Source organism: Rhinopithecus roxellana, chromosome 15 (genome assembly GCF_007565055.1).
Source record: "Rhinopithecus roxellana isolate Shanxi Qingling chromosome 15, ASM756505v1, whole genome shotgun sequence".
Classification (NCBI taxonomy): Eukaryota; Metazoa; Chordata; class Mammalia; order Primates; family Cercopithecidae; genus Rhinopithecus; species Rhinopithecus roxellana.
This window is the reverse complement of record NC_044563.1, coordinates 20006257-20126403: the sequence shown is the minus strand read 5'-3', so window position 1 is coordinate 20126403 and position 120147 is coordinate 20006257. Positions and strand designations below refer to the sequence as shown.

The 120147-nt window shown below is 40.0% G+C and overlaps 3 protein-coding genes across 8 annotated transcripts; all 3 read left to right on the top strand.

Moving 5' to 3' along the window:
- Positions 1-28764: 28764 nt before the first annotated feature.
- LOC104680420 (glycine N-acyltransferase-like protein 1) lies at positions 28765-51063 on the top strand. 3 transcript variants are annotated; one of them, XM_030917213.1, is made up of 7 exons: positions 28766-29091; positions 29916-30121; positions 30283-30402; positions 31066-31173; positions 49428-49554; positions 49835-50012; positions 50268-51063. In XM_030917213.1, the coding sequence occupies exons 2-7, from the start codon at positions 30065-30067 to the stop codon at positions 50683-50685; spliced, it is 1008 nt and encodes a 335-aa protein (XP_030773073.1). In that variant the 5' UTR covers positions 28766-29091; positions 29916-30064; the 3' UTR covers positions 50686-51063. The 3 variants fall into 3 exon arrangements, with proteins under 3 accessions (XP_030773074.1, XP_030773073.1, XP_010384671.2); XM_030917214.1 differs by lacking the exon at positions 31066-31173 and having other exon boundaries at positions 28765-29091; XM_010386369.2 differs by lacking the exon at positions 29916-30121.
- A 15828-nt stretch (positions 51064-66891) lies between these two features.
- FAM111B (family with sequence similarity 111 member B) lies at positions 66892-87718 on the top strand. The gene is given in 5 exon segments (XM_030917211.1): positions 66892-66998; positions 68362-68410; positions 69239-69405; positions 84201-84933; positions 84936-87718. Coding segments are annotated over 3 exon segments (2196 nt in total). The 5' UTR covers positions 66892-66998; positions 68362-68410; positions 69239-69324; the 3' UTR covers positions 86318-87718.
- Positions 87719-94009: 6291 nt separating this feature from the next.
- FAM111A (family with sequence similarity 111 member A) lies at positions 94010-104552 on the top strand. Of its 4 annotated transcripts, none has more exons than XM_010385022.2 (4): positions 94010-94145; positions 94258-94365; positions 99009-99126; positions 101253-104552. In XM_010385022.2, the coding sequence occupies exons 3-4, from the start codon at positions 99046-99048 to the stop codon at positions 103005-103007; spliced, it is 1836 nt and encodes a 611-aa protein (XP_010383324.1). In that variant the 5' UTR covers positions 94010-94145; positions 94258-94365; positions 99009-99045; the 3' UTR covers positions 103008-104552. The 4 variants fall into 4 exon arrangements, with proteins under 4 accessions (XP_010383324.1, XP_030774395.1, XP_030774396.1 ...); XM_030918535.1 differs by lacking the exons at positions 94010-94145; positions 94258-94365 and adding exons at positions 94387-95010; positions 95307-95327; XM_030918536.1 differs by lacking the exons at positions 94010-94145; positions 94258-94365 and adding an exon at positions 94387-95010.
- The last annotated feature ends 15595 nt before the right edge of the window (positions 104553-120147 follow it).

The following is a 120147-nucleotide window of genomic DNA, read 5'->3' as shown; positions in this document are numbered from 1 at the left end:
GACAGAGTGAGACCCTGTCAAAAAAACAAAAAGAGGCAGATAACGACAATGGGGCACAGGAGCATTGCAGAGAGACTAGGGAAGGAGCTGTAATTTTTGATAGGATGGCTAAAGGAGGCCTCATTGAGCAGGTGGCTTTTAGGTGAACACTTAACGAAGGTAATAGAGTTTTCTATATGTCTAATGATAAAACAGAATGCAGGCAGAAGAAAAAGGACAGCCAAGTGCCTGAAGCAGAGACGCCAAAGAGAGTGAGGTCAGGGCTGTGACTGGAGGGATGTCAGGGAAGTGACTGGAGTCTAAGTCATGGAGAACTTAGAGGGCTGTTATAAGGAATTTGTATCTCTTTCTCTGAGTGAGATTGGGAGTTACTGCAGGAGTTGCACAAAGGAATGACAAAATCTGGCTTTTGTTGTAAAAGGAGCGTACTATAGACCAATGGAACAGAACAGAGCCCTCAGAAATAATACCACACATCTACAGCCATCTGATCTTTGACAAACCTGACAAAAAACAAGCAATGGGGAAAGGATTCCCGATTTAATAAATGGTGCTGGGAAAATTGGCTAGCCATAAGTAGAAAGCTGAAACTGGATCCTTTCCTTACTCCTTATATGAAAATTAATTCAAGATGGATTAGAGACTTACATGTTAGACCTAAAACCATAAAAATCCTAGAAGAAAACCTAGGTAATACCATTAAGGACATAGGCATGAGCAAGGACTTCATGTCTAAAACACCAAAAGCAACGGCAACGAAAGCCAAAATTGACAAATGGGATCTAATTAAACTAAAGAGCTTCTGCACAGCAAAAGAAACTACCATCAGAGTGAACAGGCAATCTACAGAATGGGAGAAAACTTTTGCAATCTATTCAACTGACAAAGGGCTAATATCCAGAATCTACAAAGAACTCAAACAAATTTACAAGAAAAAAACAACCCCATTAAAAAGTGGGCAAAGGGTGTGAACAGACACTTCTCAAAAGAAGACATTCATACAGCCAACAGACACATGAAAAAATGCTCATCATCAGTCACCATCAGAGAAATGCAGATCAAAACCACAATGAGATACCATCTCACACCAGTTAGAATGGCAATCATTAAAAAATCAGGAAACAACAGGTGCTGGAGAGGATGTGGAGAAATAGGAACACTTTTACACTGTTGGTGGGACTGTAAACTAGTTCAACCATTGTGGAAAACAGTGTGGCGATTCCTCAAGGATCTAGAACTAGAAATACCATTTGACCTAGCCATCCCATTACTGGGTATATACCCAAAGGATTATAAATCATGCTGCTATAAAGACACATGCAGTTACAGAACACCAAGCAGATTTAATCCAAAGACTATCTCAAGGCATTTAAAATCAAACTACCAAAGGTCAAGGAGAAAGAAATGTAAAAACAGCAACACATTTAAAGTACTGAAGGAAAAAAAAACCTTTTACCATAGAATATTTTATCTGGGAAAAATATTCTTCAAACACGAAGGAAGAATACTTTCCCAGACAAGAGCTGAGGGATTTCATCAATATTAGACCTGTCCTACAAGAAATGCCAAATAAAGAAATGAACGTTAGAAAGAACAGAACATTCAGTAAGAAAAGAACATTAGTGAACAATAAGTAATCACCAGAAGTTTTAAAACACACTGTTAAGAATCAGTACCCGGAAAAAGACAGAATATTATAACCCTATAACTGTGGTGTATAAACTACTTTTATCCTAAGTAGTAACACCAAATGATTAACCAATCAAAAATAATAACTACAACTTTTCAAGAAATAGTCAGTAGAGTAAGATATAAATAGAAATAACAAAAAGCCAAAAAGTGGGGAGACAAAATTAAGGCATTGGGTTTTATCAGTTTGCTTTGTGCTTGTTTGTTTATGCAAATAGTTTTGTTATCAGATTTAAATAATGGGTTATAAGATGGTATTTGCAAACTTTACGGTAAATTCAAACCCAAAAACATACAATGGACACACAAAAAATTAAAAGAAAGAAACCAAATTTTATCACCAGAGAGAAATCACTTTCGCCAAAGGAAGGCAGGAAGGAGAAAAAGAAAGAAGAGGAGTTCAAACCAGCAAACAAATAACAAAATGGCAGGAGTAAGTCCTTACTTATTAATAATAACAATGAATGTAAATGGACTAGAGTCTCCAATCAAAAGACTAATGGATTAAAAAACAAGACCTTTTGATCTATTGCCTCTAAGAAACACACTTCACCTGTACAGACTCACATAGACTGAAAATAAAGGGAAGGAAAAAGATACTCCGTGACAATAGAAACTAAAGAAAAGCAGGAGTCACTATACTTATATGAGAAAAAATAGATCTGAAGACAAAAACTATAAAAAGAGACAAGGTTACTATACAATGGTAATGGGGTCAATTCAGCAAGAGAATATAACAATTTTAAATGTATATGCACCCTCAACTGGAGCACCCAGAGATGTAAAGAAAATATTGTTAAAGCTAAAGAGAGAGATAGACCCAAATACAATAATAGCTGGAGATTGCAAGACCCCACTTTCAGCATTGGACAGATCTTTCAGACAGAAAACCAACGAAGAAACATCAGACTTAATCTGCACCATAGACCAAATAAATCTAATAGATATCTACAGAACATTTTATCCAAGAGTTTCAGAAAACACATTCATATCCTCAGAACATGGATCATTCTCAATGATAGATCATATGTTAGGTCACAAAACAATTCAAATTATTCAAAAAAATTGAAATAATATTGGAATCTTCTCTGATCACAATGGATTAAAACTAGAAATTAATCAGGGTCAGGCACAGTCACTCACACCTGTAATCCCAGCACTTTGGGAGGCTGAGGTGGGCAGATTACTTCAGGTCAGGAGTTAAACAGCAGCCTTGCCAACATGGTGAGACCTTGTCTCTACTAAAAATACAAAAAACTTAGCCATGCGTGGTGTCATGCACCTGTAATCCCAGCTACTTGGGAAGCTGAGGCATGAGAATCACCTGAATCTGGGAGGTGGAGGTTGCGGTAAGCTGAGATCACACCACTGCACTGTAGCCTGAGTGACAGAACAGGACTCCATCACAAAAAAATAAATCAATCAACAAATAAAAGTAATTAATAACAAGAGGTATTTTGTAAACTATATACTATATAAACACATAAAAATTAAACAATAGGCTCCTGAATGACCAGTGGGTTAATGCAGGAATTAAGAAGTAAATTGAAAAATTTCTTGAAAGAAATGATAATGGAAATACAACATACGAAAACCTAGGAGACACAGCAAAAGTAGTACTAAGAGGAAAGTTTATAGCTATAAATGCCTACATCAAGAAAGAAGAACAACTTCCAATAAACAATCTAACAGTGCATCTTAAAGAATTAGAAAAGGAAGACCAAACCAAACCCAAAATTTGTAGAGCAAAAGACATAATAAAGATCAGAGCAGAAATAAATGAAATGGAAATGGAAAAAAAGTATGAAAGATTAAGGAAATAGAAGCAGGGTCTTTTGAAACGTTAAACAAAATTGACAAACTTTGAGCCAGACTAAGAAAAAGAGAGAAGACCCCAAAAAATAAATTTAGAAATAAAACAGGAGACATTGTAACTGATACTGCAGAAATTCAAAGGATTATTAGTGGCTACCATGAGCAATCATATACCAATAAATTGGAATTTATTTTTTCTATAGAGACAGAGTCTCACTCTGTCACCCAAGCTGGAGCGAAGTGTTATGATCTCAGCTCACTGCAACCTCCACCTATCGGGTTATAGCAATTCTCCTGCCTCAGCCTCCCAAGTAGCTGGGACTACAGGTACACGCCACCACGTCCGGCTAATATTTTTTTCTTTTTGTATTTTAGTAAAGACGGGGTTTCACAGTGTTGCCCAGGCTGGTCTCGAACTCCTGAGGTCAGTCAATCCACCTGCCTTGGCCTCCCAAAGTGCTAGGATTACAGGCATGAGCTACCGTGCCCAGCCTATATACCAATAAATTGGAAAATCTAAAAGAAATGGACAAATTCCTAGACACATATAACCTACTAAGATTGAACCAGGAAGAAATCCAAAACCTGAACCGACCAAGAGCAAGTAACGAGATCGAAGCTATAGTAAAGTCTCTCAGTAAGGAAAAGCCCAGGACCTGATAGCTTCACTCCTGAATTCTACCAACATTTAAAGAAGAATATCAATCCTACTCAAACTGTTCTGAGAAATAGAGGAGAAGGCAGCAAACTAACACAGGAACAGAAAACCAAACACTGCATGTTCTCACTCATAAGTGGGAGTTGAACAATGAGAACAAATGGACACAGTGGGGAAGATCATACACTGGGGCGTGTCAGCAGGTGAAGGGCTAGGGGAGAGAAAATATTAGGAGAAATACCTAATGTAAAGGACAGGTTGATGGGTGCAGCAAACCACCGTGGCTCATTTATACCTATGTAACAAACCTGCCTGTTCTGCACATGTATTGCAGAACTTAAAGTATATTTAAAAAAAGATAGAGAATTCCAATAGAAAAATGGGGAAAAGTAAAAAAAGTAATAATAATAGAGAAGGGAATACTTCCAAACTCATTCTATGAGGCAAGATTTATCTTGATACCAAAACCAATGACACATCAAAACACAGAAAACTACAGTCCAGTATCTCTGATGAATATTGATGCAAAAGTCCTCATAAAAATATTAGCAAACACTGGTGAAAGTGGGCATCCTTGTTGTGTTCCAGATCTTGGAAAAAAGGCATTCAGCTTTTCTCCATTCAGTGTGATACTAGCTATGGGTCTGTCATATATATCTTTTATTCTGTTGAGGTATGTTTCTTCCTTTCTAGTTTGTTCAGAGGTTTTATTATGAAGGACTGTTGAATCTTATCAAATGTTTTTTCCACATCCATTGAGATGATTATATGTTTTTTATCTTTCATTCTTTTGATATAGTGTATTGCATTGATTGCTTTGCATATTTTGAACCATCATTGCATCACAGGGATACATCCCACTTGGTCATGATGAATAATCTTTCTAATGTATTCTTGAATTTGATTTCCTAGTATTTTGCTGAGAATTTTTGCATCAATATATACACCTACTCTGTACCCACAAAAATTATTAAAAATAATTTTTAAAGAACCAAAAAAAGATAGACAATTGAGCTGGCCTTCTTCCAGAGAACTGTATTACATAACATTTGGACACTGCCAGAAACACCAGACATGTGGGGGACACAATTACTATTGTATGGTTCCTGGATTTATCTTCCTCACTTCTGTAGAACTACAGAAATAAGTGGGTGACAGGTGGGAAAACGTTTGTAAGTTATGTTAAAAAGTTTCTAAATCATCACAGGGGAGATGGCAAGCCACTGGAAAGTTAGGACTGGAAAAACATGGTCGGGAGGAGGATGTCTGTTAGTGGGATACACACAAGAGATGATGGACACCTGAGCTAGTGTAATAACCTATTGAGATGAGAAGAGATCCATAGATTTGAGATAATTCAAAAGTAGAGTTTACACAATTTGGTCATTGAGAAAGAGTGAGAAGGTTGATATCTAAGTTTCTGGATTGATCAACTAGAAGCATCAATAAACTTAATTCTTTGAATGGAAATAATATGTAAATCGGTAGCTATTTTGCTTGAAGTCTGTATTATAATATTTTCATTACTGTAAAACCAAACGACTCTCTCTATGAATGTGCTTACTTTTGACAGAACTTTCATAGGCTCACTCCTTCTAAACTCGGTTTCCATAACTCTCTTCCCATAAGATCGTATGTTTCTCAATAACAAATTCTGCACCAGGGCCTATTAGATGCCCAACCCCGTCTCCACTTTTCCCTCATGCTTCAGGAAGAAGAATTTGTTATTTACCAGGGAAGTCTTTTAAAGCTGCTATGGACATTCAATTAAAGGACACTGAGAATGTAACTAAGAGAAATTCAATGATGTCTTCAAGTTGCCTGACTATAGGTTTTGAATAATAATGACCTACATTTATTGAGAAATTAACAGTATGCCAGGTACATTCTAACTTCTTAGTATATTGTTTCATTTGGTCCTCACAACAACTCTATGAGGTAATCATTACTATTATCCACATTTTATAGAGAAGGAAATAGAGATAGAAATAAGGCAAATAGCTTGCTCAAAATTACACAAGATGAAAATAACTGACCCAGGACTAAGGCCACAGAACCTTTGACAAGAGCTCTCAAGTGAGATGTATAGACAAATATTCCTCTTCTAATTGCCATCTGCTATCTGAGACCATATTATCTGCCAGTTTCCTTGTTGATCTAGAAGCCTCTGTAATCATTAACTACTTCCTTAAAGGCTCTGTCTCCAAACACAGTCACATTGGGGGTTAAGTCTTCAACCTGTGAATTTTGAGGGAACACAATATAATCCTTAACAGGTGCGCTCTGTTCCCAAGCTGAGTGCTAAGATCTTCCATCAATAATGAATTCCTTTTTGCCTAAGGCAGCCAGAGAACTGCTTGTAACCAACAATGCTAATGAGTAAAGTATCTCTATATGATAGCAATACATTTGGTACTCATTTATTTGATGTTCTTTTGATCTGCATATGTAATGAAGAATCATTTAGTCATTTATTCAAACATAGTTTTACCACTGCCATTTAACCACCTGTGTGACTTTGGATGAATTCATCTAACTAACAGTTCCTTTATCTCTAAAGTGTAGAGAATTATACTGATCCCAAGATTGCTTGAAGGATTTGGGGTTATATGAATATATATATAATTATTAAATATCCTGAAAAATACAATTGACCCTTGAACAACACAGGTGTGAACTGCATGGGTCCACTTATGGTTGGATTTTTTTCAATGAATGCAGTTAATACTCCATATTGGTAGGTTCCACATCTGCAACAAATGCAGATTGAAAATACAGTATTTGCAGGATTCAAAAGCTGTGTACACAGAAGGCTGACTTTTCCTATCTGCAGGTTCCAGAGAGCCAACTGCAGGACTTGAATATCAGTGGATTTTAGTATCATTGGGGATCCTGGAACCAATTCCTCCAGGATACTGTGGGATGATTGTAGTATTAACTGGCAGTATCATACATTTGGGTGGGCACTGACACCTTTTAAAAGATGATGGCCAGGAGAAAAGGAAATGAATATTTAATTTTTGCTTTTCAAAACTGGGACTGAAACAAAGCTATTTCCTTCCTTTTTTCTTAGTGAATATGTTTTTAAATCATTATTTCCAAATGAAAATTGTATATATTTATTGAGTACAACATGATGTTTTAAAATATATATAATTGTAAAATGGCACAGTAGAGCTAATTAATATATGTAGTATCTTATGCATATATTAATGTTTGGGTGAGAACACTTAAGATGTATTCTCATAACAATTTTCAGAAAAGAGCATTTTTAAATATAGTCACCATGCTGTACAATACATTTATTGGGCTGCTCCAACTATCTAAGTGAAATTTTGTATCCTGTGACCATCTCCCCAATCCCTACCACCTCCTCCAATGTCTGGTAACCACCATTATACTCCCTGCTTCTGTGAATTTAACTTTTTCAGATTTCACATGTAAGTTACATAAAGTGGTATTCGTCTTTCTGCGCCTGGTTTATTTTACTTAACATTATGTACTCCAAGTTCATCTATGTGCTTTCAAATGACCGAATTTCCTTCTTTTTAAAAGCTGAATAGTATTCTATGGTGCATATATACCACATTTTTAATGTTTATACATCTGTTGGTAGACACTTAGGTTGATTCTATCTCTTGGCTATTGTGAATAATTCTACAATGTACATAGAAGTGCAGATATCTGTTTAACATACAGGCCTATCTCAGAGATATTGAGGGTTCAGTTCCAGGCCACTGCAATAAAATGAATATTTCATTAAAGCAAGTCACACAAAGTTTATGGTTTCCCAGTGCATATAAAAGTTACATTCACACTATACTCTAGTCTCTTAGGTGTCAAATTGCATTATGTCTTTAAAAAGTACCTATCTTAATTTTGAATACTTTATTGTTAAATAATGCTTAGGATAATCTGAGCTATCGAAGAGTCATAATCTTTTGGCTGGTGCAAGGTCTTATTTCAATGTTGATGGCTGCTGACCAGGGTGGGACTTGCTGAAGGTTAAAGTAGCTAAGGCAAGTTCTTAAAATAAGACAACAAATAAGTTTGCTGCATCGATTGACTCTTCCTTTCACAAAAGATTTGTCTGTAGTATGTAATGCTGTTTGGTAGCATTTTACCCGTGTAAAATTTCATTCAAAATTGAAATCAATCTTTTCAACCCCTGCTACTGCTTTATCAACTAGGTTGATGTAATGTTAGAAATCCTTTGGTATCATTTCAGCAATGTTCACAGAATCGTCATCAGGAGTAGTTTCTATCTTAAGAGGCCACTTTCTTTGCTCATCCACAAGAAATAATTTATTATCCATTCAGGTTTTATCATGAGATTGAAGCAATTCAGTCAGATCTTCAGGCTCTACCTCTGATTTTAGTTCTCTTGTTATTTCCACCACATCTGCAGTTACTTCCTCCATTTAAATCTTGAATGCTTCAAAGTTATCTGCAAAGATTGGAATCACCTTCTTCCAAATTCCTGTGGATGTTCATAGCTTGATCTCTTCCCATGAATCCTGAATGTTTTTAATGGCATACGGAATGGAAAATCCTTCCAAGAAATTTCCAATTTACTTTGCCCTAATCCATCAGAGAAATCACAATGTATTGCAGCTGTAGCCCTACAGAATGTATTTCTTAAATAAGACTTGGAATGTTGAAATTACTCCTTGATCTCTGAGCTTCAAAATGAATGTATGTTAGCAAGCATGAAAAAAATATATATCCTTTAACATCTCCATCACAGCTCTTGAATGAATAGGTGCATTGTCAATGAGCAGTAATATTTTTATGAGAATATTTTTTTCCTGAGTAGTAGGTCTCAATTGTAGGCTTAAAATATTCAGTAAATTATGCTGTAAATAGATGGTGCTGTAGTCTAGTCTTTGTTCTTCCGTTTATAGAGCATAGGCAAAGCATATTTAGCAGAATCCTTAAGGGCCCCAGGATTTTTGCAATGGTAAGAGAATATTGGCTTCAGCTTAAACTGACCAGCTGCATAAACTCCTAATGAGAAAGTCAACCTGTCCTTTGCAACTCTGAAGTTAGGCATTGACTTCCCCTTTCTAGCTGTGAAAGTCCTTGATGGCATCTTCTTCCAATGGAAACCTGTGTCATTTACCTGGGAAATTTGTTGTTTGGTGTAGCCACCTTCATCAATTATCTTAGCTAGATCTTCTGGATAACCTGCTACAGTTTCTACATCAGCACTTGCTGCTTTCCTTTGCACTTTCATGTTATGAAAATGGGCTGGGCGTGGTGGCTCATGCCTGTAATCCCAGCTTTGGGAGGCTGAGGTTGGTGGATCACCTGAGGTCAGGAGCTTGAGACAAGCCTGACCAATGTGGTGAAACCCCGTCTCTACTAAAAATACAAAAAAAGGCAACTAGTTGTGGTAGTTGGCACCTGTAATCCCTGCTACTTTGGAGGCAGAGGGAAGAGAAACACTTGAGCCCAGGAGGCAGAGGTTGCAGTGAGCCCTGATCAGTGCACCACTGCATTGCAGCCTGAGCAACAGAGTGAAACTCTGTCTAAAAGAGAAAAGAAAGAAAGAAAAGAAAGAGAGAGAGAGGGAGGGAGGGAGGGAGGGAGGGAGGAAGGAAGGAAGGAAGGAAGGAAGGAAGGAAGGAAGGAAGGAAGGAAGGAAGGAAGGAAGGAAGAGGGGAACTGGCTTCTTTCCTTAAACTTGATGCTTCCAACTTTTTCTCTGCTGCTTCCTCACCTCTCTTAGCCTTCAAATAACTTAAAACAGAGTCTTGCTTGGGATTAAACTTTGGTTTATGAATGTTGTGGCTAGTTTAATTTTCTATCCAGAGCACTAAAACTTCCTCCAAAAGAGCAATAAAGCTATTTTGCTTTCTTACCATTTATGTGTTCACTGGATTAGCACTTTTAATCTCCTTTAAAGATTTTTCCTTGCATTCACAACTTGGCTAACTGGTGCAAAAGACCTAGCTTTTGGACTGTGTTTTGGACCTGCCTTCCTCAATATGCTTGATCATTTTTAGCTGTTTGTTTAAAATAAAAGACTCATGACTCTTCCATTCACTTGAATACTTATAGATCATTGTATGGTTAATAATTGGTGTAATTTAAATGTTGTGTCTCAGGGAATAGGGAGGCTGGAGGAGAGGGAGAGAGTCTGGGAACAGTCAGTCAGTGAGGCGGTCAGAACACACACAACAGTTATCAGTTAAGTTTGCTGTGTTATACGGGTGCAGTTTATGGTGCTCCAGCACAGCTAAAATAGCACCACCAAAAATCACTGATCACAGATCACCTTAACAGACACAATAACAAAGAAAAAGTCCGAATATCATGGGAATGACCAAAATGTAACTCAGACAGGAAGGGAGCACATTTGCCGGAAAAATGGTGCCAGTAGACTTGCTTCATGCAGGGTTAACACAAACCTTCGATTTGTGAATAGAACCTTTATCATACCTGTGAAGTATGATAAAGTGAAGAGCAATAAAATGAGGTGTGCCTGTACTGATTTCATTTCCTTTAAACATGTATGCAGTAGGGATTGCTGGATCATATGATAGCTCTATTTTTAGCTTTTTAAGGAACCTCTGTACTGTTTTGCATAAGGCTGCACTAGTTTATGTTGCCAACAACAGTACACAAGCGTTCTCATTTCCTCATATTCTCTCCAACAGTTGTGACCTTTCATCTTCTTGATAATACCAATTCTAACAAGTGTGAGGTGGTATTTTGGGTTTAATTTGCCTTTTCTAGATAATGAGTATGTTGGGCATTAGAAAATAAAAACCCCTTAGTTATTTATATGTCTTCTTTTGAGAAATGTCTATTCAGGATGATGGTGGGGAGGTAGCTGCAGCCGGCTGGGGAGGGGGTGTCCGCACACCACAGAGTGCTGTGCTGGGTGATTCTGGTACCTGGAACACCCTCCTCCTCCTCCTCCCACTGCCTAGACCTGGAGACGCCCCTTCTCATCCTTCTCACCCATCCCCTTGTGGTGAGGCGAGTGGGCTGAGCTGCCCCAAGCATGTGGAGCCCAGAGCCAGAACCCACAGGACAAGTGCTGCAGAATGAACTTCACCTCCTTTTCAGGGCTCACGTGTGAGCCACTACCCCAGGTTGTGTTGATGTCTTATTGCTGCTTCTCCAAAACTGTAATAAGGCCATTTTTCTGTTTTATCATTCATGTTTACACTGGACTAGCACTTTTAATTTCCTTCAAAACTTTTTCCTTGCACTAAAATCTGTTTCTGTATTGACATCCTGACTCCAGACTCCCCTCTCCAAATCTAGATAAGCACAGTGACCATTCAGCATAACCAAGATCCCTTTCTCACTGTTGCCTCTCTCCTGACTTACCTGCTGCCCTATTCCCTACTCTTCCCCCTCCTCAAAAAAAAAAAAAAAAAAAAAAAAAAGCAAAACAAACAAAAATACCTTATTCGAGGAATTAGGTAGGTAGGGAATGACGGATCACACTGGAGTTTGGGATTATAAACACACACAAAAAGAAAAAAGTTAAAACGCACTTGTTTTCTCTACACTGGCTAAGAATATTGCTCTACAGTAAAAATTTTAATGCCACGTGTCTGTGAGTGTAGTGTGGGTTTGAGTAACATTGTGTGTGAGTGACTCCACAAGTACCGTCTAGTGCAGCCCCTCAGTTTAAAGAAGAAAGCAGGGGAGAAAAAAAACTCCACAAAGCTTTAAGTTTCTTGAGTGATTCCTTTACCTAATGAGCATGGTTCGAACAACTGGAAATGAGCCTACTTTGGAAACAGCCCCTCTTGCCCCGTGTTTATTCCTAGGGCACCCCTTTATCCACTCCATGCCCAATGTGTCTCATTACCAAGTGGCGATAAGTTACCTAGAAATCGAACACTGTTCTGTAACTTTAAACTTAGATTATGCTTTGTTAAAAATTTTTACACCCTCCTTCTGTTAAAGATGCAGAATTGGGCTTTAAAAAATTATTGGATCAGATAAGCCCTTCCCTTTCCACTTGTCTCTGGGCAATGTGAGCTGATGGTTCTTACGATGTTGAGTTTTGTTTACTATCCACTGCTCTTTAGCCAGGAATTCTCTAGTGATCTGAAGCAATGTGGCTGAAGACCAGTTTTTAAATTAATGTGTTGACAAGTTGCATTATATTTAAAAAGGAGAAAAATTACCTGATTTGTATTATGCCAGGTGACAGCAACATGAAGTCTTAATTTATTGTTCTTGGTTGTTTTCCCGCCTAATGTGAACTTCCGTGTCCCTGAGCCCTCAGGAATACGTACAGCTTCTGGTGCAATGTCTTCTGCCAAAGTGTTGGCCACCATTTCACCCAAGGCCCTTTTTCAGTCCTTGCTTTTCTGAGTCAGATTTAGAGAGCACCACTGTCTCCCCTTATCCCTTACTTGATGTCCAAACCAGATATTCTTGCTATACTTTTCTTCTCAGTACCCCTCCGTGAAAGGTGAGCTGCCATTTTAGGAAACTGAACCAGATACCAATTTGGGAGCTTTAAGTCAAACAACCTCTAACTAATTTCTTCCCGTGTAGGGATGCAAGTCTCTGAAGCTCTCACTCACCTCTGTAGTCTGTGTAGAAAATGTACTGTAATCCCCCTGGCCCCCAACTGCCATTGCCTTTGGTGTGAGATGTTCCCTATTTCCTAGTTGAACCTGAGTCCCTATCTCCTCTGCTATCCAACCCGCATGCAGCAATAAGGATCCAAGCCACAGCCTCCTATTCACAGTCCCTGCCTCCATTCCACACTACCCTAGGGAATCCCTGGATTCCCCACTCTGTCCACATACTGTAGCATTCATTCCTTATCTCTCTTATCCTCTCATCCTCTTACCTGTGGTGATTTATGGGTGTGATACAGTTTTTAAGATTATTATAAACTAGTAAAAAAAACAAAAAACAAAAAACAACTCAGAGAGAAAGAGAGAAAGATCTGTTCAGGGTCTTTGCCCATTTTTAATTTGGATTATTTGTTTTCTTGCTGTTAAGTTTCTTATTATTTTAAACATTAACCCCTTATCAGATGTATGGTTTGCAAAGATTTTCTTCCATTCCGTAGGTTGCCTCTTCATCCTGTTGATTGTTTCCTTTGCTGTATAGAAACTGTTCTAGGCCGGGTGCGGTGGCTCATGCCTGTAATCCCAGCACTTTGGGAGGCCAAAGTGGGCAGACCACAAGGTCAGGAGATCGAGACCATCCTGGCTGACATGGTGAAACCCTGTCTCTAATAAAAAAAAAAAAAATACAAAAAATTAGCGGGGCGCGGTGGCAGGCACCTGTAGCCCCAGCTACTTGGGAGGCTGAGGCAGGAGAATGGCATAAACCCAGGAGGTGGAGCTTGCAGTGAGTGGAGATCGTGCCACCGCACTCCAGCCTGGGCGACAGAGCGAGACTCTGTCTCAAAAAAAAAAAAAAAAAAAGATACTGTTCTAGTTTGATGTAATCCCATTTGTCTATTGTGGCCTTCGTTATCTGTGCTTTAGGGATTCTATCCAAAAATCATTGCCCCAGCTAATATCAGGAAGCTTTTCTCCCATGTTTTTTTCTAGTGGTTTTGCAGTCTCAGGTCTTACACTTAAGTCTTTAAACCATTTTGGGTTGATTTTTGCATGTGGTGTGAGATAAGGTCTAATTTCAATTTTCTGAATGTGGATATGCAGATTTTTCAACAACATTTATTAAAAAGACTGTTCATTCCCCGTTCATGTCTGCTTGCCAACTTTGTCAAATTAATCATCTTAAATGCATGGATTTATTTCTGGACATTCTATTCTGTTACATTGTTCCATGTTTCTGTTTTTAAGCCAGTACCATCCTGTTTTCATTACTATTGCTTCATAGTACATTTTGAAATTAGGTAGTGTGATATCTCCAGCTTTGTTCTTGTTGCTCATGATTGATTTTGTTCTTAAGGATCTTTTGTGATTACATATACATTTTTTGGTGTTTTATATTTCTTTGAAGAATGTCATTGGTATTTAGTTAGGAATTGCCTTGAATCTGTAAATCACTTTGGCCATTATTGTCATTTTGTCAGTATGAATTCTCCCAATCTATAAATAAGAAATATTTTTCTATCTATTTGTGTTTCTTCACTTTTTTCATATGTTTCATAATTTTCACTATATAAGTCTTTTAGTACCTTATTTACATTTACTCCTAAGGATTTATTTTTTGTGGCTATGCAAACAGGATTTTTTTCTTTATCAGGTCTTTCATTACCAGTGTATAGAATCACTACTGATTTGTGTACATTGATTTTGTATCTCGCCACATTACTGAATTTGTTTAGTAGTTTTAACCTAGGTTGCTGCAGTCTTTAGGATTTTATATATATAAGAACATCTTATATGCAAACAGGGACATATTTAGCTACTTTCTTTCCAATTTGGATGCTTTAATTTTTTTCTCTTGCCTAATTGCTCTGAGTAGAACTTCCATGAATGCATTGAATAGAAGTAGTGAGAGTGAGCATCCTTGTCTTGTCCTTAATCTTAGAAAAATGTTTTTCTTTTTTTACCATTAAGTGTGATGTTAGCTGTGGGTTTATCATATATGGTCTTTATTGTATGAGCTACATTCCTTCTATACCTCATTTCTTGAGAGTTCATAATCATGAAATCATGGTGAACTTTATCAAATGCTTTTTCTGCATCTATCAAGTGTTGTGTAGATTTGGTTATTTATTCTGTTGATGTGGTATTTCACATTTATAGATCTGTATGTTGAACTGTCTTTGCATCCCTACATTAAAGCCCGCTGTATCATGAGAATGATCTTTTTGACATGCTGTTGTGATTAGTTCGTTAGTATTAATATTTATTGATGAACCTAAGTTCATCAGTGCTATTGCCTATTATTTTCATTTGTTGAAGTGTCTCTATCTTTGGTATTAGGATTATGCTTGCCTTATAAAATAACTTAGAAAGTATTCCCTCTTCTTCGATTTTTTTGGAAGGGTGTTAGAAGGAGTGACATTACTTCTTCTTTACATGTTTGGTGGAATTCAGCAGTGAAGCCATAAGGTCCTGGGCTTTTCTTTAATGGAATATTTTTTATTACTAATTTAACCTCCTTACTCATTATTGGTCTGTTTAGATTTTCCATTTCTTCATCTTGGTTGGGTTTATGCATCTAGGAATTTACCCATTTATTCTAGATTATCCAATTTGTTGGCATATAATTGGTCATAATAGTCTCTTCTGATTTTTTTTGTTATGTAAGTTATTATGTCTCCTTTTTATTTATGATTTTATTTTTAACTTTTTTCTCTTTTTTCCCTTAGTCTGGATAAAGGTTTGTCAATCTTATTTAACTTTTCAAAAGACCAAATTTCAGGGTCTTTTTTTCCCAATGTTTTCATAGTTTCTATTGAATTTAACTGCCCTGATCTTTATTTTTTCCTTCATTCTATTAACTTTGGGCTTAGTTTATACTTTTTATAGTTCCTTGAAGTGTAACATTAAGTTGTTTAAGATATTTCTTCTTTTTCAATGTAAATGTTTTGAAGCATCTTACAAGTTTTGGTATGTTGAGTTTCCATTTTTGCTGGTCTCAACATATTTTTTAATTTCCATTTTAATTTCCTCTTCAATCCATCTGTTGTTCAGAAGCACGTTGTTTAATTTTCATGTATTTGTGAATTTTCTAAAAATTCTCCTGTTATTAATTTCTAGTTTCATGCCATTGTGATCTGGAATGATAAATGATATCAGTCTTCTCAAATTTATTATGACATGCTTTGTGTCCTAACATTTGTTCTCTAGCATTTCCTGTAAGACAGCTCTGATGATGATCAACTCCCTCAATTTTTGTTTGTCTGGCAAAGATTTTAATCTCTCCATTATTTGCAAAAAACAGATTTTCCCGGGAACAGTATTTTTGGTTGACACTTTTTTCCTATAGAACATTGAATATATCATTCCATGCTCTCAGCCTATAAGTTTCTGCTCATAAATCTGCTATTAGCCTTATTGGAACTCCCTTATATGTTATTTGCTTCTTTTCTCCTTTTGTTTTCAGAATCTTGCTTTTCTCTGATTTTTGACAGTTTAATTAAAATATATCTTGTACTCTTGACTGGATTGAATCTTATTAAACACCTTCAACTCCTATACCTGTATATTTCTCTTTCCCCAGACTTGGAAAGTGTTCTGTTATTATTTCATCAGATAAGCTTTCTTTCCCTATGTTTCTCTTCTCTTTCTGGGACTCACATGATGTGTACATTGGTTCTCTTACTGATGTTCTATAATTGCCATAGGATTTCTTCACTTTTTCTCATTTTTTTCCATTTGTGTCTCTGACTCAGTAATTTCAAATGATGTGTCTTTGAGTTCATTGATTCTTTATTCTACCTGATACAATCTGCTTTCAAAGAACTCTATGAAATTTTCAGTTCAACCATTGTGACCTTTATGTCCAGAATGTCTCTTTTTTTATGATTTCTTTCTGTTTGTTGAATTCTATTTTGTTCATGTATAATTTCTGATTCTTTTTAGTCATCTATCTGTGTTCTCTTGCAGCTCACTGAGCATTTTAAAGACAATTATTTTAAATTCATTGTCAGAAAGTTCATAAACCTTTATTTTTTTAGGGTCAGCTATTGGTTATTCTTTTCTTTTTCCTTTGGTGGTATCATTGTTCTCTTATAGTTCTTGATTTTTAGGCTGTACATTTGTGTCTGCACATTTGAAATACAAGGAAGTTATTCTAGTCTTTGCATACTGGCTTTGTCTGGAAAAACCCTTTCCCAGTCATCCAGCAATTCTTGGTAGGGTTTCTGTTGTGGTCTGTAGGTGAACTTGTTGCTGAAGTCTTCAGGCAGGCTGGCCTGGTGCCTGTGTCAACAGGTGGTAGGCCTGGTTCCTGGATCTGTAGAGTTGGGCCTGAATCCTGAATCCACTGGGTGTATATTTTCATTGGGTATGTGGGGATGAACATAAAGTCTATGTCTATAAGGGCAGCCATAGAGCCTGTACCAATAGGGGTGGACTGAAGCCCATGTCTACAGGGGCTGACGTGGCTGGGAGGTGGGGATGGAGCCTGTGTCTGCAAGGGCTGGCTAGGTTATGGAATGGGCCTAGTGTCTGGGTCTACTGGGATGAGCCTGGAATCTGAGTCCGTGGCGACTGGCCTGGTACTGGTACAGGATTAGAGCCTGAATCTGAAGAAATGGGCCTAGGATCTTGGTAGATGGGAGCTGACCTAGAGCCTGAGTCCTCAGAGATGGTCCTAGAGCCTTGGTCCATGATGGCCAGCCTATTGTCAGGGTCTGCTGAACTCAGCCTGTATGCTGGGTTTGCTAGAACACAGCTGGGCTTTGAGTTTGTTGGATCCTGGGTCACAAAAACCAGCCTGAATCCTGAAACTGGCCTAGGGCTGGAATGGGGTGGGGCCAGTCTAGAGCCTGAGATTATAGCTGCTAGACTGGTGCCTGTAGCCACAGGGGCTGGCCTAGAAGCTGGGGAATGGCCTGGAGGTTGGGTGTGTGAATTCTGGTCTAGAACCTAGGTCTTCAGGGCTGGCATGGAGACTGGGTCCACGAAGGCTGCCTAGGGTCCTAGAGCTGGAGGAACTGGACTGGAACCTAGGTCCACAGAAGTAGTCCTAGACACTGGGCCTGTGGGCACAAGCCCAACAGTGGAGTCAACTGTGATGGTTCTGGACCCTGGGTCTGCTGGAGCACGTGACCCTAGGAACTGGCCTTGAGAGTAGGGTGGCAGAAACTAGCCGAGTGCTAGGTAGGCCTGAAGCCTGGGTCTGCAGATCCTTGCCAGACACCTAGCTAAGGGCTAGGGCTGCCAACCTGGAACTAGGGTGGGTTTGAATCCTGGATTTGTGTGAGCCAACCTAGTTCTGGGCTTGTCTGGAACTTAGGGTGCACTTAGAGTCTGTGACCACAGGGGCTAGCCTGGCACTAGGCAGTCCAAGAGCCTGTATTCACAGGGCCCAGCCTGGAGGTTGGATCTGTGGACACTGGCCTGGTGACTAGAGTTACAGGGGCCAATCTGGTCTAGGGGCTGGTCTGAAACCTGGAGTTGTGGAGGCCAGCCTGGTCCTGGGAGCAGTCTGGAGCAAGGAGTCACTGGGGCTGGGCTGGTCCCAGGGACCATCTGACACCTAGGGCATTGGGGTAGATCTGGCATTAAGATATATCCAGAAACCATGTCTGCCATACAAGTCTGGAACCTGGGCTGTGGGATTTGCTCTGGCTCAGTCTGCAGGTACCAGCCTGGAGTTTGGGGCCATAGCGGCATGCTGTATTTCACTGAAGCAGGCTGTGTTTCAGTCGAAGGGAAAGTTAAGTGCCCACTTCCCTTTACTTCTTCAACACAACGGTCGCCTCTCTCTGTGCTCTGATGCCTGGTGTTGTGGGAGGGATGACATAAGTAATGTAAAATTGTTCTTCTTTTGCTCGTCAATTCATCTTTTCTTATTTCTCTGCTACACAAAGATTCTGTAATATTTCACCTGGTATCCTTAGCTCTTGTGAAGGTATTTTTGTGCACAGATAGTTTTTTCAATTGATGTTCCTGTGTGAAGACAAGTACTAGAAAACCCCATTCTGACATTTTGCTGATGTCTAGTTGTATGGCATCCAATCAGATTTCTAAATAGTGATTTTCAAAGTGCCTCAGCAGCATCGTAGACAGGACTCCTGCTAATTTGGAAAGAAAGATGGCAGATCTTATGTTAAATGATCTTATCAAACACATATACACATACAATAATGATAATAAATAGAGCAGACAAAACTTTTGGAAGTGATGAATATGTTTACGGCATAAGTTGTGGTGATGGTTTCATGAGTATGTATTCATCTCCATCTTAATCAAGGTTTATACATTAAACACATACAACTTTTTGTATGTCAATCATACCTCAATAAAGTAGTTCTACAAAAAAAGAAAGGCAAACACAATGGAGGAAAACTACTATTGACCTGTTTCTCCCATGAAGTATGACTTTTATTTCAAATTTCTGATGGTTGCTGAATCTTCCAGATTTTCTGATGGTAAGTATAATAAGAGAAATAATATGTTGGGCTAAAAAAGACAAAAAAAATATTTGAAGATTAATCAATCAAATTTTCCCTTAAGATAATAGGACTTGTTGTTCAAGGTATTCAAGCCAGTACCAGGCTAGAGGGAGAGACAAGTTTCCAGATCAAATATTTGTGTAAACTAATTCAACTAAAGTCACAAGAGGAAGAGACTCATGATGAGATATTTGGAGGTATAACAAGCAAAATTGATCACAAAGTGGAAACCAGCATCTTACAAAACAAAGAACAATGGCTTGGGATTTAGAACATCTGGGTTCTGGTCTGTTTTGCACACGCAATCATGCGTCTATGCAATCATGTGTCTACATTCCAGGACTTAGTTTCTTGAGACTAGACAATCTCTAATAAACCTCCTATCTGATTTTCCTCTCTTTCAGCAAGGTTGGCAGGAGCTCAGATCAACTTTTTGGTCACAAAGGATGAAGGAAGAAGGCTTCAGGTGTCTCTTAACCACAGTTTTGGGACTGGATTTAGAGAATGCATTAGCAGGAACTAGGCAAATAATGAAAGCTAAATTTGGGGTAGAAAAATGGGGAACAGGAGATGAAAGAATCAGAAGGAAAATATTTAGGAGCAACAAAGAGAGTCCCCTACTGCTTTGTAGTATAGCCAAAGTTTCTGTTTTTCTCTTCGTTAGACTCTAAGAAAACTAGAAAACATCAGAGAGCTTTAGAGCTTTAAAATGTCCTCGGATGCTCGAAGCCAAGAAAGCATGTCCTGTGGATCCCACACTTTCCCAATTCCCTGATCTAGCTAAAACCATATACCACTTCCTGATATCTCTGGAGGCATTGAAACCTCATCACCACCCCAGAACATTTTGGCACAACTTGTTCTCTCCATGAAGTATCTATACATCCAATTTCTTCCTCTGTAAAAGCTTCAGGATTCTACTTTGGTGTCAAGGTTTTCTACAGGGCAGATTGTTGTTTATTTCAAACTCCAGAAACCCTCATTCTTTTCTGGGATCCATTTAAATTGGTGCTATCAGGCTTTTTGACCCTGAAGAACCTGTGTTTACTTGGCTCTTCTATGCCTTCCCACCAGCCACCAGTATGTTAAAACACTATTCTTTTGCTACAGAAAGATGCAACCACATCTAAAGCCACCATCAGTTCAAGGTCCTCTGACTGGATGAAAAACCCCTCCCTGAGTGTCCAGATGTGAAGAATCTGCTCAATCACCAAAGCTCCTGAATTAAGAGTTAGGGTGCTCCTTTTTACCATTAGGAGGAACTTCATTAGGAGTTCTGACATAGAGCAAGTATTTCAGGGCGATCCCAGGTCCCAGTGCCCACCTGTCATCTTGGAAGCTAGTAAAGAAAACTTTTTCCCTAGAAAGACTTCTGGTGAAAGAGAATTTCTCCATGATTTGAGAATATGAGAGTCTCTTGGTGAGTTCCCTGTTGAACAGAAATCAGGAATGTGCTACCACACAGAAGAGATGTTCAAGCATCTAATCACTGCCTCAAGGTAATGTTGAAAGAACTTATTTTAATGTAGATTGGAACAGAGTGATTCTTTGACCTTTAGGTCTCTCCAAAGTCCTCCAGAAGATCTTGCATAAGGAAGTCTCCTCAGAAACCCTAGGAAGTTTTCGGATTCTACGGGTAGGTGCCAACAGCTATCAGATGTCTTCCTAAATTGGCTGCTGCATTCCAGTTTCACATTGCTAAAGGTTAATTAAGGACATTAATATGAACGAAACATCCCAGAGACCCTTGACACATTGTGAGAATATGCAGAGGGAGTGGCTCCACCAGCCTCCCACAGACACTCAGCCATGCAGTCCCCATTCCCTGCCATGAGCAACAGTTTCAGGGCCTCACGGGGGTTCGAAGACGGCCAGCTTATCGCCACTCTTTGTAGTATGAAGTATACCAAAAAATAAAGGTAGACCAAAACATTGATAATATAATGGCTTTAAAATGTGTATATTTTATAAATGTATGCTTACAACCACAAAAATGCCATGCAATAGTGTTGTTCTACTCACAAGATCAGTACAGGATTTATAAAGCATTAATTCAGGGTGGATTCTTGGCAGTGTGTAATTGATGGTGAATGTGTTCTCTTCACTCTGTCTGAGTTTCTGTACAATTGGGTGATAGCGCTGGAATCTCAAATTTGGGACCCTTTGTGAAATTGGTTCCATGCCCAAATGACTCCCCTAGGTGTCTACTCCACCATGACCCCCTGAAGGACCTGTGGAGTCTCAAAGGTTGAAAGAACATTCAGGACTGCAGCTGGAGATACCTAGAATCACAGGTCTCTCACACAGCCTGAAAAGCCCAAAGCTGGTTAGCATAAACTCAGCACCTGTGAAACCACAATTCATTGCTTCCATTCAAAGAGCCCATGTCCATGCCAGAATCCAAGCTGCCATGAGTGTTTCGGGAAGTCGCTTATGACTAATACTGTATGATTAGTCATACATGTAATATTATGACTAATATCAGTATGATGGGACTGATATCAGAACTGAGCTAGGCCCAGAGAGCCCTGAGGCAGTGACACATAAGGCTAAACCTTTCAGTTTTGATCCACAGATTGGCTACATCAGAGAAGTGGACTTGGAGAATCCCCTGCTAAAGTCCTGCAGAGTAACCACTCTGTCAAATAGCATGTGTTTCTGGGAGGAAGTTGTAGAAGTCTAGTTCCAGTCTTATCCCACTGCACACACACCATAAGCACGGGCTGAGTTCTAGAGAGACTCCAGAGCTGGTCTGAAAGGCTGATGCAAAGGAGTCTGCTCTGGAACTGAAGTATTATAAGAACTTGGCAATCTCAGCAGGCCTACAGATGGGAGAGGAGACCACAGATGGGAGAGGAAGCTATTCTCCTGGCCAAGGTCCTCAGACAGAGTTTGCCAGAAGTGTAGGCAGACTTGAGGCCGATTGCAGCTAGCACTGGCACTGGAATTGAAACCTTGCCTGTAGTCTCATGGATAGTTTTTTGTATAAACATAGAAATCGACCCTTCTGGTCTTAAAGCTTGAAATTTTATTTGTTTTATATGAATTTCATCCTTAGTAAAGGAGCCCTGGGTCCTTCAAAAAGTATGAAAGAACTGAAACTCACCAGATGATCCCATCCAGACAATGGCACACCAGGCTTCTCATAAATTACGATTGCTTCCTTAGGTCTCCTGAGTTCCTATTTTTCTATACATTGTTACATTTCTTCCCTGCTATGTAAACTCATAATTTTAGTTGGTCAGGGAGATGGATTTGAGACTGAGCTTGCATCTCCTCCGCTACAGCATCCAATTCAGCCTTCTTCCTTGGCAATAATTGGTAATATTAATTGGTTCTCTGTTAGGGAGCAGCAGGACCTAGACCACACCCCTGGTGTTTCAGTAACAGATTTTGGTTCCCCGACCAGGAACACTTTGGCTCAGCTGCCACGGGCTGGGAGTCTCAAAGTCCTCCTAGGCATATGTTTATCCAATTTTTGCTGGTGATGAGTGCCCTCTCCCTAGGAACAGCTGCAGCTGGCCCCAGCTGTGTTCCTGATTGCCTAGGGAGAACTGCCTTTGAAATTTGATATCTGCCTCAGAGAAATGCAAATCAAAACCACAATGAGAGACCATCTCACACCAGTTAGAATGGCAATCATTAAAAAATCAGGAAACAACAGGTGTTGGAGAGGATGTGGAGAAATAGGAACACTTTTACACTGTTGGTGGGAGTGTAAACTAGTTCAACCATTATGGAAAACAGTATGGCAATTCCTCAAGGATCTAGAACTAGATGTACCATATGACCCAGCCATCCCACTACTGGGTATATACCCAAAGGATTATAAATTATTCTACTACAAAGACACATGCACACGTATGTTTATTGCGGCACTATTCACAATAGCAAAGACTTGGAATCAACCCAAATGTCCATCTGTGACAGACTGGATTAAGAAAATGTGGCACATATACACCATGGAATACTATGCAGCCATAAAAAAGGATGAGTTTGCGTCCTTTGTAGGGACATGGATGCAGCTGGAAACCATCATTCTTAGCAAACTATCACAAGAAGAGAAAACCAAACACCACATGTTCTCACTCATAGGTGGGAACTGAACAATGAGATCACTTGGACTCGGGAAGGGGAACATCACACACTGGGGCCTATCATGGGGAGGGGGGAGGGGGGAGGGATTGCATTGGGGAGTTATACATGATATAAATGATGAATTGATGGGTGCTGACGAGTTGATGGGTGTAGCACACCAACATGGCACAAGTATACATATGTAACAAACCTGCACGTTATGCACATGTACCCTAGAACTTAAAGTATAATAAAAATAAATAAAAATAACTAACTAAATAAATAAATAAATATTAGGTATTGCTAAAAAAAAAATAAAAAATAAAAAATAAAAAATAAAAAAAATAAAAAAGAAATTTGATATCTGCATCCAGATGTGTGAATATCCTTTGTGGGCCCAGGCAGAAGGATCTACTCCTCTGAATTTGGGAAATTTTTAAAGGAATTTTCACTTACAGGTTGAACAAGCCCAACTGATAAACAGAGGGAAGTACCCTGACTATTTCAGTACGGACACTTTTAGGGACTTGTCTGTCATCGTGTGTGTGTGTCCAGGCAAGTGAGTGTCATTTGTGGGAACCAGATAGTGGGATCAGCTCCTCTCCATTTAAGAAATTCTGAAGGAATTTTCATTTCAGGTCGATTGAGCTTAACCACTGGAGAGAAGAAGCACCTCAACTCTTTGAGTTTGTAGACTTTTCGGGCTTGTTTGATGCTTCAGCAGTTGGATTGTGTTTTAGTGATTGTTTCCATGTGTCTGATACAGTCATGGGAAATTAGAATTTGATAAACTGGTACTCTTTTGTGACACTGTTTGGCTCCAGTATAGTTTGGAATCTGAAGTTTGCTGTTGAATGGGAAAGTGGGCTTTTGTGCTGCTATTTTAAGCAGGATCGGGCCAGGTTAGTATGTGATGACCTCATGTGGTGCTGTTTGACCTCAGTGTCCTGGGATTATGGGAAGTTTTGGCCTTTAAGAATCAAACTGCCACAAAAACTCCTTTTATTTAAAATTTTGCTTCACAGCCTTCAGTGGATTACTTACAAAGGCTAACAAAGTTCAGCCATGTGAACATGTTTGCAGACAGGTGAGATTGTATTGCTATCTCATGGCTAGAGTTCCAAGATAAAAGCTATTGGATCTTCGTGTGTATATACATCTAGATATGTTTATGTGTATGCACATGTATTACATTGTATGTTGTGACTACCAAATTGGCTTATACATAAAAGACTACTCCTAGATTAATAAGTCCAAAGTATTTTTTACATTCATGTTACTTAAGTAAATTTTTAGGAAGCTAGCATTAAAATTATTGTAAAATAAAAATACAAATGTCTTCAGAATTGTCAGCATACATTTTTTTCTGGGTTTCATGTTTGTCTCTGCTAGATATTTTGAGGTATCAGAGTGTGGCACAGAAAGTTATAAAACTGTAACCAGGAGTTTGAGACCGCATGAAAAATAAACACCACCCCCATCTCTATAACATAAAAATAAAACAATTAGCCAGGCACAGTGATTCATGCCTGTAGTCTGAGCTAATCAGGAGACTGAGGTGGGAGGATTGCTTGAGCCTGAAAGGTCAAGGTTGCAGTGACCCGTGATCCAGACACTGCACTCTCCAGCCTGGGTGACACAGTGAGACCCTGTCAAGAAAACAAAACGATAAGGGGCAGAGAATGGCAATGGGGCACAGGACCTTTGCAGAGAAACTAGGGGAACAGTTGTAACTGTTAATAGGATGGTTAGGCCTCATTAAGCAAGTGGCTTTAAGTTGAAGACTTAAAGAAGGTAATAGAGTTTTCTATAGGTATAATGAGAAAACAGAATGCAAGCAGAAGAAAAAGGACAGAAAAGTGCCTGAAGCAGAGAAGGCAAAGAGATTGAGGTCAGGGACATGACTGGAGGGATGTCAGGGGGGTGACTGGAGTGTAAGTCATGGAGAACTTAGAGGGCTGTTATAAGGCTTTTATATATCTTTCTCTGAATGAGATTGAGAGTGCCAGCAGGAGTTGCATAAGGAGTAATAAAGTGTGGCTTTTGTTTTAAAAGGAGCATTCTGGTTTTCCATAGAGAGAGGACTAAAGAAATTCACCATCCAGAAAAGACTGCCAAGAACTGTGAAGCACCTAAAATTTACTCTACGGGGGCACAGATTCATAAATGCTGGCAGATGACAAAAGCCTCCTAGGTAAAGGCAAGATTTTATGACTCCTTCAGCAGGCAGAATGATTTATGTGTTTGTGTCAGTTGTCCTTGCTCCATAAGTCCTACAGAGGAAATACAGGAAGGCGGATTAATGTTGCAAATGCAATAGATGTGTGTTGCAGCAAACCTGCCCTCTGCTTCAGAATAAAGCAATATCTCTAGCTTCCAAGCTGTCCTCTTTACAATCACCCTTGAAAAGATAGGAGCAAAAGCTGTCAATGTCTCTGCTCCTAAGACATGCAGAAATGTGAGAGGCCATGAAGAATATTCTCCCAACCAGAATGAGCAGAATGTCATCATGTATTGGATGTAAAGTGCGAGGGGAAAAGATGCTTAAGAATAACTCCAAGAGTTTTTACTTGAATAGGTGAAGAGGTGGAGTTGCCATCAACTTAATTGAGAAAGACTACAGGTGAAGTAGGCTGAGTGGAAAGGGTGGATAAGGAGTTTCATCTGAGACATAATGAGTTTGAGATGGCTATTGGGTGGAACCCAAGACATATCAAACAGGTCATTAGATACATATGTCTTGAGTTTGGAAAAGAGATTTAGTACTAATATGAATGTATTAGTCATTGCCAAGTAGATTGATTTTAAAGCCTTCGGACCAGATGTGATTACCAGGGAGTAAGTGTGGATACAAATGAGGGCCAATGATTGAACTCTAAAGTGATGCAAAATTAAGAAATTGGGGAGAAAAGAAGGGTCCACAGAGAAGAGTAAGAAGAAGTAACCAGTGAAGTTAAAGGAAAACCAAGAGAGTGTGCTATCTTGGAAACCAGGTGAAGAAAGTCCATTAAAGAATGATCTATTAAGAACAGAAGCAATAATTGACCAATGGATTTAATAACATAGAGATCACTGACAGCTTTTTAAAAATGTTTCAGTAGAATGGTAGCAGCAAAAACCCAGTTACGTAAGATTAGGAGGAGGATTGGAGATAGCATTTGTAGATAATCCTTTCAATGAATTTTGCTACAAAGTGTTTTTTTTATTATTATTATACTTTAAGTTCTCGGGTACATGTGCACAACGTGCAGGTTTATTACATATGTATACATGTGCCATGTTGCTGTGCTGCACCCATTAACTCATCATTTACATTAGGTATATCTCCTAATGCTATCCCTTTCCCCTCCCCTGACCCCACAAAAGGCCCCGGTGTGTGATGTTCCCCTTCCTGTGTCCAAGTGTTCTCATTGTTCAATTCCCACCTATGAGTGAGAACAGGTGGTGTTTGGTTTTCTGTTCTTGTAATTGAACTCATCCTTTTTTATGACTGCATAGTATTCCATGGTGTATATGTGCCATATATTCTTAATCCAGTCTATTGTTGATGGACATTTGGGGTGGTTCCAAGTCTTTGCTATTGTGAATTGTGCCGCAGTAAACATACGTGTGCATGTGTCTTTATAGAAGCATGATTTACTATCCTTTGGGTATATACCCAGTAATGGGATGGCTGGGTCAAATGGGATTTCTAGCTCTAGATCCTTGAGGAGTCACCACACTATCTTCCACAATGGTTGAACTAGTTTACAGTCCCACCAACAGTGTAAAAGTGTTCCTATTTCTCCACATCCTCTCCAGCACCTGCTCTTTCCTGACTTTTTAATGATTGCCATTCTAACTGGTGTGAGATGGTATCTCATTGTGGTTTTGATTTGCATTTCTCTTATGGCTAGTGATGATGAGCATTTTTTTCATGTGTCTGTTGGCTGCATAAATGTCTTCTTTTGAGAAGTATCTGTTCATGTCCTTTGCCCACCTTTTTATGGGGTTGTTTGTTTTTCACTTGTAAATTTATTTGAGTTCTTTGTAGGTTCTGGATATTAGCCCTTTGTCAGATGAATAGATTGCAAAAATTTTCTCCCATTCTGTAGGTTGCCTGTGCACTCTGATGGTGGGCAAAAACTGGAAGTATTCCCCTTGGAAACTGGCACAAGACAGGTATGCCCTCTCTCACCACTCCTATTCAACATAGTGTTGGAAGTTCTGACCAGGACGATCAGGCAACATAAAGAAATAAAGGGTATTCAATTAGGAAAAGAGGAAGTCAAATTGTCCCTGTTTGCAGATGACATGACTGTATATTTAGAAAACCCCATTGTCTCAGCCCCAAATCTCATTAAGCTGATAAGCAACTTAGGCAAAGTCTCAGGATACAAAACCAATGTGCAAAAGTCACTAGCATTCTTATACACCAATAACAGACAAACAGAGAGCCAAATCATGAGTGAACTCCCATTCACAATTGCTTCAAAGAGAATAAAATACTTAGGAATCCAACTTACAAGGGATGTGAAGGACCTCTTCAAGGAGAACAACAAACCACTGCTCAATGAAATAAAAGAGGACACAAACAATGGAAGAACGTTCCATGCTCATGGATAGGAAGAATCAATATCGTGAAAATGGTCATACTGCCCAAGGTAATTTATAGATTCAATGCCATCCCCATTAAGCTATCAGTGACTTTCTTCACGGAATTGAAAAAAACTACTTTAAAGTTCATATGGAAACAAAAAACGGCCCGCATTGCCAATACAGTCCTAAGCCAAAAGAACAAAGCTGGAGGCATCACCCTACCTGACTTCAAACTATACTACAAGGCTACAGTAACCAAAACAGCATGGTACTGGTACCAAAACAGAGATATAGACCAATGGAACAGAACAGAGCCCTCAGAAATAATACCACACATCTGCAACCATCTGATCTTTGACAAACCTGACAAAAACAAGAAATGGGGAAAGGATTCCCTATTTAATAAATGGTGCTGGGAAAACTGGCTAGCCATAAGTAGAAAGCTGAAACTGGATCCCTTTCTTACACCTTATACAAAAATTAAATCAAGATGGATTAAAGACTTAAATGTTAGACCTAAAACCATAAAAACCCTAGAAGAAAACCTAGGTGATACCATTCAGGACATAGGCATGGGCAAGGACTTCATGTCTAAAACACCAAAGCAATGGCAACAAAAGCCAAAATTGACAAATGGGATCTAATTACACTTAAGAGCTTCTGCACAGCAGAAGAATTTTGCTACAAAGTGTTAAAGGAAACTAAATATGGTCTGAGAAGGACTCTGTACTTCTACATTTGAGTCCTTGTGGGTGAAGTGTAACATAACTTAATACGCAAAATTAAAAACCTAATTTCAGAGTGTGCACCTATAACAATGCTTGAATGTTGGCCAATCCCAGCAGCCTTACATCACCACTCATAGACTGCTGAATGTTCAGTGTTTAAATAAGGCAAACACCCAGTTGACAGCAATCTCACTGCTTCTGTAACTCATTTCCGGTTCTTGGATGTCACTTTAACTTTTCTTCTCTGTAAATTTGTTTTGACCGCAAGGCACAGCTGGAACCTCTGTGAATCTGCTGTGATTCTGAAGGCTGCTGGATAGATGAATTGTTCATTGCTCAAACTCCTTTAAATTTAATTCAGCTGAAATTTTTATTTTATCAGATTGTGTCAGAAGCAGGATCTGAAGTGGAGTTTCCAGTATCCCCAGGAGCACTCAGTAAACACGGAAGGTACCTACAGGATACACTTGTGTCCATTGATCTCTCAGAGCTGCTGAGAATCAAAGGTAAGCTCTCTCTTGCATTTTGGAGCTTCACACATTTGTGTTTTGAGCTCTCTGAGTTTCCTTCAGCAAATTTGTGATCCTAACTGGGTTTGGAGTTGCCACAGAAAATGGACTGGGTCTAGCAATGAATTTGATCTGGGAATTAACTGACTTGGATCCACTTAGAGGCCACTAACAGCTGACTGGGTCAGAAAAGAAGTGGTAGTAAGCAGTAATGTTGCAGAAGTCATAAAATTTGGCTTTGGAAAATTCACAGGGATTTTTGTATTCTACCCGTTTGTTTCATTTTTCTTGTGCACCTAGGTAGGAAAAGTCATTGGCGAAGTTAATCAAAACAATCTGAGAGTAAAGCCAGTATTTTGCGTAAAAATGAAGTCCTTAATTTCTGAAAAACCGAGTTGCTTCTGGCTTATACATTAGGCCTGGGAGGCAGCGAAGTCTTACGGAAATGGCAAAATCTTACTAAAGATAACTTAGAGTGGAACATTCCAAATGAAAAAAAAAAAAATGCATTGAACTACATTTAAAAATGAGGGCTCTCAGTAAAGTCCCTTTTGGCTAAGAACTGGTTTGGCACTATGGGATGTCAACTGTTATACTCTTTGGCATATTTGTAAGATTTCTGAATGTTAATTCAACGGAAGTTTACAGATATGTTTCAAAATTTTTCCATTTTTTTTTCTTATTTTTGTAATGAAACTGGGACAAATTTCAAAATGGTTATAAATCTGAAATATTTGGCTCTAAGGAACTAAAGAAAATCTTTGCTAACTTCTGCTCTGAGGTTTCCAGTCACAACTGTTCTTAGATATTTTCTATTCCAGAAGAAAGAAGACTCCTCGGGCATCTGATGATCAAAATGCAAGGAACAGTTATGATGGTGGCAGTGGTGGAGTGTTCTGCTACAGGCATTTGGGAAGGTCACAGAGCTCTGAATATTCACTTTTAATTCATTCCACCATGGAAAAAAGGCATGGGTTTTGGAGCCATTCATATATGGTTTCAAAATCTGACTCTGGCATTTATCCCTGTAAGAACTTGAGAAATTTATTTAGTCTCTCTAAGTTTTGGTGTATTAAGAATGAAGATGATACTAACAATACCTACCATGAGTGTTACTTGAATGGAGATGTGTAAAGTGAATTTTAAATTCATTTGGTCCTTTAACATTTTCCCTTCACTTCTTTTCAGAGTTTTTTCTTGAAGGGCTCAAGGACTGAAGCATCCCACAAAATGATTCTACTGGATAATTCCGAGCAGCTCCTGGCCCTATTCGAATCTTTAGCAAGGAGCATTCCTGAGTCCCTGAAGGTGAAGGAACAGTGGGAGGTCGGGGTAAGGGAGTAGGGGTGTTGATGAGAAAATAGGCTCATGATTCTGGTCCTTCCTGATTTTGTGCAGAGGGTTGGAGCTGGGAAACAGGATGGGGTTGGGGACAAAGGAGGCATGTTAAGAGCTGCTGCTTCTCCTTGGGAACAGGCAGCTAGGTCCACTCTGCAGGTTTTGTCACTCATTTGGAGAGGCGGTGGAAAATGATGGCTACGAACATAGGTTTGGGCTCAGATTCAACAAGTATGCATTGCCAAGGTTGCCATTTTTTAGTCGGATATCATTGTGTCTGTTTCTTTAGCTTTCTGTGCCTTTACCTTTGGTCTTTTCATTAATAAAATGGGAATAATATCAGCACCTATCTCTTAAAGTTGTTGTGGACACTGAATGAATCCACACAATATAAGTGCTAAGAACACTGCCAAGTGCCCAGCTAGTGCACAGTAGCTCTTTGATATCACAAGGACACCTACCTGTGAGTTCTGCCTGCTTGTTGGTGACTTCACTTCCATCAGTATGGTCCTGGAGACGCTGCTCATCTCACCATCACTGTCCCTTGGCCTTTGTTTTTCTCTTACTGTTCACATCCAGATCCCCATCTCTGGGGATCTCAGCCTCTCCTAGTCCTTCCCATCCCTCCTTCAGGTGTACGGCTCTGTGTATCACATCAATCACGGGAACCCCTTCAACATGGAGGTGCTGGTGGACTCCTGGCCTGAGTATCAGATGGTTATTATCCGGCCTCAAAAACAGGTAGGCACACAGACAAGGACTGGTAAAGGCAGGCAGGCCCAAAGGGCCTGAGGAACTGACCAGTTCAGACACAAGGGCTGCTTTTATAGGGTGAAAGAAAATGTGAGTATTTTAAAACACTTCTTCAGTCCTTGGCACCTTGCATGAGTGTCACGTGTTCCCACCCTTCCTGTAAAGCATAAGACTCATCTGGGAAATGGGGTGGAGGGGAAAGGGGAGGAGAAAGACAAGGTTGACACTCGCAGATTAAGGGCCCTTGGAGGTGGCAGGAGTCACCTGCAGGGGCTGAAAGAGGCCAATTTACAGGGAAGGTTGGGTGTCTGAGATATCAGAACAGTGACTTAGAAACAAAAACCAAAGCAGAAGTCTACCAGTAAAAATTATCTCTCAGGGCCAGGCATGGTGAATTATACCTATAATTCCATCACTTTGGGAGGCCCAGTCGGGAGGCCCAGTCAGGAGGCTCACTTGAGGCCAAGAGTTTGAGACCAGCCTGTGCAACATAGTGAGACCTCATCTCTACAAAAAATAAACAAAATTAGTAGAGCGTGGTGGTGAATGCCTATTCTCCTAGCTACTAAGGAGGCTGAGGTGGGACGATAGATTAAGCCCCAGAAGATCAAGGACACAGTGAGCCAAGATCACACCACTGTACTCCATTCTGGGCAAAAGAGTGAGATCCTGTCTTTAAAAAAAAAAAAAAAGTTGCTTCTCAGGAAACAGGGAAGGGACTCATAATTACCGTGTGTCAACTATGTGAAAGCACTTCTCTTGATAGTGAATGTCATCATCAGAACTATCTTACGAGGGAAGCATTAAATCTCAAATTTAGAGATAAGGAAACAACACTGAGAAATATTAAGTCATATAGCTGCTGGATTCCTGATGTTAAAGCATTGCCCAATCTGAATTCAAGTCCAGCAGACTCTGTCACTTTTATTAGCTATATAACCATAGGCCCTTCTCTGAGTTTCATCATTTGTTAGCATGGGAAAAATAAGAGGAAGTTCTTTAGAGGATTGCAAAAGGTTTAAATGAGACACTGTACATCAAAGACTTAGTATGTAGCACATAATTGTAAATAGTATCTACCATAATTAGCCATTATTGGCTGAGTATATACAAGGAATAAATGATTAAGCTGAAACAGTAACACAAACCTAGGTGTATTTCTTTCCTAAATACTTCCGCTTTGTGTATGTGTGTTTCATGCACATCTAGTTAGTGAACTGAAAAGCCTCATGGCCAGTCCATCTTCACGTGGATATAGATGCTGAGTCCCCAAATAATAATAAGCCACTCCAGGTCAAGACTAGTTTGCAAACTGGGTCAGGATTGGGATGCAGAAAGTGACAAAGTGTTCCTAGCTTGGGGAACAAAGGGGTAAACGGGGTGGGAACCAGGCTGAGCCGAACACCTTCCCTAGGGATGTCCTTTTGATCTCCTGGCTTCCTGCTTAGTTTATTAAATTCCATGGTCCAATTTCTTCAAAGTGTGAGATGCTAAATAACTGTAGGAGGTCAAACAGTTCTTTTTACTTCAGTGACTTTGTATTTATTATGTGTTTTTGAGCAACATAACTATAACATCAAACCATAACTTTCATGCATTGCTTTGAAAAAGGCTAGTTTTTACAAAGTGAGTCAATAAACAAAAATATTAAGATATAAAAGTTCCACGGCACACATATATGACCAAAAAAAATTGAAAGAATGAAATATGCTGTGATTTATTTGGAAATACATTTGGAAATACATTCACCTAGTCTTATTCCATGCAAGAGATGGGATGTAGGAGAATTTATCTAGAAAAAAATTATTTTTTTCTTCATTGGTTTTTAATCATAAGATAATATATGCTGATTATAAAAGTGGAAAAATCCAAATGATTTTGAGAAGTTAATAACCTCTCAGCTCCCTTCCACTCCCATCCTCCTTTCCTACCCCTTGGGGTAACCAGTTTCCTCTCCCATGTTAACACACAAAGGGATACTCACTGATGAATTCTTCTGTCATCACTTTTTAATTTGCCCTGTAACTTTTGGACATCCCTTTGCATGAAGCAATACAGCACCAATGTATTTGTTTTAATGACTGGTATTCCATAGAGTCAACACAATGCTATTTAGTCAATCATTCTCCTGCTATTGGGTTCAAATTGTTCATAGTTCTTTGCCACTACAAAGACTGCTTCCATAAACATTCTCATATTCATGTCTTTACATCCTGGAAACTTTTAAAATACAATTGATTTCCAAAAGGGATATCACCAAATTAGAGTTTATTTTATCATAAGTAGGCACTGCCAGATTACCTTTCCAAAGGATTCCACAATTTAATTTCTATTAGCAATGTGTGCAAGAATTGTTTCCCCACATTCTCACCAGCACTGAATGTTATCCCACTTTTAATATATACCACACTGGTGGGTGAAAATGGCAACTTGTTATAGATTTAATTTCCATTTTCCTGACTAGTGAGATTCAACATATTATATTTTCTTTTTTTGTTATTATACTTTAAGTTCAAGGGTATATGTGCACAATGTGCAGGTTTGTTACATATGTATACATGTGCCATGTTGGTGTGGTGCACCCTTTAACTCGTCATTTACATTAGATATATCTCCTAATGCTATCCCTCCCCACTTTGCCCACCCCACGATATTCCCCAGTGTGTGATGTTCCCCACCCTGTGTCCAGGTGTTCTCATTGTTCAATTCCCACCTATGAGTGAGAACATGCAGTGTTTGGTTTTCTGTCCCTGCCATAGTTTGCTGAGAATGATGGTTTCCAGCTTCATCCATGTCCCACAAAGGACAAGAACTCATCCTTTTTTTATGACTGCATAGTATTCCATGGTGTATATGTGCCACATTTTCTTAATCCAGTCTATCATTGATGGACATTTGGGTTGGTTCCAAGTCTTCGCTATTGTGAATAGTGCTGCAATAAACATCCGTGTGCATGTGTCTTTATAGCAGCATGATTTGTAATCCTTTGGGTCTACACCCAGTGATGGGATGGCTGGGTCAAATGGGATTTCTAGTTCTAGATCCTTGAGGAATCGCCATACTGTCTTCCAGAATGGTTGAACTAGTTTACAGTCCCACCAACAGTGTAAAAGTGTTCCTATTTCTCCACATCCTTTCCAGCACCTGTTATTTCCTGACCTTTTAATGATTGCCATTCTAACAGGTGTGAGATGGTATCTCATTGTGGTTTTGATTTGCATTTCTCTGAGGATTAGTGATGATGAGCATTTTTTCACATGTCTGTTGGCTGCATAAATGTCTTCTTTTGAGAAATGTCTGTTCATATCCTTTGTGCAATTTTTGATGGGGTTGTTTGATTTTTTTCTTGTAAATTTGTTTAAATTTTTGTAGATTCTGGATATTAGCCCTTTGTCAGATGGGTAGATTGTGAAAATTTTTTCCCATTCTGTAGGTTGCCTGTTGACTCTGATGGTAGTTTGGTTTCCTGTGCAGAAGCTCTTTACTTTAATTAGTTCCCATTTATCAGTTTTGGTTTGTGTTGCCATTACTTTGGGTGTTTTAGTCATGAAGTCCTTGCCCATGGCTGTGTCCTGAATGGTATTGCCTAGGTTTTCTTCTAGGGTTTTTATGGTTTTAGGTCTAACATTTAAGTCTTTAATCCATCTTGAATTAATTTTCATATAAGGTGTAAGGAAGGGATCCAGTTTCAGCTTTCTGCATATGGCTAGCCAATTTTCACAGCACCATTTGTTAAATAGGGAATCCTTTCCCCATTTCTTGTTGTCAGGTTTGTCAAAGATTAGATAGTTGTAAATGTGCGTTATTATTTCTGAGGGCTCTGTTCTGTTCCATTGGTCTATATCTCTGTTTTGGTACCAGCACCATGCTGTTTTGGTTACTGTAGCCTTGTCGTATAGTTTGAAGTCAGGTAGCATGATGCCTCCAGTATTGTTCTTTTGGCTTAGGATTGTCTTAGCAATGCGGGCTCTTTTTGTTTCCATATAAACTTTAAACTAGTTTTCTCCAATTCTGTGAAGGGGATGGCATTGAATCTATAAATTACCTCGGGCAGTGTGGCCATTTTCACGATATTGATTCTTCCTATCCATGAGCATGGAATGTTCTTCCATTTGTTTGTGTCCTCTTTTATTTCATTGAGCAGTGGTTTGTAGTTCTCCTTGAAGAGGTCCTTCACATCCCTTGTAAGTTGGATTCCTAGTTATTTTATTCTCTTTGAAGCAATTGTGAGTGGGAGTTCACTCATGATTTGACTCTCTGTTTGTCTGTTATTGGCGTATAGGAATGCTTGTGAATTTTGCACGTTGATTTTGTATCCTGAGATTTGCTGAAGTTGCTTATCAGCTGGAGGAGATTTGGGACTGAGACGATGGGGTTTCTAAATATACAATCATGTCATCTGCAAACAGGGACAATTTGACTTCCTCTTTTCCTAATTGAATACCCTTTATTTCTTTCTCCTAACACTATATTGAACAGGAGTGGTGAGAGAGGGCATCCCTATCTTGTGCCAGTTTTCAAAGGGAATGCTTCCAGTTTTTGCCCATTCAGTATGATATTGGCTGTGGGTTTGTCATAAACAGCTCTTATTATTTTGAGACATGTCCCATCAATACCAAATTTATTGAGAGTTTTTAGCATGAAGGGCTGTTGAATTTTGTGGAAGGCCTTTTCTGCCTCTATTGAGATAATCATGTGATTTTTGTCTTTGGTTCTGTTTAGATGATGGATTACATTTATTGATTTGCATATGTTGAACCAGCCTTGCTTCCCAGGGGTGAAGCCAATTTGTTGGTGATGGATAAGCTTTTTGATGTGCTGCTGGATTTGGTTTGCCAGTATTTTATTTAGGATGTTTGCATCGATGTTAATCAGGGATATTGGTCTAAAATTCTCTTTTTTTGTTGTGCCCCTGCCAGGCTTTGGTATCAGGATGATGCTGGCCTCGTAAAATGAGTTAGGAAGGATTCCCTCTTTTTCTATTGACTGAAATAGTTTCAGAAGGAATGGTACCAGCTCCTGTTTGTACCTCTGATAGAATTTGGGTGTGAATCCATCTGGTTCTGGACTTGTTTTTGGTTGGTAAGCTACTAATTATTGCCTCAATTTCAGAGCCTGTTATTTGTCTATTCAGATATTCAACTTCTTCCTGGTTTAGTCTTGGGAGGGTGTGTGCATCCAGGAATTTATTCATTTCTTCTAGATTTTCTAAATTATTTGTGTAGAGGTGTTTATAGTATTCTCTGATGGTAGTTTGTACTTCTGTGGGATTGGTGGTGATACCCCCTTTATAATTTTTTTTTTTTTTTTTTTTTTTTTGAGACAGAGACTTGCTCTGTCGCCCAGGCTGGAGACTACAAAGTCTCTTTGTAGGTTTCTGAGGACTTGTTTTGTGAATCTGGGTGCTCCTCTACTGGGTACATATATATTTAGGATAGTTAACTCTTCTTGTTGAATTGAGCCCTTTACCATTATGTAATGACCTTCTTTTCCTCTTTTGATCTTTGTTGGATTAAAGTCTGTTTTATCAGAGACTAGAATTGCAACCCCTACTTTTTTCGTTTTCCATTTGCTTGGCAGATCTTCCTCCATGCCTTTATTTTGAGCCTATGTATGTCTCTGCACGTGAGATGGGTCTCCTGAATACAGCACACTGATGGGACTTGACTCTATCCAATTTGCCAGTCTGTGTCTTTAAATTGGTGCATTTAGAACCATTTACATTTAAGATTAATATTGTTATGTGTGAATTTGATCCTGTCATTATGATGTTAGCAGGTTGTTTTGCTTGTTAGTTGATGCAGTTTCTTCCTAGCATCAATGGTCTTTACAATTTGGCATGTTTTGGCAGTGGTGGTACTGGTTGTTCCTTTCCATGTTTACTGCTTCCTTCAGGATCTCTTGTAAGGCAGGCCTGGTGGTGACAAAATCTCTCAGCATTTGCTTGTCTGTAAAGGATTTTATTTCTCCTTCACTTATGAAACTTAGTTTGGCTGGATATGAAATTCTGGGTTGAAAATTCTTTTCTTTCAGAATGTTGAATATTGGCCCCCACTCTCTTCTGGCTTGTAGAGTTTCTGCCAAGAGATCTGCTGTTAGTCTGATGAGCTTCCCTTTGTGGGTAACCCGACCTTTCTCTCTGGCTGCCCTTAACACTTTTTCCTTCAATTCAACTTTGGTGAATCTGACAATTATGTGTCTTGGAGTTGCTCTTGTGGAGGAGTATCTTTGTGGCATCCTCTGTATTTCCTGAATTTGAATGTTGGCCTGCCTTGCTATGTTGGGGAAGTTCTCCTGGATAATATCCTGAAGAAAGGAGCCAACCTGGCTCCTTTCTCCCTGTCAGTTTCAGGTACCCAACCTGATGTAGATTTTGTCCTTTCACATAGTCCCATATTTCTTGGAAGCTTTGTTTGTTTCTTTGTGTCCTTTTTTCTCTCAACTTCTCTTCTCACTTTATTTCATTAATTTGACCTTCAATCACTGATACCCTTTCTTTCACTTGATGAAATCGCTACTGAAGCTTGTGCATCCATCATGTAGTTCTTGCGCCATGGTTTTCAGCTGCATCAGGTCATTTAAGGTCTCTTTGCTAGTCATTGGTCTAATCTTTTTTCAAGGTTTTAACTTCTTTGCGATAGGTTCGAACATCCTCCTTTAGCTCGGAGAAGTTGGTTATTACCAATCGTCTGAAGCCTTCTTCTCTCCACTTGTCAAAGTCATTCTCCATCCAGCTTTGTTCCATTGCTAGTGAGGAGCTGCATTCCTTTGGAGGAGAAGAGGTGCTCTGAGTTTTAGAATTTTCAGCTTTTCTGCTCTGGTTTCTCCCCATCTTTGTGGTTTTATCTGCCTTTGGTTTTTGATGATGATGACTTACAGATGGGGTTTTGGTGTGGATGTTCTTTCTGTTTGTTAGTTTTCCTTCTTACAGGACCCTGAGCTGCAGGTCTGTTGGAGTTTGCTGGAGGTCCACTCCAGACACTGTTTGCCTGGGTATCACCAGCAGAGGCTGCAGAACAGCAAATATTGCAGAATGGCAAATGTTGTTGCTGCTTGATCCTTCCTCTGGAAGCTTCATCTCAGAGGGGCACCCAGCTGTATGAGGTGTCAGTCAGCCCCTACTGGGAGGTGTCTCCCAGTTAGGCTACTTGGGAGTCAGGGACCCACTTGAGGAGGCAGTCTGTCCATTCTCAGATCTCCAGTTCTCTGCTGCGAGAACCACTACTCTCTTCAAAGCTGTCAGACAGGGACATTTAAGTCTGCAGAAGTTTCTGCTGTCTTTTCTTCAGCTATGCCCTGCCCCCAGAGTTGGAGTCTACAGAGGCAGGCAGGCCTCCTTGAGCTGCGGTGGGCTCCACCCAGTTCAAACTTCCGGACTGCTTTGTTTACCTCCTCAAGCCTCAGAAATGGCAGATGCCCCTCCCCTAGCCTTGCTGCCACCTTGCAGTTCCATCTCAGACTGCTGTGCTAGCAGTGAGCGAGGCTCGTGGGCAAGGGACCCTTCCAGCCAGGCACGGGATATAATTTCCTGGTGTGCCATTTGCTAAGACCACTGGAAAAGCGCAGTATTAGGGTGGGAGTGTCCCAATTTTCCAGGTACTGTCTGTCACGGCTTCCCCTGGCCAGGAAAGGTAATTCCCCAATCCCTTGTACTTCCTGGGTGAGGCAATGCCCCTACCTGTTCTGTGGGCTGCACCCATTGTCTGACAAGCCCCAGTGAGATGAACCCCACACCTCAGTTGGAAATGCAGAAATCAGCCATCTTCTGCATCACTCACCCTGGGGGCTGTAGACTGGAGCTGTTCCTATTCGGCCATCTTGGAACTTCCTTCTCAACATATTATATTTTCATATATTTATCAGTCATTTGGGGTTTACTTCTGAACTGTTTATATTGTTTGACCATGCTTACACACAGTTTTGTGTCACTCTTAAAATTCTGTGTTTTGGATACCAGGGATACTAACACAAGGTGTATGCTACAAGTTTGTTGCCCAATTTAGAATTATTGTCTATTTTATTGATGGAGATTTGATATGAAGAAATTTTTAATTTTCATGTAATCAAATATATTTTTCACTATGACTTCTGAGGTTTGATTTATTTTATTAATAATTAGGAAAATTTTTTCCAACTCCAAGATCATACAAGTGTTTTCTTATTTTGTCTTACAGGAAGTTAATTTTTACTTTTGATATTTTGATCTTCATTCTATTTGGAATATATTTTTGAATAGCATGAATTAACATTCTTTTATATTTGTCTTCCTTATGGCTTGCAAATTATGTTAGTACTATTTATTAAATAAGTCATTCCATTACTAAAACATAAATGTCTAGTTTGTCATATAACATGTCTATATATTTTTGTATCTATTTCTGTATTTGATTCTAGTCTTTTCTCATGCTGTTTCATTGTTTTTGTGGTAAATTTTAATATCTAATCAAACAAATCACCCCTCACCAATCTTTTTCTTACTTTCCTATTTCTTATAAACTTAAGAGCTATATGAACATAAACTGATTTTTCCAGTTCCCCACCACCGATGCCAACTAACTATTGCAATTGTGATTGGTATTGGAGGAGCTTTTTTAGGCAATTGTGGAGGGGTTAATATTTTTTGTGATACTAAATCTTTTCATCTAGATATATGGTCTCTTTCTCACTTTTTTCAGCTTCTGTTCTGTGTCATCTAGTAAAATGTAAGTATTTTCCTGTGGTCAGCTACCTGATTTTCCATTAAGATTATCCTTCAGTATTTTATACTATTTGTTAAGACTATTGAATTATTTTTCCTCTTCTATTTTAGAGCATTATTATTTTGTTATTGATTTTTACTTGCATTCTTGATTTCCAAATATGTCACACTATTCTTTAATCTCCTGTTTGTGTGGGGTGTTATTTGTTTTTGTTTTATGTCGAAGTCTCTTGGATTTTCTAAATGCATAATACTATAATCTACAAACAAGGTAATTTGCTCCTTCATTGCCAATATTTGTATGGGTTTTTAGATTCTTGCCTTATTGCATAATGTACATTTAAGAAAACGATACCAACTAACAGTAATAATAGTTCTCTCCTTGTCTCATTCCTGATTTTAATGAAATAGCTGTTAACAACTTACATTTGGAATTACATTTGATTCTGCCTTTACAGATTTAGAGCGTTTTCCTGTTCTTCCTACTTTCATAGAACATATATTTAGAATGGAGGGTACATTTTATGTTCTTTCATTGTTATCTTTTTTTTTTTTGGCAATTTATATACTCATGTAATTTTTCCTCCTTTAATTTTTTTTTCTTTTAATTAGATTTTTATTTATTATTATTATTATTTTTTTTATTTTTTATTTTTTTTTTAATTATACTTTAAGTTCTAGGGTACATGTGCATAACGTGCAGGTTTGTTACATATGTGTACTTATGCCATGTTGGTGTGCTGCACCCATCAACTCGTCAGCACCCATCAATTCATCATTTATATCATGTATAACTCCCCAATGCAATCCCTCCCTCCTCCCCCCTCCCCCCTCCCCATGATAGGCCCCAGTGCGTGATGTTCCCCTTCCCGAGTCCAAGTGATCTCATTGTTCAGTTCCCACCTATGAGTGAGAACATGCGGTGTTTGGTTTTCTGTTCTTGTGATAGTTTGCTAAGAATGATGGTTTCCAGCTGCATCCATGTCCCTACAAAGGACGCAAACTCATCCTTTTTTATGGCTGCATAGTATTCCATGGTGTATATGTGCCACATTTTCTTAATCCAGTCTGTCACAGATGGACATTTGGGTTGATTCCAAGTCTTTGCTATTGTGAATAGTGCCGCAATAAACATACGTGTGCATGTGTCTTTGTAGTAGAATAATTTATAATCCTTTGGGTATATACCCAGTAGTGGGATGGCTGGGTCATATGGTACATCTAGTTCTAGATCCTTGAGGAATTGCCATACTGTTTTCCATAATGGTTGAACTAGTTTACAATCCCACCAACAGTGTAAAAGTGTTCCTATTTCTCCACATCCTCTCCAACACCTGTTGTTTCCTGACTTCTTAATGATTGCCATTCTAACTGGTGTGAGATGGTATCTCATTGTGGTTTTGATTTGCATTTCTCTGATGGCGAGTGACGATGAGCATTTTTTCATGTGTCTGTTGGCTGTATGAATATCTTCTTTTGAGAAATGTCTGTTCATATCCTTTCCCCACTTTTTGATGGGGTCGTTTGTTTTTTTCTCGTATATTTGTTTGAGTTCTTTGTAGATTCTGGATATTAGCCCTTTGTCAGATGAGTAGGTTGCAAAAATTTTCTCCCATTCTGTAGGTTGCCTGTTCACTCTGATGGTAGTTTCTTTTGCTGTGCAAAAGCTCTTTAGTTTAATTAGATCCCATTTGTCAATTTTTGCTTTTGCTGCCGTTGCTTTTGGCATTTTAGACATGAAGTCCTTGCCCATGCCTATGTCCTGAATGGTACTACCTAGATTTTCTTCTAGGGTTTTTATGGTATTAGGTCTAACATTTAAGTCTCTAATCCATCTTGAATTAATCTTCGTATAAGGGGTAAGGAAAGGATCCAGTTTCAGCTTTCTACTTATGGCTAGCCAATTTTCCCAGCACCATTTATTAAATAGGGAATCCTTTCCCCATTTCTTGTTTCTCTCAGGTTTGTCAAAGATCAGATGGCTGTAGATGTGTGGTATTATTTCTGAGGACTCTGTTCTGTTCCATTGGTCTATAGCTCTGTTTTGGTACCAGTACCATGCTGTTTTGGTTACTGTAGCCTTGTAGTATAGTTTGAAGTCAGGTAGCGTGACGCCTCCAGCTTTGTCCTTTTGACTTAGGATTGTCTTGGCAATGCGGGCTCTTTTTTGGTTCCATATGAACTTTAAAGCAGTTTTTTCCAATTCTGTGAAGAAACTCATTGGTAGCTTGATGGGGATGGCATTGAATCTATAAATAACCTTGGGCAGTATGGCCATTTTCACGATATTGATTCTTCCTATCCATGAGCATGGTATGTTCTTCCATTTGTTTGTGTCCTCTTTGATTTCACTGAGCAGTGGTTTGTAGTTCTCCTTGAAGAGGTCCTTTACATCCCTTGTAAGCTGGATTCTTAGGTATTTGATTCTCTTTGAAGCAATTGTGAATGGAAGTTCATTCCTGATTTGGCTCTCTGCTTGTCTGTTACTGGTGTATAAGAATGCTTGTGATTTTTGCACATTAATTTTGTATCCTGAGACTTTGCTGAAGTTGCTTATCAGCTTAAGGAGATTTTGGGCTGAGACGATGGGGTTTTCTAAATATACAATCATGTCATCTGCAAACAGGGACAATTTGACTTCTTCTTTTCCTAACTGGATACCCTTGATTTCTTTCTCTTGCCTGATTGCCCTAGCCAGAACTTCCAACACTATGTTGAATAGGAGTGGTGAGAGAGGGCATCCCTGTCTTGTGCCAGTTTTCAAAGGGAATTTTTCCAGTTTTTGCCCATTCAGTATGATATTAGCTGTGGGTTTGTCATAAATGGCTCTTATTATTTTGAGGATACGTTCCATCAATACCGAATTTATTGAGCGTTTTTAGCATGAAGGGCTGTTGAATTTTGTCAAAAGCCTTTTCTGCATCTATTGAGACAATCATGTGGTTCTTGTCTTTGGTTCTGTTTATATGCTGGATTACGTTTATTGATTTGCGAATGTTGAACCAGCCTTGCATCCCAGGGATGAAGCCCACTTGATCATGGTGGATAAGCTTTTTGATGTGCTGCTGAATTCGGTTTGCCAGTATTTTATTGAGAATTTTTGCATCGATGTTCATCAGGGATATTGGTCTAAAATTCTCTTTTTTTGTTGTGTCTCTGCCAGGCTTTGGTATCAGGATGATGTTGGCCTCATAAAATGAGTTAGGGAGGATTCCCTCTTTTTCTATTGATTGGAATAGTTTCAGAAGGAATGGTACCAGCTCCTCCTTGTACCTCTGGTAGAATTCAGCTGTGAATCCATCTGGTCCTGGACTGTTTTTGGTGGGTAGGCTATTAATTGTTGCCTCAATTTCAGAGCCTGCTATTGGTCTATTCAGGGATTCAACTTCTTCCTGGTTTAGCCTTGGGAGAGTGTAAGTGTCCAGGAAATTATCCATTTCTTCTAGATTTTCTAGTTGATTTGCGTAGAGGCGTTTATAGTATTCTCTGATGGTAGTTTGTATTTCTGTGGGGTCAGTGGTGATATCCCCTTTATCATTTTTTATTGCATCTATTTGATTCCTCTCTCTTTTCTTCTTTATTAGCCTTGCTAGCGGTCTGTCAATTTTGTTGATCTTTTCAAAAAACCAACTCCTGGATTCATTGATTTTTTGGAGGGTTTTTTGTGTCTCTATCTCCTTCAGTTCGGCTCTGATCTTAGTTATTTCTTGCCTCCTGCTAGCTTTTGAATGTGTTTGCTCTTGCCTCTCTAGTTCTTTTAATTGTGATGTTAGAGTGTCAATTTTAGATCTTTCCTGCTTTCTCTTGTGGGCATTTAGTGCTATAAATTTCCCTCTACACACTGCTTTAAATGTGTCCCAGAGATTCTGGTATGTTGTATCTTTGTTCTCATTGGTTTCAAAGAACATCTTTATTTCCGCTTTCATTTCGTTATGTACCCAGTAGTCATTCAGGAGCAGGTTGTTCAGTTTCCATGTAGTTGAGCGGTTTTGATTGAGTTTCTTAGTCCTGAGTTCTAGTTTGATTGCACTGTGGTCTGAGAGACAGTTTGTTATAATTTCTGTTCTTTTACAATTTGCTGAGGAGTGCTTTACTTCCAATTATGTGGTCAATTTTGGAATAAGTGCGATGTGGTGCTGAGAAGAATGTATATTCTGTTGATTTGGGGTGGAGAGTTCTATAGATGTCTATTAGGTCCGCTTGGTGCAGAGATGAGTTCAATTCCTGGATATCCTTGTTAACTTTCTGTCTCGTTGATCTGTCTAATGTTGACAGCGGAGTGTTGAAGTCTCCCATTATTATTGTATGGGAGTCTAAGTCTCTTTGTAAGTCCCTAAGGACTTGCTTTATGAATCTGGGTGCTCCTGTATTGGGTGCATATATATTTAGGAGAGTTAGCTCTTCCTGTTGAATTGATCCCTTTACCATTATGTAATGGCCTTCTTTGTCTCTTTTGATCTTTGATGGTTTAAAGTCTGTTTTATCAGAGACAAGGATTGCAACCCCTGCTTTTTTTTGTTCTCCATTTGCTTGGTAGATCTTCCTCCATCCCTTTATTTTGAGCCTATGTATGTCTCTGCATGTGAGATGGGTCTCCTGAATACAGCAGACTGATGGGTCTTGACTCTTTATCCAGTTTGCCAGTCTGTGTCTTTTAATTGGAGCATTTAGTCCATTAACATTTAAGGTTAATATTGTTATGTGTGAACTTGATCCTGCCATTATGATATTAACTGGTTATTTTGCTCGTTAGTCGATGCAGTTTCTTCCTAGCCTCGATGGTCTTTACATTTTGGCATGTTTTTGTGATGGCTGGTACCGGTTGTTCCTTTCCATGTTCAGGGCTTCCTTCAGGGTCTCTTGTAAGGCAGGCCTGGTGGTGACAAAATCTCTAAGCATTTGCTTATCTGTAAAGGATTTTATTTCTCCTTCACTTATGAAACTTAGTTTGGCTGGATATGAAATTCTGGGTTGAAAATTCTTTTCTTTAAGAACGTTGAATATTGGCCCCCACTCTCTTCTGGCTTGTAGAGTTTCTGCCGAGAGATCTGCTGTTAGTCTGATGGGCTTCCCTTTGTGGGTTACCCGACCTTTCTCTCTGGCTGCCCTTAAGATTTTTTCCTTCATTTCAACTTTGGTGAATCTGACAATTATGTGTCTTGGAGTTGCTCTTCTGGGGGAGTATCTTTGTGGCGTTCTCTGTATTTCCTGAATTTGAATGTTGGCCTGCCCTACTAGGTTGGGGAAGTTCTCCTGGATGATTTCCTGAAGAGTGTTTTCCAACTTGGTTCCATTTTCCCCCTCACTTTCAGGCACCCCAATCAGGCGTAGATTTGGTCTTTTTACGTAATCCCATACTTCTTGCAGGCTTTGCTCATTTCTTTTTCTTCTTTTTTCTTTTGGTTTCTCTTCTCGCTTCATTTCATTCATTTGATCTTCAATCGCTGATACTCTTTCTTCCAGTTGATCGAGTCGGTTACTGAAGCTTGTGCATTTGTCACGTATTTCTCGTGTCATGGTTTTCATCTCTGTCATTTCGTTTATGATCTTCTCTGCATTAATTAGTCTAGCTGTCAATTCTTCCAATCTTTTTTCAAGATTTTTAGTTTCTTTGCGCTGGGTACATAATTCCTCCTTTAGCTCTGATAAGTTTGATGGACTGAAGCCTTCTTCTCTCCTCTCGTCCAAGTCATTCTCTGACCAGCTTTGATCCGTTGCTGGCGATGGGCTGCGCTCCTTTGCAGGGGGAGATGCGCTCTTATTTTTTGAATTTCCAGCTTTTCTGCCCTGCTTCTTCCCCATCTTTGTGGTTTTATCTGTCTCTGGTCTTTGATGGTGGTGACGTACTGATGCGGTTTTGGTATAGGTGTCCTTCCTGTTTGATAGTTTTCCTTCTGACAGTCAGAAGGACTGTCTGTTGGTCTGTTGGAGATTGCTTGAGGTCCACTCCAGACCCTGTTTGCCTGGGTATCAGCAGCAGAGGTTGCCAAAGATAGAATATTGCTGAATAGCGAGTGTACCTGTCTGATTCTTCCTTTGGAAGTTTCCTCTCAGGGGTGTACTCCACCCTGTGAGGTGTGGGGTGTCAGACTGCCCCTAGTGGGGGATTTCTCCCAGCTAGGCTACTCAGGGGTCAGGGACACACCTGAGCAGGCAGTCTGTCCGTTCTCAGATCTCAACCTCCGCGTTGGGAGATCCACGGCTCTCCCCAAAGCTGTCAGACAGAGTCGTTCGCGTCTGCACCGGCTCCTGCTACTTCCCCTGTTGGTCTTCAGCTGTGCGCTGTCCCCAGAGGTGGAGACTACAGAGACAGGCAGGCTTCCTTGAGCTGCTGTGAGCTCCACCCAGTTCGAGCTTCCCAGCGGCTTTGTTTACCTACTTAAGCCTCAGCAATGGCGGGCGCCCCTCCCCCAGCCTCGCTGCTGCCTTGCGGATAGATCACGGCAGACTGCTGTGTTAGCAGTGAGGGAGGCTTCGTGGGCGTGGGACCCTCCCGGCCAGGTGTGGGATATATTCTGGTGTGCCTGTATGCTTACAGCGCAGTATTGGGGTGGGAGTTACCCGATTTTCCAGGTGTTGTGTGTCTCAGTTCCCCTGGCTAGGAAAACGGATCCCCTTCCCCCTTGCGCTTCCAGGTGAGGCGATGCCTCGCCCTGCTTCAGCTCTCGCTGGTCAGGCTGCAGCAGCTGACCAGCACCGATTGTCTGGCACTCCCTAGTGAGATGACCCCAGTACCTCAGTTGAAAATGCAGAAATCACCGGTCTTCTGTGTCGCTCGCGCTGGGAGTTGGAGACTGGAGCTGTTCCTATTGGGCCATCTTGCTCCGCCCCTTTCCTCCTTTAATTTATTACACTGAACAATCTTCCAGTCAAAGCCATACTGGCCTTTCTAAAACAAACTGTTCATGTTCACATTCTTTTGATATAGTACTGAATATAATATTAGTAAACAAACAAACAGGGGATTAAAGAATAGTGTGACATATTTGGAAATCAAGAATGCAAATAAAAATCAACAACAAAAAAATAATACCCTAAAATAGAATTTTTGCATCTGTATTCATAAGGAAATATGGTCAATAGCTCTCTTTTTGTTATTTCTTTACCAGATTTGGCATTAGGATCTTTTCATCTGTTACCAAAATCTACTATTAAAATTATGTGTTTGTTTTTCACTTATGTAGAATTTAAATGTAAAATAATTTGATTTTGGCTACTTTTTATTTTTTAATTTCATCTTCCCTTTCCGATATAGGGGGTACATGTGCAGATTTGTTACATGGAAATATTGCGAATATTGGGTCTTGGAGTTCAAAGAGATACCATCATGCTGGTAGTGAGCATAGTACCCAACAGGTAGTTTTCTAACCCAGCACCTTTCCTTCCACCTTCTAGTGGTCCACAGTGTCTACTATTATTCCCACATGTGTGTCCATGTGTGCTCAATACTTAGCTCCCAGTTATAGGTGAGAAAATGTGATATTTGGTTTTCTGTTCCAGCATTAATTTTCTTAGGATTATTGTACTGTGGAAAATAGTCTGGAAATTTCTTAGAGAACTTAAAACAAAGTTACCGTTTGACCCAGCAATTCCATTACTAGGTAAATACCAAAAAGAAAATGAATCATTCCACCAAAATGACACGTGCATTTGCACGTTCATTGCTGTGCTGTTCACAATAGCAAAGACATGGAATCAACCCAGTTGCCCATCAATGGTAGATTGGATAAAGAAAACTTGGTACATATATTCCTATGGAATATTACATAGCAATAAAAGAGAAAAAAACCTGTCCTTTGTAGCAACATGGATGGAGCTGGAGGCCATAATCCTTATCCACTTTTTAAATGGTAGATGTTTACTATAATTTCTGATTTTCCTATTAGTTTGTTGAGGTTTTCTATTTTTTTTTTTTTTTTTGAAGGTCATTTTGATAGTTTATCCTTGAGGGATAACATCCATTTTTTTTTTTTTATCAGTAAATATGTTGTCTTGGAGTAGCATATAATCTTCTATTATAATTCTTTTGTTCTTTTCTCTGTTTATGTTCTCATGTCTCATACTCTATTCCTTTTTTTTTTTTTTTTTTTTTTTTGCTTTTTTCTTTCTCCCATATCTCCTTTATAAGCCTTACAAGAAATTTATCTCTCTCATCTTCTATCTCTCTTTTTGCCATTTAAAAAAGAAACTTTTGGCTTTATATATCCTTTGAACTATGACTTGCTCTCCATTTCATTTTATATATAGCTTTCATTTTTATAAATTGTCCCACTTTTTTTTTTCTAGTTTACTTTGATATTCTTTTTATAATGCCTTGAATATTTACTGGGCTGTTTTTGGTCATTCTTTTAAAATTGGATCTTTTAAAACATCTACTCTTTTAAATTCGCTGAGGTTTTAGTTTTGGCCATATTCAGGAACTTACGTTTATAAAAGCACTCTCAAATTCTTGAAGGTTTCTAAAATTAGTTACACTATTTTCTCTTTTACTCTTTAATATTTACTCTTTAACTATACAATTTCCAACATAATATTAATATACTCACTGCTAAAACTCTCACATTTATTGTTTATATCTCCAGTGAGAAACAGATATCATCTTCACATGCAGTTTGTGGCTTGCCAGAAAGGGATCACAAGTCTCTTTCTTTCAAACCCAAGAGTCTAACACCACATAAATTACCCAGAGTGCTAACAAAAATTCAGTTACTTCACTCTACTTCGTGGGCTTCTGGCTGTAAAGCCAGTGTCACTCTTCGAATAGGATGATATCGTGTAGCCTTGGGGAAAGGCAATGTCTCGTTAATGCTTACATTCACTAAAATATCTTGCCCAAGCCCTGGATACTGTAGATTCTAGGACACTATAGATTCTAGGTGTCCAGTGAAACAGTAGGCACTAAAACTTAGAGAAATCATGGTTACATTTATTCTGATCCAAGTTTAAGGACTTAATCCTAGCAACAAAGACTCACTACAACCCAGAATGTGTCTCACAGGAAGTTATGTGGGGCACTATATATATATATATTATATATATATATAAAATATATGTATATATGTGTGTGTGTATATATATATATTTATATATATATATATATATAAAACAGAAGGATACATGTGGCCCAGGAGGTGACAGAAGCAGGGAGAGAAGGAATTGTTGCAATCTTCTGAATTTGCTGGGTACTTGGTGATGCTATATGTAAAATAAGTTAAGGGTGCAGTTGAGTGGGTAAAGAGAAAGGTGAGGCATCTTAAGGCCTGGTGGAGGGTGACTGATTTCATCCTGTCTTTGTTCTGTATCTAATAAGCAGGTTTATAACTATTACCTCTCAGTGTTAAGTATTTAACAAACTCCAGTTACACAGGTAAGAGGTCAGCAGTAGCTTATAGGTCTAGGTTTTATTATCCATGTGCCCAACTGCAGCCATCATGGGCCAGTGTCAAAATTTTCTTTTGAATTTTCATTTTTCTGATAATTGCAATCAGTGAGAGGTGAAGAAAAACTTCAAGGGAATGATCTGACCTCTCACCATCCTATACAGGAGATGACTGACGACATGGATTCATATACAAATGTATATCGTATATTCTCCAAGGAGCCTCAGAAATCACAAGAACTTTTGAAAAATTGTGAGATCATCAACTGGAAACAGAGACTCCAAATCCAAGGTAACAAGTCTGAAAGAAATGGGAAAGCAGCAGTGCTTCTCAAATTGTGTCTTCAACTAATACCATTAGCATCACCTGAGAGCTCATCAGAAATGTAAATTCATAGAAACTCTGGGAGCTGGGAGAGGTAGAGTAATCTGTGGTGTGACAAGGACTCCATCTGATTGTGGTGTAAACTCAAGTCTGAGAACGACTAAGCACTGAGGTATTAATCAGGTGGGAGCAGTGTAAGTAGAGAACTCCATGTCTGACAATATTACTTTCTTGCCTTTCTTCCCAGGTCTTCAGGAAAGTTTAGGTGAGGGGATAAGAGCAGCTGCATTTTCAAATTCAGTGAAGGTAGAGCATTCGACAGCAGTCCTCTTGGCTACGGAAGATATTCTGAAGCTGAATGCCTCCTATAAAAGCAAGTTTGGAAGCTGGGCTGAGACAGGCCACCCAGATGATGACTTTGAAAGGTACAAAAACATGTGCTAATCATTTATAATTGCTATTCCTTGTACATTTTTGTAATTCACATACATCAGTTTTGGAATGAAGAGAGGATGAATTCATTCCTTGGGATGAATAAAGGTTGTCAAAGGTCAAAATATGCAACTTCGCACTGGTGGTTCTTTAAAGAAAAAGAGGGCCTGGGATCCCTAGATTGGGATGCCACCCAGAAATTACAGGAGTGGGGTCAAAGCTTTTGTCTTTCTTTATGTTTTCTACAGGGAAATTCCCAACTTTAAGTATGCCCAACTGGATGTCTCTTATTCCGGGCTGGTAAATGACAACTGGAAGCTAGGGAAGAATGAGAGGAGCCTGCGTTACGTCAAGCGCTGCATAGGAGCCCTGCCAGCAGCCTGTATGCTGGGACCAGATGGGGCCCCAGTCGCATGGTTAACCATGGACCCTTCTTGTGAAGTAGGAATGGCCTACAGCGTGGAAAAATACCGAAAGACAGGCAAAATGGCACAGGTGATTGTGCGATATAAGAAGTATCTGCTTCAGAAGAATATTCCATTTTACGTCTCTGTGCTGGAAGAAAATGAACGCTCCCGCAGCTCTGCGAAGGCGGCGGGTTTCTTTGAGGCCTCCTGTGAGTGGCACCAATGGACCTGCTACCCACAGAATCTAGTTCCATTTTAGACAGTGAAGCTGCTTAGCAATTTGGGCAAGCCATCTCTTAATATTAAAGCAGACACCACAGAATAGCTTTCTTCACTTACAAATGTTGATTGGGCATTTATGATACGGCAGGAATTCTTCTCACATGGAAACTTGATGTTAAAAGACACAGTCATGCTCTTGAGGAGCTCACAATCCAGGCTGGAGGCAGGGGAGGGTATAGTCTTTAAATATGCTTAAGCATTGTAGGGAAGGACGGGGTTACCAGTAAACATGTCACCAGAAAGCCAGGCTCAGTTCTTACCTCTGGGAATCAGAACTCTTTATGAAACTTGATTGATAGAATCTACTATCTGGAAGATAAATAAAGAACTTTAATAAAATTGTCAACAGAATATACCTAATTTATATTGATACTTTATTGGAAATAAATACCACTGCTGTGTATGGATTTATGACGCAATGGCTACACTAAAGAATGGAATCCGTCTCTTAGTTTAGTGACTAGCAAGGTATCAAAGGTGAAGCCTCAGACAAAGGGCCTTCCTAGGCTACCTTTCATCATTGTTATGCAGAATAGGAGCTCCACAGAAGCAAGTGGGCTGGCCTTGAGGCCTCTGCTATGGAAATGACATTTGTTTTGCCTCCTTTCTCCTACTCTTTCTCATTTCCTCATCATTAGTGAAGCATGGCACAGGACAAGGTGTTGCCTGTGAGTCCGGTTATAAGTTCAGCTTTCAGTGTTTGCAGCACTAATATATTAAGGGGTCATGAGCATTCTGGGGAGAAGTGACCACTAAAGTGAAGACTGGAGAGTGAGTAAGAGTGAGCCAGATAAAAAAAATCAGAAAAATCCAGATGATGGAAAGGACACGTGCCATGCACTATCATAATAACTTTCTAATTGAACACTTATAATGTCTGAATCCCTGATTTCAAAAAAAAAAAGAAAAATGCACTTCATGAAAAAACCATGGCCTCATTTGGCTCTGCTCTCTCACCCTGACATTGGAACTTGGATTACTGTGAATATTGTAGCTATAGCAAAAAGAAAAAAAAAAAATGGCATTTTTATTCTTTCTGATAGTCTAGAATTTAAAAAAAAATAAAGAAATTTTAATAGAATTGGCTTTTGGAGTAAAGTCTACCAGTATAACCAACAACTATCCTCATATCTCCATAAAAAATAAATGTCCACAAAATTGAATGTTTAAACTTGATGCGATTTAAAAGTGTGCAGTTCCAGCACCTAAAGAATTGTGTAGGTCATGGAGCTTTTTAGAAAACTCCAATTCATCTTAGAAGACTGTAGTAGATCTGTTACAGCTTAGTATGAATCAATCCAATCAGATTTCTGAACTCCTAAGACCTGACTGATTTGTTACATTGACTGAAATGAAAGCATGGTCTGAGAAAGAGAGGAAACATGTCATTCGGGATTTCTAAGGGTGGAAAATTCTGACAAAAAAAAATAAACTCAGGAACTTGGGTAATATAAAAACTGCTATATTTTGGCACTCAAGAGGCAAAAGCTAATACAGATGACGAAAGAACGCAAAGCAAATAAAATTTGCCTATTTCAAAATGATGCCTCTGGCATGTCCGGTATCCAGAAGAGGATGTTCATTCAGGGTCTGGGGCTCAGGTCACCTTAGCACAGCCCAGTTGGCAGCTTCCGTCCTCTGCCTCTTCCCTGAATGCAAGCCAGCTTCCCTTATCTAGCCCTTCATGGTCCTGTTAAGATAGTGATTCCTAAACCTTATCATGCACTTGGATTAAACCAACGAGTAAGCGTGGGAAAGAGGAAAGAGGAGTTCTAAAATATGGCAAAAATAAATCCAAAATTATTAATAAACACACTAAAAAAGAATGGAGTAATCTTCCTATAAAAATATATGAGTTTCGTACTGAGTTAAAAACAAAGTTCAAGAAGCATGCATTAATCAGCTCTGGCTGTCATAACAAAATTTCATAGACAGACTGGCTTACACAACAGAAATTGATTTCTCACTCTTCTGGAAACTGGGAAGCTACATGACAAGGCTCTAGTGAGGTAAGTTGCCTTCTGAGTCCTCTTCTCTCAACCTGTTGATGGCCGCTAGCTCTCTGTGTCCTCACATGATGGAGACAGAGGACAGCTCAGACTCTCTTCCTTTTCTTAGAAAGACTTAATTCCATCATGGGGGCTCCACCCTCATGACTTAATCTAAACCCAATTACTTCTCTAAGGCCCACCTCGACAGGCATTGGGAATTGGGTCTTCAACATATGAATTTGGAGGTCACTGTCAGTACCTAAAAAAGCATATCTCAAATAAACAACGCACAAGCATTCACAGAAAGGAAAAGGATATACTAAATGAATATGAAACTGAAAAGTAAAGTAATACCATCAATACTAGGCAAAATAGAATGTAAGATGAACATCTGATAAATACAGAACTCTCCCACAACATAAGTCATGAATCTGCCTCACAACACAACGCAACTACAAAATACATATGGCAAAAGCTGACAGACATACAAAAAGAAAAATGCAAATCCACAGTCTCAGTGGGAGAACTCAAAAAACTTCCCTCAGAAAGCAACAGATGATGCAGACTAAAAATAAAGACAATTTGACAAAATGCCATCCCAACTTGATATTTCTGGTGATGTTGGAGTTATCTGTTTATTGTGTATTTGAGAACTTCTGTTCATCTGTTTGTCAAACTGACCGGCAGGTGGTGATGAGGAGGGAAACACTCCATCAGGAGAGCGCTGGCCACTTGTGTCTAGGTCTAGAGGCTCCTGGCCCCCCTCATGATCATCACCTATCAGGGGCAAGCACTGCTGATACAGGGGCTGAAAAGAAATTATTAAGCAGTCAATGTGGGTAAGGGAGTCCTCAGTAAGGTTTTTCTTTTAATAAAAAAGCAGCACCCATATAGTTTCTAACAAAAATCAGCCTGAAAAATCAAGCAAAGGTAAATGTCAGCACGTATAAATAGAAAAGGGATACCAGGAAGCCAGGCATACTCAACATGGAGGTTTCCTCTTCCTTTTTTTTTTTTTTTTTTTTTTTTGGTGTGTTTGTTTTGTTTTGTTTTGTTTTGTTTTGTTTCAGTTGGAATCTCACTCTGTAGCCCAGGATGGAGTGCAGTGGTACGTTCTCAGCTCACTTCAACCTCCACCTCCCAGGTTCAAGCAATTCTCTGCCTCAGCCTCCTGAGTAACTGAGATTACAAGAGCCCACCACCACACATGGCTAATTTTTGTTTATTTGTTTGTTTGCAGAGGCGGGGTTCACCATCTTGGCCAGGCTGGTCTTGAACTCCTGACCTCTCTTGATCCACTCTCCTTGTTCTCTGTAAGTACTAGGATCATAGGCATGAGCTACCACACCTGGCCTCCTATTCCCTTTTCTTTGTCTTCACATGTGCAGACAACATGGCACAGGCCAGGTAGAGGCCCCACCTACATACTAAAGATTAGTGTGGGATGGCCAGCCTCTTAATGCATCACATAAACTGCACACCTGCTTCAACCAATCCTCTGAGCCCTATGTAAATCAGACACTGCCTCCTCAAGCTGCTCTATAAAATCAACCACAACTAACCCCAAACCCGAAAACCTGCTCAGATACCCTTCCCATGCACGAGGAAACTCTCTTCTTTCTTTTGCCTATTAAACTTTCGCTCTTAAACACATTCCTTTTGTGTCCACATCTTCAATTTCCGTGGTGTGAGACAACAAACCGCTGGCATTTCCCCAAACGATGCCACTTCGCTGCCATCTCAAGCCCACGTGCCCAAAACGATCACTTTAGCTTGATGAATGCCACGGCTGCCACCACGCTGCTTAGGACAAGCAAGGACATGAAGATAGAGTGGGGACAGGTTCATTAGAGAGGCCACAATAAAAGCACATCCAGGCAACTTTCCATTTTTTAACTTCTGTCGTTTTCCAAGTCTAAGTTGTTTTTTATTGTTGTTGTTTTGGTTTTCTTTTTGTTTAAACAGTTTCTATTTCTGGCTAAAAGAGTGCTCGTTGGTTTCCTACTATGGCATATTTATTGTTTGTTCGAAAGTCTTTTCCATGATTTTATATAGGTAATAAGAAGACAGACATGTGTTTGCTCAACACATCGATCCCCTCTCCACCTAGAATTCTCTTTACTCTTTCTCCCAGGAAGATTCCACCCCACCTGTTATGCCAGTTTCCTCATATTTGCCTCATACAGTCGCCCTTGTAGGCAGATGAACCTGTGCCAGTTCTACTTTACTATGGACACCAACTCCTCTCAATTAACATCTGAGTCTTGGTGTTTGCACATGAATCTTCCCTTGATACAGAAAACAGTCTTTCCTTTCACCTTCACTAAATGCATCCACTTGGGAGAATGGACAGCACTAAAATTCCACAGATTTCAAAACCAAACCTGCTGTGCCTTTCTAGAGTCCTTGGAATGAAGACGAGAAAATAGGTTAGAAGGGATATTTTCTCCTTCATTTCTCACCCTGAAGGAGCTCCTATTTTTAAAGGGATACATTGGGGACAGTACAAAAGAAACTCTTACAAATCAAGTTTTGCCATGCCACCACGAGAAGGATAACCTGTGTGACCAGGGGTGAAATTTTTAAATTTCTGTAATGATGTCCAGGGTCACCCCTGTGGATAACAAAAATATTAAAAAACCTGTAGAGATGCCAACCGTTCAGAACCATGTCTCTTCGTAAGGACCTACCAAGGCCTAGAGATCATAGCACCTCACTAGCAGCCTACAGGCACTCTTCAAAGGCTTCCACCTGTCCCACCCAACACACAAACAGACACACACACACACACACACACACACACACCCTGGTGCTAAACTTTGGCCCTAGATCACACCTAACTTTGTTCTAAATCTTGATCTCCCTGTGCCCCAAAACTCATGTGTTATAGGGCCTTGGTAATCCCTTTGTAAGCATACTCCCTGACTTCTTAAAAACTATTTATGAGACATATATCTAAAGTAAAACTTGATATTTCAGGCCAGATCAGCACTCTTCTTACTACAACTACAAACACTGAACTTCTTTATTGCTGGGAAAATATATTGAAAAGGAATTATTATGCTTGTATAGCAATACATTATCTATGGAAAAGTACTGAATGTCTTGAGGATGAGTGAAAATTGTTTCCCCTATATACACTTTTTTCTTTTGAAAAGTACATCCTGTGTATATTCCAAAGATAACGTTTTTCAAAAGAGGGAATTACCTCTCAAAGGCCCACCTCCAAGTGCATTGGGAGTTGGGTCTTCAACATATGAATTTGGGGGTCACTGTCCATACATAAGTAAGCATATCTGAAATAAACAACACACCAGGGTTCACGCAAAGGAAAAAGATACACTAAATGAATGTGAAATTGAAAAGTAAAGTAATACTATCAATACTAGGCAAAATAGAACGTAAGATGAACATCTGCTAAATACAGAACTCTCCCACAACATAGATCATGAATCTGCCTCACAACACAATGCAACTACAAAATACATATGGCAAAAGCTGACAGACATACAAAAAGAAAAATGCAAATCCACAGTCTTAGTGGGAGAACTCAAAAAACTTCCCTCAGAAAGCAACAAATGATGTAGACTAAAAATAAAGACAATTTGAAAAAATGCCATCCCAACTTGATATTTCTGGTGATATTGGGGCTGTTTATTGTGTATTTGAGAACTTCTGTTCATCTGTTTGTCAAACTGACCAGCAGGGGGTGCTGGGGAGGGAACCACTCCATCAGGAGAGCACTGGCCACTTGTCTCAGTCTAGAGGCTCCTGTTCCCCCTCATGATCATCACCTATCGGGGCAAGAACTGCTGATACAGGAGTTAAAAGAAATTATTAAGCAGTCAATGTAGGTAAGGGAACCCTTGGTAAGGGTTTTCTTTTAATAAAAAAGCAGCCCCCATATACTTTCTTTTCTAACAAAAATCAGCCTGAAAAATCAAGCCACAAGCACAGATAAGCAAGCTAAAAGCTTGCATAGTTAAATGCCGGCACCTATAAATAGAAAAGGGGTACCTGGAAGCCAGGCATACTCAACATGGAGGCTTCCTCTTCCATTTTTTTTTTGTTTGTTTGTTTTTTTGTTTGTTTTGTTTTGTTGTTTGTTTTTTGTTTTCAGACGAAATCTCGCTCTGTCGCCCAGGCTGGAGTGCTGTGGCACGTTCTCAGCTCACTGCCACCTCCGCCTTCCAGGTTCAAGCAATTCTCTGCCTCAGCCTCCTGAGTAGCTGAGATTACAGGTGCCCACCACCACGCATGGCTAATTTTGTTGTTTGTTTGTTTGTTTTGTTTTTTTAGTAGAGGCAGGGTTTCACCATGTTGGTCAGGCTGGTCTTGAACTCCTGACCTCTCATGATTCACCGTCCTTGACCTCTGAAAGTGCTAGGATTACAGGCATGAGCTATGGCACCTGGCCTCCTATTCCCTTTTCTTTGTCTTCACGTGTGCAGGCGACATGGCACAGGCCAGGTAGAGGCCCCATCTGCATACTAAAGATTAGTGTGGGATGGCCAGCCTCTTCATGTATCACATCAATGGCACACCTGCTCCAACCAGTCCTCTCAGCCCTATGTAAATCAGACACTGCCTCCTCAAGCTGATCTATAAAACCAACCACAACTCGCCCCATACCCGGAAACCTGCTCAGATACCCTTCCCATGCACAAGGAAACTCTCTCTTCTTTATTTTGCCTATTAAACTTTCGCTCTTAAACCCACTCCTTTTGTGTCCACATCTTCAATTTCCATAGTGTGAGATAATAAACCTCTGGCATTTCCCCAGACAAACGATGCCACTTCACTGCCATCTCAAGCCCAAGTGCCAAAAACAACCACTTTAGCTTGATGAATGCCACGGCTGCCACCACGCTGCTTAGGATAAGCAAGGACACGAAGATGGAGTGGGGACAGGTTTATTAGAGAGGCCGCAATAAAAGCACATTCCAGGCAACTTTCCACTTTTTAACTTCTGTCGCTTTCAAACTTAAAGGTGTTTTTTATTTCTGTTGTTTTGTTTTTCTTTTGAACAGTTTCTATTTCCGGCCAAAAGACTGCTCTTTGTTTTCCTGCTATGACTTATTTATTGTTTGTTCTAAAGTCTTTTCCATGATTTCATATAGGAAATAAGAAGACAGCCATGTGTTTGCTCAACACATTGATCCTCTCTCCACCTAGAATTCAAGATTCCACCCCTCCTGATCTTCCAGTTTCCTCATGTTTGCCTCATACCATTGACCTTGTTGGCAGATGAACCCGGGCCAGTTCTACTTTACTAGGGACACTAACTCCTCTGAAATAACATCTGAGTCTTGGGATTTGCATATAAATCTTCCCTCAACACAGAAAACAGTCTTTCCTTTCACCTTCACTAGAGGTATCCACTTGGGAGAATGGACAGCACTAAAATTACCCAGACTTCAAAACCAACCTGCTGTGCCTTTCTAGAGTCCTTGGAATGAAGACGAGAAAACAGGTTAGAAGGGATATTTTCTTCTTCATTCCTCACCCTGAAGGAGCTCCTATTTTTAAAGGGATACACTGGGGACAGTCCAAAAGAAACTCTTGCAAATCGAGCTTTGCCATGCCACCACAAGAAGGGTAACCTGTGTGCCCAGGGGTGAAATTTTTAAGTTTTAGTAATGATGTCCAGGGTCACCCCTGTGGATAACAAAAATATTTAAAAACCTATAAGGGTGCCAAACTTTCAGAACCATGTCTCTTCACAAGGACCTACCAAGGCCTAGAGATCCTAGCACCTCACTAGCAGCCTACAGCCATTCTCCAAAGGTTCCCACCTGCCCCACCCAACATACACACACCCTTCTGCTATCCTTTGGCCCTAGACTTCACCTAACTTTGTTCTAAATCTTGATCTCCCTGTGCCCCCATATTCATGTGGTACAGGGCCTTGGTAATCCCCTTGTAAGCATATTACCTGACTTCTTAAAAACTATTTATGAGACAAATATCTAAGGTAAAACTTTATATTTCAGGCCAGATCAGCACTCTTCTTATTACTATTACAAACACTGAACTTCTTAGTTGCTGAGAAAATATATTGAAAAAGAATTATTATGCTTGTATAGCAATAGATTATCTATGGAAAAGGACTGAGTGTCTCAAGAATGAGTGAAAAATTGTTTCCCCATATACACTTTCTTTTGAAAATTATATCCTGTGTATATTCCAAAGATAATGTTTTTCAAAAAGGGAAATTGCCTCCACTGTGGACCCTTATTAATTTGCTTATCCATCAAGTTCTCTTATTAATTGACTTATCCATCATAATCTCTTACTATCTTTTTATTCACTCACTAGTGTTTGTTTCTAGTGCTCATAATTGAACACAAATTTCTTTACTATTATATAAAATAAAGTAACAGCTATTAGCCGTTTCCTCCTTTACCTCAATAAGTTGACATCTTCCAATAGAATCATTTCCCTGTTTTGCTCCCTCCTCCCATCCAGATGAGTGTGCTAAGTGATACAAAATGCTTTTATTCCTCTACCCCTCATCCCCCTGAGCCCAATCCCTGGGTGTTTTAGTTCCAGGTGTCATAGAATTTCCCTCACAGTGTGTCACAACTATTTAAAGAATCCTTCTTTAAAACTTTTATTACACATTCCCGGAGAGTCTATCATTGTCCATTTAGAGTTAACCCTCTACATAAAACTTGTCAGATTTTTTTTTGCTCACCACTGTTTCCTCACCTTATTATCTGCTCCTATCTGAGATCTCTGTGCCTATTTGATTAGTTAAAATTGTTTATTCAGTATTTTCTGCATGTAAATATGCTACTGATATAATATCTGAAGACTCTCAAATCCACAAGTATCTTTCTTTGACCCTCAGAAGAATATCATGTCTGCCGCCTTATAAATCCACAAATGTTTGTCTTTTACCCTCAAGGGACTGATTCCCTATGACTTCACATTTTAGGATGACCGAATTTCATTTTTTCCCGCTTTATGCATAAGGAAACTGAGGTGCAAAGAAACAAGGTAAACTTGAACCTTCACTCAAGGTCACAAAGCTAGTAAAAAGTGAATGACTAGTGATGAGGGTTTCAGGTTGAGATTAACAACCAACATCACAGGATATAATAGGACTTAACCCAACTTCAGCTTCATAAAATGAATGGACATTCCCTGATCTTCCCTCCACTCCCATTCCCACCTCAGGGGATTTCAGGATGTACCGGGCAAAGCTGTCTCGCTCTATCCCCGACCATTTCTCGGTCAGGGATGGGTGACTCAAACAAATTTACAAGAAAAAAACAAACAACCCCATCAAAAAGTGGGCAAAGGATATGAACAGACATTTCTCAAAAGAAGACATTCATACAGCCAACAGACACATGAAAAAATGCTCATCATCACTCGCCATCAGAGAAATGCAAATTAAAACCACAATGAGATACCATCTCACACCAGTTAGAATGGCAATCATTAAAAAATCAGGAAACAACAGGTGTTGGAGAGGATGTGGAGAAATAGGAACACTTTTACACTGTTGGTGGGACTGTAAACTAGTTCAACCATTATGGAAAACAGTATGGCGATTCCTCAAGGATCTAGAACTAGATGTACCATATGACCCAGCCATCCCATTACTGGGTATATACCCAAAGGATTATAAATCATGCTGCTATAAAGACACATGCACATGTATGTTTATTGCGGCACTATTCACAATAGCAAAGACTTGGAATCAACCCAAATGTCCATCTGTGACAGACTGGATTAAGAAAATGTGGCACATATACACCATGGAATACTATGCAGCCATAAAAAAGGATGAGTTTGTGTCCTTTGTAGGGACATGGATGCAGCTGGAAACCATCATTCTTAGCAAACTATCACAAGAACAGAAAACCAAACACCGCATGTTCTCACTCATAGGTGGGAACTGAACAATGAGATCACTTGGACTCGGGAAGGGAAACATCACACACTGGGGCCTATCATGGGGAGGGGGGAGGGGAGAGGGATTGCATTGGGAGTTATACCTGTTGTAAATGACGAGTTGATGGGTGCTGACGAGTTGATGGGTGCAGCACACCAACATGGCACAAGTATACATATGTAACAAACCTGCACGTTATGCACATGTACCCTAGAACTTAAAGTATAATAATAATTAAAAAAAAAAAAAAAGAACTCCTCACTGACCCTCTTGAAGCTTACATTCTGGAGCAGGGAGGCAGAAACTAAACCAAAAATTTAAAAAAGCAGTAAACAGATTTCCTATAAACTCAGATGTGGTACATGAAAAACAACACATAATATGTGTTCCACAGAGGATGATGGAAGGAGAAAGAACAACAAAAAAACAAGAAAAGACGCCTCAGATAGGAGCAGGTAAAAAGGAGAGAAAACAGGAAGGGGTCAGGACGGTCTCCCTAAAAGCCTGGCATTTGACAGAAAGCTACAGAAAGAAGGAATAGAGCCAAGCACACACCAGGGGGGTAGAGTTGCAGTCTGAGGAAGCACTCCACGAAGCTCCCACAACGGTCCACTAGGGTGAACAAAGGACATACTTGAACCACCATTTAGATTCATCTTCAACTAAAAAATAAGAAATTGTGTGTAATATTTAATTACTTATGTATTAATTACAGTAGAATATACATAGTTGCTCAATTTGTTAAAAAGTAGGTATGTAAAATTAAACCTCAGAGATTACTCTTGCCTACGACAACGAGCTTCTGAAAGGCAAGGATAGATCTCACCCATCTCTGTATCTTCAGAATCCATCATATTATGTGGAACATAATAGGAATCAGTAGCATATTGGGGGGAAAGGTCGAAACCATGCTGAGCACCGCAATTCTGTGTAAATCTTTTTAAAATATCTCTTCCACTTGACATCAGAGTCCCTTTTCTTTTGTATTTTTAGTAGCAATTAGCCCCACGCCTTGCAGATGAGCCCCTAAGAAATGAAGGGGTGAATGAATGCGTGGACAGTGGGATGGATCAGTGACTGAGGAGCAGTGATTGGCAGGACATGCGCGCATTGAAATCCTGCCAAAGCAGCCTCTGCAAAATAAAAGACCTTAGGTTTGGCGTCTGACGGAAGTTTAAATTATCCAAGAACTGTCCTTGGGCCACTTAGTTGAGGTTTCCTAATCTGTGAACAGAAAATGAATTAAATAGAAAGATGATTGAGACAAACTTATGGAAGGTGACAAAGCACGATGCCTGGCACTGAGGGACGCTTCACACTTGTTATCTCTCACCCTATTCTCTCTTCACCCCACTCCCGCCCTGCAGCTCCCCGCTGTCAGCGCCAGAAATTCTTACCTGCTGAGAAAAGGAAAACACAAAGCTGACTTTACCCCGTGACGCTTTTAAAAACTCCAGAACACCCAGCGCGATGGGGAGTAGGTTTGCCTAGCGACAGGTGAAGCAGCCCTAGTTAACTGAGAGGAAGGCGAATTAACAAAGAGGGTTGAGCCACTACGAGCGGGAGTTACCTTGGACTAACAGGTGTATCTTCAGCCAGCACATGTCCTGGCATCTCCCACGCCCATCCCTTCTTTTAGCGCCACAAATGCAGCCTCCTAATAGAATGGGAAGCTTGGGAGTCAGAGAACCAAAGCTTGAACTTAATGGGTGTCAATCTTCACTCGTCGCTTTTTTTTCTTCCCCGCCTCCTTGCCCTGCCCTATCCCGGTAGGCGCGTTCTCTGGTGCCATCTTATGGCAGCATGCAGGACTACACCAAACACGGAAAGGCGCCTTCCCCTGCCCTGAGTTCCTGCAAATCCAGGCCTGGGCTGGGATTTTAAGGGCTAGGCTCGCGTGCCCGTGGCGGTGCTTAAAAAGGGGCTGCCTGCGCAGATGTCAGTCCCACAAGATGCAAGTAAAGAAGAACCGCGGACGACCAGGGACGGTCACAGAGCGACAGGCGGGGTGGTTGACCAGCTGACTGGCCTCCCTCCACAGTCCAACCAAACATATCAAAACAGGAACTCTGCAGATGGTGCTCAGCGTTATGTGTTTTGGACAGCTCACAATAAGATTTTCACGCATCAGAAACTTTGCCTGAGTTTCTCAGCCAGTTTTGTTGATGCCCGGGTTAGTTAAAAGCTGCAGATTTCTGGGCCTCACCCCAGACCTACTCTACTTAAACATATTGGGGTTCACAGAATCCTTATTTTAAAAAACCTATCCAAGTGATATGTTTAAACGTTAAAGTACAGAGAATCACAAACTGGAAGAACTCCTTAATTAAAAATAAGGAATGGAGACCCCCCCCCCAACCAAGACAGAAAGGAATTTCCCCAAGGTCTCCCTGAAAGATCCTAAGAAAACGTGAGGTTCTAAGGTTAAAATCCTACCTGACACCCTTTCCCTTCCCCAACTAGTCCTGTGACCTCTAGCAAACTATCCTGTCCTCATCTGTGAAATGGGAGCAACAGTCACACCTACCCCAACTGGTGACTGCGAATATCAAATGGGGCCAAAATGAGTCAACTACCAATCACTGCCCCACCAGAAGTTGATGTTGAACTAAATCTTGATCGCCCTACCCCATTCATCTCCCAGTACCATTGTATGACCATGGAGGTGAAACCATCCAGCCGCATGTTAGTCCCAAACCATGTTCACCTCCATCCGTGGCTCAGTGAGTATTACTTTTCTTGAAGATAGCGAGTCTCCTTGGAGCCTCTGGAGTCTGGAGGGGGAATGTTACCTTCTGCAAGTTTGTGTTGTCTTCCCAAGACAGAATGGACTATGGGGTCTCCATGGGAAGAGTTAGCTGCCAGGGCTTCAAGGCTGGCTCCTAAGTGGTTGCTGGAGGCTTAGAGACCCCACGCCAGCTCTCTCTCCAATGGGGGCAGCTTGTTTGCAACAGTGAGTGAGGTGAGCCCACTACAAAGTCACAGGACAGGAAAAGACCATCCCGTCTAAGCTTTTACATACCCCATTGCAAGCTCCAGAATGTGGTGCCCAGGCCCATATCTCTAACCCACTCCCAGAGGACAATTCTCCTCAGCCTTTCCTGCCACTTCTGCCATTGTACATCCAGACAGTTCCCTGTTCTCTTCTTTCAAACTCCTACTCAGCTCTCATCCATCTAGTCCAAATATAAATCTTTCTCTGTGATATGCTCTCAAGGTAGAGGCAGTGGGGCCTTCCTCTGTATTCCCAGAACATGTTGTCTGCAACTCTAAATAGATGTCAGCCTACTGTTTGAGTTCAATAGCATCTTTCAGGGGCTCATGAAGGAATCACTCTTCGTAAACACTGGCCTTATTCCCTAACTTCACCAGACCTAACCTTAGTGCTTGATCCATTCCCACCTCTCCCAACCACGTGAGAGGCCTTTTCCTCTTTATGGGTTTGCAAACCACAAAATGACCCAACCACCAGTTACTTGGCCAAAAGTATTCTTGTCATATTTATATTAAAATCCAGCCAACACGATGCTCTGTGCCAAGGGAATGTTCCTTTTCAGGGCAAACACTCTGTCCCCAGGGATGTTAGACAACTTCCATAGCCCCATATAAGCATTAGCTGAAAGTGAGTTTTCCTTGGTGGCCCAACAGAGCACAGCTGCAAAGTGAAAAGCAAAGCTAGAGCTCTACTATGGACCTATTGTTCTAGACAGTTTCTCTGTGAGGGTCAGTTGTACATGTGAGGAAGAAACGAAAGATTGCTCCCCAAAATGGCATCAGGTTACTTATCCCAATTGCGTGGTTCAGTTGCTACTCCAGTGATAAGCAAATAAAGAGGAAGTAGAAGCATAACTTTTCCTAAACTCAAGAAGCAGAGAAGCTTCGGAATTGGTGTGCAGCGGTGCTGCTTGGAGCGCCATTATGAAGGGACAAGAGTGGCCCACTGGGAGGTAAAATTCAGGGCACCTAAGACACAGGGGCTCTAGGAAACAAGGCAGGCATTTGTATTTATCGTTTGCCATGATATCTGTGAACTTTCTTCTCCCTTTTAATTTTCTCTGTACTTTAATTATATTTCTCAGGCCAGGCACGGTAGCTTACCTCTGTAATCCCAGTACTTTGGGAGGCTGAGGTAGGCAGAGCACCTGAGGTCAGGAGTTCGACCCCAGCCTGGCCAACATGGTGAAATCCCATCTCTACTAGAAAAACAAAACTTAGCTGGGCATCGTGGCAGGCATCTGTAATCCCAGCTGCTCAGGAGTCTGAGGTATGAGAATTGCTTGAATACAGGAGGTGGAGGTTGCAACATCACGTGTTGAATGTCCACTTCCCTCCTTATTTTTCAGTTGGAGTGGATTAGCATCTCCAATTCAACGTGTTAAAAGAAGAATTACACAGACACACACACACACCCCACTCCTGGCACACACAGCATCTCCTTCCTCAGACTTCCCCATATCAGTTAATGGAGACTTCGTACTTCTAGTTGCTCAAGTCAAAAGCCCAGGAATCATCACTGAGCCCTCTGTTTCTCTTATTTATGGAACATCCATAAGCAAATTCCATGGTCTGGCCCTTCAAAATAAATGTGGAATCCAGCCATTTCTAACACTTCTACCATTACCATCTGAGGCCGGCTCCAACATCTTTGCAATCCTGGGAGAGTCTTAGCTGCCTTCTCCCTTCCACATCTCTTCTTGTCCTCTCAGAGTTTGTACCCTGCACAGCTGCTTGGGTGATTTTAAAAAATATATCAGGGTATATTACTCCCTTGCTTCAAATCCTCCATTTAAAATAAATTTCACATTTATGACAAAATCCAGACTTCTTCATATGGCCGACCAGGTGCTTTATGCTAATGGAATGTGCAGATGCTGCTCCCTAAGGAGCGCCTTTTTCCAGGGTAAAATCTCTATCTCCAATGATGTCAGGCAATTTTGACAACATCATTCTCTACCACTTCGTGCTTTTCATAGATTTTTTTCCTCCAGATTCTACAAAAAAAGAAGATCAAGCCTCCTTTTGCAATGATTTACTTGCTGATGTATATTGGTGCCAGTCACGTGTACTGCTTTCAGATGATTCAGGAAACAGCGATTTGAGAAAGCTGTCATTAAGTTTTCTCTTCTCTTTGTCTGTATGACATTATTTTTACAATTATAATTCTAAAGTTTGCTCTTTCTGAAAACCACAAGACCCGTGTAATTTAAGCAGTGATTTTAGAGGTCTCTGTATATTTTACAATAAGTTCCGAAACGTGTTCATGATTATTCCACCAAAACTATCAACTTTTACATAAACATCTGTCCTTCTATGAATTACAAAATAATTGTCACCACTCCCACTTAATCAACCATCTTCTCCCCTTCTTTGACCAACTTCTCAAAAATAACACCCAATACTTAAAGGCATCTCTCTCTATTCAGGCATCTCTCTCTATTCAGGCATCTCTGTCTATTCTCAGACAGTAAGACGTTCTTTTCTTAAACAGTAACATGTTTTCTCAAGCCCCATGCAAAGCACTTCTTTGATATCAGTTTGGGGAGGCCGAACTCAGGAGTCTTCATTCGAAGGGTAAAGTACCTCACTCAGTAATGCGCGTCCTGAGAACCTGGCCTAAGCAGTGCTGGCCGCTTCCTCGTCCAGGCTGGCACTGTCTGGGTTCGCCAGCCCCTCTGCGAAGTTAGTTCATTTGCACAGCAGGCCAAGTATCTGTAGACTTCACGCAGACGCGGGTGCAGCCTGCTCTGGGACTGGGTCTCTGCATCATACGGGTGGAGCTCTCTCTGCTGCGGTCAGCGGATCCCGCCTGGATGCTCGTCCCGCCATCGTCGCCCACCTCGCAGCTGCAGAACGGCAGCAACTACCACACACCGAAGCAACTTGGCGGGTTATTCGCCCTGCAACTCCCGCCAGCGCGCTGCTCCCGCTCGCAAATCAAAAGTCGGAAAGCGCGAAACCGCAGCCGCGCAGCTCCTCCTTGGCCTCCACGGGGAGACAGGGGACGCCGATGAGCGGGAAGGAGCAGGGCAGTGATTGCTTAGTTTATCCTGGGAGGCGGGAGCTGGCCTTGGACTCAGTGGTAAGGAGGAAGGGATCACTAAGACCCGCGTCGGTCATCCAGACAAATAGGGAGGGTGGGCGGGTTGGCGCGCAGTCCCCTAGGCCAGAGATGAGTCATTTACATCCAATGAGAGAAAAACAGCCTTCAGAGACTCTTCGTCCATTGGCCAGCGAGAGTGTCAATTCCCAGGCTCCTGCCGCGCGCCGGCGTGCCCTTCTAGGCGGGAAAAGTTCAGCTGAGAGCTACAAAAGACCAGCCTTTCCGGCACCTGCGAATCCAGAGCGGTGGGCACTGACTGGCGCGCGCACTCTGTGGACAGACTCTCCGGTTCTGTGAGTGGTTTTTCTTTTTCTGGGTCGGACCTGGAGTTCTCTTAGGGGGATGGCTGACAAAAGCAATAGGCAGAAGGATCTCGGCCCAAAGTCAAGGAGGTTTTGGATGGGGAGCTGGGCAGCCGCCAGTGTGGTAATTCCCTTCCCCGCCCCTCAGCTTCAAAGACCAAGAGTTTTACTCCTGAAAAGATATTTGGAGATCGTCTGGGTTTTCCTGAATCTCAAGAGGGTCGTTTGACCCTGGTGGGTCCTTTCCTTGCTCGGCGCGTTCGCGCCCATAGAATGAGACCAGGTTCCGTTAAGTAGAGCAGAAACTATTCACTGATCAAGGAATGGATAGGGGAGCTCCTGCTCAAAGTGCCTGGGGTGTAGTGTGGGGGTGCTTCTTAAGGTCTTTTAGGGCACGTAGTTGGAGAGCAAGGATTCCGGGAAAGAGGTGGGGCTTTCCAGAAAGCGCTGAGTGCAGCAGTCTGGTATTTCCTGTGCACCCCAACACTACATGTGCCTGGCAAGGTGCATTTCTCCCCGAGGCAGAGATTTGGGTATGATAATTAGCAAGGATTCAGGTTAGGGTAGCGCTTCTAAGTTCGTTTCCCATCTTGTAGCATGGTGGTTACTGACATGCAGTCTCTGTTTCTGTAAGCAAGCACAGCTTCAAGCACAGGTGACCTTCATAGGTTCTGGGGCTTTAGGAAAGCATTGAGGTCATCCTGCGGTGACAGAGGCAGCTGTTCAAACAATGTGGTGCGCGTTTGAGAGGGGAGTTGCGGGGTGAGGCAGGTAAAAGTGTAGATTCCACAGCCACACCCCGACATAGAGAATCAGAGTCTGTGAGGGTGGGATCTGGAATCCTTTTTAAAAAGCTCAGAGGAACCAATTCACACGAACAATACAAGTTTGATCTGAGCCAAAGTCCTTAATTTAGAAATGAGGAAATGGGGATCCGTAAAAGGGTCACAGGGAGAGGGCTGGAGGAAAGATAGACTATGACAGTTTTAGGGTGGTTCTTTCCCGGCCTTGAGAAGTTTTCTCAGCTGCTGCTCTGATCAGTACACAGCTGGATGCTTTAGGGCAACCCTCTTCATATATCTGGAGTTCCCTCTCTTGCAGGTCTCCCGCCAGGTTTGTGGCCTGTGACCTCTTGTCACCCTGGTCTCTCAGCTTTGTCTCCTCAAATCTGGAATTCCAACTAACTTTGTCTTGCCGCCCTTCCTTGCAACACTGGCCTGGAATCCTTCAAGGTAGTCTGCTAACGATTATAGGATGCATTTCAATTGTCATTGTCCTTAACTGCATCATGTCCAGTTCCTTGCAAACCATGGTTTCATATATTTTGCTCTTTTTTGTTTTGTTTTATTTTCAGACTAGGTGGAAATCCGGTCCCTGTTACTCCTTTTGGCCAGAAATTCAAGGTAATGACTTTTAATGTTTCTGACTACTAGTTCTATCATCTCTCTCACTTCTGGACCTGTCTCTATTCACTGATGTTTCCTGTCATTATGGGTCATATTTATCCACTTTTTAAGTGCTTGCTGATTTTTTTATTAGTTATCAAGCTTTGTTAATTTCACAACATTGGGTGCCAGAAATTTTTACATTCCTGTCAATATTCTTGAGCTTTGTTCTAGTATGTTGATATTTTACATGGAAACCATTTTATACTTTCAAAGCTTGCTTTTATTTTTTAGGTGGGACAAGAACTAGTGCTAATTTTGTCCCACTATGGAAGAAATACCTTTCTGAGTAGTCTCCCTGATACTTCATCAATTATGAAGTTTTCTAGTCAGATTTTTGTGAACTGAAATTATACACAGTCCTGTATGAGCCTCAGAAATTGTTACATCTACTCCTTTTGGGTAATTCTTTTCCTGTTCCTTTTCAGCCGTTTCATTCCACCCATGCATTGACCAAGCTGAAATCTCAAGGGATACCCACTGCAGATCTCTGATACTGTGTGCTCCTGTGGCTCTCTTCTCCCTAGTACTCTGCCATACAAGCTCCAGTCATCCTGGCCTCCCCAAACTCCCACCTTGTCTTCTCAACTCAGGGAAACTGTAAGACTCTGCCTGTTTCTCCTTCCTAAGATATGCCTTGGAAACTGCATACAGTAAGCTAAATGTCCATAGGGCTTACCTCGTATGATTTTCTTCTCAGATATTAGAGATGAGGCCCCACACCACCTGATGTCCAGTGTTTGAAAGTGGTTATTTCATAGATCTTGTTTTTTTGGTTTTTTTTAGACATTTCACGTGGCAGAATAAATTCAATCCTTGTTTCTCCATCTTATCCACTAGTAGAAGTTAGTTATATTCTCTTTGAACTCATCATGAATTCCATGAAGACTGAAGAAAACAAGTCATTTAGTGCCACGGGAGATGACCAGAGGACTAGACCTGAAGTTTCAGAGGTGTGTCTACTTTTTTACAACTCCCCACAGGAGTGATAGTCTAACCATAGTGCCATATGAGGTTCTTGGAGATAAGTTCTTAAACAATGGTAGTTATAAGTCTTTCTCTTAGGTAGTTTAAAATATATTTGGGGAGCTCATACACATGAGTGCTTGTGGAAAGCAAAATGATAGGGTATGAGTTAACAGTGTTAAACGTGTCTTAAGACAACAAGATGACTAACAAACAATATAGGCACTTAAAATCTTGGAAAGTGTAGACAGGCAAAAATAATCAGCTAATGTTTACTGAGGAAACACTGTAGGCCTGGAATTGTGTCCCATTATATTGATTATTCCATTTAACAGTTAATAGAACATGCAGTAAGTATTATTATCATACTTATTTTACAAAAGAAGAAACTGAAGCTCAACTTGCTTATAGTTGCAGAAGTAACGGACTTCAGAGCAAGGATCTGAACCTAGGCTGTCAGAATGCAGAGACTGGTTTTTGACCCACACTATTTTGCTCAAAATATGCAAACTGATAATACTAATTGGAGACATAAACAAGTGATTTTAGAGTACAGATAGAAGAATGCTTAATTCAGACTTAGGAAACTACAGCAGTGTCATATGAGAAATGATTTATTAATGAATAATAAATCTAAAATTGTCAAACTCATAGGTGTAGAAGTGGTTGTTGGGCTGGGAAGAGCGGAAAATGGAGGTGTTAGTCAGGCGGTACATAGTTTCCTTATACAAGGTGAATAAGTTCTAGGGATCTGTACAGCCTGGGTGCCAATAGTTAACACTATTGTACACTCAAATTCTTGCTAAAATGATAGACCTTATGTTAAGTGTTCTTATTACAAAAATAATAAGACAGCAGAAAAAGACTTTGGGAAGTGATAGATAGGTTGACGGCATAGATTGTGGTAATAATGTATCTCCATACTCATCAAGGTGTATACATTAAGTATGTACATTAATTATGCATTTTGTATGTCTAACACTAATTTATTTTTTAAAAAGAATGAATGACATTTCACTAGCATATCAAGGATGAAGGAATGGCCTGAGTATAGTCATGTACACAGGAAAACATATTTGGGGGACAAGATAGCTTTATTTGATGCTGTATAAGGAGAATTCAAGAATGTGGTATGCAAATAATGCTTTCTGTACTGATAAGGTAGTATGGTGCCAAGATCACAATAGGCTTTATATCAATAAGAGCTTTCCATATTTCCAGTAGAAATATTTTCTAATTGTGAAACAATAAAATGGATTCATTGGCTCACATGAGTGGACATTCCAGAATTCAGCTGAGCTCTTCATTCAGTGGTATACACTTTCTTTAAGGACTTGTTTGTGTGTTCAGTTCCTATGTTCTGCTTTTCTTGCTATCCCCTGGCTGGCTTTCTGCATAGTGACAAATAGAGCTGCAGTAGTATCAGGTGCTTTACTCTCCCAATAATGAGTCTATCCTGGTTTCCTGAGGAAACTTCTCTTTGCCACCTAATTGTCCCAACTTAAGCAGCTCACCCATTTCAGCACAAACCTTGTGACTGAGAGGGCACATATAGATATTCTTAAGCTGGCATGAATTCATTTCCATACATGTATGGCTCCTAAAAAGTGGGAGAGGGGTAGAATAGCTTTCTGGAGAATAGCTGCAGTATCTTTTTTTTCTTTGAATTCCATGTGTAGGTCTTTGGATTTTCTTCTGTAAAAAAGGAGACGTGTTTACAGACTTTATCTTTGTATTGCTTAGGAGGAGTTATTCAATTCACTTTGGACTTTGTTAAGTTAAATATTAATGTTAAAATGTTTAGGGCTATTTTGTTCAAGACAGTTGCCAATAATCACATGTGATTATGTAAATTTAAATTTAAATTCAACTTAACTAAAATCAAATAATGAAAAAGGTGAATAGTACAAATTCTCAGTTACATCACATGTCAAGTACTTAAGAACAACCACTTGTGGCTGTGGAATTAGACAGTACAGATGTGGAACATTTCCATCACTGCAGACATTCTATTGGGCAGTACTAGTCTAGGGCATCCAATGATAGAACAGAACTAGGGTATAAAACTGCCAAACTATTTGTCTGGAAAATAGAACGAGAGGGAAAAGTCAAAATAAAGGAGGCAACAAAGCAAGGGAATATAAATTTAGAAAAAGTGGAAAAAGTAGAAGATACAAAAAAAGTGATAGAAATGAACACAAAAACCCCTACACCCAATTAACTGTCTTACAGATTATTTGAAAGGCTTTAACTTTTATTATTTCCTTTAAATTTATTTATTTCATAGACAGTAAAATTCAATCTTTCTGGTATACAGTTGAATGGCCTATAACAAATGCCTACAGTAATGTAACCATGACCAAAATCAAGAAGCAAAGCCGTTCCATCACCCTAAATAATTCCTTGTGTGGTTCCATCACTCTAAAAAAATTCCCTGTTCTCCCCACTAATCCCCTATTCACCCCAGTCCCTGGTAACCACTAATCTCTTCATTACTCTAGTGTTGCCTTTTCCGGAACATCATGTAAATGGAACATACACTGAATCATACCCTTTGAGTCTGGCTTATTTCACTTAGAACATTCCACTTAAGTGTCATAAGTTTTGTTCATGCATTGATAGGTTTTTCTTTTTATTGCTGAGTAGCATTTCACTGTGTGAATATATCAAAATCTGTTTATCCATTCACTCACTGAAAAGCATTTGAACTGTTTCCCATTTGGGGACTTTGTATATAAAGCTGTTGTGAACATTTGCATACAGGTTTTTGCATGAAGATTAGTTTTCATTTCTCTTGGGTCCACCTAGCAGTGGAATTGCTGTCATGGAAAGTGTATGACATAACTTTAATTTTATAGGAAATTGTCAAAATGTTTACAAAATGGCTGTATGATTTCCCTTGCTCGCTACCAATGTGTGAGAGTTCCAGTTGTTTCATACACTTTTCAACACAAAGTTTTTCTGATTTATTCATTCTCATAGGTATGTAATGGCATCTTTTTGTGGTATTAATTTGCATTTCACTAATGACTCATGATTTGAGCATCTTTTCATGTGTTTATATCATCCACATACCTTTAGTGAAGTGTCTATTAAAATATTTTGCCCGTTTTTATCCTGGTTGGTTATTGCTGAATTTTGAGAGGGCTTTACATATTTTGGAAACAAGTCCTTTGTCATATTGCTTTTCTCATAATATTTGTGATAATTGCTGATATTTTATCTCTGTGTGGCTTGTCTTTTCATCCTCTTAGTCCTGTTTGGGAGGGAAAAGTTTTCAACTTTGATGAAGTTCACTTTCTCTATATTTCTCTTTGTGGATCATGCTTTTGTTTTTTACATCAGAGAACTGTGCTAAATCTAAGATCACAAAACATTTCTAAGTTTTCTTCCAGAGTTTTGTAGTTTTAGATTTAAGTCTGCAATTGATTTTAAGTTTTATTTATTTTTTGTATGGTGCTATATCTGGATCAAAGTTTGTGTGTTTGTGTAAATTGTGTGTTAATTGTGTAAAAAAATTAACCCAATTGTGGATGATTAGCATCTTAACAATGTTGAGTCTTCCAATCTTGAACAAGATATATTCTCTATTCATTTTGGTCTTGTTTAATTTATTTTGCTGCTGGGTACCTGGGAGAATAGGCAAACCTGGTGCATGAAGGCAGAGCAGGGAGTGGGTGATTGAAGTGGCAATGTGACTGGTGCACTGTTCTCTCCAAGGTCACCAGACAAGATGAGAACTAGAAAGATCAGAAGTACAAGGCACAAGTGACAGAGGTTAGTCATCCTGACATCATGCAGCTTTAAGTTTGTCCAGAGAACTGTGAGTGGCTCCTCCTAGCAGACTTTCTGCTATTACCTCTGGGTCTCTGGAGTGTGTCTTGCCGCTTTGACGAGAAACCCTTGCTTCCTCCATCCTACGTAAACTCCTCAAAGGAGAAACCTCCAGCACTGGAATCTCCCTCTCCAGACAAAAGCTCTGCACAGATGGAGTCACGACTCCATCAGCATCCCCCAGACGGAGTCACGACTCCATCAGCATCCCCCACACTTAAGAGTCCCCTGGAAACTGTATGGTCAAGATCATAAGTTATGTATGCCAGATGCAACAGTCTGTTGGGCACATTATACACGTCTTATGGGAGTCTCACCACACCTGGAGGGAAATGTTTTCCAATTTGATAGAAAACAGAGGGGAGGTATTTGTTCAGAATGCATTAGAAGCCTGGCCCCTCAGTTAGCAAACTTTGTTGACCAGCTTCTACTTTAGGGACTAGGCATGTGAAAGAAGGACAGAGTCCCAGCTCTTGTGAACTTTACATGTTAAAGAGCGAAAGAGACTATCCAGGAAACAGACAAATAGAAAGTTTTCGCTAGTGGATCAAGAACATACAAAGGTAACAGAAAGTGGCAGGTGTGTGCCTTGGAGTGCTGCTCTGGCTGGGGAAGTCAAGAGGCCCCTGAAGTGGCCCTAAAGAGACCCAAGGGAAAGCCAAACAGAATGGTGAGTGCACAAGCCCTGAGAATGGCTAGGGCTTCCTGTCCGGGGCCTGAGTGGGCAGCATAGCTGGGACCAAGGGGAGAGGAGCTGAGCAGCAGAAGGTGGGGCAGAGGCGGGGTGGACAGGGGCCAGAACACTCTAGCCTCATGGGCCTTGGAAAAGAGGGGATAGGAAGATGCTTGAAGGGACAGAAGAGTTGAGAGTGGAGGCTGTTCCACAAACATCCAGGCTAAAGAGGAGAGGGCCTGGGGTGGCCTGAGACTGGGAGCTGAAGGGGCAGAGAGGAGGGGGTGGAGTGGATGAGAGGTGTGAAGGAAAAGAGATGGAGAATGTAGGGCTTAAACTGTGGAGGTCAGAGAGGGAGCAGAAATGACAAGTGAGTTTTGACCCTAAAACCCAAGCACTTTATCACTGACAGGAACTTTGCCTTTTTCTTCCTTGTCTCTAATTGGCCAGGACAGTGGTGAGTACATAGTATTCATTCAATCATTTATTCAATGAACATTTCTTGCAAACCTACATGCCTGGTACATCACAGGCATCAAGGATATACCAGTGAATGCGGTGATATCCTTATTCTCTTGGAGCTGATACTATAGAGGGAGAAAGGAAAAATAAATTGTGTGTATGTGTTTGCATGCACATATGTGTGTGTGTGTGTGTTTTGATATGGGCGGAAGGGAAATGAATGGTGGAGGCTGTTTTGGAAGTGGTGATAATCGGCTTCTCTGATAAGGTAATATCTGAGACCTGAAAGGAGTGAGGAGGTGAGTCCTAGAAATATCTGGGGGAACAACACTGAAGATAGAGAAAGCAGCAAGTACAAAGGTTCAGAGGTAGAAGGGTGCTTGTTCACTGACCAATAAGTCTAGTGCTTGTTGACTCACTAATCAGTACCTGTGTCCCTTCCATTAGACTTGGAATCTCTAAGGAACATGCCTGGGTTTTCCTCTTCAGACAGGCGGGGTCAGAGAGGTGGGATGGGGGCCACTTTCTCTCTTTCTTTATGCTATTATTCTTTTTTCCAGTCCTGGCCAGGCTTAGAAGTAGGGGCCAGGGAAAGACAAGGGTTGAGTCTGTTACAGTCTGGAGAAAAGGTAGAGAAAGTCAAGGAATAAGAAGGTTCTGTGCTGTTCCAGAGCCCACCACTCCTACCCATGCTGTTTCTGCTTTTAACACCTGCAGGTCCCACCCTGTCGTCCAGTTCCCCACCTCTGCCACTGTTGTGGCATCCATCACACTAAAACTTTCTGTTTCTTGTGTTACCAGTCACAAGTTTTTAGTCTCTCATGCAATAGAAATTGACACAAGGCCAAGGGAGTTTCCCAGACAAGGCTTTATTAGAGGCTTGTTCTCGAATACAAGGGAGACAGCACTGGAGTGAGTTCTCCAGATGGCTCCCCAAGGATAGGTCTTTTTGCTGTTTTAAAAAAAGCTGACATGAAAAGCATGAGGTATGCTAATATCATTGTATGTGTTGGGTGGACTGTAGAGTGTGCAGGCACAGTGAGAAATCATGTTAGTACTTACATCACATGATCAAAAAATGGTGGATAAGTCCCTCCCTGGGTGGAGATTTTCACATAATAATGAGGCAAGCGATGAGGTAAAGTTTGGTCATTCTACTGGTCCTGTGTTCATGCAAGTGATAAAGTTAACTCCCTTGAATGAGATTTATGGTAGAATGCTTCTTAGTTTCTTAAAGGTCTTACAGCCAATGAGGATGGCACCAGTGGAGATGCAAGTTCTGGTAGTCAATGGAAAAATGCATTATTGGTGGTGGAGGCAGAGTCCTGCCCCTACTCTCTTTCACTTGGATATTTACTTCCCGGTGCATTATTTGCCTCTTTGGCTATCTTGACAGGGGTTGGGCATAATTTCACTGGGAATGCTGTGAATGTGGTCAATTCCTGCTCTGCTTCAAGGCCTCGAGACTGAGAAGGTACATAGAAGACTCCAGAATCTTAGAATCTCAGCTCAGATTCCATCTATACTCTGACTTGTGTCCTGGACCATAGTCACTTCCTCCTTATTGTTCCTCAGTCATTTCTGTTTCTCTAGCTAACTTGCTGACATAACATGTTGCTCTAAATTCTGCTAATTCAGAACTCTTTTATTCTTACCAACAAAGCATAACAGGCATCTCCAAATATGCCTGACCACACATGAGCTCTTACAAGGCCTACAGTGAATTCAGATTACCCAATCCAATAATTTATTCTAATTTTAATTGTAGACACTCCCCTCCTGGTAAGGTGAAATGTTGCATCCCAAAGGCCCTTTCCACAGAGCATTCTAGGGCTCAGTGAAGAGACATTCAAAAGAGTCAGGTCCTCGTTTCCCATGTGTGCCTCTCTTCTGGAGCCCAGAGCTATAGAGGGAAGAGTGACTGGCTTCTAGGACTCTTAACTGAAGAGAAGGCAGTTGAGGACCACCAAGGAAAGGCCTCAGAGTAGAGAGGAGCTAAGGTAGCTGGGCCTAGTCAGCTGCTCTTTGTCTTAACTCAGGGGTGCTCAAAGCCTGGCCCCTAGGATGGCAGAATCAACACAGACTGAAGCCTCACCGTAGATATATTCTGTCAGATCCTCTGGGTTAGGGCTCAGCAATCTGTGTTTCAAGAAACCCACAGGTGATTCTGATGCAGAATGGTGGCAAGAACCCAGACCCAGAGTGGGATTGTCAGGCAGGTGGAGTCCTGGCTCTCCAGTAGACTCTGAACATGAGAGGCCATGGGCAAAGCCCTTCTGGACCTGGACATCCATTTCTCCATTTGACAAGCCCCAGATTTTTTACCAGGTCTCTGAGGTAGTGATAGAATCAGGTTAACATCTCAATGGGAGATGCACAGAGAACCGTAACCTTCCCCCTTTCTCACTTAGAGGGAAAACAAACTATGTGCAGTTGCTTTGAATGTCCTTGGGTAAAGTCACAGGGGAGCTGCCTGCCCTCTGAATGAGCCAGATAATTTGATTTACCCTATTTAGTTAGAGAGCTTGCTATACCTTAAGCAGAAAACCCACCACCACTAACACATACTTTCCCACAACCCTGGAAAGGAAGAGACATGTTTTAGTTGGAATTTGCTATCCCTAGACCCTCCTTCCACTTCCACTCTTTTTTGGCAAGGGGACTTTTCTGTACTGCCTCCTTAAGAACTCAGGTCCCATCAAAGTGTGGAAAGAACAATTACATTTGTTTGGCATGTTTGCTTTTTTGATAGCTTCTGAGGAGATTAGGAGGAGGGCAGGTTTTTCAATCCTCCTTTAGGGATGCAAGTACGATTACCTCAAAAGTTTCCACTCCCTTCACACTTACCAAGGGTCCCCATAAGAGCCTGGCCTTCCACATATATTATCTCACTTACCAAGCACAGCTCAAAGATGTTAAACAAGTAGCCCAAGGTCACACAGTGGGTGGTATATGTAGCAGAGCCTGGATGTGTGCTTCCTCCCTCTGGACCCTACCGCCTCCCGCAGAGGTTTCACAGGGCAAGCTAGGACTGGCACTGAATCCTCAGGCCACTTAGTACCCTGTCATGGCCCTCAAGGAATCCACACCCCAGGCAACAACTTCTTCTGAGGTTTAGGAGTGAGGGAGTGACTCCCCAATCCTCCTCCTGTTACCAATGCAGGGTCTTCACTAAAAGTTGTCCTGCTTCTTGGCATTTTAAAGAAAGACTTAGTAAAAACATACAAACAAAGCAACAAAAGAAAGAAGCAACGAAAGCATAGATTTATTGAAGTGAAAGTATGCTCAACAGAGTAGGAGCAGGCTTGAGCAATGGGCTCAAGAACACTGGTTGCAGAATTTTCTGGGGTTTAAATACCCTCTAGAGGTTTCTCATTGGTTACTTTGTTTACACCCTATGTAAATGAAGCAGTGGCCCACAACCAGTTTTATTGGTTGAGGGAGGGGACCAACTAGAGGTACTTTCCATGTTTCATCTGCAATGCGGTGGAAAGCAGGAACTGGGGGCATAATCTGCAAAGGGAGGAGCCTCTGATTCTTTTGTTACTTGGAGAGGTGGAATTTTCCTTTTGATTCAGTTCTAGGAAGTGAGTGTGAATCATCCTTAGGTTCCCTGCCTCCAGGTCCTGTTCTTCTGCCTCACTCCTTCAGACTTGGGGCATCCCTCTTGTCTCCAAGGGGGCTCCTCAGGGCTGCATTTGATCATTCAGCAGAACCTGAATTGGGGAAGACAGCCAGGTCTAGTTTAATTTCCTACAATATATTTTAGGACAAAAGTCTTGCATATATTGTCAGAGTTTTCTACATAGATTACCTGTCATCTATGAATTAAGATAATTTTACCAATTTCTTTCTGATACAGATGCCTTTTATTTATTTCTGTTTTTTATTGCACTGGCTAAAACTTCCAGCATAATGGTATAGAGATTCTGCCAGAGAAGACATTCTTGCGTTTTTTTCTAGTCTGGGGAATGCATTCAATCCTACACCATTAAGTATGATGTTACCTGTAAGTTTTTCGTAAGTGTTCTTCATGAGATTGAATAAGTTTCCTTTTATTCCTAGGTTGCTGATATTATTAGAAATAGATGTCAGGCTTACCAAATGCTTTTTCTATGTCTGTTGAGATGATTCTATGTACATATAGAAATTTTAATTTTTCTAGTTGGTTTATTACAGTGATAACGTTTTTTCAAAAGTTAAACCAACCTTGCATTCCTGGTATTTACCTATTAGTTCTTGAATTTATGTTTATATTGGCCTGTAGTTTTCTTTTCTTGTAATGTTTTGCCTGTATATTATAGAGCTAATATTTCCCTATTGCTGAGGCAATGTTCTTTTTGGTGTTGTGCTCAATGCCCCATGAATTATGATGTTTTCCCTAGGTCTGGTGGGAACAGCAACTATTCCCAGCCCTGTAAGATCTCCAAGGATTGTTCCTTCTAATCTTTTTCGGTAGTTGATTTCCCTGACTTAAGTGATTTCCTCACATGCTTGTGCAGACCACTAGTCATCTGAAGACTTACGGGGACCCTCTCTGTACAGTCTTCTCCTGCCCTTCAAAAGCTAAACCCATTGGCTTCCCAGAACTTGGTTCCTTTTCCTCAGCTCAGTTGCTACTGAGGTTTGCCTGGATTCTTTTCCCTGCACCATGGCCTAGAGCCTCTTTTCAGGCAGTAAGCTCAGGCAGTCATAGAGTGTGCATCATTGTTTTTCTGTTTCTCAAGTACCACTGTCCTTTGACTAATGCTGAATGTCTTGGAAACCATTTTGTGTATTTTGTCCATTTCTCCAGGATTTTCAGGCAGGAGTATAAGTTAGTTCTATGTTATTCCATGGTGGCCAGAGTAGAAGCTCAGGATGCTGCTTTTTTTATTTTTCCAAAGACTTTAGTTTTAATTAGTGGAAATAATAGGCAATAATGGGCTTACTTTATCTTGGCTGCCCCTATTAGTGTCAAATATATAAATATAAACATACCAGAAGGCTTCTTAGCCAGATTAAGGGCATCTTCAAAAATTTCACAGGGAACATCATGTTAAATAATGAATCATTATAAGTATTTCCTTTACAATGAGGGAGAATAGAGGAGTTCTCACTATTACTGCCTTTATTTAGCTGGTAAATAAAATTTAATTTAGCCAATACAGTGTGATAAGAAAAAATAGTAAAAGATAATGTTTGAGGATTAAAAAGAAGGGAACAAAGTATATTCATGAAATATTCACAGATGGTATCATATCTATTTTTGAAACAAAAAAGATTTATAGATAAAATATTAGAATGATTATAATGTAGGAAATTGGCTAGGTTTAAGGTTGATATTTACAAAACAATGGATTTAGCTTAGTCAGCAATATCAGAAAATGTAATCCCTCAAAAATTATTTTATAATGCCTAGAAAAATATTATTTACTTAGGAAGAAATGTAAACATTATTTGTTAACCATTTATGGAGAAAATTATTTTGTTGAAGACTTGAAAATGAGACATAAATCAATATCAAGATATACTAATGAGTAGAAAAACTCAAAATTAAGACAGTATTTGGTGAATATACAGAAAAATATACCATTGGAACAGAACAGAGAGAGTAGAGACAGACTCACAAATTTCAAGATATGACAATATCTTTGTATTAGTTTGTGCTATGGTGTGAATCTTTGCATCCCCCACAATTCATATGTTTAAATCCTAATCTCCAAGGTGATGGCATTAAAGAGATGGGGCTTTGGTGGGTGATTAGATCATGAGGGCTCTGCATCATGTATTTTGTTAGAAAAGTCCAGACTATGTAGTCTCTTAGGGGTAATAAAGTACCACTGACCATGTGGCTTAAACAACAGAAATGCATTGTCTCATGATTCTGGAGGTTCAAAGTCCAAGGTCAAGATGTCAGCAGAGTTCATTACCTGTTAGGGCTGTGAGGGAAAGATCTGTTCCAGGACTCTCTCCTTAGCTTATAGTTGGCCATGTTTTTCCTATGGCTCTTTACCTCATCTTCACTCTGTGTGTGTCTGTCTCTATGTCTATATTTCCCCCTTTTCTAAGGATACCAGGGGTATTGGATTAGGGGCCCATCCCACTGCAGTGTGACCTCATTTTTAACTAAGTATATCAACAAGAACTGCATATCCAAATAAGGTCACATTTTGAGGTACTAGGAGTTAGGTCTATAACATGTGAGTTTTGAGGGGACACAGTTCAACCCATAACAATCTTATGTGGCAAAACTGGCAGTACAGATCAGTGGAGAAAGAATGAACAATTCAGTCAGCATCGCTGGAGTAACTGGTTATCCACATGCAAAAAAATAAACAGTGACACCTACTTCAAGCTATATACAAAAAATAATTCCCGACTAAAAACTTGAATGGTAAAAGCAACCTTTACAATTTTTAGAAAACAAAACAAAACAAAACAGAATTATCCTGTGAAAGGTGTTCTAATGATATAAAAAGATTAATAAACTTGACAACATTTAAATTAACTCCTTTATGACACCTGAGAATGAAAAATCAAGAAGAAATTCAGAATAGATGTTTGACATGTATCATAAATAAGTAATTTGTATCTACAATATTTAAAATACTCCTAGAATCAATAATAAAAAGACAAATAATCCAATATAAAAATGAACAAAAGACATAAACAAGCATTTTAGAGACCGAAGTGTGAAAAGGGGTTCAATTTCATTAGTAATTAGGAAACTACTGTTTAAACCCTCAACAAGATGCTATTTCACACCCACAAAATAGGGAAACATTAAAACATAGATAACACCAAGCTTTGATGAAGACATGGAATAATGAAAACTCTCATTTCTCATTGGTGGAAGTGCAAGGTGGTACAACCATTATGTCAAATAATATGGCAATATCTATTATAATAAAGGTGATTACTCGTTTTCTTTTTCTCCTTGCCTCATGTTTTCAAATATTTATTGCTAAACTCTATTTCTGAAGTTGAGCAATTCTACTTCTAAGTCTATACTTGAGAGACACCCTTGCACATGTGCACCAGGAAACATATTTGAGGATATTCATAGCAAAATTAACCACTGCTTTTATTAGAAAAACCCCAGAAATAACAGAAATGTGCATAAACAGTTTACTTCTTCAGTGAATTATCTCTAACTGTAAAAGTGGATACAGAATTTCGTCAACTAAGATGAACCTCAAAAAAGTAGTGCAGGCCAGGCGCAGTGGCTCATGCCTGTAATCCCAGCACTTTGGAAGGCTGAGGTGGGTGAATCACGAGGTCAGGAGTTCAAGACCAGCCTGGCCAAGATGGTGAAATCCCGTCTCTACTAAAAATGCAAAAATTAGCCAGGCGTGGTGGTATGCGCCTTTAATCCCAGCTACTCAGGAGGTTGAGGCAGAGAATTGCTTAAACCTGGGAGGGGGAGGTTGCAGTGAACCAAGACTGTGCCACTGCACTCCAGCCTGGGTGACAGAGCGAGACTCTGTCTCAAAAAAATAAATAAATCAAATAAAAAAGTAGTGCAAATCACAGAAGAACACATTCAGGTGGATCTGTTTATATACAATCAAAACCAGCAAAATGAAACAGTGTACTATTTATACTTTTACTACCTATGTATATGTCCCTAAATAAGTGTAAGACAATGATAATTTTAAAACAAATTCAGACTTAGTGGTGGTCCATGAGAAGGAGAAAAGGAAATAAGATGAAGGAGGGACACACTGTATGCCTCTAATGATTTGTAGTGTAATTTGTAGTGTGCTATTTCTTAGGTTGGGAAGGAGATACATAGATGTTTATTATATGAAATATAAGGTGTCATAAACTGCTTTTGCCTGCATATATTTTATAGTTTTTTAAAAACACAGTATATAAGAGAAAGGAGGAGATGCTGAGGACTATTCACAGGATACTAGCTTGAGTAGTCAAATGGGTAATGACACCATTATCAGATTCAGCAACACAGGAAGAGGGGCACAATTAAATTTTATGACTCTGGTTTTGAAGGGGCTAAGAGTGAAATGTCTCTGACGTATCCAAGAGTAGATGTCAAAGAGGCAACAAAATATTAATATCTGGAGCTTAGATGAGAGGTCAGTGCTGCAGAGATAGATTTGGGCAATAAATATTTGAAAACATGAGGCGATAGGAGAGTCCCAAGACAAAAAGGAAATCACTATTCCTGAGACCTAAGCTCATTCCATTTCACCTACCAAATGATCCAAGCTGAGCTGTACCTTCTGATTTTACTCTCTCCAGGCTTATTCCTCTATTTATATAGACTAGATCCAATACTTCAGACTTCACAATGATTTCCTTCCAAGTTATGTTGACTCCTGTCATATAATGTTTTTTACTTATGTTTTTCATTTCTGTTGCCATCAGATTCTCAATATCTTGTATCCTGGGCTACTACCAACTGATTGTATTTGAGTATTTATATTTATTTATGTATCCCATCCTATTATTTATCTGTCATTTTGATATATTTTCTTAGTGCTATCAAAACCATTTACAGAACAGAAACTAAGCAGATTTTTAATGGGAATCCTTGAAAGGTGATGTTTCAAAGGCCGGGCGCGGTGGCTCAAGCCTGTAATCCCAACACTTTGGGAGGCCGAGACGGGCGGATCACGAGGTCAGGAGATCGAGTCCCTCCTAGCTAACCCGGTGAAACTCCATCTCTACTAAAAATACAAAGAACTAGCCAGGCGAGGTGGTGGGCGCCTGTAGTCCCAGCTACTCGGGAGGCTGAGGCAGGAGAATGGCGTGAACCCGGGAGGCAGAGCTTGCAATGAGCTGAGATCCGGCCACTGCACTCCAGCCTGGGCGACAGAGCAAGACTCCCTCTCAAAAAAAAAAAAAAAAAAAAGGTGATGTTTCAAATATCTAAAAGATAAATTAAGTAAGTCCAGCTTCACTAGTAAGTGAATAAATGTACATTCTAAAAACAGTCAAATTAGATAGATTTTATATAGCAATTGGCAAACATTTAAAATAGTAACACTCAGATCCTTTTAGGGAATCAACCATAGGGGTGAAGTTGGTCTTCTTGAGCACCTGGAGAGAAGGGATGGGGTAAGTTGATACAATTCACTGGAAGGCAGTTAGGCAAAATATATGTTGCAAAATATGTTTATATCCTCAGTTGTGGTATTTCCACTCCTGGGAATATGACCTAGGGAAATATTCAAATGTGCAGACAAAAATGTTATATTTGTAGGAAATTTTGTCATATTTAGAGTAAAAATCTGGAAATAATCTAAATATTCAGCAATGAAAGGATGGATTACAAATTATTATACAGTGAAATATTCTATAGCCCCTCAACTTATGGTTTCAAAGGTTGCTTAATGCACAAAGTAGTGACACGTTGCCTAGTGAAAAATAAAGTCACATGCAACATAGTATTTAAGAAACATAAGATTTAGATCTGCATATGAAATAATAGAGGGCTATTTCTGATCCATTTCAAGTTAGGTATAACTCATTTCTTTGCATCTGGATATCCAGTTATTCTAGCACCATTTGTTACAAAGATGATATTTCCCCCATTAAATGGTCTTTGGACCCTTATTGAAAATCAAAATACTACTTTTAAAAATCAGAAAACAAAATCAAAGTATACAGAGAAAAAAATAAAAATTAAAATAAAATGTGGAATGAATATCTCTGGTGATAGAACAGTGATTGATTTTTTTCTCCATTATTCGTTAACCATTATATTATCCAATTTTTATTCAGAATATCTATTCTATCATTAGAAAAATATAAAACATTATTAAGGGTGATTATTCCTTTTAACCTCTTTAACCTTTCCTTTTTAAGGATACTGTCATGAAGCGGACATGTGCTGACACACCTGTTGATCATTGTCTATCTGGCATAAGAAAGTGTAGCAGCACCTTTAAGCCTGAAAGTGAAGTCAGTAAGCATGAAACAGCCCTTGAAATGCAGAATCCAAATTTGAACAACAAAGAATGTTGTTTCACCTTTAGTTTGAATGAAAACTCCAGAAAATTAGACCGTAGTGTGTTTACAGCATATGGTAAACCCAGTGAGAGTATCTACTCAGCCCTGAGTGCTAATGACTATTTCAGTGAAAGGATGAAGAATCAGTTTAATAAGAATATTATTGTTTATGAAGAAAAGACAATAGATGGACATATAAATTTAGGAATGCCTCTCAAGTGCCTGCCTAGTGATTCTCATTTTAAAATTATATTTCATCAAAGAAAGAGTAGCAAAGAAGATGGACACACATTACGCCAATGTGAAAATCCAAACATGGAATGCATTCTTTTTCATGTTGTTGCTATAGGAAGGACAATAAAGAGGATTGTTAAGATAAAGGAACTTCATGAAAAAGGAAGTAAACTTTGTATTTATGCCTTGAAGGGTGAGACTATTGAAGGAGCCTTATGCAAGGATGGCCGTTTTCGGTCTGACATAGGTGAATTTGAATGGAAACTAAAGGAAGGTCATAAGAAAATTTATGGAAAACAGTCCATGGTGGATGAAGTATCTGGAAAAGTCTTAGAAATGGACATTTCAAAAAAAAATCACAACGGAAAGATATCCATAAAAAAATTAAACAGAATGAAAATGCCACTGATGAAGTTAATCACCAGAGTCTGATACAACCTAAGAAAAAAGTCCATGAACCAGAGAAAGATGGAGAGACCAAAGATGTAGAACACAGCAGAGAGCAAATTCTCCTACCTCAGGATCTAAGCCATTATATTAAAGGTAAAACTCACCAGACAATTCCCAGGATTAGAAATTATTACATTCATAGTTTGACCCGAAAATATTCGCAAATAAACTCACAAGTTAGGCGGAGACCATATCTGGGTAGGCAGTATGCTATTAATCTGGATGTCCAAAAGGAGGCAATTAACCTCTTAAAGAATTCTCAAATGTTGAATGAAGCCATTATGCATCAGTATCCGAATTTTAAGGAGGAGGCACAGTGGATAAGAAAATATTTTCAGGAAGAACAAAAGAGAATGGATGTTTCACCATCTAAGCAATTCAACATATATAAAAAGGACTTTGGAAAAATGACTGCAAATTCTGTTCCAGTTGCAACCTGTGAACAGCTTACATATCATAGCAAGTCAGTTGGGTTCATGCAATGGGACAATAATGGAAACACAGGCAATGCTACTTGCTTTGTCTTCAATGGTGGTTATATTTTCACCTGTCGACACGTTGTACATCTTATAGCAGGTGAAAACACATGTGAAAGTTTGTGGCCAGATATAATTACCAAATGTGCTAAGGTAACCTTCACTTATACAGAGTTCTGCCCTACTCCTGACAATTGGTTTTCCATTGAGCCATGGCTTTTTTCCAATAAAACTCTAGATTATGCCATTCTAAAACTAAAAGAAAATGGAAATGCATTTCCTCCAGGACTATGGCGACAGATTTCTCCTCAACCATCTACTGGTTTGATTTATTTAATTGGTCATCCCCAAGGCCAGATCAAGAAAATAGATGGTTGTATTGTGATTCCTCTAAATGAACGATTGAAAAAATATCCAAACGATTGTCAAGATGGGTTGGTAGATCTCCGTGATACCACCAGTAGTGTATACCCTATGTTTACCCAAAGAAGTTTCCTATCAGAGGTTTGTAACATGCACACGCTTAGTTATGATACTTGTTTCTCTGATGGGTCTTCAGGCTCCCCAGTGTTTAATGCATCTGGCAAATTGGTTGCTTTGCATACCTTTGGTCATTTTTATCAACGTGGATGTAATGTGCATGCCCTTATTGAGTTTGGTTATTCTATCGATTCTATTCTGTGTAATATTAAAGAGACAAACGAGAGCTTGTATAAATTATTAAATGATGAGAAACTTGAGACCTGCAATGAAGAGAAAGGTAAACAAGAGTCATTACTTCAAGATCATCAGGTTGAACCCATGGAATGTTAGAAAAAAGATGCTGTCTTCAAGAAAATATGCCAATAATTACTGGCAAAGATTTCATGACAAAGACACCCAAAGCAATTGCAACAAAACCAAAAATTGGCAAATGGGACCTAATTAAAGCTTCTGCACAGCAAAAGAACCTATCAACATGCTAAACACACAACCTACAGAATGAGAGAAAATATTTGCAAACTATGCATCCAGCAAAGATTGAATATTCAGAATCCTGCTACAACCACACACATTAAAGATCTCAAATCACCTGATCCTACTATTGCAAATAAATCTCCACTGAGTTATTCATGTAAGTGTTTTATAGGATAAATCAGTTGCAAAAACTTGTTTTTAAATAGCATGCAAATAAAGCCTGCTCTTCACGGCCCCAATTCTGAAAGCCCTGTCATATATCACTGCTTGAGCTTACCTGCTGTATGACCTCTGCCTCCATCCCTCTGAACCAACGATGGGTTTCACAAGACGAACCAGAAACACAGTGGTTCCAAGTGGTTATAATACGATTCATTTGCCACCTAAATTTTAGGTAAAAATTATCACTGGCATGTTCAGGAACTGGGCACATAGACCCTGGAATTTTGCAACAGCAAACACATCTGAATTTGGAATCTATATCTCAAATGTTACCACCTCTGTGATGGCATCCCTGAAGCACTCTCTGTGCTACCACTGCAGCCTGTTCACTTCGGTATTATGTTTATAACTCTGTTTTTAAATTTTTTTACTTTTACTCATCTACTAGATTGTGACTTAATGGATGGTGAGGACAATGTTAGATTCATCTTGGCAATCCCAGTGCTTAACACTATCTGGCAGGCACGAAAATTTCCTCCAACTGAATAAAATTTTTAAAAGGATACTTTAGGTTTATATGTCATAGACATAAATTAGTGGAAGGTAACGGCTATCCCATAGAGCACATTAAAGAGACTGGTGTTCCAACAGCTACATGAAGTGGAAACATACAAACTAGCCAAAGGTGAGGCCCTGCACGTGGGGCTTCTCCAGCACTTTCTGTCTTTGCTGCATGATCCTCATGGGCTGCATCCAACCTTATAAAGTCAGCCAAGAAGAGAAAATCAGAGGCTGGTCCATTCCTTGCTGGTGTGATGACATAAGGAGTCATTCTTTGTGAACAGAACTCACTGGTGTCTGCAGTTTTTTGTTTTGTTTTTGCTTTTGGTAAAGGTTGGTTATAGTGTTGAAGAAGAACTAAAAGATATCCACTCAAAATGAACTCTGGCTAATGATTCTGGACAGTCCAATCCTGTGGTTCAATTTCTTCAATGGCCAGCTAAGGGAAAAGGGACTGAGCATATAAATTAATTCCCAGGCTTCAAGGAGCAGAAAACGCCTGCAATTAGTTTAGAAATTGCAGTGTGCTTTTGCTCTTGTTGGCTATAAAAAGGCTAGGGAGAAAAACAAAAGTTAAGGAATTAAACTTCCTACTGTATTGGTTTACAAGAAAAAAATTTATATATATATATAAAGTTATTTATATTTAAACCTATATATTTTATATTTTAATCCTTAAGCCTTCCCCAGGAATCCCTATACATTTTCACAATAATCCAGGATACCACAAGGGACGGAGAGAAGAGCATTTGAGATCTTGTTAGCCCTTGAGGTGGCCCCAAGGGGCTCACCAGCCCCAGTTCTAGCACCTTTAGACCAACAGATGGTTCTCAGAGGAGCACAAGGAAGTGAACGTCCAGCTTCCCAACTTGACACCCCCACTAACCACTCGAGCTTCCCCAACACTCAGTCAGGGAAATGCGGTTTCCCAGAAGGCTCAAGCTCTGTCCTAGAGAACTGAGGACTGGGTAAACCATTTCCACGCGGTGCTGCCATTGGCATGAGGGATGTCGGTCCTCGCCTCGGCTCCGCCTTCCGCTTACCAGCTTTCCGCAGGCTCATCCTCTGTCGCCATCTGCTGGCAGCGCGCGGCACTCTCAACCCCGGTTAGGAAGAAATGCCTTTCCTGCTTGAGTTTTAGGGGCTGCTCTCACCTCTCTTGGGAGCTGTCCTGAAAGGGAGCTGCCACGCTGATCTCATTCTGTGGAGCTGCGAATTAAGGAGCACTGCGGGCGCCTCGAGAGGGTCTTGGAGGGTCTTTCGGGCGGTGAGGTCTGGAGGAAAGCGGGGCGGGTTTCTGCGTCCTGCGGTACAAGGAAGACGGAGGCCACTACAGATCGCGCGCCCCTACTAGTCCCTGCAGCCCGAGCGCTTGAACCTCCGGCCACAGCTAGGACCGGCGCGGTGGTTATTTCCTTTTCTGGAAGGAGGAAGGCTAGCAGCCTCTGGAGTTTTGATGGGGCGGACACCCCCTTAAGAGTCCAAACGGAGAGTCCTTATGAGGGCATTACCCTCGTGGAGGTTCTTTGCCTTCCAGGTCTTGGACTGAGCTGGAGTCTGTGATCTGCCTCCTAGGAATCCCGATCTCCCAACACTTTTGACCTCAAGTTGAAATGAACATCACCTTTTCCTGCTAGTGGTTGAGTAATTTGGTAATATTTATCCAAAATCTAAAAATCATGCACAACCTTCTAGACAAGTATACATCAAAACAGAGTAACATGGTAGTAGTAACAGAAGTAATAATGGCAAAGGCGCCATGCCATTTCCGGAGCATTCGTGCCAGGTGCATCTCTACGACCATCCCATAGGCTACCTCATTTAGTCTCATGCCCTCTATGAGACAGTATTAGCGGGAGCATGTTCTTTACACGCAATGACAGAACCAGGACAGAGGCAAACAGAAAGATGCAGTGGCTTCCAGTGTCGAGGTCAGCACAGTGTTAGTTCTGTCTACATTCTACTGCCCAAAGCCCAACATTGATGGGGTGGGGAGGAACTGCAAAGGCACCTGGCAACCGGTGTGTGTACAGGGAAGGGGGAAGATCTGAGAACAATTTTCCACACTCGGTGACTGGTTCTTCCAATTCTCCAAGTACTTCAAACTAGATTAAACGGCAAACACGTGTATTTAACGTAGAATGTGTGTGCATTTTAATATATTGGATAGGCTATGAGATGTGACCTGGTAAAGCACTAGGCTTAGATACAATATTGCATTAAACTGCTCTGGGTCCATGAATGTGAGAATCATATTCATTCACCTCTGTTCCCCAATATCCAGTACAACACCTGGCACAGAGTAGTAATTAACACGTCTCTTAAATGAATGAAACCACTGTGGAAATGATATTATTTGTGTACCTTCTCTGTCTTCCCTATTTGAGGGCAGGACTCAACATTTTACCCTTCATAGAATCTGGCACTGGATCTTGTAAATTGCCACCAGAAATTTATACCTTGAATAGATGATTGGATGAATGAAAAAGCAGTGAAGTAGGAAGGAGTAAGCAACTGTGCCTTTTTGCAGTTAGATATGAGAGGCAGTCATCACTCAATAGAATAAGTTTGGCTTCTAGTTTCAGATGGGAGTACAAATCCTCATAAGGATGTTTCTGCACAATTATTTGCTAAAGCTTTTTGTGAAATGGCGAAGATGATCTCACCTTCCCCACAGGGTTATTGAGAGTATTAAATGAAACAGACACATGTAAATGCCAAGCTCAGAGAGGAACTCAAAGCAGTACAGCAGCAGAGGTCATTTCCCTCTACACACTCCCTGCTCCTTCCCTGGGCAGACATAAGTGTTAGCCAGGCCAGTGAAAGCAGTCAAGCAGCCAAGTTGGACTTTGTAAAGGTATCCCACACCACCACCACCCCTTTTAAAAGTTACTACAAAAGTAATGATAAGAAAGTTTTATATGTAATAACTATGGCATTTTTACCTTGATCACACATCTTGATTTATCAAACAGGTATTGATTTTCAGTACTTTCAATGATTAAGAATAAGTTAGGGCAACAAAAAATGAAATCTGTGTAGAATATGATGAACCTGGAATTTCTGGTTTCATACATATGCGTGTGTATATACATATATACACACACATATACAGAGCAGTAATGGCTTTTAAAATAAATTCAAATAATAATAGAAAACAAAACATCTTCATGCGTGATGTAATATTTTTCCTACAAGAAGGCCTTGCTTTAAAAATGTGCATAAGGTTATGCTTTTGCATATTTTATGTAATTTCTTAAAGGTACATTATCAAATTAATATTTTCCAGCCAGGGTATCATATTTAAGGGTGATAGCAAATACTCCAAACACACCAGCTGTCACAAAATAATTAGGCCTACGTCTATTATTATCTGTTTCTGGTAATAAAATTAATCATAAATGATATGAATTATTGATTAAAATTAGTGTTTATAGACTATAAACCTATGAAAAGTCACAAGAGCATTATTTTTACATATTTTTCAAGAATTCAGATAACATGTAACCTTTGATTATAACAGAATTCATTTCTAGCAGAATTACAAATACAGCAATTATAAATATAAATGATACTTCGTTAAGTCCATTCTGCTTTTAACTGTGCAACTACTTACAGCAAGAGGCAGGAATAAAAAGGTGTGTATAGGTGTGGAAGAAAAATCACCGCATGCTGTTTTTGACCTCACGTTGTAAAAAGTAATTTCTTACTATCAAAAAAGGCGTTTTCCCAAATAAAAGCAAACAAACAAGGAAACAAAAATACAGGAAAACAAAAACAGAAACAAAAACAAAAACAAAAAAACTACTAACTGACTGTGACTTAAGTGTGAAGGAAAAAAACCCTTTGCAGCTAATGTTGGAAAAAGTGTGTCCCCTGTAGATTTAGTCTAAGAATTAAGAAATTGGCTGGGTGCGGTGGTTCATGCCTATAATCCTAGCACTTTGGGAGGCCAAGGTGGGTGGGCTGCCTGAGCTCAGGAGTTCGAGACCAGCCTGGGCAATATGGTGAAATCCTGTAGTCCCAGCTACTCAAGTGGCTGAGGTATGAGAATCACCTGAACCTGGGAGATGGAGGTGAAAGCCAAGATTGTGCCACTTCACTCCAGCCTGGGCGACATAGCGAGACCCTGTCTCCCAAAAAAAAAAAGAAAGAAAAAAGTAGCCTGTCTAATGAAGCGTTGACAACGAACCCAGGCTATGATTATAGAATAGGAGCTTCATAGTAATTGTAAGAACTCTGGTCCTTAGAAGACAAAAGTTAAATTTAATAAATAAGTTTAATGTTCAAAATACCTTTCTAAAACTTGTTTGTAGACTTTAGAATGTGAATTTTATTTGGTTTAGATCTTACTAAGCTATATTTTGTAACTGAAATTAATACTTCATTTTTGCCCGAAATTAGTAGAAAAAACAATAGCCAAAGTTTGCTACCGAGAAATAAATGTCAATATTAGACTTTTTTTTGAAAATGTAGGGAACTGTAATTAGTAATATAAGTTAAGAAAATGACAAAGATGTCGGATAATGAAGAAAAAATGTTACAGTAATCTTTCATCCAAAAAAAGGTTATGTTCCTATTGCCTAAAGCCAAAATGTATTTCATTGCAAATATAAAGTTTAAGAATTGCTATTTTATGCCCTTTCTGTAGTAAGCCAACACATAACTTAGCATGCCATAAACGTTTTTAAAAGAAATATGATTAAAATTATACAAAATGACAAAAATTTCAGAAAGAATGTTGATAAATACCTTGGTACATAGTAGGTTTGGTTGCACAGATATTAGGTAGAGGAACATGTTTTATATCTTCTATAATAATAACTTTTTATTGTTTCCTTGTGCACTAATGTTTTAATATATCAAAATCATTTGAATAATCTTTCTGGTAAATCTCAACTTCGTAGATTGAAAACTTTTTTAAAAACTTTACTTTTAAGTTTAGTGGTACATGTGCAGGTCTGTTATATAGGTAAACTCATGTCATGGGGGTTTGAGGTACAGATTATTTCACTACCAAGGTATGAAGCCTAGTACCCGTTAAGTTATTTTTCCTGATCCTCTCCCTCCTCCCAGCCTCCACCCTCCGATAGGCCCCAGCGTCTGTTGTTCCCCTCTGTGTGTCCATGTGTTCTCATCATTTAGCTCCCTCTTATACGTGATAATATGCAGTATTTGATTTCTGTTCCTGCATTAGTTTGCCAAGCATAATGGCCTCTAGCTCCATCCATGTCCCTGTATAGGACAGGATCTCATTTGTTATGGCTGTGTAGTATTCAATGGTATACTGAGTTTTCTTTATCCAGTCTACCACTGACAGGCATTTAGGTTGATTCTTTGCTATTGTGAACAGTGCTGCAAGGAACATACATGTTCATGTGTCTTCATGAAAGAATGATTTATATTCCTTTGGGTGCATACCCAGTCATGGAATTGCTGGGTTGAATGGTAGTTCTCTTTTTAAATCTTTGAGGAATTGCCACACTGTTTTCCACAATGGTTGAACTCATTTACACTCTCCCTAGTATATAACCCTTCCTTTTGGAAACAAATTTTATCAGTATATTCAATTCTTAACACCCTTGTTTTAGAATATTTTAAGCCTATTGTCCTTTAATCACCATTTGCTTACACATTGAAATGTAAAACAGGCAAAAGAGAAGGAATAAAGGAGGGAAGGAGGGAGGGAGAAAATTGAGAGAGAAACAAAGATAAAAGAAAAAAGAGAGAAGAAAGAAGGAAGGAAGGAAAAGAAGGAAGAGAGAGAGAAAGAAAGGAAGGAAGGAAGGAAGGAAGGAAGGAAAGGAAGGAAGGAAGGAAGGAAGGAAGGAAGGAAGGAAGGAAGGAAAGAAAGAGAAAGAAAGGAAAAGAGAAGAAGGATGGAAGGAAGAATAAAAGAAAAAAGATAAAGAGAAAGAAGGAAGGAATGAAAGAAGGAAAGAAAGAAAGAACGAAAATTGTCTCCAGAGTAGAACTCTTGGCTGCCATTGGATGCTGGGTACTAGCTGTGATTACCCTTTCTGAATGTAGGAATGCACAGATTCCAAAAGTGAGTATCACAGAAAAAGTCAGCATTCAAATATGTTTTAAGTTTACTCTATCCAAACCCCAAAGAACCCACAGGAGATGAAGCAGTAATTTTAGCTTCCCTTGGTGTATTGTACATGCATTTAAGGCCAGTTCCTTCCTCCAAATTCCCACGTGTTTTGTAGTTACCAACACACCATTCAACCCCATCTGTTTATATACATCATATAGTCCTCTGTCGATTGCATAAAAGTCGTCCCCTTTGTGGCTATAGTCACCTTCTCCAATACACATCTACTCAGAATGCAGGTTCTTAAACAGCAGGCTGCCTTGAAAACCCTCTCCAATCTTCTTTGATCATCAGCTTTCAGATGCATATTCCTAGAGCCCATATCATCTTCTTCATCACTATCATAAACGTCTCCACATATTGATGAACGTTTGGAGAATCGATTTATGACAAGGACGTTTACTCTTCCTGTATCCGCGGCTTCTTAGTGATTTTGTCCGAGTGTCCAGGCCTATCCCATCTGCTGGGGATGCCGCCCCCTGGGAAACGCCTGAATGTCCCCACTTGCCGAAGTAGCCTCAGCGCCTCCTACGTGCTGCAGCAGATGGCGCGCTGCAGACCCCAGCCTGGTGCCTCCACGCCTCCTCCCCAACCATGATGTACAGGCAAGGACAGGCACATTCTTGCGCCCCGACTTCCACCTCCGCTTCCCGCGCGCGCGAGACTCAAGCTGCTACAGTGGCTCTGCCGCCAGTGTCCCAGCTCCTCCCACATCTGAGTGTTCATTTCCTGCTCCCTCTGCAGCCCCGCCCAGGCCAACCTACCCGCGACTAGGACGCGTTCCCTTTCGTTCACGCTTTCCAATACTCGGGACTGGGGAAACCCGGAGAATAGAAAGAGGCAAGGACCGCCGTGGGCAGCGAGGTCAGTGAGACAGGGTACTGCTCGCGGCGTCAAGGAGGAGCGCTGTGGATGCGTAGGATGGGGGCGCTCCCTCGGCCTTGCCTTTCCAACCACTTTTTTTGCATGCCACCAGGTATCCCCACCGCAACCAATCGGCTTCCGAAGTAGGTGAGTTGCTGTCTAAAGAGAAAGACAAACTCCAATATCTTTCAGTCCATCAGCCAGACGCGCCATTCCCCAGGTGAGTTGTTTTTTGTTGTACTCGTGTAAAAGAAAAGTTCAAGGGAAGAGAACAGGCTCAAGTCTGCTTCTCACGCTGGCTCTGGGGATTAGGAAGTTCAGAAAGTTTTGTTTCAGACTGGCAGTGCTGTCTGATATAAATACAGCGTCAAGTACTGCACGCTGTAGCTACCTGAGGCCCCGAACAGCCAGTCTCCCCGCTTTTCCAGTGGTCCATAGAAGCAAAAGAAAGGAGAGACAGAAGAGGGAAGAGGTGCGTGGAAGGTTTAGGCGGAAGAAGCACGGCTGATTTAAAAGTGAAAGAAAGTAACCAATTGGTTCGCAGACAACCTTAAAAGGCTGGCGATTCAAACCCCTAGCCCCACCTGCTCCGTTTCCCGCCCAGCTGGAGCTCTGGAGTCTTTGCTTCCTCAAATGCGAGCGGGACCTGCACTGAGCGCTGGATTCCAGGCCCAGTGCTGGCGAGGCGCGCAGTGAGAGAGCACACAGGGCGCTGGGGTGCTCCGCGGGGCACGGGCGCGGCCGCGGCCGCGGCGGGCTCGAGTCCCCACTGGGAGGGGAAGGAGCTGGGTGCCGGGAAGTCAGGGACTGACAGCGCCACCCATCTGGGGAGCCGGGAGGAAACAGGTTTTATTTTGGTGGTGCTGTAAGTCCCCTTGTGTGCGGGGTCGGGGGAGGGAGCGGGGCGGCGTGGTAAGATTGGAAGAGGCTTAGAGTTGGCCTCGACCCCCTGCCCTTGCCCCTGGAAAGGCAGAAAGTGGGGGTTGGGGTGGGGAAAAGCACGAAGAGAGGAAGAGTGAAGGAGGGGAGGAGAGGGAGAGAGACAGAGAGGGGGAAGAAGAGAGGGAAGGAAGGAGAGATTGAGAGAGAAATTCCTAAGGGGAGCTGTCAGGTGGGCTGGACATGGGCCCCAGGCCGCACTGCTTTATCCCTTTGCTGTAGGAAGCCAAGCAAGTCATTTAGGTAAGTAGAACCCTGACCTCAAGTATAAAACAGGGGTTGGTATAGGATAGCTAAGAGCACTTTATATTTTGATACAATCTGATTCATCCTGGATACTGGAAACAATGTAGGAAAGAGAGGATATTGGAGTGTTTTCTTAACCTCTTACCCCTTTCCACTGTGATTGCTCAAGAACATGCAAAATTCATGTTTCTTTCTGCCCATTTTATTTTATTTTTTTAGTCTGTGTCTATTAATCACACCTAAAGCAGCTGGATCGTCTCTCAGACTTCATAAGATGAGACTTCATGAACAGATACAGTGAATCCCTAGATTTTCTTAATAGTTGGGCAACAAGTTCTTGCATTTAAGGATGTTGCAACATAGACCAGTTCCACAATTATATATTTTCTATTTTTGTTTTCCTAGGTTCTCTGCTGTTTAAAAAGTACCCCTGTAGTGAGTGTATTGATACTGATACCATTTACATCACCTTTTTATTGATTATTTACTGGGCAACCTATTACACACAGGCGACATTTTAAGGGCTTTGCATGCTCTCTCTTTCTCTCTCTCTCTCTATACACACATATACTATGTATAGATAGATTGCATATATATATAGTGTGTGTGTGAGAGAGAGAGAGAGAGAGATGGCGTCTTGCTCTGTTGGTCAGGCTGGAGGGCAGTGGTATGATCTCAGCCCATTGCAACCTCTGCCTCCCAGGTACAAGCCACTCACCTGCCTCAGCCTCCCAAGTAGCTGGGATTACAGGCACCCACCACCATGCCCAGCTAGTTTTTAATTCTTAGTAGAGACAGGTTTTCACCAGGTTGGCCAAGCTGGTCTCGAACTCCTGACCTCAAGTGATTCATTAGCCTTGGCCTCCCAAAGTGCTGGGATTACAGGCATGAGCTACCGTGCCCAGACCACAGTGTATTTCTTAATCTTCATAACAAGGTTGATTCCCATCTTAGGGTGAGGAAAATGAAGGAAGAATAGTTAATTAATATGCCCAAGGTCATGCAGCTAGTAAGTGGCTACCTGATATTTGAACTCAGACGGTCTTATAAGGTCTAACATTATTTTAGCACTTCCATATTCATTATCTCATTTAGAATCATTGCTTCTTTTTACAAACAAGAAATTGAGGCACAGAAAGGCTAAATGAATTTCCTTAGTCATTGATTGACAGTAAACTAGAAAGCCAGGACTCTTGCTCCATAGTGGAATGGTTACGAGAGTAAACGTAGCCTTTAGGTAACTTCCATTTGACAGGAAATACAGGGGCTAGAACATAAGTTAAACAATGACATGAGGAAGCAACCCAGGAGGTGAACATTCTCTAGAGACAATTTTTCTGTTTTCTTCAACAAATCAATGCTTTTTCTAGAATAAAAGAACCTTATAAGACATATAAAGGAAACTGTGTACTTCAGTTGGATCTTGGTATGAATAAATCCGTATGGTGATTATATAAGAAAAAGTACGTAATTTTTAGAGATGGGAAGTGACCATTAGCGTTTAAATGTCATGAGGTTTCTAGCTGTAACATAAATCATCTAGTAAAATAAAAGGATGGTGTAAGGGTAGCCAAACCCAAGTTCAGCAACTCACACCTCAAAGCCAAACATCAGAGATGAGAGTTGGTGGGAGGAAAAGCAGGTTCCTTCAGAGAGCCAGCAAACTGAGAAGTTGGCAGACTAGCATCCCAAAGTACCCTCTTAAGTGAGTACAAGTTTCAGGCTCTTTATGTTAAGGGCATGGGGAAGGGAAGGGATTTACAATCAAGAGGTGACCATTGACTGCAGACATCTGAGCACTGTCAGGGGTCCAAGAAGGTTGGGCATGTCTTTGTCCTGATGTTCCAGTAAGCCCAAACATTGATTGGTTGAAGAGAACAGATAAGTTGTCTCTATAGAATGTTGATTTCCTGGGCTGCTTCTACATGTTGTTGTTTAACTTATGTTCTAGCCCCTGTATTTCTTGTCGAATGGAAGTTATCCAAAGATTATATTTATTCTCCACGTCACAACCCTCCTATAAATTTTTAACAATGTGTAGTTGTTTACGTACTTTCCCTTTAATCCCAGAGTTAGTTTTTAAAACTACATGTTTTTGCATATTATCTCACTGCTCTAAAATTAACCTCCCCTCCATGCATGATGGGTAAAGGCCCCGTGAACAAAAATAGAGTTAGTTATGTTAGTTCTTTTACTGTTTCACTGTTACGTAAGTTGGCAAAAAAATGAACAATTATTAACTATGTGATAGGTATGTACAGGTTCATTATACCATTCTCTCATTTTTTTCTCTAACAAATTTTTCATAATAAAAAGTCTTGAAAGTATATTCTCTGAGTTTTATGACCTTGAGTAAAAGTTTAAGCTCCCTGGGTGTTCCAGCTCTTTGCCAGTAAAATGAGATGCTAGTACCTATCTCATAGGGTTGTAAGAATTACGTGAGGTAGTTGATGAAAAGCACTTAGAAAAGGGCATAGTACACCATATGCCTGTTCCATGCATTTATTGAATGTACCTTTAGAAATGTATCTTTTTCAAGGGCCTGACATGTCTCAGACATTGTTTTTAGATATTGAGGTACAAAGGACAGACATGGCTGCTGCCCTCAATGGTATTTATTTTTCTAGCGCTATTTATTACTATTGAAGATGTCACAATTTTTATTTTTTATTTTTTATTTTTTTGAGACGGAGTCTCGCTCTGTCGCCCGGGCTGGAGTGCAGTGGCCGGATCTCAGCTCACCGCAAGCTCCGCCTCCCGGGTTTACGCCATTCTCCTGCCTCAGCCTCCCGAGTAGCTGGGACTACAGGCGCCCGCCACCTCGCCCGGCTCGTTTTTTTGTATTTTTTAGTAGAGACGGGGTTTCACTGTGTTAGCCAGGATGGTCTTGAACTCCTGACCTCGTGATCCGCCCGTCTCGGCCTCCCAAAGTGCTGGGATTACAGGCTTGAGCCACCGCGCCCGGCCGTGAAGATGTCACTATTTTATTTAAAGTTTGTTCATCCTCTTCTAGGGAGACATCAGAGGAGAGATAGAAGGAAAAATACCTCTTTAAACAAAAAATCTAAAGCAGCAACTAAGGTTTCTGACTATCATACCTGGCACACTTTCCAGATTTCTTTTTAAAATCTCATTCCAAGTTTCTTTCATCAGCTCTTTCCTCACCACTTCCCTGTAATTTTATCTTCCCTTGCCGTCTTCATCTTAAATAGAGACCAGATTTTAACATCAATGTAACTAGAACACCTTTCTGAAATTTCCAACTGAAAATTATTATGTTATTTATACCTGCATTTGAATTCCATCTCTGCCACGTAGCTCTGGCCTTGGGCAGCTCATCTACCTTCTCTAAGCTATACTTTCCTCATCAGCAAAGTGTAAATATACCTAATTTGCATAGTATCTATAGGAATTTGCAACTAGAGATAATTTTCATAAAGTGTTTAGTATAATTTTCATGAAGTGCCTGACACGCAGTATTCTGGAAAAGGGAGCTTTTATTGTTGAGGTGATTATAGTTGGTGAATAAACTATCTATTTGCTAAGGTACCATATCCGGGGAGAGCAAGGCTGGAGCTCAAGGGGAAAGATGGGACATAGGACACCAGCTAATCTTTTCCTCTGTACAATTAATGACAGCTTTGAAGATACTGCTCTAACTTGAAAATTTGAAATTAGTATTTCAGCTGAACCATCCATTCATCTTCAAGCCATCATGAGCTGTAAGAAGCAGAGGTCACAGAAGCACTCAGTCAATGAAAAATGTAATATGAAAATCGATCACTATTTTTCTCCGGTATGTCTGTAAATTCTACTTCTGTAATCTAGTCATCCCTTAGTATCCATGTGAGATTTGTTCCAGGATCTCCCTTGGATACCAAAATCCATGAATGCTCAAATTATTCACATAACATGGCATAGTATTGGCATATAATGTATCATATCCTCCTGTATACTTTAAATCATCTCTGGATTATTTATATTACCTAATAAGAGGTAAATGCTATGTAAAATGTTGATATACTATATTGCTTAGGGAATAATGACAGGAAAAAAAGTCATGCATGTTTAGTTCAGGCACACTAGTTTTTATTCCCAAAATATTTTCAATCTGCAGTTGGTTGAACCCATAGATACAGAACCCACGGATACTAAAGCCTGTTTACCAATATTAGACTTACCTATCCTTGGCATTGGGTTTTATAGTTCTTCTTGCCGAGAAATTACCTTGAGTGTTGGAAATATTAAATAACTAAAATTGTCCTTACTTATTTTATCCTTTCTATTTTGGGGGTAGCATGGGGAAGAGAGTTGTAATACAAATCTTGGCTATATCAAAGCAGTCTTTAATGAAAAACTATCGTAATATTTATTGAATAACAACAAAAACTTCAGTACAATATGTTACAGTAAACTATGTAATAAACCAAAATTAATGCAATTTCATAGCATGAAAACATATACCATTCCAAATGTGGCTGATCTATTCAATCATAATTATAACCCACGTTTGAATACAGTTTATAAAACAATTTTTTGATATATTTGTTCTTACCATAACCTTGTTAGGAAGTCAGGAAGGATTCTGACAAATCTTCAATTTGTTTATTGGAGAAGAGGGAGCAAGTGAGTTGTTGCTTAAGACAGGGATGAAGTGAAGACTTGGAGTTAAGTTTAATGACATGTAATTGGGCCTTTTTCTACTGATTGGGCTCTATTATGGTATCAAACCATTGTATCTTTCCCTGAGTCTAAAATGCTCCTTGAATTTATCAAGAAAAAAGTTGAAGAATGATAAACATTTGAGTATGCAGTTTACAATTTCTCAACTTGTTTTGTTTTGTCCTGGTTCTGGAAAACTAGAATATCCAAGTATCCAAAAAAGTCTAAGGCAAACTTAGTTATGTTTTTCTCTATCCTATTCCATGACAGAGCTAATTACTATATCCTATCCCTCTTCCCCTTTCAGAGGTGTCTATATCTGCCCAAGAATCACTTTAATAAATAGGAAATTTATCATAGTACTCCAACAGGGTGTATGAAAAGATGTTTCTGATAGCCTTAGGCTGAAGGGATGCTCTTTGAGAGTTCATATGTGTGCCCAAGGAAATCTGTATTACCTTAAGTCCCTTTTATTTATTTATTTTTGATCTGGAATATTAGTATAAAGAAGGAAAACAAATGTTAACATGTGCTAGTCATTGTGCTAGGCATTGTCATACAGTGATGCTACACTTAATCTTTACAATATTCCTGGCATTGTTATTCCCAGTAGCAGTAAGGGGCATTGCTGGCATATGGACCCATATCTGCTGGTACCCATGCCATGATGAATATGACTTGGGAAAAATGTGTGTTTTAGACATAAGAAACAGACACCCTAATTTTTCATTGAGTTTCTACTATTTGATTAATCCTCTTTATTTAATTCCGCTCCCCACCTTCACCCCTGTTTCTTAAAATAATGCCCTTCAAAAATGACAATCATAAATGCAAAGTTTACCAAAAAGAATATATACACTAGTCCAATGGAAAAAATAATTGGATTAGGAATTGCAATTTTGATACTCACTTTATTTATTGGTTATTATGTGGCCCTAGAAAAGACGTCTACAAGAAAAACTTTCAGTGCCTTAGTTTCTCCATCAAAAGGACAGATAAGTCATGTTTGTTCCTCCTTATTTTATAAAATTTGGGGATTAGTTGATGTAATAGAGAAAATAAGTTGAGTTCTTTTCATGATATATGCTGGGTGAATCAAAGTATTTATTGTCACAAATAACTATATTATAACCAAATGATTAGTTAAATAATGATGATTTTGTTTAATATGTAATGCTTATAATAAATTGCATACCTGAAAAGAGAAGCAAAAGATGAGGGTTGCATTCAGAGTTTTAAAGTATCTAACATTAATTTTAGGTCTCTAAAAAGCAACAGAATAATTCCAGTACTTCTCAAATGAGGATGGAGTCTAGAGGAGGCCCAAGAGACGTAACTAATACCCAGGCTCAAGAATTCCATTCACTTAAGAAAAATCCAGAAGACCAGACCATGCCCAAAAATAGAATAATACTTGTTACCTTGGATGTAAACTACAGGAAAAACCAAAATATGAAACATGAGCTCACCCATAGTGAGAATGGTAGCTTATATATGGCTCTCAACACTCTCCAGGCTCTCAGAAAAGAGATAGAAACTCACCAAGGCCAAGAAATGCTTGTGCGTGGCACAGAAGGAATCAAAGGGTACATAAACCTGGGAATTCCCCTCAGTTGTTTCCCTGAAAGATGCCATGTGGTCATTACGTTTTCCCAAAGTAAAAGTAAGCAGAAGGAAGATAACCACGTATTTGGCCGGCATGACAAAGCATCGACTGAATGTGTCAAATTTTACATTCATGCAATTGGAATTGGGAAGTACAAAAGAAGGATTGTTAAATGTGGGAAGCTTCACAAAAAGGGGTGCAAACTCTGTGTTTATGCTTTCAAAGGAGAAACCATCAAGGACGCTCTGTGCAAGGATGGCAGATTTCTTTCCTTTCTGGAGAATGGTGATTGGAAACTCATTGAAAACAATGACTCCATTTTAGAAAGCACCCAGCCAGTCGATGAATTAGAAGGCAAACACTTTCAGGTTGAGGTTGAGAAAAGAATGGTCCCCAGTGCAGCAGCTTCTCGGAATCCTGAGTCAGAGAAAAGAAACACCTGTGTGTTGAGAGAACAAATCGTGGCTCAGTACCCCAGTTTGAAAAGAGAAAGTGAAAAAATCAAGGAAAACTTCAAGAAAAAAATGAAAGTAAAAAATGGGGAAACATTATTTAAATTGCATAAACTAAAGTTTGGGAAAGTAACAAAAAACTCTTCTTCGATTAAAGTAGTGAAACTTCTTGCACATCGCAGTGACTCAGTTGGGTACTTATTCTGGGACAGTGCAACTACGGGTTGCGCCACCTGCTTTGTTTTTAAAGGATTGTTCATTTTAACTTGTCGGCATGTAATAGATTACATTGTGGGAGACGGAATAGAGCCAAGTCAGTGGGCAGCCATAATTGGTCAATGTGTAAGGGTGACATTTGGTTATGAAGAGCCAGAAGGAAAGGAAACAAACTACTTTTTCGTTGAACCTTGGTTTGAGATACATAATGAAAAGCTTGACTATGCTGTCCTGAAACTGAAGGAAAGTGGACAACAAGTACCTATGGAGCTATATAATGGAATTACTCCTGTGCCACTTAGTGGGTTGATACATATTATTGGCCATCCATATGGAGAAAAAAAGCATATTGATGCTTGTGCTGTGATCCCCCAGGGTCAGCGAGCAAAGAAATGTCAGGAACGTGTTCAGTCTGAAGAAGCAGAAAGTCCAGAGTATGTCCATATGTATACTCAAAGAAGTTTCCAGGAAATAGTTCACAACCCTGATGTGATTACCTATGATACTGAGTTTTTCTTCGGGGCTTCCGGCTCCCCTGTGTTTGATTCAAAAGGTTCATTGGTGGCCATGCATGCTGCTGGCTTTCATTATAACTACCAAAATGAGACTCGTAGTATCATTGAGTTTGGCCCTACTATGGAATCCATCCTCCTTGATATTAAGGAAAGACATAAGCCATGGTATGAAGAAGTATTTGTAAGTCAGCAGGATGTAGAAATGATAAGTAGTGAGGACTTGTGAGAATTCAGTCTGTTAGATTTAAGGGAATGGCTTATGGAGTTATTTCATAGACATTGATAATGGTTTTCTAAATTCCAAAATGGTCATCTTATCAATAATAATAATAATGACCATTTTCTATCTGCCAGGCATTTTTCTAAGCACATGAAGAAATTAGTCCTAAAAACACTCTGAGATGGACTATAACTTGCCCAGTTTTTTGTTTGTTTCTTTGTTTTGTTTGAGACTAAGTCTCACTCTGTCGCCCAGGCTGGAGTGCAGTGGTGCAATCTCAGCTCACTGCAACTTCCACCTCCCAGGTTCAAGCAATTCTTACGCCTCAGCCTCCTGAGTAGCTGGGATTACAGGCAAACGCCACCACACCCAGCTAATTTTTTTTTTTTTTTTTTTTTTTTTTTGCATTTTTAGTAGAGACAGTTTCACCATGTTGGTCAGGCTGGTCTCGAACTCCTGACCTCGTGATCTGCCTGCCTCAGCCTTCCAAAGTGCTGGGATTACAGGTGTGAGCCCCACGCCTGGCCAACTTGCCCTATTTTAAAGTCAAGCAATGTGAAGAATAACAAGATTAAATAATAATCAGTTTCATGACACTAAAAGTCTTATAATCATTGGGTTTTTTCATCTTTCATATCTTTGCCTAAATTCATTTGCTACAGTGCAGGAACCAGAACTTGTTCATCTCATGATTGCCTACATCTAACATAAGGAAAGTAAGTGCTCAGAAAAATGTGCAGGTCAATCAGTTGCAAAAGTTGGGGCTGCAGTTAATGCTTAGGTAAGAGCTAAATGCTTGATTAGAAATGATCTCAAAACCTTTTAGAATTTCCAAAATCCTCATATTGCTGAAACTGTCAGAATATATGGGTCCCGAAATTCAGATGATAGTCACTCTTCCCATATTTATAGGCTATTGAGGCAAGAGATATCTTAAACATCATATTACTTTATTTAGATTTCTATTATTTCAATTATTAATGTTATGTTTTTCTCATTGTTTTACTTCTTCATGGTATTGTGAAGACTGTATAGATGATTGAACCAAGCCTGCAAATCTCCCTCATTTGGAATTCCACTGGACCCAATCTGTTTTCCTTTGCCATTGCAATGCTACTAAAGCCATACAATATCAAGTACCCTCCCTCTAGGTCCAGGGGCTATAACAGAAGGTGGGCATGTAGGATTTTAAGGGCTGGTTTCAAGGGGTGGAGTGTAGGAAAACAGCCTGTTGCGTTGCAAGAGTGATGTCATCTTGAAGTGCAGCTGGCACGATGACTGCTATTTGACTCCTGCATACCAAGACAGTCTGCAGCAATGTCTTTAAACAATGCTAATAGTGCAGATAACCCCTCATAAAGATGCTTATCTAACCTCCCCAGTGGTCAGGTGTTTCACAAGAAAGTCTGAGATATGACCAGCTACACATGTTTTGCCAAAAATGCTTGCTATATAAAGGGTACTTTTGGGAGGGTGAGTGCCGCCATTTAGTGGCTGCTAGAAACATTGCTTCTGTTTGTAAGTTCCTATTAAATGTTTCTTTCTGAGAAACCATATTTGTCAGCCTCTTTCTTTGGCCTCTCAGCTTCTTTGGTCTTTGGGGATACGTTTGCACAGACCTGCTCACCGTGAAACACCTGGTGACTTTTAATGAAGAATGGTATTAGAAACCAAGATCTAGGCACTAGATATGCTCATCGCTGGTGGGGTGTTGTTTCTTTTAGGCCCCCCTCAGCTGACAGGGCAAAGAAATATTTGTGTGTATATTTACCCATATATGTATATGTACACATGTATATATGCCTTGCTTATCTGTAAATTCCAACTCCAAACAGTGAGAAGCATGATGCCTGCCATCCCTCACACATTCACTTAATTGCTTAATCCAAGTATACATATATAGCAGTGTCAGAATTGTTAACCTCTACCTCAATGGGAAATAATTTTATCAACTAGAATACAGTGCCTACATGCAATTTCCTTGCTTTTAGTCTTACATATTCCATTCATTCCCAAAGTTATTTCAGTCACCCTCTTCTTTCTCACCTCCTTCAGTGATGTTTTATATGCTTATAATACACTTATACATACATATAATAGTTAGATTTTCTTGTCATAGTTTGAATTCTTTCCTTTGACCCCTTGACCTCCTAAATGATATTTTAATGTGTATACATTGATTCACTCTGTGCTGTAAAGTTCTATGGGTTTTATCATACAGAATAGTTACATTACCCTAGAAATCTGTGCTTCACCTATGTATCCCTCCCCTCTTCCCTGAACCCCAGCCAAGAAAAAAAAAAGATCACTGATCTTTTTACTATATGGTTCTGCATCTTCTAGAATGCTATATAATCAGATTCTGTTTATATATTTAGTACATTTTCCACATTTTTCTTTTTGGTTGTTGGTGGTGATTTTTCTGCTTAAATGGGCCCCATGCATAAAACTGAGGTTCTGTCGAGTGTTTCCTAGCAACAGATGGCTCCAATATGCCTTATAAAGAAAATGTATGTATTAGATAAGCTTTTCAGACATGAGTTACAGCATTTTTGGCTGTGAGTTCAATGTTAAGGAATCAACAATATATATTAAATAAGATGTTTTTTTAACAGAAACACACATAAAGCAAGTTTAATGTACTGACTGATGAAAATGTTGTGACCAGAAGATAATAGGAATTTAACACTGTGTTACTCCTAAAGGCAATGCTTCAGTATTTGCTAATTCAGTATTTGCGGCATCTTTATAGACCACAACTACCACAATAATGAGAATTGACTGTATCATTTCAAATATGGTTTCAAGCCTAGTGTCTCTCTAATCATCACAGAGACTTAAACTTATGTGACTTTACTGTTTATTAAATAATTTCTGACATATTATCTCAATACCCATTACAGCAGATATTATACCTGTTTCCTGTGTGAGAAAGAAGTATAACTAAATTTTTGCCCAAATTGGTGGTACCTTGGAAAAGACTGGGACTTAATCTTGAAATGTAGCTTATTGTTCTTTCTCCTAACAGCTGGTTCATCAGATCCAGACACTACTATGGCCATTCCTGCATCTAAAGTACACCCACCTTGGATCACTTAAGAAATATTATAAGCATTTCAGAATGTAGCAAATACCTTTTTCTGATTTTCTCTTTTCCTAGCTCTACAGACCAGGTAGCTAGAAAATTCAGCTTAAGACTGTATTTATCACCACTCACTCATCCAATTCCCGGTTACAGAGCTAACCCACTATCACAAACCACTCCAGATCTCTCTTTGAAATGGTATAGTGGACTGAACAAGGTTGTAGTGAGTTTAACTGTGCCTGCCCCTAAGGGCAGGCACTATCCTCACCCTATATACCTGTAAATGTGACCTTATTTAGACAAAAATGCTTTGCAGATGTAATTAAATCAAGATTCAAGAGATGAGATCATCCTACACTTACTGAGTGAGCCCTAAATCCAGTAACGAGCATCCTGATAAGTAAAGAAGAAACACAGAGGAGAGACCCAGAAAGGAAGGCCACGTGAAGATGGAGACAGAGATTGGAGAGATACGTCTACAAGCCAGGGGTTGCCAGGGATTGCCAGAGGCCACCAAATGCTGGGAGAGAGGCATGGAACAGCTTCTCCTCAAAACTTCCAGAAGGAACCAACCCTGATAACATCTTAGTTTCAGACTTCTGGTCTCCAGAACTGTGCTGTAAGAGAGTAGATTTCTAGAGTTTTAAGCCACCAAGTTTGAGGTAATTTGTTATGAACTTGGTGGCTTAAAACAATTTATTCTCTCACAGTCATGAGAGGACAGAAATGTATAACCTGAAGTCAAGGGCTGTGCTTTCTCCAGAAGGTGCAGCTGGGGTAAGGGTGAGGGAATTAAGGGTCTCCCATTGTCCCACCTGTTAATGAGTCTGTGTGGCCAGCGGTAGAATTGAAATAAGACACCCAAATGATTCTTTGGTTGTTACTCATGTGACTCAGTCTCCTCTGGGCAGGAACAGGAAGGGATGCTCTCATGACAATGGAGCAGCAAGCCCCACAGCCCAGCAGAAAAGCAATGTGGTTGTGACTACTGAGTGAAGAATCCCTGAAGTTGAAATACATGGTGTCAGCAATAAGGACCTTGCTATTTGGTATATCGCTTCAGGTGAACAAAAACATTTGAAATGTATTTGATTGAATTCAAACTAGTCGTTCAAAACTAAAAATGGATGTAGCTGATTTCCTTTCCCTTTGCCCCCCTTTAACCCGTTCATTCCCTTCCCCCTCAACCTCAGCTGCTTTTAGAGACAGATAATTAGAATGCAACTGAGATCTCTGTCCCCAAATGGGACGGAGGCCATGCACACCTGTGTGCATGTACTGGGGAACTTCAGGGAGGGAAAGGCTCAAGCTTATGGCTCTGTTGGATTCAGGTGCCCGAGTCACCAACCTACCCTGTCCTGTAAGAGAACAAGATGTTGGGCACAGAAATGGACAAAGGCACCAAGGACTAAAGGATGGAGCTGGGGCAGTGTGCATAGGGGTAGAAAGGGATCTCGGCCTGGGTGTTCACCAAATGCCGAGAGATGCATGGAAAAGAACTGACACTTGTGCTTAGATTCTGACCCTGGAACAAGGAGCTAAAGGAGGGAAAAAGCTAGCAACTAAGTTTTCTTCCCTCTCTCTCTACTGTCTTCCATTTGCCACCCTAGCTGTCCTTTCCCTGTCACCCCGAACCTCCCTGGGCTCCTAGACAGGCACAATTGTTGAAGCCTGATTTTCATTATGCTTCTAAATAGGGGGAAAAGCAAATGAATTCAACTGATGGAGTTTAGGTGTGATTTGCTGTGGGAGAAAGAAAGCTAAAGTAATATTATGGATGGAGCTCCTTGGGCGGATTCAAGATACCGTTGTTGTGGAATGATGTTGCGTGCTTTCACTTTCTCATCTCGTGTCAGAGAGAATCACCCTGTTTACTGCTTCCTGTGGGACATGTAGATCATCCTCTCAGTTTGTTTCCCTGTCCCCTCTGAGTAGTCTAGCAACAACAATATAGACTCTTCAAAAGAATGGGAAATCCCAGCTTTGCTTAACTACAGAAGCGCTCACAGGCCATTTTCTAGGACAGTATTGCCACCTACTGGAGGCAGCCACAAATACACACCAATAAAGGCAGCCACCAATTAACCGGCTGCCAAACCCTTGTGATCCACTGCCTGACTCAGGGAGGCCTCTTCCATCTGGCATCCCTTTTTGGAGCTGGGTCAACTAAGACTCATTGACTAACAAAGGGAGAATCCAAAAGTCCAAAAAAGCAGTTAAATGAAAATGGTATATTCAAGAGCTCAGCTGGAGTGGTCTTGGCATCATATTGGTTTTACTAGAAAAGAAAATGTCAGATGCCTTTCTGGGTGAAGTGTTCTCTCTTACTTTGTCACCTGAATTGTGTTATTTTCCTCCGATGAGGGTTTACTGTATCCTCCTGACACAGAGTGAAATCAGATCATTAAGATCTGTTTGATAATCAGACCTCTTAACGATCAGATTTCAGTCATGGATAAAATCAACTTGAGACTCAGTTGCAGAATGTCAAGGCTCTGTCTACCTCTGGTTGGCTTCGCTTCTAGACTGTAGCCTGGAAGGGCCCCAGCCGAGGCCTTGGGATGTTTACTAGTGTCCTCCCACTTCCTGCCTTATCAAATTCAGAACTCCAATTTTTATCTCCTCAGCACTGTAAGTCTTCAGGGCACTCTGCTCCACTTTTCACTGGATTACTCCAATGGGCACAAGGCATGAAACTTAGTGCCATCTTTAAGGATCTAAAGGATACAGAAATGATGCTCCGTGTCATGTATGCATTTAGTTCATCAGTTGTGGAGAATGACCGTTCACTATCACAACCAATTGGTGGGCCCAATTGCAGCCACTGTGCCAGATGTGGAATCTTCGCTAGAGCAAATGCACGTTGACTCAGGTACATGGTATGTGGCCATCAACTGAATTAATACCTTCTCTTCTATCTCTATCAGAAAAAGGGATCATAAATAGTTCCACTCATATGGAACAGACAACAGTATACATGTGTATTTTTGCCCTACGACTATATTAAATATAGTGTTCCTTTTGTTATAATATAGATAGAAAAGGTGTGGACTACTTGTACTTCCTTCAGACCATCACACCTGTCTACTATATCGATGTTAACATGCTAACTAGGCCAGATGGCAAGAAGTAATCAACACCTTGGAGGTGCCGGTACATGTGCATTTCAGGTGACAGGAAGTAGACCCTGTGAGGAATCAGAGGCCCTCTAAATCAGGGGCATGCTAAGACAACCCATCCAAAGAAAAGGATGAATTATTGAATCTTGCATGCCCCATGGAGAAAAAGAAAGTACACTGCCTGATAAACCTCTTTGGGTTCTAAAGGTAGCATATTCTATACATGGGTATACTGTTTCAGTCAATTTACAGAGGACACTATAGCCTGCCAGCCTTGGGTGGGGTCTGGATTAGGAAAGGGTCCCAGAAGATCTAAGCTATAGTGAAAACAGTACGGCTACTTGGACCATGTGCCCTGGCTTACCCTCTGGTGTCAGAAGTATCAGATGTGGGAAGAGATACCATGTGGAGTTGATAGCAAGCCCAAGTGGGAAAAGTACAAGGCAAAGTTTTGGGGTTCTGGAGAAAGGCCATGTTTTTGCAGTGGATAATTACATATCTTTTCAATAACAACTCCTTTTGAATTATATACTGTTTGAATATACCTTTTGGGCCCTGGTAGGGAGCACCTAACCATGAGACATTAAGTGACTCTGCATCCAAATCTCCCCATTTTGTCATGAGTTCTATCAGATTCATCAAGTCATAATGTCAAGTGTGGCCAAAAAACCAGTCTCTCATATAATGGAGTTGGAATACCTAGCATTGAGCAGCATGAGCAAGAAAGGAGACCACAAGTGAGTTGTATGAGAAATGTGAGGAGCAGGCTCCCAAAGATGTTCACACCTTAATCCCTGGAATATGACTATGTAAGTTATATGGGAAAAGGGAATTAACGTTGCAGAGGGAATTAAGACGCTAATCATCTAAGTTTAAGATAGCAAGGTTATCTTGGATATCTGGATGGCCTGATGTAACCACAATGATTCTTAAAAACGAGAAAAGGGAGAATCAGAGATTCAGAGGGAAATGTGACCATGAAAGAGGCATAGAGAGATGCAACACTGCTGGCTTTGAAGATGGAGGAAGGGGCCGTGAACCAAGAAATGTGAGTGAGCTCTAGGAGAAAGAAGAGGCAAGGAAATAGATTCTCTTCTAAATCCTCCAGAAGAGAACTTCATTTTAGTCCAGCAAGACACATGTCAGATGTCTGACCTATATAGGCCTATACTTGGGCCTGGGAAACAAAGGGTAGAGGCAGGAAGGGCCCTGCTTACCTTTATCTGTATTCCTAATAATACACTTAGGGAATTTGTGCTTCCTCTCTCTCCGTCTGCCATCCATGGCCCTGCCAGCCCCCAAGTCAGGACTCTGTAGGATGAAAGGTCCTGATTCCCTATGGGGGCACACTTCTGCCAGGGGACATGGAAAGAGTCCCGCTGAACTCTAAGCCATAGCTTCTGCCTGTCACTGCAAAGACTTTGCATCCAGAGACCATTATGCAAGAAGAGTCACTGTCTGGGCTCAGGCAATTAATTCAGTTCTTCAGGAGGAGGAAGTGCTTACGTGACCCAGTAAGGGCAGGGAGAAATATGTTTGCCACTCACATGATCCATTTGGACCCTACTTGACCAAATTTGATAGTAAACAGACAATTGCACCACCATAGCTTGAAAATAGCATGGCAGCCAGGGTCTCAGACCCTTCAGAAATGAAGATTCGGGTCATACCACCAGGTAAGACACCAATACTAGAAGAATCATTACAGGAGACTGAGGGTAATTTAGAATGGACTCCAGAAAAGGGAGACAGTAAAAATCAGTTACATCTCCTAAATCAATTGCTGTGAGAAAAAGGAGAATTCTCTCTGAAATTCCAAATAAAATAAATTCTCCCTTTTATTTATTATTTTATTTGAGAGAATTTTCTCTCAAATTCCAGCTGTGCATTGTACCAACTACAATTTGAAAATAAAAACAATACCATCTGTTTGAGCAAATCCCCTCCTTCCATCCAAACTAACTGGCTGAGATTTTGATTGCAGTTGCAATGAATCTATAGAACAAGTTGGGAAGAACTGATAACGTGACAATATTGAGTCTTTCTATAAATGTACATTGAATATCTCTCCATTTATTTAGTCATTCTTTGATTTCATTCATTAGAATGTTGTAGTTTTCTTCATAAAGAGCTTGTTTAGTCTTTTTAGACTTATGCCGCAGCTGTCCCTTCCCAGTGGAGTTGTATAGATAGTGCTATTTCTCCCAGTCACAATGTGTGATAATACACATGAAGTATCGTCAACCAGGGAAGCTCACCTGAGCTTCAGTGTCAGGGTTTTTACTGGGGGCTAGTGATGTAGATATGGCTGACCTTAGTCTCCAGATCCTCCAGAAGTGGTGCTGATAATATGTGGCCCAAGGCCACCACTATCAATATTACATAAAATAGACTTCAGATCAGAGAAAATTACCAGAGACAGAGAGTGCTATTATATAATAATAAAAGGATCGATCACCAAAAAGACATAGTAATTACAGATATGCAAGCACAAAACAACGAAGTGACACAATATGTGAAGCAAATCCTGATATAATTAAAAGGAGAAATAGGCAAATCCATAATTATAGTTGGAGAACTCAACACCCTCCTCTCTCAACAACTTATGGAATAACTATACAGAAAATCAGCCTGGATATGGAAGAACTGAACAACATGATAAATCAACAGGGTCTACTGGTCATTTATAGAACGCTCCATCCAACAGTAGAGTACACATTCTTTTCAAGCACCCACAGAATGAATACAAAGATAGATCATATCCTAGGCCATGACACAAATCTCAACAAAGTTGAAAGAGTTGAAATCATATTGAGTGTGTCCTCTGGGCTACAATGGAATCAAAACTAGGAATCAATAACCTAACAATAACAGAAAAACCTCCAAACATTTGGAAGCCAAACAGCACACTTCTCACTTCTTCTTCTTTTTTTTTTTTTTTTTTTTTTTTTTTTTTTTGAGATGGAGTCTCGCTGTGTTGACCAGGCTGGAGTGCAGTGGCGTGATATCAGCTCACTGCAAGCTCTGCCTCCCAGGTTCACGCCATTCTCCTGCCTCAGCCTCCCAAGTAGTTGGGACTACAGGCTCCCGCCACCACACCCGGCTTTTTTTTTTTTTTTTTTTTTTTTTTTTTTTTTTTGTATTTTTAGTAGAGACGGGGTTTCACCTTGTTAGCCGGGATGGTCTGGATCTCCTGACCTGGTGATCCGCCCGCCTCGGATAGTGCATAGGTTAAAGAAGAAGTCTCAAGGGAAATTTTAAAAGACATTAAACTGAATAAAGGTGAAAATAAAGCATCTCAAAATTTGTGGAACACAGCCAAAGCCATGCTGAGAGGAAAATCAATAGCACTAAATGCTTACGTTAGGAAAGAGGAAAAGTCTCAAACCAATAATATCAGCTTTTACTATAATAATCTGAAAAATGAGCAAAATACGTAGCCAAATGAAGACAATAATAAAGATAAGAGCCAAAATAAACAATGAGTTGGTTCTTTTGAAAAATGTGTATATATAATAGACATACTGCTTAGCAAGACTGGCAGGGAAGGAGGGAAGGAGAAAGGGAGAGGTGCGGGGAGAAAACCAACTTGACAATAACATCAAGAATGAAGCCGTGTTATCACAACAGCCCTTGAAGATATCAAAATTATAATAAGCGCATATTATGAACAACCCCACACATAAATTTGATAACTTGTATAAAATGGACCAATTCCTTAAAAAATATAAATGACCACAACTCATCCAATATGAAATAGATAATTTGAATAGCGCTCTATTAAGGAAATTGAATTTGTAGTTTAAAGTCTTCTGAAAAAGAAATCTCCAGGGCCAGATGCTTTTACTGGACAATTCTATCAAACTCTTAAAGAAGAATTAACACCAATTCTATACAGTCTGTTTCAGAAAATAGAAGAGGGTAGAAAACTTCCCAATTCATTTTTATGAAGCTAGTATTATTCTGATACCACCCCTCCCAAAATGAAAGAAAGCATTAAAAGACAAACTTTAGACAAATTTAATTTAACAGAATTTTACAGAGCAAAGAACAATTCTAGAATCAGTCAGCTCCCCAGAACTAGAATAGATTCAGAGACACTCCAACGCTGCCATTTAGTTGAAAATAATTTATGGACAGAGAAAGGAAAGCAGCTTAGAGAAAATGAAAGTGAGGTATAGAAACAGCAGCCTTGGCTGTAGTTCACAATGAGAGAGCAACTCACATATCTAGGATGATGTTAAACGTTCCCAAAAGAGGAAATGATAAATGTTTGAGGTGGACAGATATGCTAGTTACCCTAATCTGATCACTGTGTATTATGTGTATCAAAATATCACTATGTACCCCATAGATATGTACAATTATGTGTCAATTTTAAAATACAATTTTTAAAAGTATTTTGCAATAAAAAGTTTAAAAAAGAAGAAGAAGAAAAAAAGAAAAGTAACAGTTGTCTTGGCTACAGCTCAGCATTTACCTTGTTTGAACACTATTGGAACAGTTGGCCGCCTGTGAGTGGTTGAGATATTGCTACTGTGATTGCCTGAGACTCAAGTACTTGCTACAAAAGTAGGCTAGTCTGTTTCCACGTTCAGTTAGGTTATAGTTCACTATGTATTGAGAAACGTTTAGGTCAAACTTAAAGTACGTAAGGAGGTAGCTTTAGGCTAAGCTTAATTTAACAAAAGAAAGAGAAAAGAAAACTACACACCAAGATTCTTTATAAATATAGACCACCCCCCAATTTTTTTTTTTTTTTTTTTTTTTTTTTTTTTTTTTTTTTTTTTTTTTTTTTTAGACAGACTCTTCCTCTGTCACCCAGGGGCTCATGATAGCTCACTGTAACCTTGAAATCCTGGACTCAAGTTACCCTTGTGCTTTAGCCTCTCAAGTAAGTAGAAGTACAGGTATGCACCACCATGCCCAGCCCCCTGAAACCTTTAACAAATAAAATACAGCAATATTTTAAAAGAATTATACACTAGGACTAGGTGGGGTTTATTCCAGGGATGCAAATCTCATTAAATATTTGAAAATCAATCAATGCAATCCACCATATTAGCAGTCTAAAGAAAAAAAACTTATGATCATATCAATTGATACCAAAAAAGCATTTAATAAAACTCAATATCTATTCATGACAAAAAAACCTCTCAGGAAAATAAGAATAGAGGGAAACTTCCTCAACTTGATGAAGAACATCTAAAATAAACACCTACAGCTAATATCATAGTTAATAGTGAAAAACCAGATGTTATCTAAAATTAGAAACAAGGCAAGAATGTCTAGTCTCATGACTGTATTAAACATAGTACTGGAAATTACAGGTAATACAATTCTAAGTAAGGCAAGAAAGGAAATGAAAAGCATAAAGATCAGAAATGAAGAAACAAAATTGTCCCTATCTGGAGATGACAAGTAAAATCCCAAGGAATCTATAAAAAGCTGTTAGACCCAGATTTGGACTCCCTAACAAGTTTACAAAACACTAAATAAACATACAAAAATCCATTGTGGTGGCTCAAGCCTGTAATCCCAGCACTTTGGGAGGCCGAGACGGGCGGATCACGAGGTCAGGAGTTCAAGACCATCCTGGCTAACACGGTGAAACCCCGTCTCTACTAAAAAATACAAAAAACTAGCCCGGCGAGGTGGCAGGCGCCTGTAGTCCCAGCTACTCGGGAGGCTGAGGCAGGAGAATGGCGTAAACCCAGGAGGCGGAGCTTGCAGTGAGCTGAGATCTGGCCACTGCACTCCAGCCTGGGCGCGAGACTCCGTCTCAAAAAAAAAAAAAAAAAAAAAAAAAACCAAAAATCCATTGTATTTATATGTACCAGCAATAAGTATGTGGAAACCAATATTAAAAATAGAATGCCATTTTTTTAATATAATCACTCTGAAAAAATGAACTACTTAAGTGTACATTGAGCATAAAATGAACTGGACAGGTATGCTTAAAACTAGAAAACACATAAAACAAAGAATATCTAAATAAATAAAGAAGCATATCCATATCGTGTTTATGGATTGGAAGACTTAACACAGTAAAAATATGTCAGTTCTCCTCAAATTGATATACAGCTTCAATGCAATTCCTATCAAAATCCCAGTGAGAATTTTTGCACATATAGACAAGATTATTCTAGTATTTATGTGGAAATCAAAGGATCCAGAATAGCTAAAACAATTTTGGAGAAGAATAAAGTGAAATGAATCAATCTACCCAATTTACAATATAAGACATTACATAGCTTATTAATACAGCTTATGAATCAACACTGTGCAGTACTAGCAAAGGGATAAACATACAGGTCAATGGAACAGACTAGAGAAACCAAAAATAGATCTACACAAATATGCCAGAATGATTTTTTTACAAAGACTCAAAAGCAATTCAAAGGAGGAAGAAAAGCCTTTTCAACACATGGTGCAAGGACAATACATCTATAGGCAAACAAATAAAAAGACGCTCAACTTAAACCTCACTCCATACACAAAAGTTTAACTCAAAATGGATCATAGATTTAAATGTAACTTGTAAAAGAATGAAACTTTTCGAACAAAACAGAGGAAAAAAATACTCAAATCTTAGGACTAGCCAAAGAGTTATTAAAATTAACACGGGAAGCAGAAGCCATTTAGAAAAAAAAAAAATGGTAAGTTGTATTTTATCAAATTAAAAAACTTTTGTTTTGTGAAAGATGCTATGAAGAGCATGGAAAACATAAGCTACAGATTGAGAAAAAATATGTTCAAACTATATATCCACTAAGAGTATTTATTTACTTATTTATTTAAGACTAGGCTTCACTCACTCTGTTGCCCAGGCTGGAATATGTCACCATCACAGCTCACTGCAGCCTCCTCAGCCTCCCAGACTCAAGCCTCAGCCTCACGAGTAGGTGGGACTACAAGCCTGCACCACCACGGCCAGCTAATTTTTGTATTTTTTGTACAGACAGGGTTTCCCCCATGCTGCCCATGCTGATCTCCAACTCCTGAGCGCAGGCAATCGAACTCCTGACTGAGCTTCCCAAAGTGCAAGGATTACTAGCTTGAGCCACTGTGCCCAGCCCAATATTTAGAATATAAAAAGAACTCTCTAATTTCAACAATGAAAAACAAAAACCAGCAAAAGACCTGAAAAGATATCAAAGAGCATATATGGCAAATAAACACAGGGAAAGGTATTCAACATTATCAGTCAATAAGGAAACAAATTAAAAGCACAATGAAATAACACTACACACCTACAAAAATGGCTAAAATAAAATATGCTGACCAAAAAATGATGGTGAAGATATAGTGACCAGATCATGGCTATATTGCTGGTGAAAATGTAACATGGTGCAGCCACTTTAGAAAACTGGCAGTTTGTTAAAAAGTTAACATGCAACTACCCTATGACCTTGCCATTGTACTCCTAGGCACTTATCACAGAGAAATGGATACTTCATGTTCACACAAAAATCTGGATGAGAGTGTCCATAGCAGCTTTATTCATAATAGCCCAAACTAGAAACAACTTACATGAACTTCCATGGATGAACAGTAAGATGGTCCATGGATACTAGGGAACACTACTTAGCAATAACAAGAAACAAACTTCTCTTGATACACACAATTTGGATGAATCTTTCGATAATTACGCTGAGTGGAAAAAGCCAATCTTAAAAGATTAAATGCTCTATGATCCATTTATTTATTTAAGACTAGGTTTCACTCACTAGTCTTGAAATTTCAAGAATATTTCAAGAATATTCTTGAAATGACAAAATCATAAATATGGAGAACATATTAGTTATTGCCAGGAGTTATGGACAGGATGGTAGTGGGGAGGAATTAGTGGGTGTGACCTTTTAGGGCAACATGAGAAATCCTTGTGGTGCGGAAAATGTATATTGTATACAAAATGTATATTGTATAATGTGTGACACAATGGTATTACATCAATAAAGGAGCAGAATTGTAACCATTCTGAATCTTACCTGTGTCAATATCAGCAGTGGTATTGCACTATAGTTTTCCTAGAGTATTATAGGATGCTGAGGATACACAGGCTCTGTCTTGTTTCTTATAACTGCATGTGAATTTACAATTATTTTAAAATAAAAAATTAAAATGCAATGCCTCTTCTGCCTGGCTCTTTCTCTTGCCTCTCATTTATTTGGAAACTAACTTCTGTGTTGTAAGAATGTCAATCAATAACATGGACAGGCCATGTGTAGGTACTTGGGCTGATAGCCCTAGCTAAGTGCCCAGATAACAGCCAGTATCAAGCAGTAGACTCACGAATGAGCAGGCCTACAGATGATTCCAGCCACCTGCTTTCCTGAGAGCTCCCTTGAGCTAATGCTGTGTGGAGCAAAGACCAGCTGTCCTTGGAAGCCCTCCCCAAAGTGCAGATGTGTTTGAAAAATATATGCTTGCTGCTGTTTTTAGCCACCAGTTTTAGGGTGGTTTATCACATTATAATAGGTAATTGAAAAAAAGGGGGGGCTTTGTCTATGAACATTCCACAGAAAAAGAAGAGAAGTGGCTTTTTCACTGAACCTTTGTGTTAGACAATAATGACCTTTTTTGAAGTATCATCAAATTGTACCTTTGAACAGTTCAAAACTGGCTTCATAGTCTCAATTAGTGAGGTTTTATTACAGCCACCATATGTTCAAATTAAAAATTTGGAATATCATTTGGTTAAAGATTTGTATGCCACTTATGGGTACAGAAGGCAATTTGGGGGATATAGTTTGGATACTAAAATGAAATGTTGGCCGGGCACAGTGGCTCATGCTTGTAATCCCAGCACTTTGGGAGGCCAAGGTGGGCTGATCACCTGAGTCCGGAGTCCGAGACCAGCCTGGCCAACATGGTGAAACACCATCTCTACTAAAAATACAAAAATTAGCCAGGCATGGTGGCAGGTGCCTGTAATCCCAGCTACTTGGGAGGCTGAGGCAGGAGAATCTCTTGAACCCAGAAGGCGGAGGTCACAGTGAGCCGAGATCGTGCCATTGCACCCCAGCCTGGGAGACAAGAGCAAGACTTTGTCTCAAAAACTCATACAAGTTAGTATGAGTTTATTTGGATGCAAAAGAAAATTTGAACTACCTGCCTCGTTTTTTCATAATACGCATTTTCCATAAACTTTTAAAGACCCCTCTCGTGTGTGGATATGTGTATGTGTGTGTGTGTGTGTATTCACTTCCTCTTGCAAATGAATCAGACTACATACAAACCTTCTCACATGTCATAAGATATTTTTATTCTGCTGTAATACTCTGTTGTGCTTAACATGGAAGATACAAGAAGACCAGATACAAAATTAGGCTGGACATAGGCAGGTAGGCGTCAGTTTCCTTCGACCTTCCATTCGCCTTTCAAACAGTTCATCTAACATTTGCTAGTAGCCCTCTTATCTAGTTTAGAGTTTTTTCACCTGGGAGTTTCTGGCTTAGCTGGTCAGGTACTATATTTTCACTGGTTCTTCCAATATCCCCTTGAATCATTACTCTTCCCTTTTTGAGTCATACTTACCAAGACTGTAAGAAAGTTTCCTGAGTTTTGATACTTTCCATTTTTATGACTACAAATAAAACTAGCCCAATAAATGTTTAAATTACTTTTTCTTCAGTTTGACTTTTGTTTCTTTTCCAGAAAATTCTACCACCATTTTCTCCCTTCCCTTCTTTCACACTGAGACACTTCTACATGGCCTGTTTTTGTGCCACCTCTGTGTCATATAGGACATGCTATGGAACAGGCATTTTCTTTTGAGTCAGCCCAACTAAATTTTGAATACTTGCTTCCCCTCTAACTAGATATGTAATCTAGGGCAAATAGTTTAAATTCCTTAAGTCCTGTCATTTGTAAAATGGTAATAATAATGGCCTATGATAGAATTAATTGAGGTATCCTTAGCTTGTTTTCTTTTTGTTCTAATTCTGAAACTCGACATTTTAATGAGTGGTGTTGTTTGGGTTGGATTAGGAACAGTCCCCAATTAAGGGAGAGGCTGACTAGGCATTTTGGAGGTCAAGCTGTGCAAGAAGACCAGAAAGAACAAAGCTCAGAGGTCCCTTGAGCCTGGTGCCTTTAGAGGCCTGAAGAAGAACAGATCTCACACTTTCCAGATCATTTTCTTTTGTTTTGTATTTGGAACTCTGCTGGGAGAAAGATAAAGGTTAGAGGGATGGAAAATTCTAACAACTGGAGAAAGGACAGCTGTAAGGAAAGGGAGGGGGAAGCAACTCTTCTAAAACATAAAAGGGTCTTAGGATATTTATTTAAAAATTGATTATTTCAAAAGACTCACAATCCCATTCTCTAACACATAATCTATTTTTACTTTCCCACATCCTATATCTTGGATCTTGATAGACTCAATTCGTTGTTTTATGTGGTTTGCAATCTCAACAAAACAAAATTTGTGTTCTTTGACAAGGATAATGCATAATCCTGATTTCAATATTCCCTTTTAGTCAGAACCTACCTATTTAAAGTTATTTTCCATATTAACTATTGATGATCAAAATAAGTCTAGCTTGTGTTTGTCCTAGTGTTTCATAATTTTAGTTACAGAAACGATGCAGATAAAACTAATTTAACATGCGTCTTCCTGACTCTAGTACGTTGAATCTGGCCAGAAAAACCACATTTGCTCTCTACACTGGTAATAGAAATCCATCATTAGCCAAATTGCTGCATCCCTTTGGACTGGGTCTATTAGCAGAGGTTGGAGTGGCCATTGGCCGACACACGACACTTTAGGCCAGCAGGGGGCGGGTAAGCTCCAGGGCACTCGCCCGAGCAGCAGGGGGCGTGGCTTCTGCTTTCTTGACTGACAGCTAAGGATGCTGGAGCGGATGAGGTAATAGGAGTCAGTGCAAGGAAGGCGTGGGGGTGCGCGCGCGTGTGTGCGACTGTGAGTGTGCCAGTG

Excerpts from the sequence above, each read along its gene's own strand:
- LOC104680420 (XM_030917213.1), top strand. The coding sequence starts at position 30,065 with ATGGGTTTTGGAGCCATTCATATATGGTTTCAAAATCTGACTCTGGCA. Across the intron at positions 30,122-30,282 it reads TGACTCTGGCATTTATCCCT|AGTTTTTTCTTGAAGGGCTC; the intron begins GTAAGAACTTGA and ends ACTTCTTTTCAG. Across the intron at positions 30,403-31,065 it reads GCATTCCTGAGTCCCTGAAG|GTGTACGGCTCTGTGTATCA; the intron begins GTGAAGGAACAG and ends TCCCTCCTTCAG.
- FAM111A (XM_010385022.2), top strand. The coding sequence starts at position 99,046 with ATGAGCTGTAAGAAGCAGAGGTCACAGAAGCACTCAGTCAATGAAAAA. Across the intron at positions 99,127-101,252 it reads TCGATCACTATTTTTCTCCG|GTCTCTAAAAAGCAACAGAA; the intron begins GTATGTCTGTAA and ends CATTAATTTTAG.